Source organism: Choloepus didactylus, chromosome 8 (genome assembly GCF_015220235.1).
Source record: "Choloepus didactylus isolate mChoDid1 chromosome 8, mChoDid1.pri, whole genome shotgun sequence".
NCBI lineage: Eukaryota > Metazoa > Chordata > Mammalia > Pilosa > Megalonychidae > Choloepus > Choloepus didactylus.
Window position 1 is genome coordinate 143,006,380 of NC_051314.1, and position 144,179 is coordinate 143,150,558.

At 42.7% G+C, this 144,179-nt stretch overlaps 1 protein-coding gene and 1 long non-coding RNA gene across 5 annotated transcripts; one reads left to right on the forward strand and one right to left on the reverse strand.

Moving 5' to 3' along the window:
• Positions 1 to 13,249: 13,249 nt before the first annotated feature.
• Positions 13,250 to 41,370, reverse strand: SEPHS1 (selenophosphate synthetase 1). Of its 3 annotated transcripts, none has more exons than XM_037847031.1 (9): positions 40,058 to 40,938; positions 37,819 to 38,093; positions 32,935 to 33,038; positions 30,926 to 31,033; positions 29,882 to 30,003; positions 26,423 to 26,513; positions 24,176 to 24,275; positions 17,151 to 17,363; positions 13,250 to 15,142 (listed from the first exon to the last, which is right to left on the reverse strand). In XM_037847031.1, exons 1-9 carry the CDS (start codon positions 40,078 to 40,080, stop codon positions 14,928 to 14,930), a joined length of 1,251 nt encoding a protein of 416 aa, XP_037702959.1. In that variant the 5' UTR covers positions 40,081 to 40,938; the 3' UTR covers positions 13,250 to 14,927. The 3 variants fall into 3 exon arrangements, with proteins under 3 accessions (XP_037702959.1, XP_037702958.1, XP_037702960.1); XM_037847030.1 differs by having other exon boundaries at positions 29,882 to 30,036; positions 40,058 to 40,936; XM_037847032.1 differs by lacking the exon at positions 40,058 to 40,938 and adding an exon at positions 41,123 to 41,370 and having other exon boundaries at positions 14,928 to 15,142; positions 29,882 to 30,036.
• Positions 40,400 to 117,732, forward strand: LOC119542342. 2 transcript variants are annotated; one of them, XR_005218454.1, is made up of 4 exons: positions 40,400 to 40,540; positions 98,200 to 98,286; positions 108,939 to 109,053; positions 111,642 to 112,080. It is a non-coding gene; the product is annotated as an uncharacterized LOC119542342 (long non-coding RNA). The 2 variants fall into 2 exon arrangements; XR_005218453.1 differs by lacking the exons at positions 108,939 to 109,053; positions 111,642 to 112,080 and adding an exon at positions 116,656 to 117,732.
• The last annotated feature ends 26,447 nt before the right edge of the window (positions 117,733 to 144,179 follow it).

Below are 144,179 nucleotides of genomic sequence, written 5' to 3' on the forward strand. Positions count from 1 at the left end.
AAGAAATAAGCTAAATCAATTAAAAAACCAAGTCAATGAGTTCAGGTAAGATATGGCAAAAAGAGATGAAGGATATACAGAAAACCATGGGTGAACGTAAGGTAGAAATTGAAAGTTTGATAAAACAACTAGCAGAATCTATGGAAATGAAAGGCACAAAACAAGAGATGAAAAACGCAATGGAGACATGCAACAGCAGATATCAAGAGGCAGAAGAAAACACTCAGGAATTGGAGAACAAGACACCTGAAATCCTACACACAAAAGAACAGATATGGAAAAGAATGGAAAAATATGAGCAATGTTTCAGGGAACTGAATGACAACATGAAGCACATAAATGTGCATGTCATGGGTGTCCCAGAAGGAAAAGAGAAGGGAAAAGGGGCAGAAGCAATAATAGAGGGAGTAATCAATGAAAATTTCCCATCTCTTGTGAAAAACATAAAATTACAGCTCCAAGAAGCATAGCATACCCTAAACAGAATAGATCTGAATAGACCTATGCCAAGACACATAATAGATTATCAAGTGTCAAAGACAGAGAATCCTGAAAGCAGCAAGAGAAAAGCGATTCCTCACATACAAAGGAAGCTTGCTAAGACTGTGGATTTCTCAGTAGAAACCATGGTGGCAAGCTGGAAGTGGGGTGATACTGAAAGAGAAAAACCACCAATCAAGAATCCTATATCCAGCAAACTGTCCTTCAAATATGAGGGAGAGTTTAAAAAATTCTCTGACAATCAGACAATGAGGGAGTTTGTGAACAAGATACCTGTAGTACAGGAAATACCAAAGGGAGCACTACAGACAGATAGGAAAAGACAGGAGGGAGAGGTTTGGAACACAATTTTGGGTGATGGTAGCACAGCAATGAAAGTACACTGAACAAAGATGACTGTGAGTATGGCTGAAAGAGGAAGGTTAGGAGCATGTGGGACACCAGAAGGAAAGAGGAAAGATAAAGACTGGGACTGTAGAACTCAGTGAAACCTAGAGTGCTCAACAATTGTGATAAAATGTACAAATATGTTTTTACATGAGGGAGAACAAATGAATGTCAACCTTGCAAGGTGTTAAAAATGGGGTGGTATTGGGGAAAAATACAATCAATGCAAACTAGAGACTATAGTTAACAGAAACATTGTATTATGCTTCCTTGAATATAACAAATGCAATACACTAAAGCTAAATGCCTATAAGAGGGGGATATAAGGGAGGGGTATGGGACTCCTGGCATTGTTGATGTTGTCTGATGTACTTTAGTTTAACTCTATTTTTGTTGCTATTTAGCTGTCATTTTTTTCCTTTCTTTTTCTTTTGTCTCTCTACCTTCTTTGACTTTTCCTCCTTCTTTGTGGAAGTAATGGAGATGTCCTTATATAGATAATGGTGATGGTGATGAGTACATAAACACATGATTATACAGGGAACCATTGATTACTTAGGACAGAATGTATGGTGGGTGAATAAAACCATCTTAAAAAAAAAAACGGGTTGATGAAGAAACCTTGAGGGCACTATATTGAGTGAAATAATTGAGACACAAAAGGAAAAATATTTCAGGGTCTCACTGATATGAACTTATTAAAATATGTAAACTCATAGACATGAAATATAAGTTACCAGGATATAGAATGAGGCTCAAGAATGGGGAGTGGTTGCTTATTATTAACAGAATGTTCAACTAGGTTGAACTTAAGTGTTTGGAAATGGACAGAGGTGATGGTAACATGTTATTGTAAGAATAACTAACAGTGCTGAATGGTGTGTGAAGGGGATGGAAAGGGGAAGCTCAGAGTCATATATGTCACCAGAAGGAAAGATGGAGGTTAAAAGATGGGAATGTATAAAACAGTGAACCTTGTGGTGGGCAATGTCCGTGATTAACTGTACAAATACCAGAAATCTCTTTCATGAACTGGAACAAATGTGTGACACTAAAACTAGAAGTTAGTAATAGAGGAGCATATAGGAAAAAGAATATACCTGTTGCAAACTATATACTACAGTTATTAGTATTTTAACATTCTTTCATCAACAGTAACAAATGTACTGTACCAAAACTATGAGTCAATAACGGAGGGGCGGTGGTTAGGCGTATGGAAGGATTTGTGTTTTCTGTTTTCATTTCTTTTCTGGAGTAATGAAAATGTTCTAAAAATTGAAAAAAAATTTAAAAAGAGGAAGGAAGGAAAAAAGGAAGGGAGGAAGGAATGGAAGAGAGAGAAATGGAAAGAGGGAGGGAGGGAGAGGGAAGAAAAAAGACAACATTACAGCTGGGCACCCTTAAGCCACGTCATTGAGCACTTACCATGTGCCATGCATCTGTTGAAAAGGGAGCTGAGAAAACACCATGCCTGCCACTAAACGCGGCTGGAAGCTCACTGCCCCTCCGCATTGACGAGATGCTCTTGACTGTCTGCAGGTAGAGAGGGTCCTGTCATGCTCTCAGGCTGCAGGTGCAGAGTCCCCCAGCAGGTGGCGCTAAACAGCCTTTGAGCACCTGGTGTGCATCCACCCTCTGAAAACCGGAATGAAGTTAGAGAAGGGCAGCTGGTGAGTCAGAAAGACACCCCAAACTCCGGCAGGGAGGATGGCCTTGGAAAGCGCCCTTTGGACAGAACTTCCCTGCTGTTTTACAATCTGAGTATTTGGGATAGGTCCCCAGCAGCTCTGGGCAGGTGGACTCGTGCTTGGCGGCAGGTGGCTGGCTGTCTTCTCCGGCCTGCCTTCCCCTGGCATGGCCACGCCAGCTACTCTTGTTAGTGGGTTAGACAACGACTGCGTTTGTGCCACCAGCTCTGTTCCACGTGCTGCAGCAATCTCTCCCCTGTCACACTGGCCCCCAAGGATGTCTGCATCTGAATCCTGGAGCCTGTGAATTTGTTACTTGCCTCAGCTAAAGGGACTTTGCAGATGTGACTGAATTTGGGATTTGGGGCTGGCCAATGGTCCTGATTTTCCGGTGTGGGCCTATGTCATCACAAGCCCTTAACATCAGACCCCCTACTGGTGGTTGATGGGCTGAGCCCTCTACCACAGGACTTGCCCTTGGGAAGACTGTTGCTGCAAAGGAGAGGCTAGGCCTCCCTATAATTATGCCTAAGAGCCTCCTCCCGAATACCTCTTTGTTGCTCAGATGTGGCCCTCTCTCTCTAGGTAAGCCAACTTGACAGGTGAAATCACTGCCCTCCCCCCTACATGAGATCTGACACCCAGGGTAGTAAATCTCCCTGGCAACATGGAATATGACTCCCGGGGAGGAATCTAGACCTGGCATCATGGGAAGGAGAACATCTTCTTGACCAAAAGGAGGATGTGAAAGGAAATGAAATAAGCTTCAGTGGCAGAGAGATTCCAAAAGGAGCCGAGAGGTCACTCTGGTGGGCACTCTTATGCACAATATAGACAACCCTTTTTAGGTTCTAATGAATTGGAATAGCTAGCAGTAAATACCTGAAACTATCAAACTACAACCCAGAACCCATGAATCTTGAAGGCAATTGTATAAAATGTAGCTTAAGAGGGGTGACAATGTGATTGGGAAAGCCATAAGGACCACACTCCCCTTTGTCCAGTGTATGGATAGATGAGTAGAAAAATGGGCGTGGAGGAAAAAAAAAGGCACCCAGTGTTCTTTTTTATTTTGTTCTTTTTCACTTTTATCTTTATTCTTATTATTTTTGTGTGTGTGGTAATGAAAATGTGCAAAAATTAATTTTGGTGATGAATGCACAACTATATAATGGTACTGTGAACAACTGAATGTACGCTTTGTATGACTGAATGGTATGTGAACACATCTCAATAAAAATGAATTAAACAAACAAACAAACATCAAACCCCCTTCCCCAGCTGTGGTCAGAAAGAGACATGACCACAGAAAATGGGTCAGAAAGATGATACATGGCTGACCTTGAGGATGGAGGAAGGGGCCATGAACCAAGGAATGTGGGTGGCCTCTAGAAGCTGGGCAAGGCCAGGAACAGATTCTCTCCCAGAGCCTCCAGAAGGACCGCAGCCCAGCCCAGAACTGTAAGATACTAAATTTGTGCTGTTTTCAACCACGAAGTCTGTGTTGCTACAATGGCCATGGGAAACGAATGTGGGTCTCTGCCCTCCCCCACACACCCTGGCTGTGGATTCTGTTACTTTCTGAGCAGCAGGGGTTTTTAGGAATCTATGGGCCTAGGTGATTGCTTTGTGTTTGAATCACTTTCCTGTGCTTGGAAGAACTTGACTGAGAAAGATGGTGAGAAGAATTTAATGGCGGTTCAGTAGCTTGGTTACCCAAGTTTTCTGGCTGTTTTTGCTTAATTCACTTATCTTTGCCAACGTCCAGCAAACGCAATGTTCAGCCAACACTTGGTACCATGAGTGGAAATGAATTCTGGTCTTTCTGCCGTGGAGAGCTACATAAGTAGCAACTTTTTCGAAGTCCTCGCTTCATATTGGCTAGGGTGTGGAAGTACAACATTTAGGTTTTCAATGAAAATTAATTGAAATTCTAATGTCAATTGAGAGATCTAGAAACAAGTAGAAATGACTTCAGTGATATTTCAGTGACTGAAGATCCTAGACTCATACAGTGAAGAACACGTAATTAAAAAAGAGGACACTCCTTTTGGAAAATGTAGGAAATTATGTCCAGGACGTACTAGGTGAAAAGAAACAAGTTGTGCCACAGTTATCTATAGTCTAAGCCAGTTTTTAAAAGCCCCAGCCCTCCAATCAATAAATGGGCAAAATTCTTGAATAGACATTTCTGTAAAGAAGATATATATTCAAATGGCCAATAAACCCATGAAAAGATAGTCAACATCATTAGCCATAGGGAAATGCAAATCAAAATCATGAGGTATCATTTCAGACCCACTGGAATGGCTACTATTTAAAAAAAATAAACAGAAAATAAGTGTTGGAGAGGATGTGGTGAAATAGGAACACTTGTACATTGTTGGTGGGAATGTAAATGGTGTGGCCAATGTGGAAAACAGTTTAGCACTTTCTCAGAAAGTTAAGTGTAGAATTATACCTCATATCCTGGCAACCCCACTTCTAGGTATCTACCCTGTGATGGTTTGAAGCTGTTATGTACACCAGAAGAGCCATGTGGGGTGGGACCTTTTTGATTAGGTTGTTTCCATGGAGATGTGACCCACACAATTCCAGGTGGGTCTAATCCTTTCCTGGAGTCCTTTAAAGAGAGCTCACACAGAGAACAGAGAGATGAAAACGCCCTGGAGTAGGCTAAGCCAGGACACACTGAAACTGAAGGAGCTGACACAGACCCAGAAGCTTCTAGGTGCAGACAGAAGGACGTCTGGAGATGCTAAGCTAAGAGATGAAGCCCAGAGTTTGCCCCCAGAGAAGCTAAGAGAGGACCCCCAGATGCTTAGAGAGAAACACCCCAGGAGAACCAAGCAGAGAGCTGAGAGAAGCTAAGAAACACAGAAGTCCAGAGGCATTCTGGAGAAATCCATTTTGAAACCAGAATCTGGGAGCAAAGGACCAGCAGACACCAGCCAAGTGCCTTCCCAGCTGACAAGTGTTCCGGACACCATCAGCCTTTCTTCAGTGACGGTATCCTCTTGTTGATGCCTTAGTTTGGACACTTTTATGGCCTTAGAAGTGCAAATTTGTAAACTAACAGGCCCCATTTATAAAAGCCAATCCATTTCTGGTATTTTGCATTCCAGCAGCGTTAGCAAATCAGAACATACCCCAAAATTCAAATTGAAAGCAGGGACTTGAACAGATATTTGCACACTGATTTTCATAGCTATTCACACTTGCCAAAAGGTGGAAGCAACCCAAGTGTCCATCTACAGATGAATGGATAAAAAAAATGTAGTATATACATACAATGGAACATTATTCAGCTACGGAAAGGAACTAAGTTCTGATAAGTACAACAATGTGGATGAACCTTGAAGATATCATGTTAGTAAGCCAGACACAGAAGAAAAAATATTGTACAAGCTCACTGATACGAAATACTTAGAATAAGCAAATTTGCGGAGTCAGAAAGTAGAATACATACACTAGCGGTTGGGGTGGGGGATGGGGAGCTAATACATAACTGGTGCAGAGCTTCTGTTTGGGGTGATGGTAGAGGCTTGGCAATGGACGGTGGTGGTGGTAATTAACACCACTGAATTACTTATTTGAATGTGGTTAAAAGGGGGAAATTTTAGGTTGTACATATGCTACTACAACCATAAAATTTTTAAGATCATAGGACTATACAACACAAATGGTGAAACCTAATGTAAACTATGGTCTATAGTTAATAGTGTCCTTATACTAATATTGTCTCATCAATTGTAATAAAGTTACCACACTAATGCAAAATGTTAATAACAGGGAAAATAGTACATCTGTATGTAAGGTATGTGGGAACTCTGTACTTTCCGTGTGATTTTTCTCGAAACCTACAATGCTCTAATTAAAGACAAAAATTCAGAAAATAATAATTTAAAAAAAAGTCCAACCCCCCCTTGGACACTCCTCTTGGTTTTGTTCTCTTCGATTCTTTTAGACTCTGGAAAGTATACTCTTTTATTTTTCCCTTAAAACTTCAAAAACTGCCCTGAAAACTGTGTGGTCGGCAGGCAGTGTCTGATGACCAGGGGCACTTGTTTGGATGGCTTGGCTGACCCCTACTCGATACTTGTCAACCCAATTGATGCAAAATGCCGGAGAAAAGTTGCCCCTCACGCCAGCCCTCCCTCTTTCAGATACTGCCATGGTATCCTCCTCCTCCAAGGGCCTTATATTATTTGTAACCCCCACCATCCCCGATTATCTTTACTGTAAGAAAACTTGAAAAATAGAAACAACCAAGAAACAAAAGCTACCCACATCCCCATCGCCCCAACATAACCACTGCTAACTATATATACCTTCTTTTCCTGTTCATTTGTACGCTTATATATACGCTTTCTTTAAGAAAAAACCTTGGGATTTTACTGCAGGATTATCGTCCAATTTTTCCACTAAGAACATCACAAACAAGCTCACATATTCTTCAATAGTTGGGAACATGACTAACAGCCATGTCCTATTCCACGGGGCGTGCTCTGTTATTGGGGTTGGTTCCCACTTTTCACCATGATACGTGATTATGTCCTTAGGATAAAACCCTGACTTGAGATTACCATGTCAAAGAGTACAAACATTTTTAAGGCTTTTATTCATGTTTCTAAATGGCAGCGGGACCGTTTTCTGGAGCCAGGAGCTGATGCCTGTTTTCTCTGAGAGGAAGCAGAGTGGGAAGGTATCTGGACAAAATGTTGACTAGATTTTTATTTTCTTCAAATTCCCTAGTATTCTCCCCACTCAGTGTTGGTAAGGCTGTATTTTTCAAAATTATTTTGTCTTTTTATATTGGAATATTCTTTTTCTGTGTTCCTTGCATGCAGATCATGTTACATCTCCCCTCCTTAAAGCCTAAAATGGGGCTTGATGTAATTTCGGTGTTTATGAAAGAAATCGAGACAGGGATATCACGGCTGGGTTCCAGAGCTCTGGATCTGAAGATATTTCAAGTTTCTAGCTTCATTTTCAAGGAGTATTTTTTTTAAGGGTGTATATCACCAATCTCAGGATTCAATTGCATTCTAATTTTCTTCATTTTCTCAAAAAGAAATATATATGGCAACAACCTTTGGACAATGCACAATGATGTAATTGTAAACCGCTCCTCCCAATTTCTTATGGGTGGCAAGCCAGGGGTGTCACTGGGCTCCCAACATCTCCAATTTATTCAGATGTCTTCACCAAAGCAAAAAGGAAATGTGTATGTGTAATAAATACGTATGTATGCACACGTGCATATATACATAGAGAAAAACCAAATGTGACAAAATAACATTTTCAGGAGGCTACATTCTACTTGTTTTCTTTTTTCAACTTTTCCATTTTTGAAATTTTTCAAAATAAAAAGTTGGGGAAAATAAATGACGAAAGACATGGCAGTCGGCTGAAGATTAAGCGTCCCAACCTTCTTAATGTAAGTGGGTTTATTACATAGATTTGACTGGCATGAGGGGGTGATGGTAGACTAATTTCATAACTTTTTAAATTGTGCAGTTTAACTGTTTTACTCTAATATTTGAGAGACTATTTACAGGTACAGCTGATTCCTTGTATTCTTTCTTAAACTGCTAGAAAAGAATCTAGCTTTTTCTTTTAAAAATGAAAAAAAAAAAAAAAAAAGAGTTCAACTATTGACATTTTCTTAAATTTTCAAATGGACCAAAGCTACATTCTGGACACTGATATTATACAACTCTATTTAAGAACTAGGGGAAAATACAGGACCTGACAGTTGACCACTATCAACATAACACTGTATAGGTTTATACACGTCAATGTGTGCATGTTCACATTCTTGAAACATGCAGAAAATAGGCTGGCTTTGCAGCAATGTGATCATTAATATAAAGACTGAATTTTCTATTTCCTTCCACAAAGTGCTTGCTGATGGGTTTCATCACATGCAGCCCTCCTAAGCACAGACCCCTCCAAGGCAGCGGGACCCGGCCAGGACAACCAGACCACTCAGGGTTGGATGCCGTACGACGGCACCTTGCACTCAGTCTGCCCCACACATGGGCACCTCCAGCATCGTGGACCCCAGCAATTCTTGAGCACGTCTGGGTGGCTACAAGAAGCCTGTCTCACGGATCGTTTTACCTGCTGAGTGCCCATCCAGCCACCCCCATCCTCATTCTAGATTAAAGCACAGGCAAAATGGAATTCCCATCCTTTACAGAATAGGACTTTGAATCTCGCTTCTTTCTGGCATGTTTATTGATTGTGTGGTTCATGTGTGGATTTCTAGTAAAAGGTACTAATTACTTCTGAAAGTCAATTATTCATATACCATTGCCTGATCTAGAGAAAAAGGGGGGGCTGAGTTTAGAAACATATATACACACAACATATCTGAAGCATCACTATGCTTGTTCTAGTACTTCTAAAAATAAAGAATAGAATGGGAAAACTAAGATGGCAGCTAGCTGAGACAGGGCAAAAAAATACCTCCGTGAAAAACTCTAGATAAAAACCAGAAAGTGACCCAGAATACGGGTTACAGCGATGCACCAGCTGGACGAGGTCTGCTAGTTCCACAGGGGCCGTATACTTGGTGAAACCGGGAGTCTGCATTCTGAAACAAGTGAGTGAGCTAGCTGGAAGACCCGCAGCCGCGCAGCGTTGTGGAGAAGTCAGGGCTTGGTGTTTGGAAACCGACTGGCTCTGTTAAAAAAAAAAAAAAAAAAGAAAAAAGGAAAAACCCAGGAGCAGCTGCAGTTACGATAGTGGGAACCACGCAGTAAAACACAGCAAGAGGGGGCTGGGCTGGCCTCTTGGTGTCTGGCCTGGAGGATAGCCCGCTGCAGATACCCTCAGGGCCGGAGGAATGGAGGGGAGAGCCAGAAGCAGAAAAAAACCCTGTGGCTCGCAGCTGGCTCCCCGGAGGGCTGGATAAACTCCTGCCCGGGGCCGTGCCCACAGCCCAGAGCCCCGCCAGTTGTCCCGGAGCTGGGAAGGAGGAACTGTGCGAGGAGGGGGGGGTGTTGAGACGCTCCATTCAGCCATCTTTGCATCAGGCTGAGAGCGCCCCTGCACGGCCCGGCGGCCTGGGGCTTCCCTTGAGGGATGGCGCGCACTGGTGACGTAGCATGGCATTCCCTCAGCAGAGGTCCTGGATGATCACGGCTGGGAGGGGGGAACCGCTCGGAGAACCCAGGGACGCTACGCCAAGTCCGGTGGTTTGTGGGACAGTGAGAGAGAGGGTCTGGAGTTAAAATGAAATGAAGGCTAAGACTCTTGCGGCGGCCTTGAATTCCCGGGAACCTGGGGGATTTGAATATTAAAGCTGCCCTTCCTCCCTGGCCACCCATACACACGCCCCACATTCAGGGCAGACGGCTCCAGCAACACACCCAAACTGAGTTCTCCAACTGAACCCCACAAGAATCATTTCCCCACACACCACGGGAACAAGGTTGAGAACTGACTTGAGGGTATAGGTGACTCACAGACGTCATCTGCTGGTTAGTTAGAGAAAGTGTATGCCACCAAACTGTGTTTCTGAAAAATTAGAGTGGTATCCTTTTTTTACAACTTGAAAGAACCCTATCAAGCAAAGCAAATGCCAAGAGGCCAAAAACAACAGGAAATCCTAATGCATATGATAAAACCAGACTATATGGAGAATCTAACTCCAAACAAGCAAATCGAGATATCAGAAGAGACATAGTACCTGGCACAATTAATCAACGAACTACAATTGAGGAACAAAAACATGGCAAAGGATTTAAAGGACATCAAGAAGACCATGGCCCAGGATATAAGCGACATAAAGAAGACCCTAGAAGAGCATAAACAAAACATTGCAAGAGTAAATAAAAAAATAGAAGATCTTACGGAAATAAAAGAAACTGTTGGCCAAGTTAAAAAGACTCTGGATATTCACAATACAAGATTAGAGGAAGTTGAACAATGTCTCAGTGACCTAGAAGTCCACAGAACAGAAAATGAAAGAACAAAAGAAAGATTGGAGAAAAAAAATTGAAAAAATCGAAATGGATCTCAGGGATACGATAGATGAAATAAAACATCCAAACTTAAGACTCATTGGTGTCCCAGAAGGGGAAGAGAAGGGTAAAGGTCTAGAAAGAGTATTCAAAGAAATTGTTGGGGAAAACTTCCCCAACCTTCTGCACAATATAAATACACAAAGCATAAATGCCCAGCGAACTCCAAATAGAATAAATCCAAACAAACTCACTCCAAGACATATTCTGATCACACTGTCAAATATGGAAGAGAAGGACCAAGTTCTGAAAGCAGCAAGAGAAAAGCAATTCACCACATACAAAGGAAACAGCATAAGACTAAGTAGTGACTACTAAACAGCCACCATGGAGGCAAGAAGGCAGTGGCACGACATATTTAAAATTCTGAGAGAGAAAAATTTCCAACCAAGAATACTTTATCCAGCAAAACTCTCCTTCAAATTCGAGGGAGAGCTTAAATTTTTCACAAACAAATGCTGAGAGAGTTTGCCAATAAAAGACCTGCCCTACTTCAGATACTAAAGGGAGCCCTACAGACAGAGAAACAAAGAAAGGAGAGAGAGAGATAGAGAACTTTAACAGACATATATAGTACCTTACATCTCAAATCACCAGGACACTCATTTTTCTCTAGTGATCACAGATCTTTCTCCAGAAGGGACCATAAGCTGGGACATAAAACAAGCCTCAAGAAATTAAAAAAAAAAAAAAAATTGAATATACTCAAAGCACATTCTCCAACCACAATGGAATACAAATAGAAGTCAATAATTTTTGAACTGTAACTCCACTAGTTACTTTCTACATGATATAAAATACACAAACTCTAATGACAAATCAGTGGTTTTGATCTCAACGTAAAATATGTGATGTTAGACAACTATATAAAGATGGAGGAATGGAGGAGTATAGGAACATAGTTTATGTGTCCTACTGAAGTGAAGGTAGTATCAAAGAAAAACAAGTTTGTTATTGATTTAAGAGGTTAATTTTAAGCCCTACAGCAAACACAAAGAAATTATCAGAGAATATAACCATAGAGATGAAAAGTAGAGTATGGGTTAAGAGAAATGGGGGAAGGGGCAATGGGGAGTTAAGAAATGAGTGTAGGGTTGCTGTTTGAGGTGAAGGGAAATTTCTAGTAATGGATGGTGGGAAAGAGCATTACAACATTCTAAATGTGATTAATCCCATTAATGGAAGGCTAGGGAGGGGGTGGAATGGGAAGATTTAGGCTGTATATATGTTTCCACAACGGAAAAAAAACAGTCTAAATAGATGACAATTGAATGCCAAGGATGAACCTGGATGGGATTGGAGGATGGAGGACAGGAGGCTCAAAGGGACAGAGTTGAGACATAAGGAAAAGGAAATATAGAATGTAAGCTTTGTATTATTGTTGAATCTCTTGTACTTCTTAGCTGTGCTTAATGGGATTGCATAAAAGAACGTTCTTATTCATGGGAAGTGTATACGTGAATTATAGTGTTTGTGCAGCTAGCTCTCATATGATCAGAAGACAGAGCAATAGATGATGGATGACAGACAGGGAGGGAAGAAGGGAGGGAGGGAAAGAAATAGCGATGTGACAGCATGTTAAAGTTGGTGGATTGGACTATCGGGGGGGGGGGTCAGGGTATGATGGAATTCTGTGTATGGGGTTAGTATTGTTTTTGCAACTGTTCCTATAACTTTGAATTTATTTCAAAACCAAAAAAAATTAAAAAAAAAAAGAATAGTATGGTGTAGCTATAGTCTAGTTTCTTTACAGAAAAAAACCATAAAATTTAGGACTCAGATATAATTCTTTTAAAGGCAATGCTAAATTCAGACTGAAAAACTGCTGGCTCATACATCTATAATCAGAAACATTTAAAACACATTTATTCATCATAAGGAACGTAGAACTTGAAGACAATATCCTATTTTAAAATACTGAGTCAAAAAGAAAAAGTACGTATTATGCATTATCGAGTCAAATAATTGTCTATTTGTTGTTTGCTGAATTTTAAAATATTCTACAAAGATTTAGCTAAGAACTCAAATACTCAATTACAAGCACCTACTTCTTCAAGGAACTTTCAAGATCTTTGTTATTACTATTTTTTTGCTGGGCAGTAACCCAGATATGGGACAAGAGTCAATCAACTATCAACAGAAATGTCAGGATTGAAAAGAAAAATACCTGGAAAAATAACATGGCAAAGCAAGTCCAGGTTCCTTCCCTCCTCCTCCCCCAGCCCCCCTGTGCCCTTCCTTTAGATCAGCAGTCCCCATATTTCAGGGGGCACAGGGTGCTTGTTGGAAAGGCAGGTTCCCTGGCCCCATGCCTAGAAATTCTGACTCTTTAGGTCCAGGGTGTGCCTTTGAAGAGCACACTTCAGGACTGAGGCAGGCTGTCCTCTGGGAAACACCCTTCAAAGTAAAGTTCTTCCCCCTGGGTCTCTGTGAATTACCTGGACCTCAAATCACCCAGCATTTCCCCAGTCAATGGTTTCCTGCAGTGCGCCATCCTTTCAGCCCACCTCCCTCAGCAGGCCCACCACCCAGGAAAACATTGGCACTCAGGACATGATCAACACTGAGAGTAGTTCACATTTAGTACCACTAGAACTTTTGGGATGTATCAGAAAAAAAGGCTCAACAGTATGACCTTACTCAGAGGTTTCCAACACACTTTATTTTGCTGACCACTGGTTTGTAGCTTTTGAGGACCAACACCTGCATAAATTTCTACACAGTGTCCAAGTAATTTCAGTTCTGGGGCAGCCCCCACGTCCTGCACACAGTGCGTGGCTTCATCTCCAGGAACACCCATGTAAAGGCTGCGGCCTCTTCTTTCCAGGAGGCCACAGCTTTCAGGGAGCATCGTCTTCCTGGCAGCAGTTTCCACTGGCAAGGCTATTGGTGTAGGTGGCTCTGGTGCCTGGAAGCAGGAGGTGTTCGGAAACTTGCAGACACGGTGCTTCTTCTCTCACGAAGACAGACCCTCGAGGATCCAGTGCCCTTCCTTGTGCTTCATTAACGGGGACCCCCCGAAATTGTTGAGTAGGCCAAAATACAAGGAAGCCTCTTTTGAGTAACACAGATAAACACCTCTTTAGATCACCTATTTGTTCTAGAACTACAAAATTTAATTCGAGAAAAAATATAGGTCCCATGAAAGACAAGTTTTATAAAACTAAAATCTAGCTTTCCCCCAATAAATTGTACTTTAGGCAAAACCCTCCCAACGCTTCTAAAATAATACTAAAAGGGGCATCTGATTATACAAGATCAATTAAAAAAATTAAATATTTATTTGAAAAACCAGTTTAAACTGCAAAGTTGGCAATGCAGACTTCAACACAGATCACGGAAAGCGTGCACAAAAAAAGCATTGGCACGAAGGACAAAAAAATAATGCTGAGAATTCGGCTAAATAGCTGCTGATTTTAAGAAAAAAGGCCTGAAATCACTATACAAAATATAAAATGTATTAAACACTACAATCCACAGACAGTCTTTATTATTGATTATATTTAAAAATTATCTGCGTAGTTAATTATAATTGCAAATGTGTATCATACATGAGCCCCTTTCGAAAGGGCAATTCTTCGTTGCACTATAGACATCTAATTACATTGCAAAAAGTATCCTTTTTTGCTATGAGTAAGGAAAACAGTTACTGATATTACTGCAAATACCTGGAAGGCTACAAAAACAAAAAGAAACAAAATTTCTTTTTGTCTTCAAAGTGCTTTCCATGCAGAGTGAAGCACTTGCCCCACATAACTGACAGCTCTAGGGGGTTGTGTCCTGGGGTTGGAGAAGTTTCTGAATGGTAAGACTAGACAGGCCAATGGCTCACAGCCATCATGCAGCTCTGCTTCTACTGGGATGCCACTGTGTCAATGACCGGGTTTGTCTTTCCAGGACACTGTTCAAGACAGCGAAAAACAGATCAGACTTACAATGATAAATAGACATAAAATGAAAAGACACCGACTGTGGTAGACACTACTCTTGGTAGTGTCTGTGCCATGTGAAAGCACCTTTGAAAGAGCCTGTCGGCAAGAGATAAGTGTCTAAAGATTCAAAATGAATCAACAGTATTGGATAACAATATAATTCTCAACTCAGAAGCTGCCTCAAGAGTAGGTGCATCTTCAGTTAATGTAACAGGAAAAGAAGGCAATGGGCTCTACTTTATTAATTGTATCCACTCACAAATTGGCCTAAAGTCACCGGATGTGTAGACACAATGAGATCGTTGTGGTTTACAGTCTTTAATTGAAGTAATGGTAAAGGAATAGATCTAAGTGAAAACAAAACCAGAGAGCTAGTGTGGCCTGGATTAGGAGGTGGCGCCAGGCGTGGGGTTCACGTTCTGAGTGGCCACCTGTGGGGCCACTTCGATGATCCGGGGCTTGTCTATGATTCTGGCTGTGCGGTTGCCCTTCTCCACAATCCCAATAATCCATGCTTGGTGGCCTTCCCCATACTTGGGGGACTTGATCTCGGCACAGAACCGCGCGGCCTGCTCGCGCGGTAAGCAGATCAGAAGGCCTCCTGGCAAAGGAAAGAGACTCATCGTGAGCTGTGGCACTTTGAGAGCCGTTTCTCTGCCCCTCAGTCCTTCTCAAAACCTCCTGCCCAGATCGAGTCCAGTCGCTAACTTGCTTTTCTCTACATGCAGCTTGCTCTTTTCACTCGGCCAAGAGGCTGGCTCCAGGCTGCCGTCACCGGCTCCGTGGATTAAACTGCAGCACAATTAAGCAATTCCTTGGTAAACTCCTAATATAAAACTGAAACTTAAACTGACCTGTTTTGGGAACCGTTTAAAGCCGTACAGGATGTATTTGGGGCCTTGATAACACATGTAGTAGCTATTTCTTCTATGCTACGTTGAAAGGAAAAGAGAAACTTTTCCTTTTCAATTTGATTCTCTACATGGCTTCCTTGTCTTACCAAGAATGCATTTTTGTCTGATTTTTTTTTTAATTAAAAAAATAAGATTTGTGAAAGGGTATAATGCCTCAAAGGTTCTAAGTTCTAGCCCTAGCTCTGTCAAAAGTATAAAATGCATGAAAATAAATCTTCTTTGCTGTTTCTAGTATAAGGAAAGAAACTTTTTTTGGTAAGTGGAAAAAATCAGGAAAAAATATATACACCCACTTCCACAAAAAAGCACAAACTTCTCATTTCTGAATAAAGGGAACAGATTTGACTTCCTATTAATAGCTGTTAATTCGTTCTACATTTATTCAGTGCCCAGAAGGTGCCAGGCACTGGTCTAGCCACACACTGAACAAATGGACAAAAAACCCCTGCCCTCTTGGAGCGTGCTTTAGACAAGTTTTTTTGATAAACAGGAAGTTGGAGGCCCTCTCTGGGGGATGTGAGAGGCCCAGCTTCCCCTCCGAGGGCTGTAATCCCCACCACTACACCAGGGAAGCCCACCCCAGAATCGGGGAGCTTTTCATCCTCACTGATGTCCAGGCCACCCCCGACCAGTTAAATCGGTTTTCTAGGGATCTGGTCCAGGCATGGGGCTCTTCTACATTCCCAGGTGACTCTACTCTTTTGTCACTGTGATGGTCAGGTTCATGTGTCAACTTGGCCAGGTGATGGTACCCAGGTGTCTGGTCAAGCAACCCAGGTGTCTGGTCAAGCAAGCACTGGTCTAACCTTACTGCAAGGTAATGGTGTATTAAATCACCAGTCAATTGGCTGCAGCTGTGACTGATCACATCAATGAAGGGCACATCTTCTACCATGAGAGAATTCAATTAGCTGGATTTAATCCAATCAGTTGAAGACTTTTAAGGGAGAAAGGAGAGAACCTTCTTCTAATTCGGCTAGCCAGCGTCTCCTGGTGAGTTCACTGAACACCTTCATCAGAGTTGCCAGTTCACTGCCAGCCCTATGGAATTTGGATTCATGCATCCTGCCCTACAGAATTTTGACTTGTGCATCCCCACAGTTGCGCGAGACACTTTTATAAAATTTCATATTTACAGATAATGCCTACTGGTTCTGTTTCCCTAGAGAACTCTAACTAATACAGTCAGGGGAGAAAACTTAGCTATGAAGGGAAGAAAATGAAAATGAAAGAAACTGCAAAAAAATAAAATATTGGGAATCTTCAACGATGAAATAGAAGAGTCAAGGAAAGGGGGAAAAGAGAAAATGGGGCAAAAAGAAAAATGGCACCAGGAGACAGAATCTACTACTTCATTCTTACAGCAGCAATTTTAGACACTTACCAATGTAACCATTTTATTTAAAGAGCTCAGTTTCCAATGAAAATTGAGCAATGACTATTTTTCCTGCATTCTCCCTCCCTCCCACCCCATCACCATATTCCTACATCGAAAAGGAAAGCACAGAAATAGATGACTTAAAGTAACAAGCTCGGCCACATGGGACGGTGGGAGAGTGAGCCCACAGCCCTGGAGGGGCCAAAAAGCCCTCACCCAAAGAGGGCTCATACTCATGCACGGGGCTCCCTGCTTCCCATGGGACTTCTGTTCGCCTCACCAGCTCACTCCACAGACAGGACTCGGAATCCTTGTACCTGAAGTCTCCGGGCAGGTCCCGTGCATGAGGCCGAACATGTTGCCGCAGGCCTTGCTCACGGCCGCCATCTTGGCCAGGACAGGGAGGTTGTGGATGACGAACGACACCTCGTTCCTCTGCTGCTTGGCCAGGTTCTGCGCGTGGCCCAAGATCCCGAAGCCCGTGATGTCAGTGGCCGCGTGGGCATTGAACGTGTGCATGAGCCCTGCAGCTGGGAGGGGACAGACGGAGCTCGGGTTAGCTGGTGGTGCCATCTTTCCCTAAACTGGAATCGTTCACAAGCTACTCGTCTCGAAATTTCCCCATTCGCCAGGGAGACGGCAAATGGGGATGACAAACATGCAATTTTTAAAACTCAACCAAAATCAGAGTGGAATTCTGAAAGTTGATTTCTCACATCAATTTGAACCACGCAGAACCCATCAGCCACTTCAATCAATAGTAATGACCCAGTGAGCACAATCAAGGGGCTCTCACCCGAGCTCAACTGCCTGAAAGGCTCATTTGTAAGAATTAGACCCCCCTTTCTCCTGAAAGGAACGGTGTCCTACGTTTATGGAAATGCTCTAGAGTATTCTTTTCAGCACTTTTTTTCTTTTGCTCTCCCTTTGCCTCAGGCACATCCTGACCAGAAATCGAGATTCCTGGTCCACGCGGTGGCGAAAGGAGTAGGCGTGACCATTCCACCAAATGTTTGTTCAGTCCCATGGGAGGCTGGTGTGGACTTCCAGGACATTTAACGAAGCCACGGGCCTGCCCTTTAGAAGCTCTTGCCAGAGTTCACACAAGCTGGGGTCAGCCTCAGGTTCTCCTCTTGTTACTGGCAATCACTACCTTGACTTGCTCCCTCCAAAGGGGATTTTTTTATTATTATTACTGTTCATTTTTGTTCTGGGAATTTTTAAACAAATAAGCAGAGACTAGCACACTATAATGCCTTCTCCTGCATCCAAAGACCTCCAGTTCAACTCCCCACCTTTCTGCTGGGGTCTCACCTATTCCTGACCTCTTCTGAGGAGTTGCGAGAGGGGCTCAGGAGAATTTTTAAGGCAAATCCCAGTCCTACCACTTCATTCATAAATACACTTGCAGGTATCTCTGTAAGATAAAAACTTGTCAACCGCAATATGGCTATCACAAAAACAAAATTAACATCACACTCGCTTGATGTCTCCTAAATCTGTTTTTAACAGTTCCTCCTGTTTTCTCTCCTCCCTTGCCATTTATTTATTGGAGAACCAGGGTGGCTTTTTCCATAGAATTTCCTGATTCTGGACTGGGCTAATTGATTTCCTCTGGTGTGAACATGCTGTACTGTTTCTGCAGTTCCTACAAACTGGCAGTTAGGTCTGAGGCTTCATGCGATGCAGGTTTATTTCATGGAGGCTGGCCATTTATCATCTCAACAGGAACATCTGCTTCTCCTTGTTTTAGTGACGCTAAAACTGCTCTTTGGGTTCAGATGATAATGATTTCAAAGCTCCCCTGAACGGTTCACCCAACAGCCTTAGCAGCCACTGATCACTCTGGCTCAGGTTCATTAATTCAAGGGGGCAAAAGAGGCAATTTCGTAATTCAATCATTCTTCCTGCATTTATTTGACGTGATTTATCTACAAAAAACTTAAAAAACAAAAAACAAACAAACAAAAAAAACAAAACTGTTTGGTTTCCCTGGTATCAGTCTGTACAAGGTGGAATATATGGCTGACCTTCTCTTATCTATTGTCGGAATGAGCTTGTGCCCTAGCAACTTCAAAGGTGACCAACAAAATCTTTTTAAATTATTACCACTATGGCCTCATGGAATTTTTCTATATTGGGTATGTTTCAGCTGATCGCAATAACTCTTTTTGATATTCAAGCTGATCCCCCATTGACTGCGGGGAACCCCTTCAAGCTGTGGCAACACGACATGACCCCACTGGCTGTGGGCAGCAACTTTACTTCCAGGCACACGATGTCCCAGGCTTATCTTTTATATTTCCTAACCCAGACATGCCTCAGTCATGTCCCCAAAGAGTCCTGGTTGCTTTCAGTGGGAAATGGTATTTTGAGATCCAAATCTAGGCATAGAGAAGCTCGCTGCTACTAGGAAATTGCTTTAGGTCTTGCCAGTAGGCTTGGAAACGATAAGCAAATCCTGAGTTCATGCTGACTGGTTAAATCCATTTAATTGATTAAATTCAAGTTTAAATTAACAATTACAGTTTTGGCTTGGCCCTCTTGACTTTCTATTATTTCTTTTATTCTTAAAATCTTAGTTGGATGTGCCCTGAACACCAGGCTCAAAGTGTTTTGAAGTAATTCTTCCCACATAGGTTTACCACCAACTTGACTTACAGTAGGCTCATTGGTTTCAATTTGGTTTGCATTTGTAAGATTTGGTTATTTTTTTTTTTCTTTTGTATTTGTTAACTATATAAAACTTATTTCTGAGTCAAACTTATAAAACAAAACAAATTCAGAGGACCTGCATCCCTCTCTTATACGTAACCCTTTACTAGTTTATAGTTATGCTTCTTTTTGAAAGTGTAACACAATATGTATTACGAACTCATATCCATACCCAAATATACAAAACGCAGCACACTTTATACATGCTTCTGTTCCTGGCTTGTTTTACTTGACTGTATTCTGCAGTGAGCTCCCTAGCTCATTCTCATTCCTTTCTACAGCTGTGTAGCACTCCACTGGAGGTATGTATACGAGGTAATTCAGCCAGCACCTTCCTGACAGACAGCGGATTGCTTCTTCTCTTTTGCAATTCTATACAGTGCTCATGGAACAGCCTTTTACATATGTCATTTCTTATTTTGGTCTCTGTAGCTTTGGAATAGATTCTGGGAAGTGGGGCTGCCAGGTCAGAAGGTAAACGCATTATAATTTTGCTAGATATGGCCAACTACCCCGTCATCTTGTGTTGCTACCGACAACTTACAAAAAATAAGCATCTCAAAATGCTCAAATATAAGCCAACCAATAATCCAGACGGACAAAAATAAAGCCATTGCTAATCACTTTCTCACTGTTAAACTACCTAATTTGAAGGACCAGAAAGAACAAAAAGGTTTCTTAAACAGTATGCACGACAGTTGGCTTTCAGTGAAGAGAATATCTGAAGACATACAATTAAATAATTACAATTTAACTTGGTGGTAATATGTCCTAAGATATATTCCTAGAACTCAGAAAAAATGAATTATTCAAAAGTAGGCAAAAGGTAAATTAATTAAGGTATATCTCTCTGGTAGAACATTATCTAGCTGTCAAAAACTGTACTACAGGATTATGTAATAATATAGAAAAAAGGATTTAATGGTGTTAAATGAATAAAAGCAGAATCCAAATACATATAAAGTTTATAATGACTGCTAATTTAAAACACCAGTTAAAACACAACTCCACCCCAACTAAGCAAAGAAAAAATCCTGCAAGAATACACAAACGTATTACCTGAAGCCGTTTTGGGGGATGGGACTACAGAAAATTGTTTTCTACTTTTCTCCATTTTCTAAAAGCTTTCTAAAATGAGCATATTTCTTTTACAGCAGGAAAAATATATAAAACAGGAAGAAGATATTAAAAAATTTTTTCTTAATGTAGTGTACTATTGTAAACTGTGAGTACAACCTTTTTGGAAAAGAATGTGGCACTATTCAGGCCACCTCCTTGGCATAAGCTCCAGAAGCCCCGACTGCTCAAAGCAGTCACCCGCTAGTCCACCAAGAGCAGAGCAGTGAGTCACCGAACGGTGGAAACCCACACAGCGGTGGAAAGGAAGGAACCTCAGCCACACGAAGGGCAAGGAGTCAGCCAGCACAGTTACAGGAATGATTCCATTTTTATAAAGGGAAAAAACAAACAAACTCACTGCTTAGGGATGTGATCCTATGTGATGAGAACAGTTTTGAAAATCAAGAGAATCATAAACATAGCTCACAACAGGGATTATGCCAGGGTGGGGACGGGGCAGTCCAGATTTCGTGGCCCTGGGCTTCCAAGGCCGGGCGCCTTCTCACAAGAGATGGTGGGCACCCGGCTGCTGCACTGTTACTCCTTAAGCCCTGCACAGTGTTTCAGAAGATGCTTTCATAGCTACTCAATATATATAAATTTTTTTTTTTCAAAAGGAGAAAAGGCAGGTAAGTTTATGTTGAAAAAAATTCTCTATATTTTTAAAATATATAAACATAACTTTAAAAATCAGAGTTATCAGGTAGGATTGTTTAAGATCCTCTAGCTCAAAATTTCATTTAAAAAATGATTGAAGACTTCATGGCTTAAATATCACATATACTTGGTTCAAAATCATTTGGGGGAAGTTGAAGAATAAAAGGGAGGATGTAAAAAACAAAAGTGCATTCAAAACTGTTTCAGGGGATCCCAAGAAAGGAACTGAAGAGTGATTATTTTCGGGATAAGATTCTTGAACTTGACATGTATCTTAAACTTCACCTTCAAGTATCTTCAAAGTTCTACTATAGGATGCCACCACAATCCAACTCCTTAAATACAACACATGGTTAACGAAGAGAAAGAAACTTGGTGTTTCCAGAACAAAAACTGTGCATAAATGCTCATCACTAGCGCAGGGAGATAGGACCTGTGGTGTTGGAAAGAACAGTGCTTTTTGGGTCTGGTATTCCCCTTTCTGCAAAGGGGGATACAGGTCCCAGCTCACAGCACGACCGAGAAGGAAGTTTCTGTGAAGTACCCAGAGGAACACCTGCCACGAGGTACACAAAATCCACTGGTTCGATCTATAGTTAATAAACACCCAACATGTCCTTCACTCTTTGCAGATGCCAGTGACCAAAAGAAACAAAACTCCATGCCCTCTTGGAGCTTACATGCAAAATGCTGGTTTGCTTCCAGATCACTGAAACAGCAATCCACACAAATGCTTCTCTGTTCTTCTGGCAGGAGAGAGACTTCAAAAACAAGTGTTTCCCATCCCAAAGTAATTTGGACAGAGAATAAAAATATATATGCGGGGCCCCCCTGAGAAGCTGGGGGAAATGCGGAAGTGTTGGACTTCCTCACCTGGATTGTTACTGATGTTCTCACAAACACTGAGGACTGGTGGTTTGATGTACTGAGCCCTCTATCATAGGACTTGCCCTTATGAAGCTCATTACTGCAAGGGAGAGGCTAGACTTGAATATAATTGTGCCTAAGAGTCTCCCCGAGTGCCTCTTTGTTGCTCAGATGTCACCCTTTCTCTCTAACTATGCCACCTTGGCAGGTGATCTCACTGCCCTCCCCCTACATGGGACCTGACTCCCAGGGATGTAAATCTCCCTGGCAATGCAGAATATGACTCCCAGGGATGAACCTGGACCTGGCATCATGGGACTGAGAACATCTTCTTGACCAAAAGGGGGATGTGAAATGAAACGAAATAAAGTTTCAGTGGCTGAGAGATTTCAAATGGAGTCGAGAGGTCACTCTGGTGGGCATTCTTATATACTATACAGGTAACACTTTTTAGGATTTAATGCATTGAAATAGCTAGAAGTAAATACCTGATACTATCAAACTGCAACCCAGTAGCCTTGACTCTTGAAGACGATTGTATAACAATGTAGATTACAATGGGTGACGGTGTGATTGGGAAAACCTTGTGGCTCATGCTTCCACTATCCAGTGTAAGGATGGATGAGCAGAAAAATAGGGACAAAAACTAATGAAAAATAGGGTGGGATGGAGGGGATGATTTGGGTGTTCTTTTTTACTTTTATTTTTTATTCTTATTCTTTCTGGTGTAAGGAAAATATTCAAAAATAGATTGGGGTGATGAATGTATAACTATGTGATGTACTATGAACAGTTGATTGTACACCATGGATGATTGTATGGTATGTAAATGTATCTCAATAAAACTGAATTTAATTAAAAAAATAGATTTAGGGAGAAAAAGGAAAAAACAACAGAAAACAAGTGTTTCTTTCTTAACTATAAAAAACACCTGACATTTTCTACACATGCATGAGAGCCAACAAAAATAGTGAGCATAAAACATTTAAACTAGATCAAATGATTCCCTTAGCAAGCCTTGCTGCTTTCGAGAAGATGAGTTCTAGCTCATGAACTTTCCTATTTTATCTTAAAGTGCTTTTAAAACTCTTATCCTAGTACAACAGTACTGTTCAATGACTGTACAAAACCTGTGAAATGGCCTCAAGTTCTCACTGAATCAGAGGGGGAGCAGAGTATAATCTTTGAAGCATCATAAGCAGAGGTAGGTCTGGTTTCACATCCGGGTCCACCATGTCTTAGCTGTGTGACCCTGGGCAAGTTACTTAGCCTCTCTGTGAAATGAGGATGACAGCAGCCCCTTTATAACGTTTTAAGAGTTAAATGAGAAAGAATGTCAGGTTCCTGGCACATCCTAACTACCAATAACTAGTAGTCACTAGTTATTATTACTTTTTAACAGTATTATGAAGCTAGGACTAGAAATAAAACATAAAGGGGAAAAAATGATAATGCAAATATAATTACTCATTTAAATACACAAACCCAGGAATTAAAAATATAGCAATGTTAACACCTTAAATTAATAGAGAAGATAAAAATACTTCTGCAGAAATGCTAGCTAAATTTCTTTTCCATCTTTACTGGTTGGGGCACAGAGGAATTCAGCACTGCCCATAATGACAGAAGGAATAGAGAAAATACAATTTAAACTCTCCGCTCCATAGCACATAGGTAAAAATGTACTTGTGACCTGTTCTAGCATACTATACTGTTCAAGCTAGTCCTTAGTCACTTGTTTTCTCTAACACAAGTCACATTTAAAGCTCATTTTGGCTGGAACATGCAATGCAAGTGGATTTCTACTAATGACGAATGGAATCCAGACCAGGTACCAATGGGAGGGGGTACCCACTGCCTGATTTGGCAGGCTCCCAGCCCGGAATAGCTTTTTACATTTTAATAGAGCTGTTAACATCTGCTATCTGGACCATTTCCAGGAAGTTTGCCCACCCCTCAAGAGAAGAGCCCTCAGCCCCCTTACCTGTTCTGTTGAGCCTGGCCATATTCATCATTGCTTCTTGGTATGCCAACTCTACGTCTTCCTGGGTGACCACTAGTTTAATTTTATTCCATTTTTCAGGCTGACATTAAAAACACAGGTGAGGGAGAAGAGATGGGAAAATGTGAGCAATCTTCATTGCTAACCACTGACAAAAGAGTGTATTTTTTCTTAGTCATCTTCTGGTGAGTTTTATTTATCTAATTTTGCAAAAAACTTATGTTTTCTGTTTTTTCCTCTGTGACTATATTTTAGGTGTCCGCTAGACACATGTATCTTTGGGAAACAAAGCCTTGGATGCATAAACCCAGCTGCAGGGTGCAGGCTTCAGGGGGTGTTTGGCACTGAGCACGGCGGCTCCCCCTGGCTGGGCGCACATTGCACCCCAATAGCTTTGTATGCCCACTGGTTCTACTGTTCCTCTCCTGTTAGGTTGATGCCTTCATTTCTCTTATTCTAATTAAACTTCCACTGACTTTAATAGAATTCTGGGATCAAGCTGTCTTGATGGCCAAATGGATACAAAAACAATTTCAACTGTCCTGGGGACCACATGGGACATCACAAGAGCAATGAGATAAGGGTCTCCCCACCCGGGGCTGACCTCAGACTCAAGTGAAGGAGCGCTCTCGCACACTCTCCGGCTCCAAGACGGCAAGGGTGGGAGAGCTGGGGTGGTTGTGCCGCCTGGAGGGAGCCACGAAGGGCCGGCTTCCGTTGCCCACTGATCGTTTAATAATGTAAAGACACCCAGTAACCCACCACCCAGCGCAGTCATGATACATCACCGCTGACGTAAGTCTACTACATTCTCTTCTCTCATCCCATCATCCCGCTTCTCCTGCAGAGGAAACAACTACCCCAAATTTTGTACTTTCCATTCCCCTGCCATTAAAAAGATATATTTCCACACACAGAGATGCATGGACAGTGTACCTGCTGGTTGCTTCTGACCTTCACAAAAAGGGATTTGTGCGGTTATATACAGTTTTTGGAACTTGCTTTTTTTCAACTCAGCATTTTTTTTTAAAAAAAAAAACAGGTAAAAAAGAAGAGGTGGTGCCAAGCTGGGGGTGGAGGGAAGAGAAGGACCCTGAGCCCCTCACCTGTGAGATCCCTCTGCCCAGCCTGCCCCTGGCCTCTTTACTTGGCCCTGGGCGGTCGTGTCGGAAGGCAACTCTGTGGCTTATCACCCACAATGGCCTTCCAATCGATTTACCAACCGTAACGCTTGATGGGAAACGTCTCTTTTCCCTGGCTGAGGAGGGACGATGACTAAAGAATGTGGCAGCCTTAGAGAATTTCTCTCCTCTGCTATCTCAATCTGACATATACCTGGCTGATGAATAACATAAAATTATTTATTCTTCCTTTTAGCCGTTTCTCAGAACTGATAGTTTCTGATGACAGTTGTAAAAATTAAAAGCACCAAGACATGTGAGGATGTACCACAATCTTATTAATTTGTGCGCTGTTACAGTGATGAAAGAAATCTTAAAACATGATTATGGCTCTGTGGAAAAGTGACTTGGGAGAAATATCTTCATATTCTGGATTCATCTTCCATGAGAGTATTATATATCAAAGTGTTCTGAGTTACTCATCAGTTTAAAAAGACAAAGCTACCAAACAAAAACAACCAAAAATCCCATGACTAAAATAATTTAAATTGTCAATAACCCTGGCTTTATACCTGAAACATCACACTTTGCACAAATTATCCTCCTCATTATTTTTTTGGTGATGTTTAAGATATGAAAAATAAAGCTCTCTCAGCACCAAATAAACAGACAAACCTAAGCCCCCGCCTCCCAAATCCTCTTTATATAAAGCCTTTGAAGCCCCTAGCTGGGGCACACCTAGTTGAAGCACTCAATACACAGAACTTTGATTTAATAAAACATGGAGAATTCTTAGGATTTCTAGGACTCGATTGATACTAAACTCCCTAACAGTAAAACTAAAGGGCTTTGTTTTCAAAAGTCAAACTGACAACATTCAGAAGGTGCAAATCTTAAATGTTTTGCAGTGTGTCCAAAGGGAACAGCTTACTCCAGCAAAAGTGAACCAAACAGATATATGAATTGAAGCACAAGATGAATGACCCTTCTCTCCAAATCCTCCAACAAAATCCCCACAGCCCAAGACCTCACCCCCACCCACAGCCCTGAGAACTTGCCACCCCCCCACACACAGCTCTGAGACCTCACCCTCCACCCCAGCACTCACAATGTCCAGCCACTGGTGCACGGCCACAGCCACCTGCGTGCCCAGGGGTTTGGTCAGAACGAGCACATCTCCCGGCACCGCGTTATCTGGCCTGAGAAGAAGAGGGGCAATTTTCAGTCAAGTCAACCAAAGAAATAAGTTCATTATCCTTAAAATAGGCAAGGAAAATTGTGTTTAAAACATATTTGTTTTTACAGAAACTTTAATTTCAGCCAACTAGCACTGTGTACAAACACTTTGCAACTTGCTACTGAAGTTACTGCTGGAACAATACATTCGAAGAAAAGTGAAGTGTCCACAGACTTCAGAAAGCAAATACTAAAAACCAGCTTTAAAAATGAAAAGACTGATCTCCAACCCCCTCACCCCCCACTTGTATCTGTAGTAACAGCACAAGTCCACCACTTGGGCCTGTCCCAGAGGCTACAGCCACCCTGCCTTGGATCAGGAGCAGTCCACACTGTTGTCCAACCCCTCAAATACTCACCTAAGCCGATTAAAGGCCAAAGGCACAGACTTAAAAATCAACACCAAGAAAATGGGCAAAGGACTCAGATATTTCTCCAAAGACTATATATAAGTGACCAATAAGCACACTAGCCACTAGGGAAATGCAAATCAAAGCCATAATGAGATAATACAAAAAATGGCTACTATTAAGAAAACAGAAAATAAAGTGCTGGTGAGGATGCAGAGAAATAAGAACCTTAGTACATTGCTGATGGGAATGTAAATGCTGCAGCCACAGTTTGACAGTTCCTCAGAAAGTTAAGTACAGAATTACCATATGACCTGGCAATCGCACATCTAGGTGTATACCCAAAGGAACTGAAAGCAGGGACTCAGATATTTGCACACAGATGTTCACAGCAGCATTATTCACAGTTGCATGGATAAGCAAAATGTGGTTCATACACACAATTCAATTGTAATAATGAAGTTTGGATGCATGTGTCAACATGGATGAACCCTGAAGACATCATGTTGAGTGAAGTGAGTCTGACAACAAAGGGACAGATATTATATGATTCCACTTACATCAAAGAGCAAGAATATGCCAATTCACAGAAAACAGGAGAGGTCACTAGGGTAGGGGGTGAGGGAATGGGGGCTCACTGCAGCACAGGTGCAGAGATGCTGTGTGGGGTGATGGGAGTTCTGGAAATGGATGACGGCGAGGGCAGCACAACATTGTGAGTGTGATGAATCCCACTGAACGGTGTGCTTGGGGGTCGGTGAGATGAAAAAGTTTGTTGTATGCATGTTTCCCACAATTAAAAAATTAAAAAAAGAGCAACTAAAGAGACAATGATAATTAAATGTAATAAATGATCCTGGTTTGGACCTAACAATTAAGAAAAGGCCCCAAAGGACATTGCTGGGACACATGAAAAAACTAGAAAACTAGAATGTAGACTTAGTAAGCTTTAAACTAAATGTGAAGTGGTTACATAAGCCAATATCCATTTTCTTAGTAAGTGTACAGGGAAGTGTTAAGGGGCCAAGGAACATGATGTACACACTACTTTCAAATGTTCCGAAGACAGACAGACAGAATGACACAGCAAATGGGACAAACTGTTAAAAGTTAGTAGATCTGGGGATCTGGGTGGGGGTATACTGGAGTTCTCTGTATGCATTTTGTATTATGTTTGCAACTCTCCTGTAAATTTGAAAGTTTTTCAAAATAAAAAGTTAAAAAGAAAAATCTAACTCTCCAACTAATTCTATATTTGTATCCACTGTTAGCTTTGAAAAATGTAATTCTGTGACAATATACAAAAAAACTTTTTCTGAAACCTAGCCTTTAAGATACATGTTCTTCAATTCAACTCTGAATCACCTATGCCTTAAAGCTAATATACTTTGTTTTGTACGTCACTGGTTACGTGCAACATATGAATTTATACAACATATCAATGTTCTAAGTGTGATCAAATTATTAAGTTATTTTTACGTTTGTGAACATTATTTTACAAAACATAATCACACATATTCATCTTTTATAAAGTGAACACATTCTATTGACAAAAATTTCCCTGAAGCTTATTTTATTATTTTTGTCACCCCAATTTTTTGCTATTATTAAGTTCTTTTTCTGCTGCAAAACTGGAATCAGCGAGACAAATGGACTTTTGCCCCACCAAGTGGAGTTTGAGAGCCCCTGACATAAAGCCTAGGAAAAGAAAACCGTCATGTAAGTAAAATGCAAGATCCTTAACAGGAAAGTTGCTAGAAAATGGCTCTAAAATGAGCTTCCAGCAATTAAAAAAAATGGCTAAAGATATGAACATATGAAATTATGTTCAACCTTACTCAGAAGATAAATAATTGAAAATTAACTAAATGCCAACAGTAGAATGGTTAAAAATACTCAAAGCTGGTAAAGGTGGTTGCCTCTGGTGAGAGATGTTGGTGACTTTGGAGGGACTTTGTCTGGTAGGTCTTTTTGTATCTTTTCAATTCTGAACCATGTGAATATGCCACCTGTTCAAAAAATTAATTAATAGGAAGGAGCTTTCCTACTTCCTTCAGAAAATAGAATAAGATGGCTTTTCAAAACAAGACTTCAAGAATGGAAAGTGACTACTTGTGTTCAGAGAAACATCTCCAAAGAAGATATACAGAGCTTCAAAATGTCAGAGAACTGAACTTACGTCTACACAAAACCCTGTACGTGAATGTTCCCGGCAGCCATTACTCATGACAGCCAAAAATGGGAACAACTCAAAGTCCATCAACTGACAGATACACAAAAGGTGGTGGCATATCCACACAATGGGTTATTATTCAGCAACAAATATGAAAGAATCTTGAAGACATACAAAGAGAAAGAAGCCAGACACAAAGGGTCACGTATATGAGTCCATCTGTGTGAAATGTCCAGTCAGGCAAATCCAGAGGCAGGCAGATTCGTGGTTGCCAGCGGCTGGGGAAGGGGGAATGGAAATTGGGAACTGGCTGCCAACAGGAATGGAGTTTCTTTTTAGGGTGACAGAACGCTCTGGAATTGCATCAGGGTGATGGATGCACAATCTTGTAATTACTAAAACCACTGAACTCTATAGGCTGAAATGTTGAATTTTAAATGAACTGTATCTCAAACGAAAATCTAAAAAACTAAAAGTAAACGTTTTTTAAAAAAAGAAGATGTGCCTATGCATGCTACAATATAGATGAACCTGAAAAATACTAAGCCAATATTAAGCAAAATGAAAGAACCCAGGATGGAGGGAATGCGATGAGGAGTGACAGCTCAGATATGGAGTCTCCTGCTGGGGTGATGCACATGTTCCAAAAGCGATTACAATGACGGCCGCACAACTCCGCAAACAAATGAAAAACCAGATTCACACATTTTAAATAGGTGAACTGTGTGATATGTGAATCATATGTCAACAAAGCTATTGAGAGAGAGAGACATACAGGCCAGGTGACAGGAAACAAAAATCGACTTACATGATGAACTCGTTGGGCTGGCAGACAGTCGTGGCAACTCCCCCTAAAACAATCCAGGGGTTTAATACTGTTTGACCACCTGTTACTGAAGTCCCTGCTTCCTCCGCCGCGTCTTTAAAACCCTGTATAATTAGGGGCATCACTTTATCCCTTTCCTAGGGTTTAAAAGGATACAAATTAAAAGTCAAGTAATTCAGTTCAAAACCCTGAAAAGAAGGTTTACATCTGCAGCCATAATAAAAAGGATCATAAAATCATAAAGGAAGCCCTGAAAGTTTACAGTCAGGGCAGGGGATACAAAAGTGAGGGAGCATTTTACAAAAAAGGCTGGAAGATGTTCTGGATTACAACATGAATGAGGCCCAGATCATGGAGAAGTAAAAACTGTAGCGGGATTGGGTCCACTGAAGCTGCCATTTAATGGTCCTTAAGAATCTCCAAACAGCTTAATACGTGTCCCTTCCCCACTCCATGCAGACTCTCCCAGGAGAGCCCTCCCAATGGCACTGCATAAGGATGGCCATGTCACACAGGCCGGGAGAGGCCTACTTAGAACTCCTGATTTCAGTGAAGTAGGGCAAACCTACAAAAACCAGCACCTGTCAAGAATAATCTAAACAGCATTTCATCTCTGGTTCAAAGAACAGGTATAGAGGTAAAGGATATGAGCACATTGCTAGGTGATGAAACAGAACTGAACAAGTGTGACCCCACCCCCCGGCCCCTCACTGAGACCCTCGCTGTGACCTTCTCCCCTGCCCCTTCGCTGTGCCCAATCCCCAGGCCTGGCCAGCACCAAGGTACCATCACTATTGTGGCCTAAGCCTTCAAGAACATGAACAAAACCAAGAACAAAGTCTTGGGTTGCATCCACAAGTAGAGGGAAGCCAGAGGTTGCTGGGAGAGGCAGACTGGCCAGTCTCTCATCTTAACCTTAACCGGTAACTGCCCAGAGTGCAGAGCTGGAGGTACGTGGGACACCAGGCGGCCTAGCGCTGGCTGTGGGGATGGGAAGGCAGGTCTCCTGGCAATGGTGGGACTCACCCTGTCGGTCATCTTATTGCTGATCCCAAGGAGCATGAGCATGTTGTCGCATTCTGTGACCCCCATTGCGTAGAGGTCGCTGAGGACATTGGCACAGGCTATCCTGCCCTGGGGGGAGAGGGGACCTGTGAGAAAGGGGCTCTCCACCGGCAGACCCAGGGCGGGTCCACGGAGCAGTCCCCACGGAGAATGCGGGGTTTTCCAGGGAATGGCAGCAACCGATCCTGGAGGGCTGCTACGTGGGCCAGGAGCCCACCCACGGCTCCAGAACCACCAGGCCTCTCGCTATTTCTCAGCCATTCCTTTCCCATTCTAAACAATAGGAGGCGTCTGCAATTTTTAGACAGACCAGTGGGGTTGGGGTCAGGGAAAAAGCAACGTTGCAAATGATGGTTTGGGAGGTAGAGCTATGGAGTGAAAAAGTTTGAAAACAACTGTCCTCAAGCAATCTTGCAAACAGTCACCTACCCTGAATATATTCTAAAAAATGTTGACGTAACTTAGTCTAGAGGTTATAGAGGAGATGGTTTTGATACACCTGGATTGAGACATTTTTAGCTGCTTTTTGAGGCTATAGAAGATAATCATCTTGTTTGAGAAGAAAACAAACAAAAAATAGAATAAAAAACTTCTAGGCCCAAAGTCAAACTGTTTCCTAAAGAAAAACAGAACCATTTCCTAGTAACATATCACTTTACTGGGAACTTTAAAAAAGTATTCAACTGCAATGTGGTAAAGATTTATTGCCTGCCTTTTGAGATTCTTAATATTTAAAGTTGCCTTGCCTAGACTATTATTTTTTATAGGCAATAAAGAAAAAAAAAAAAAAGTTCTTTTTCTGACGGAAGGATAATCAAACTTCAAAGTATTATCATTTTTGATAGTTTCTAATTGCTTGGGTATATTTCACACGGATTCCTGGCAGACTGGCAAGGCAGCTCAGCCTCCTGCAGACCCTCTTTTAACAATACCGAGCCAAGAGGTGGTCTGCAACTTGGCAGTGCCACCACTGGCTCAGTTACAGCGACTCACTGCCCCTCAGCTAGGGGTTCTCTTAAGCTGCTGGAAAAAGCATGCATTCTGGTTCTAGCCATGTCTCCTGCCTCGTCAGGTGCGGCTTGGGGTGCTGCACACCTGCCCATCTTCCAGTGTGCTTTTCCAGGAGTAACCAGTCTCAAGATGGACTTGTGGGGAGAAACAGTTTCTAATAAGCTGTTTACGTGTCACCTGAGAGGTGGACCCCATCATTTAGTCACCTCACAGCCTCAGCCCTGATACATGCAGCTTGTCCCGTGTCCTTGCCACACAGGGTGGGCACCTGGCATCTTATGACAAATGGGATCTTCCCAATCTCATCACTGGCACCTCTTGGCTGATAGGTGGTAGGGTGAAAGGCTGGTTGATGAAAGAATGGCCAACTGCAACCACACATGGCAGTTGGGAAACACATCTGAGCAGTGTTGAGATCGGTATCTAGGACTTTTATTCAATGGTTCAGGGACATAGTGTACACAGTGTGTGTGTGTGTGTGTGTGTGTATTGGGAAGGGGACAGAAATCAGAACAAATGATCGAGAAGTCTTAGCTATGATGAGATGCTAAGCTCCTTTACTTCTGGGAGAAAAAACTTAGGACCATCAGTCAGTCCTACTACAGAGGGTGGCAACATCTCCAGCCAGAAATCCAGGAGTGGCAAAGTTCATAAACATCAAAGAAAGAGACAAGGAAAGATAGAGGAAAACTACAAAAATGCCTGTCCCCAGACATTCTCCTGGAACACCAGGTGTCCTTATGCAGACATAAATCCCCATTTCCACCAGCGCTCACACCAGGAGTGTGCAAGGGATACACCAAACTGCAATGGGGTGGGAGGCGAGTTAAGACAGGGGTGGGGTGAGCATGATCTCATTATGACCAAAAAACCAAATCCAAATCCACACACATACAGAACCCAGGCCACAACCAAAGCAAAGGAATGAGCAGTTCCAGACAGAAGCTGGTCAAACTTACCATCATGTAAGGGTCGTCTACAATGGGGTAAATGTAGTCCGTGGTCTGCACCAGGGAAAGGCCACCGTGCCTCAGTGGGATGACGCATGTGTCCATCCCAATGCCTGCGGAGACGGAGACTGGCATCACACAAAGGCAGGGGCCACTGCACGCTTACCGTCAGGACTGCGGCGGGGGCAATGGCAGTTTTGCGTAAGATGCTTATGGGCATCGCGTGCTGCTGGAGATGCAATGTGTTTCCTATCGAGAAGCGTAACTGAAATAAATGTGAACCGTAACCAGCTTAAGACAGAAGATAAGAGTAAAACTGTGTTAGTCACCAAGACTCAACTGCAAGATACCACCATTTTTAGATGTTGGTGACAGCCTGAATAAAAGCCTTCCTTTGTATTACTGCATCAGTGACTGGGACGACACATAATTTCTTTGAACAGAAAAAAAGTGTAAGTAAACTAGAATTATTTTATGAAGAGCTACTCTGAGTAAATGTTTAGGCATCATTTTATTTCCCCAGCAGACAAACTGTAAAGTTTGTACACATCCAAAATGTGCTACTACTTCTACATTTTAGTCAAAAATCAAAGTGGCAAAGCCAGGCAGGGATTCCTAATATCCAATCAAGCATGTACCTAAAAAGCTCTAGCACTTCTGTGACACATCTGTTCCCTGAAGACTTTTTTAAGAGCAAATCTTGAAATTTCATGTTATTCCCCTAAGTAAAAAAACACATAAATGCCACCTTTGCAAACTTATAACATGAGCAGGGAGGGAATGGCCCAAAGTTCACCTTCTGTCTACTTAAAAAAAAAATTCTTAGGAAGCCTGTGAGCAAAATACTTCAGTTTATTAAAAACTGACTCCAAAAATTTAGAAAGACATTACAGGCAACTAATAGGCTGGTGAGAAACCATTCCTTCCCCTTGAAGTCAGTTTTGAGCTAAGATCAGCCGCTGTAAAAGTGGCCTGAAATGCAGACGGTTCACGAGTGCGGGGGGCCTTCCCACCAAGCAAGCTGTGGCCACTTCTTAAAAAGCCGTCAGGCATCTCCTGGGGTTCTTCTGTCTTGCTGACGAGTAACCCCAAGGCAGATGCAGAATCAGAAGGAAGCACGTTGGTTCTACCCTCTGACTTCAGAATCCCAAATGAAACAAGAACAAATGAGTCACACTGCAAGGTGTGTGTGTGTGTGTGTGTGTGTGTGTGTGTGGGCAACACTGCGGGGCCACACCTATCCCTGAGACATGCCGAGCAAGGTGACAGGCCATGCAGGCTCCTTCGTTTTCCTGTTCTTGAAGTTTAATAAAAAGCCACATACCCTGTGAAGATAGGCTTTTTTTTTTCTTTTTTTCTTTTTTTTCACTAAATGAGATGGCAAAGCAGAAACTCTTGATGGAAGATCCACAGTTTAGGAAACCGAGAATCAAGTTTCAGAACGGCAAGTCTCACAAATATGAAGCAAGGGGACAGATTTCCTTAGTGGTCATTTTCATTTGTCTTAGACGAGAGTGTGGGGGACCATCACCTAATGGGGACCTGCCCACAGCCTCTTGGAAGTTTCACCCCAGTGTCCTCCAGCATGTAGGTGGAGCTAGACGAAACTGTGCTCAAATTCATATGGATTCTCCTTAAATCAAAAACTCCCACAACTGGAATTCTGCGTGTATTCCTATTTGCTTGGAAAAACAGCAAACAGTTTTCTTTCCTGTGGGCTTTCATTTAAATGACAGGACAGTTATTTAAAAACAGGTGCTGACCACTTACAAAGGAAACAGCATAAGACTAAGTAGTGACTACTCAGCAGCCACCATGGAGGCAAGAAGGCAGTGGCATGACATATTTAAAATTCTGAGAGAGAAAAACTGCCAACCAAGAATTCTTTATCCAGCAAAGCTCTCCTTCAAATTTGAGGGAGAGCTTAAATTTTTCACAAACAAATGCTGAGAGAATTTGCTAAAAGCAGACTGGCCCTACTGGAGATACTAAGGGGAGCCCTACTGCCAGAGAAACAAAGAAAGGAGAGAGAGATATGGATAAAGGTTCAATACTAAAGAGATTCAGTATGGGTACATTAAAGGACATTAAGAGAGAGAGGAAAACATATCTGACAAACATAAACCAAAGGATAAGATTGCTTATTCAATAAATGCCTTCAAAGTAATAACACTGAATGTAAATGGATTAAACTCCCCAATTAAAAGTAAAAAAAAAAACAAAAAACAAAACAGGTGCTGAATGCTAGCTTCTAATGTCTCTACTCTGGGTCCTCTTAAATCTGCATGAAATGCAGGTCATTTGTGAAGCATTTGATTTCTATGCGCACTTGGCCAGTCCCCTCATCAGGGCATTTTCACTGATGATGCTGACCATGTTCCTAGGGCTGAAAGGAAGCTCACAACATCCACGTTTCCTCTTTCGTGTCCGTGGCAAACTATTAGAGTGAAGCTACAGCTGTGCTGCCCAATAAGGCAACTGCAGCCACCCGTGCTGGTGGCACTGGAAATGTGGCCATTTCCAATTGAGATGCACTGTGATTGTAAAGTGCACCCCAGATTTGAACACTTAATGTGAATAAAAAAAAAAAGAACATCTCCTTAATAATGTTACGCATTAGTTACCCATAGAAAGGTTTTTTAATACATTGGGTTAAACAAAATCTATTAGAATTCTACCTGATTCTTTTCATGTATGTTTTAAAATTCACATTTACACATATCAATTTAAAATTATACATGTGGCTCAAGAAATATCTCTTTCCGACAGTGCTGGTTTATAGTGATTGGCTTATAAATCACCCACCAAGTTTCGAGGAAGAGGAGGGGAGCACCAGAGGAGCCACGGGCCTTGAAAAACTAGGGTCTCCAAAGAAAGAGAGGTAGAGGGCAAGCGGGAACAAAGGAAAGTGTGAGAGCGCGGGAAGCCTAAACACCAGATGGAGCGGCTTATAGTTCATTAGCAGGAGACAATGGGGACTCCTAGGAGTTATTTTGTCTTTTGGTATGGGGCAAGATTGAAACCATGCATCGAGAAAAATAACTCACATCATACATGACCACCAACAACCAATACTCGATAACTCTCAAAGTACCCGTGGCATAGGTACTGTGCTCTAAGACACACATTTCAACATTTCTTTGGTTAGGATACATCGAATACGCATGGACACAGTTAAAAGCTGTCAGAGTTCACTGCCATGCTCATTTTAGATTAGGACATGGGGGCTCAGAGGGTCATGTAAGGTAGATCTGATCCCAAACTCAGCTCTGGCCGCTAGGCCACTTCTGCACCAGGTTTAAAACAGAGCATCCTTCAGCACCTCTGCTGCAACCCAGGGTCTGTCTACCCTTAGAGGATGCCAAAATTTTGCAGAAGTGCATTTCCCTGGGAAAAGATGCACAGCTTTCATTTACTTCTCAAAAGCTACTACGCGCCTTTGAGTTCTCATATCTGTGTTTAAAAGGCCCTTTCCTTGCCTCTTTCCCTTCCCTGTAAAAGAGGGGTAACTTTTACCACAAAGAGTTAGGGCTGAAGCAGCCCTTCACCCACTTCTACCACAGCTGGACTTAGCAACCAGACGACAAGCAGTGTGGTGGAGGTAGGCGCAGTGGGTCCCAGTCCTGACCCCAGCTGTGTGAGGTAGAAAGAGTTACCTGATCTCCCTGAGCCCCCTGGGGCTGCTGGAGGGGGCAAATGACCCCACCCCTATCCACCCACTTAAAGATGAGCTAATCAGCTAAAGATCAGTGGGGACCTTTGGAACAGAATCATTACATTATCCGTCACGTCTTATTTCATTTGCTTTTGCTTATTCTCTTTGGCAAAGTTATGTAAGAGCTTTCTTGGCATATTCTGATTTCTTGACAAATAAGCTGACATATAACCCAACTCACTCACGAGATACCTCTCCACAGCTTAGACATCAGCCACTGGAGGATGGGGTCTAAGCGTCCCTCCCTCTCACCCAAAGAGAGGCTGCTTTGTACATCAGGGAAGAAAGGAGTGCCCTGGGGTGAAAACCAGTGCTGTAAGACAGGACTCTATGATGAAAAGATGGGCAAATAAAGGCAATAAAAACTGAATTACATAATATCCGAACTCCCAGAATACATACCAAACTCTCAAAGGTAAAGTCATCTTGACCTTGCATCATGCACTGAGCAAGCCACACAATAACAGCTAATAAACAATATCCCAATAGCCTAGAATTTCTTTGTGAGCTCTCTACTTGGGAAAAGGCACAGCACTAATGACACCAGGAATTTAGTTTTTTCTTAAACCACTGCAGACGCTGTCCTGGGGTCCAGTACAGATTCAGTCCAGTCTGGAGCAGTTTTTTTTTTTTTTTGAGGGGGTGGTGGTTGGTGGTGGTGGTGGTGGTTGTGTTTCATTCAAATGACATACTGCAGAGCACCCTCCTAAGCGACTCCCCATACCCTCTTATTCCACCCACCCAATCACTGCTCTCAGTCCTGCACACTGATGCTTACAATGTCACCTTTCCTAGGGCAAGGAAGAGAACAGAAACATTTTAAGGATGATTTTAAGATAAAGGTATAAAGAGTTTTCTGCTTAATCCTCAGGTAACCAGAAAATTCAATTTAATAAGAGTATGTTTTTCCTGTAATATATTTGTCCCAATGGCACGCTTAATAGTTTAAAAACTGTTAGAGTGCATTTCTGGATATTTTTCCGGTACTTCCTCCAAAGAAGTCACAACGACTTAACACAGTTACCATTGCTTTGCTGTTTGACTCCTTCTCACAGAAACTTAAAAAAAAATTAAAAACACCAACAAAACACAGGTCTAGTCACTGGCTCCTTAGCTGGATTGCAGGCCAACATGCTCTCCCTGCAGAAGAAGCTGTCAAGCTGCTGAAGCTTACATACCAAGCCTTGGCATCACTGCTCCCAGGAACTGCTCGTCTTCTTGGAAGTGGTTCTCTTGCAAGGACTCCAGCAACTTCTGTAGGACATCTTGGGGCACTTTGCAGCCCGTGCCCTTCAACTCAGTGAACCTGGTCAGCCGGAAGCTCTTGTCCAATTCGTGACTCTCAGGGTTAAAGGATTCCCGTACCGACATGGTTCTCGGGTGCACACACTGCACGGTTAGGTTAGCGCCTTCCCCTCCCTCTCCTAGTCTGCTGGTTTCTTTACAGATCCACCTAGGCATCACCAAAACAGAAAGACGTCAATCTAACAATTCTGATGGGTACCTGCCAAGAATCAAGCCTATACATGGGAGTGAAAAAACCAGTAAGGGCTGAAATCACAGGGAAGCAGTGATTTGGGGTCATGATACATTGTCCTTTAGGGAAGCAGAGCCAGAATAAATCATTTTAAAAAGTGGCTACACCATCACAGACATCCTCTAAGGAAAAAGATCTGAAGTCTGGAGTATTATAACTGTGGTTTCATAGAAAGAACTAGGGGCCGTCAGGCTTACTTGACACAGTGCCATCTCGCACAATTAAGTCCCAAAGGTTTTTTCAGCACGCAGCATTAGGAGAAAAGCACTTCTAGACACTTGATCTATCAACTTGGACGCAGTATAGTTGCTAAATTAGAGTTCCTAGCTAAAGTGACTGGAAAACCCTTTGACGTCTTCTGCTATCTCAGATAGAAAAATAAAACCCTTAATAGAAACCTTGCAAGAAAAAGAATGCAAATGCATTTGATAAAATCCATTAGAAGCTAAATCTAATTTTAGAAACTGTTTTTTATTCTGAGCCAGAAGTATACAACATGACCCAAAACTAACAGATCTCACAAAAGAATATAACATGAAAAATAAAACGGCTGTTTCACGCCGAACAGTTCGTTTTCTTCACAAGAGCACTGGGAAAATTCCTCTGATGCTTTAATGCAGTGCTGTTTCCTAGAAAGCAAACCTTTTGCCCAACAAACTGGTACACACACATCACTGACAAACTCTGCTACCGCTCATTACCATTTCACTGCAGAACTAAAACAGTAAGTTAAACCACACTAAATGACTAGCATTTAGTGATTTAGTTACTTGGTAACTGCGTGAAGTTTCTGGAACAAGCCTTTCTAAGTTGGAAGCCTTGGGGCTAAAGCAAAAACTCACATGTGCTCCCAGGGTTTACAAACCTCCAGATTGATTCTTTTATCGGGCATAGAATTACAGACACCCCAAGTTTTAGGGTCAGTTTCCCCTATAAAATTTATGATTAAGAACATAATTCCCATTTATAGAGTTTTCGATTCCCTGGGAAGCACTCCACTCATCTAAAATAAATCTCACAATGCCCGAGTTTGGGCAGCAATCCAAGCTGTTACAAAAACACATTTGGGATGAGCAATGATTTCAGTCTGAAACCGACAGCTGTACAGGAATAAACCTTCCAACTTAAGTGCAAGAAACCAACCTGTCCGAAAAGAGGGCAGCAGGCAAGCAAAGCCAATTACAGAGGTGGGAATTTTGAAGCCATTTTAGAGTGAAGAAAAACAGTCTGAATAGCACTTTTGACTTGGAAGGGTTTGGAACAAAAACAACCAAATCCTTTCCTCACAAAATGCCTTGCCACCAGGGAAAAATTCCAACTCAAGAGGCATCCAGTTATTTTCCTACCTCCAATTCCTATCCAAAAGAAAAAAAGAAAGAAAGAAAGAAAAGAAAAAAAAAGGTGGGCAGGGGGAATTTAGGGTAAAGGTAACCAACTTTTTTCAAAAAGTAATTTACATTTTCCAATATTTTTAAGGGGGAAAAAAGTTTAAGATTTCTTGTCAAGAAGGCACTCAAGAGTTTTAAAGCCCCAAATGGAACGAGAACACAAATCAGAGACTCAGTCCCTACCGAAATTTTTAAAAAATAAATTCTTACATTTTTGGAAGGGCTAGGGAAAGGGGTGCTTGGAAATGTGAGTAATTAACGGAGGGAGGGTGCGTACATTTGCTCCATAAGAGGCAACTGACTTCAACCTAGAAGCCACATGTTTACAACTTTAAAACAATAACATGAATATTTAAAATAACGTTTAACCCTTCCCTCCCCGGCCACGTTTAAATTGCATTAAACTCGTGGAGCAGCACAAGGCGCGCGGCCCGGAGAAGGGGTCCGCAGGTGGGGAGGGGGGCCGCCGCTCGCGCTCCAGGGCCCACCTACCCGTGCCCCTGGGCCCGGGACATAAGCGCCGGGGTGGGCGCCGCGACGCGGGCGCAGGCCGGGCACCCTCCATGAAGCGCGGCAGGGGACGGCCGCGGGACACCTTAAATCTCACTCAAGCGCCGCCGGGAGGGGCCATCGGGCCGGGCCGCACTCTTTGTGAGCAAGGCCGAGGGTTACGGCCGGGATCCCGGCCGCTACAACCCGGGAGGAGGGGGCGCTCCTGGGGACAGAGGTGCCCCTACTCGGGAAAAGGGGGCACTCCTGGGGATGGGGAGTGCCCCAACCCAAGAGGAGGGGCGCTCCTGGGGATGGGTGTGCTCCAACTCAGGAAAAGGGGGCGCTCCTGGGGATGGGGGAGTTGCCCCAATCCAGGAGATGGGGGCGCTCCTGGGGATGCGGTGTGTTCCAACCCAGGAGGAAGGGGCGCTCCTAGGAACGGGGGGATGCTCCAACCCGGGAAGAGGGGCGCTCCTGGGGATGGTAGGTGCTCAAATGCGGTAAGAGGGGCGCTCCACCGCCGGGACCGCGACCGCTCCACCGTGAGGGGCGCTCCACAACCCGAATCCGGGCCGCCCCAACTGGGGAGTGGGCCCACAGGGAAGGGGGCGCCCCAGAGTCGGGACAAGGGCCGTTTCACAGCGGGGCGCGGCGGGACCCCAGCCCGCGGCAACCGGGAGAGTGGAGGGGGAGGGGCCCAATGTCCGCCGAAGGGGGGGGCGGTGCAGGGAGGCCCCGGGCACGCGCTGAGGAGGGGGCGCTCGGGACCGGGCCGGGTCCCCTGGCGCGCGCGGACCGCCGCACAAAAATGTCGGCGGGTGAAAAAATTAACCCATACGCCGCCGCCTCCCTGCACCCCGCCAGCCCCGACGCGCGCGGGAGGGCGGGCGCGCGGGCGGCGCTTCTTTTTTAAAGCGGCCCCGCCAAGCCCCGCGCTGCGCTCCCCGCGCGGCCGGGACTCGCCCGGTGCACCGCGGCGGCGGGGCGGGCGGCCGGGGGCGGGCGGGCCCGCGGTGGGCGGCGGACGAACGTTCCCTTTAAGCCTGCCCCCCCGCCCGCGCTTACCGGCTCGCCTTCCGCCTCCTCCTCCTCCTCCTCCTCGGGAGACGGCGCTCCCACAATGCACCGGGTCGGGCGCCCGGGCACCGCCGGAACCAAAGCGCCGCCGCCGCCGGGCGAGCCGGGGGACGGACGGATGGGGGGGACGGACCGCGCGGGCGCAGCGCGGGGAGGCGGGAGGACACGGACCCAGGGAGCCCCGGCCTGGGCCTCGGCGCCCTGCGGGTCCGGGCCGCCCGCTCCGCGTGCCGGCTCTGGAGGAGCCTTAAGGCCGCACCCTCCCTTTAAGGGCCGCGGCGCGCGGAGGCTGCGCGGCCGGGAGGGCGGGGGCGCCGCGCGGGGCCGAGCGCCGCGGTGATTGGTCTCGGGGGAGGGCGGGGGTTGCAAACGCGAGCCGCGGCCGCATCCGTTGCAGGATGCGAAGGGATGGATTTCAAAAGTTGTGAGCTGCACCGGCAGCGCCGGGAGCGCCGGGAAGCGCCTTTTCGCGCGGGCCGCCTCCTTGCTTGGGCGGTCGCGGTCCCCGCGCGGTGCCTGCTCCTGGAGCGCCTCCGTCCCTTTGTAGGAGGTGACGGGGAATAAGGAGACAATTTGAGAAGGCGCCGTGGATGAATAAGGGCTTGGATCATGTCTCCCTCTTATTATACAGCCCGGCTCAGGGGTTAACTTGAGCCCTGGAGAAATAGGCACACGCCCTGCAAGGTTTCTCGAGCGTTTCTTGTGCTGTGTAGCAAGTCAAAGATTAAGGTTCCTGGACTACGTTGTTCCTCATGTGTCCACGTCAACATGATAGCCTAACACTGTACGGGTTTGAATGAACGTCAGTGAGAGAACTTCCACTTGGGCGGTAACTTAATTCACGTTTTCAGCTTTCTAATGAGGAGCTGATTACACGAAAGCGAAATGCTTTATTGCTGCATCTTCTAGGGCTTCCCGTAAAACGGAGGCGTGTGGATGAAGGCTAACTAAACGTTTCTAAAGGGGTTTAGCATTGCCGGAATATTATTTTTGATCGGAAATGTGTTTGGTAAGCGAATTGTACTTTATTGTTGCGTCAGGTTTGCAGGCTATGCAGATGCCCTTTCAGTTTTAAAATTTCTTGCTGGCAGTTCCACAGTGTTTTTATTTATTATGCAAGCTGGAAGACTGGGTGCGACGAAGCCCCTGCAGGTTGCTCTTTGCGCTTTTACCATTCCCCTAAGTTTGGAAAGAACTGTAGCCTGGTTTTTCAATGTGATCCCTTAGACTTTCGTTAAGAATGGCGTGGTTGTGCATGACCCAGTGTTTGAAAAACCTGAATTTGCCTCCAGATCACCTGGGAAGACACACACACACACACACAATCCCCACTTCCAGACCCCCAGAATTAGGATACCAAAGAAGGAACATATTGATACTCTGGCTCCTCGCCTTTAAAACTTGATCTTGCATTTGGGCCATTTTTCCATTTAAGCAAAAAAAGTGCATGACTAGGAAAAAAGATTGGTGGTGGTTTGCAGGGAAAGTAATGCAACAGAAGTAGGTCACTGTTTGAAGGTTGGATGCCTACTGAGGAATTTGGTATTTATTCCATGGTCTGCATGGTTTGTCAGATTTGTTTTTTCTAGAAGTTTAGCTCCAGTGTCAATGTTGGGAGGGTACTCCCTCCTAGAGGAGAAAATGGGGCCAGTTTTCTAGTTAGGAGGTTATTGCATTTCACTGGAGATGATGAGGGTCCTTGTACTGAAGCAGTGGGGGTGGAAAAATGTGGAGGGATTTGGTTTGGATATGATTTAGTGTGTGATTGGAGGGGTGAAGGAGAGGACCTTCAGGTGACCTTCAAATTTCTAGTTTTGGAGAACCGGGTGGCTGATGATGCTACTCAGGAAGGGAAGCTGGTTTAGGGGATGAATTCAGTTTTGGAAATGTTAATTGCAGGAGGTTACCCGTGGAAGGCAATTGGTAAAACTGGCCTGGATCCTCTCTCTCTAGCTAAGCCAACTTGAAAGGTGAAATCACTGCCTTCCCCTCTACGTGGGATCAGACACCCAGGGGAGTGAATCTCCCTGGCAATGTGGAATATGACTCCCGGGGAGGAATGTAGACCTGGCATCATGGGATGGAGAACATCTTCTTGACCAAAAAGGGGATGTGAAAGGAAATGAAATAAGCTTCAGTGGCAGAGAGATTCGAAAAGGAGCTGAGAGGTCACTCTGGTGGGCACTCTTATGCACAATATAGACAACCCTTTTTAGGTTCTAATGAATTGGGGTAGCTGGTGGCGGATACCTGAATCTATCAGACTACAATCCAGAACCCGTGAATCTTGAAGACAATTGTATAAAAATGTGGCTTATGAGGGGAGACAGTGGGATTGGGGGGGGCCATGGGGATCACACTCCCCTTTGTCTAGTTTGTGGATGGATGAGTGGAAAGGTGGGGAAAGGAAACAAACAAACAAACAGACAAGGGCGCCCAGTGTTCTTTTTTACTTTAGTTGCTCTTTTTCACTTTAATTATTCTGGTTATTTTTGTGTGTGTGGTAATGAGGGTGTCGGGGATTGATTTTGGTGATGAATGTGCAACTATGTAATGATACTGCGAACAATCGAATGTATGACTTGTTTTGTATGACTGCGTGGTATGTGAATATATCTCAGTAAAATGAATATTAAAAAAAAAAACACAGAAAAAAAACTGGCCTGGAGCTTGGGCTGAGTTTGAGATGTAAATGTAGCCATCAGCATGTAAATGGTGTTTTGTAGCCTTGGTAAAAGGTGAGATTAACCCGGAGAAAGGAAAAAAAGCAAAGGAGATTTTGGACAGAGCTCTTCAGAATTTCGAAATTGAATGACTAGGGGAGAGGAAAACCAATCTCTGCTGAGTCTCTAGGAGGCAAGCATCCTTGGAGGCAGCTAATTCCTCTCCCAACCATTGGAGCTCCAAATAACTTGAGTTAAATTCTCCTGAGCAGGGGCCATAAACTCTTGACTGAGCCGCAGAGGTCTTGATTCATCAGGAGCCAAGCTAGAACCTTCACATAATCCCACCAGCTCTTGTCCCGCCCTTCCTTTGCGCTAAAGGCAAGTGTTTCTGATGTATACTTCTCTGTCAGCCTTCTTCCCACCAAACTTCTTTGAGTCATCCTCAGTGGGCTCACCAGGACCCCATTCCATTGGAATCCATCTGCCCTGAGTTTTTAGGTTTCACCTGCTCCATCTGAAAGATGGTTCCCCTGAGTTCCATAACCTGGTGGAGGTTTGTTAAAAATATGAATTCACCAACCCCATTCCAAAGATTACATTTAGCAGATCTGAGGTCTGTGGGGTGAGGGGGAGGTGCCAAGAATCTTAGGTTTTTAACAGGCTCCTAGGTTTATGCTGTTTCTTTTGGGGGCCAATGCCCTGAAGAATCTTGCTTTATCAGAAACCCAGAAAGCCCAGAGGCTGCTCCTCCTACATCCCACATTCTGCTAGCTCTAAGGCAGCTCCAATGACATTGCTTTACTATTTCCCTCCCTTTCTCATTCAGGGCACATGCTATCCAGCTTTACCACCATCTGCCCCTGGGGTTGATTTTTTGATTCATGCATGTTCAAAGTGAGCCCTGACTTGTCATTATCCCAAGGGATTTCCATGATCATGAGTAAGATCTGTTAGACGATAGATACCTCAAATCTAATGACTTGCCTTCACTCCACTTTAGCCACCCCCACTCATCACTGCATCCCTTGTCACGGCCCAAGAAGGCTTTTGTAGCCAAAGGACTAAAGAAAGCACCGGGCATGTTCTGAGACATGAGATTTTATTATGGGGCTTACCTACAGGGTGGGGAAGTCGAGACACATTACCCTGAGATCAGGAGCTTCTCTGAATGGATTCAGAGCTGCTCTGAATGGCGGTGTGTTTGGAGCACAACATGCAAATAGTCCACACTTTGGGGGGCTGAATAAGCTGGTTATAAGGACTCAACATTCCAATGGGTATGAGAGCATAAGGGGGGAGGGTCATGCAACATAGGGAGGGGTTGATTGTAATCAACAGGAGGAGGGGAGGATTATAGAGATAACAGTATCTCAGGGAGTCTCAAAGAGGAGGTAGTTTTGGGTACAGATTACAGTTAGCACCTGATATTACAAGGAGAATAGGTCAAACCTTAACTGACCTAGGTCACGTAAGCTGCTGTGTGCAATCTTCCAGGCCCTTGGTGAATGCCGTGTGCAGGATTCCCACATCCCTGGAAATCGTAAATGCCAATATCCTATTTCCTATGCTGTAGTCCTCTTATTTCTTTATACCCTGACACCTGCACTTCACCCTCATTGGGACCACTAGTTTCTCAAAGTGGCCCCCTTTTCCCTCCAGCCTGGACCCCACAGTTTCCTCAGCAGGCTCATCTCTTACCAACCTTCTGTGACCAGATCCTCCCTCGAATGTCCAGCCTTCATTTCCTTCTACTGTTCATCTTCCCTGCCCTTTCACTGGTCTGGAGAAAACTCAGGATGTGGAAATTGATACCCTTATGGATGTATGATCTCCAGTGCCAGCTGGGCTTTTGCCACGGCTCAAAAATCCTTAAGTGTGTTATTCCTGGTTTTCATTATTATTAAGGGTTGTGCCACATTTTATTGCCCTTGATTGCAGAGTCACATTGAGGAGAAAATGGATGACCTCAGAGGAAATGCTCTAACTTTCCCTCCCTATCCCCACCTGACTCCCCCACCATCAGAGTCAATGTCTCAGAAGAAGGCTTGCCTTCTCCTCTCCAAAGTTGGTCCTCTGCCTGTTCTCCAGCCTCTGCTCCTCCAGTAGTAGCCAACACGTCCTTTCCATGTACACCAATGAACTAAGTGGTTACACGCATCATCTCTTTGAATTCTCGCAGCAAACCCATGATGTAGATACTATTATGTATTTTCATTTCATGGTGGAGGAAGCTAGGGCTCAGACTGATTAAGGAGCATGTCTTAGGTTGTGTTCCCCCAAAGCAGATCTCAAGACAAGGACTTGGGATCAAGTAGTTTATTTGGGAGAAGCCAGGAAGCACAAATCATCAGATACCGAAGGGAGAAAGCCAAAGAGGAATGTTTTAGTGAGAAAATTACCACCGTGAGCAACTGAGGCTCAGCCCCATCAGGCTCTTCCTCAGAAACAGTATGGGGCACCCCCTGTGGCAGGCAGAATAATGGCCCCCAAAGATGTCCACATCCTAATTCCTAGAACCTGTGAAGACGTTAGGTCACATGGCAAAGAGGAATTAAGGTTATGAATTGATTGAGCCTAAAGTGGGAGATTATTTTGGATTATCTCGGTGGGCCCAATGTCATTAAAAATGGAAGAGGGAGAATGTCAGCAGAGTGGTGGAGTAGGCAACTCCAAACTCTTGTCCCCCAACAGGTAAGTGAAGAACAAGCAGAAATTATCAAGACCAACTTTGTCAAAACTCTGGACAGCAATCAAAGGTTTACAGTAACCCATTGAGTGCTGAATCATGGAAAAGTGGTAGGAAAGCCTTGTGGCATTTTCACTTGCCCTTGCCACACCAGCTTCCTAGCTCGAGCAGACTTGAAGAAAATGACAGCCCATGTCCTCACTGTAGGCCCTGGTCCTTGGTTCCAGATGGAACAGAAGCAGACCTCATTCACAAATCACTGTGTATGTCTGTGCTAACCCATCTGGTGGCTACAGGAAGGCTACAGGAAGCCTGTCTTGGAACTCAGGTCGAAATAGTTGTAGGCACTGCTTGAAAACAGTATAAGGCAAACAATCAGCCCACAGCCCCTCGGGACAAAAGATTACAATGAGCCTTACGTTATACTACCTAAGGCCTGGGGAAGGGGTGGGGAGGGATGACAAGAAGAGAATTTCTGTGGGAAATTAGGGCAATCAAAAACACTTGTATATATGGGTGAATTTAGAAAGCTGCATGTATACTCACAGACAACCAAAAGTAGATTCTTTGAAAAGATCAAGAAAATTGACAAACCTTTAGTACACAGTGAAAGGAAAGGAGAAGATGCAAATAACTAAGATATGAAATTGGGGACATCACTACTGTCCTTCCAAAAATAGAAAGGATTATAAGAGAATATTATGAACAATTATATGCCAACACATTAGATAGTAATCTTAGTAGCACACAACTTACCTAAAGTGACTGAGGAAGAAATATAAAATCTCAAGAAGTAAAGAGATTGAATCAGTGATTTAAAAATCTAGCAAAGTCTAGGATAATTTTCACTGGTGAATTCTACTCAACATTCAAAAATGAATTAATCCCAATCCTTCTCAAACTCTTCCAAAATATAGAAGAGGAGAGAATATTACTAACTTATTCTATGAGGTCAGCGTTACCCTGATGCCAAAGCCAGATAAACACATCAGGAGACAAAAATTACATACTATCTTTTATGAATATATATGCAGATATCCCTGGCAAGTTGCTAACAAACTGAATCCAACAGCATATTAAAAGAATTATACACCATAACCAAGTGGGATTTATCCCAGGAAGGCAAGGATGGTTCATAAGAAAATCAGTCAGTGTAATACACTTCGATAGAATGAAGGCAAACAACCACATGAGCATCTCAATTGATGCAAAAAAAAAAGGACATTTGACAAAATTCAGCACCATTCCATGATAAAAACTCTCACAAAACTAGCAATAGGAGGGAACTTACTCAACATGACTAAGGGTTGCTATGTAAAATCCACAGCTGATGTTATACTCAGTGGTGAAAGACTAGGAGCTTTCCCCCTAAAATTGGGAAAAGACGATGTCTGTTTTCACTACTGCTGTTTAACACTGCATTAGAAGTTCTAGCCAGAATAATTAGGAAAGAAAAAGAAATAAAAGTCATCTAAATTGGAAAGGAGAAGTAGAACTATCTGTATTCCCAGATGACATGATCCCATATCTAGAAAACATAAAATCCCCAAGAAAGCTACTAGAGTCAATAAATGAATTCAGCAGATTTTTGGGGTACACACAAAAATCAGTTGTTTCTATACACCAGCAATGAACAATCCAAAAAGGAAATTAAGAAAATTCCATTTACAATATCACCTAAAAGAATAAAATACCTAGGAATAAATTTAACCATGAAAAAGTCCTGTACCCTGAAAACTACAAAACATTGCTGAAAAAAAATTAAAGAAGACCTAAGTCAGTGGAATGACATTCCATGTTTATGGATTGGAAGACTTAATATCATTAAGGTGTCAATATTACCCAAAGCAATTTTTGGATTTAATGCAATTCCAATCAGAATCTGTTTTTTTGTTTTTGTTTTTGTTTTTTTCTTTTGCAGAAATGGAAAACCTGATCAAATTCATATGGAATTTTAAGGGACCCTGAATAGCCAAAATTATCTTGAAAAGGATAAACAAAGTTGGAGTGCTCATCCTTCCCAGTTTCAAAATGTATTATGAAGCTACAGTAAACAAAACACTGTGGTACAGGCATAAGGATAGACATTTAAACCATTTGGTTAGAATTCAGAGTTCTGAAATAAACCTGCAAATCTATGGTTGATTGATTTTTGACAAGGATGTCAAATCCATTCAATGGGGAAAGAATAGTCACTTCGACAAATGGTACCGGGAAAATTGGATAGCCACATGCAAAAGAATTAAACTGGACCCCTACTTCACACCAAATACAAAAAATAGGTCAAAATGGATCAAAGAGCTAAATTTTAAGTGCTAAAACCATAAAACTGTTAGAAGCAAATATAGGGAAAAATCTTTATGACCTTGGATTTGGCAGTGGATTCTTGGGTATGACCCAAACGAGCAACAGAAGATAAAATAGATAAATCTGATTTAATCAAAATTTAAAAATTTTATAGGTACAGAATTTCTGTTTGAGATCATGAAAAAGCCTTGTTAAGGGATGGTGGTTATGGCAGCATGACATCGTGAGTGTAATTAGTATCACTGTAGTGTACCCTTAAAATGGTTAAAATGGGAAATTTTGTCTTATATATATGTTACCCCAGTACAAATTTTTAAAAACTTTTGTGCATCAAAGGACATTGTCAAGAAAGTGAAAAGTCAGCCCATAGGTTGGGAGAAAATAGTTGCAAATTATTTATCTGATGAGAATTTAATATCCAGAATATGTAAAGAGCTCCTATAACTCAATAACAAAAAGGTGAACAACACAATGTAAAAATCAGCAAAGGACTTGAATAGACATTTCTCCAAAGAAGACATACAAATGGCCAATAAGCACATGAAAAGATGCTCAACATCATTAGTCATTAGGGAAATGCAAATCAAATCCACAATGAGATACCATTTCATACCCACTGGAATGACTGTTATCTAATATTAATAAAATAAAGGAAAATAAGTGTTGGCAAATGTGGATAAATTGGAAATGCTGTGCATTGCTTGGTGCAGCTGCTGTATAAAGTTTTGTGGTACTTCCAAACATAGGATTATCATATGACTAAGCAATGCCACTCCTGAGTATACATCCAAACTGATTGAAAACAGGAACTCAAACAGATACCTGTATGTCAATGCTCATAGCATTCACAATAGCCAAAAAAGATGGGGAAAAACCAAAGGTCCATCAGCAAATGAAGGGATGATCAAATTGTGGTATATCAGAACAATGGAATATTATTCAGCCATAAAAAGGAATGGAGTTTTGCTACATGCTTCAGCATGGATGACCCTAGAAAATATTATGCTAAGTGAGAGAAGCCAGATGCAGAAGACAAATAATTGTATGATTCCATGTTTTAGTTTGCCAATGCTGCCTTTTCTCAAAACACCAGAAATTGATTGGCTTTTATAAAGGGGTTTTTTTGGTTACACAGTTAAAGTCTTAAGGCCATCAGGTGTCCAAGGTAACACATCAACAATCAGATACCTTCACTGGAGGATGGCCAATGGCATCCAAAAAACCTCTGGGAAGGCACCAGGCTGGTGTCTGCTCCAGAGTTCTGGTTTCAGAACGGCTTTCTTCCAGGACATTCCTCTCTAGGCTGCAGTTCTTCAAAAATGTCACTCTTAGTTGCTCTTAGGGTGTTTGTCCTCTCTTAGCTTCTCTGGAGCAAGAGTCTGCTTTCAATGCCGTCTTCAAACTGTCTCTCATCCACAGCTACTCTCTCAGCTTCTGTGCATTCTTCAAAGTGTCCCTCTTGGCTGTAGCTTCCCTTCAAAATGTCACTCTCAGCTGCACTGAGTTCCTTCTTTTTGTCAGCTCATATATATGGCTCCAGTGATTTAATTTAGACCCACCATGAATGGGTGGGGTAACACCGCCATGGAAATTATCCAATCTGAGTCATCACCCACAGCTGGGTGGGGCACATCTCCACAGAAACACTGAAAGAATTACAATCTAATCAACACTGATACATCTGCCCACACAAGATTACATCAGAGATAATGGCATTTTGGGGGACATAATATGTTCAAACCGGCACATTCCACTTATGTGAAATGTATAGAATAGGCAAATTCGCAGAGAGAGAAAGTAGATTAGAGTTTACTAGGTCTGGGGGGAAGGGCAATGGAGAGTTATTGCTTAATGGGTACAGAGTTGCTGTTTGGAGTGATGAAAAAGTTCTGGGAATAAATAGTGGTGATGGTTGCATAACATTGTGGACATAAATAATGTCACTGAATTGTACACTTAAAAGGATTAAAACGGAAAATTTTATGTTACATGTATTTTATAACAATGAAAATTTCTTAATTAAAATAAAATGTTAAGTTTGATTGTGGTGATGAAGGTACAACTATATGACAATACTGTGAACAACTGATTGTACACTTTGAATGATTTATGCTATGTGATTATATCTCAATAAAATTGCATAAAAAATAAAGTGTTAAAACAGAAGAGGGAATCAAAATCTAGAACCATACAGGTGTCAGCATGAGAAGGACTTGGCCTGATGTTACTGGCTTTGAAGATGTAGAAAGGAGCCACAAGTGGAGAAAAGCAGGTGGCCTCTAGAAAGTGAAAGAGGCGTGGAATTTTCTCCCTTTCAGCCTCCAGAAAGAAATGCAACCCACCAATACCTGGATGGGAGCCCAGTGAGGTCCAAGTCAGACTCTGCTATGGAACAGTCAGATAAACTGGCATTGTTTTATGCCTCTAAGGTTGGGATAATTGGTCACAGCGGCAGCACCCCCTTAAAATCTTTCTTTCTCCCCATGAGGGGCTGTTTGGAACATTAAAAATTCTATAGGTGGCTCGCACTATTGGAGGGCACTGAGCTTAAAGACTCCCAAATCCCTAAACACAGACAGACAAGCACTTACTGGCCTTCCACATGCATGTTCTGTGAACACTTCAAATTCAACATGTTCCAGACTAAAATGGTCACTTTCCCCCCAGTCCTGCCCCCCTCTCATTCCACTCTCTGTCTAGTGACACTTGTGGCTAATGGACAGTTATCTCCCCCGTGGCATCTGCTGGAAACCCAGTGGGCCATCCAGCCCCTGCCTTTCCTTCTGGTCTCTCACCAAGATTAGCCAGTTCTACCTCCTTGAGAGTTTTCACGTTCCAGCCCTCGCCTCCACGGCCATGGTTACAGTCCTTTTTCATTTCCTTATCTCTCAACTCAACACTTGTGGTTGTCTCCTAATTTATGATGCTTTGGCTGTGAGTTTCACTTATTTCAGTTGGCCCAAAGTGACTAACGCTGCCTGAATGATATTTTTAAAATGCAAATCTGATTTTGTTCTTTTCCTGCTTGCAACCTTTAGAAGCTTCCATTGCCTGTGGCTCCCTTTCTCAAAGGGTGATGCCCATTCGCAGATGCTCAAGGATGATTTTAGGTGGTATGCGAAGGGCAGGATATTTTTATAGTTTGTATTCATTTGCATGCACATTGGAAAAATATAACTCATAAATAAAACCCACAATTTCCCTGACTTTTGTTTAGGACCAGAAGCGAGTCAATCTAAAAAGAATGTTAAAGTAATAATGGCACAAGCCAAAGTAAAAGCATTGGCGAAGTACCTAAGGGCTGTAGGATAAACATCAGACTCCTTCATATGGTTTCCAAAAAAACACACCTTCACGATCTGGCTTCCTCTTGTCCGCTTTAATCTCCGGAAGTTGCCCTCTTCCCATTCTGCAGCTATACAGCCGAACTGAGCCACTGATGTATCTCCAGGCTCACGCTTCTCTTTCTCGCTAGCATCTTGGCAGGTGCCGCTTCTTTGCTTGTGCTCCCATGTCCCTCTGCCTCCTTTCTGGTGAATGGTAACTAAACCCATAAGATTCAGCCCCACGAGTCTTCTCTCTGAAGAGTCCCCTTCAGGGGGAGGAACACCGATCCCCCAAAGAAATCCACACCCCCATCCCTAGAACCTGTGAAGGTGTCACCTGACATGACAAACGGCCCTTGCCAATGCGATTGTATTATGGATCTTGAGATGGGCAGATTATCCTGGATCAGCCAGGTAGGTATGAGGGGCCTCATAAAGAGAAAAGAGGAGCAGGAGAGGGAGAGAAGGAGATGTGGCGATGGAAGCAGAGGCCAGAGTGATGCAGGGTCCCAAGCCAAGAAAGGTGGAGGTGGCTTCTAGAAGCTGGAAAAGGCAAAGAAATGGGATCTTTCTAGAGCTTCCAGAAGGAGCCCAGGCTTGCCAACCCAGGTAGGACTCCTGACCTCCAGAACTGTCAGAAAATAAGTGTGTGTTGTTTTAAACCACTGACTTTGTGGTCATTTGTTATGGCAGCAGCGGGAAACTAATACACCATCGTTTTCTTGTGCCCCTGTGTATCTTGTAGCCTATGGAGGCTATCCTGCTGTTTGCAGTTATTATTCCATATACGTGCTTTCTCTCTGCGCTGTGTCCCCACCAAGCCATGAGCTCCTTGGAGAGCCCTTGGGTTATTTTGGCTAACCCAGCACCTCCCCATTGCCAGGCAAGCAGTCGGAATGCTAGGACAGTGTCATTCTGGAATTTGGGGATGAAGAGAATTTTAAGAAGGTAGGAGTGGTTGGCATTGTCAAATGCTGTCTCCAGGGTCAAGAGGACCAGAGCAAGGGAGCCAGAAGACATGGGGAGGCGAGATGGGGGGCTTGGCAGACTGACCCCTGCACTATATCCCAAGGTAGGGTCTGGGCCTGGAGCTACTGGTTCTCTACCCCCTCACAGCATTTTCCTGGTGGACTGATTCTGTAAAGATGCAGGAATGCTAAGGCAAATTTTAGCCATGTCTTGATCTTTTGGGGGTCCTCTCTGATGTCCCCTAGGCCCCAATCTAGGTTTATCCTTATAACTACATCTTTCCAAATTAATTTAACTCTTCCAAGGGCAAAATTTTCAGATCCCTGTCTCTGTAAGACAGGCTGCTTTTTGTTTGTTTGCTTTTTTTTTAATTTAATGGATTAAACCAGATTAATCAGTCTCTGATATTACAGGGTTTCTTCTAATTAACTTTTAAAAAATAGACTATAGAACAATTTTAGGCTTACAGAAAAATTGAGCAGAAAGTCCCCTGCCCCCATTATTAACATCTTGCATTAGTCAATTGCATTTGTCACAATTGTATTGACATTTTGATACAATATTAGTAATTAAAGCCCGTAGTTTACAATAGGGTTCTCTCTTCTGGCTATAGAGCCCTGTGGGTTTTGACAGACACGTATCATGTCTCTAACACAGTATCATAGGGAAGAGTTTCAATGCCCTCAAAATGCCCTGTTTTCCATGCGTTTATCCCTCTCTCCTCCCCATGAATCCCCATCAACCACTGATCCCTTCACTGTCAATAGATTTGCCTTTTTAAGAATGTCACATAATGGGAATCATCCAGTATGGAGCCTTTTCGGACTGGCTTCTTTCACTTCCCAATATGCATTTAAGGTTCCCCCCTGCCTGTTCCTGGCTTGATGGCTCGTTTCTTGTTATCGCTGAATTATATTCCATTGTAGTGATGGACCACAGTTTGTTTATCCATTCATCTATGCAAAGGCACCTTGGTGGCTTCCAATTTATGAAAATCCTATTTGAGTAAAGCTGCCACAAACATTCATGTGCAGGTTTTTATGTGGACATAAGTTTTCAACTCATTTGGGTAAACGCCTAGCAGTGATTGCTGAATCATATGCTAAGCCTACGTTTAACTTTGTAAGAAACCACCAAATGGTTTTTGTACCATTTTGCATCCCCACCAGCAATGAGTGAGAGTTCCTGTTGCATGCTGTAGGTGTTATTAATTGGATATTAGCCATTCTAATAGGTGTTCTTTCACAGGGTGAACTTTCCAAGTGATACAAATCCCCCCCAAAATAGAAACAGCTGATATGCCAATAATTTTTTTCTTGCACAGCATTAAGATGCTTTTTCCCTATTTCTAAATATCATTTCTCTCATTCCACCATGCTTCCCTAAATCAAATCATTAAACAATAACATTTACTGAGCAGCTACATGGTTTTCAAGCCCAGTGCTCAATGCGGGGATGCCATGAACAACTCAGAATCCCAATCCAATGGATGTAGGAGGCAAGAGAAGAGAATTGCTAAGTTAAGGCCCCAAGGTTCTCCAAGGGAGTCTAGGAACCTTCTGAAATTATGTGCAAAATTATATCTACTTGTGCATTTCTTGGGAAAGAGTTCCTAACTTTCACTGGCTACTCAGAGGGATCTGTGACACCAAACTGAATAAAATGACAACTGCTGTGGGAGAATGAAATTTTTTAATGCAATTTTATTGAGGTATATTCACATAACAATCATTCAAAGTGTACAATCAGTTGTTCATAGTATTGTCATATAGTTGTGCATTCATCACCACAATCAATCTGAACATTTTCATTATTCAAAAAAATAAAATTAAAATTAAAATAAAAAAGAACATCTAAAACATCCCATTCCTCTCCTCCCCACACTGTTCTTTTGCTTTCTTAAATACAGTTTTATTGAGATATATACACACACCCTACAGTCATCCACAATGCACAGTCAATTATTCACAGCACCATCATATGGTTGTGCATTCATCACCAGAATCAATTTTTGAAGCTTTTCCTTACTCCAAAATAAAAATAAAAGCAAAAAGGAACCCCTCCATCCCACTCTATTCTTCATCTAATTTTTGTCCCCATTTTCCCACTCATCTGTCCTTACACTGGATAAAGGGAGTGCGAGCCATGAGGTTTTCATAGTCACACAGTCGCACCGTGTAAGCTACGTGGTTATACAATCCTCTTCAAGAATCAAGGTCACTGGGTTGCAGTTTCACAGCTTCAGGTATTTCCCTCTAGCCATTCCAACACACTAAAGACTAAAAGGTGATATCTATGTACCCTCCAGAGTGACCTCTTGACTATTTGAAATCTCTGAGCCACTGGAACCTTATTTTGTTTCATCTCTCTTCCCCCTTTTGGTCAAGAAGATCCTCTCAATCCCACAGTGCTGGATCCAGGCTCATCTCCAGGAGCCACTTCCTGCATTGCCAGGAGGATTCACACCCATGGGTGTCATGTCCCACATAGTGGGGAGGGCAGTGAGTTCACCTGCCACGTGGGCTTAGAGAGAGAGGGTGCCACATCTGAGCAAAAAAGAGGCTCCCTGGGGGGGACTCCTAGGCACAATTATAAGTGGGCTTAGCCTCTCCCTTACAGCAACTAGCCTTATAGGGGAAGGCCCCAGAGATCGAAGGCTCAGCCCACTCAATTGGCAGACCTCAATGTTTGCAGGAAAATCAGCAGTAGCCCAGGTGGGGAAGTCCAACGTTTTCACATTTTGTGGAAGAATAGAATTTTAATCATGAGAAGAAAGTTGAAATATAAGTAGTAAATTATCATATTAAATCATTAATGCCCTGGTGATGCCAATAATTTTCTTTCATTTTAATCAGTGGACTCATACAGTATCTGGTAAAACCATAGCTTTTTTTCTTTTTTTTCGGCAAGAGGCAAAAAGGAAAGGACATTCAACTCCCTGTATTGGCACTTGTGCATCTGATTTCAGAAAGGATGAATTAATGATTTCTAACTGAAGGACAAGCGATAGAGTTGATCACAGTTAAGAAGTCCCCTCCATCCCTCCCTGGTGTCCCCAACCCGCCCCGCAGTCCCTCCAAGACCACCGGCTACTGTCCGCTTCCCTCGAGCGGTGCCCCCCGGGCACCCCAGCGGGTGGGCTCAGGGAGGCCCATGGGAACAACGCGAAGGAACCGTGCGGGCGTCCGGGAGGCGCGCTCGGTCTCAGCACGGACGCCAGGGGCCTCGATGCCGGAGAAGGTGGTGGGCGGCAGGCCGTTCCAAGCATGGCCGGAGTCTGCAGAAGTGTAGAGGGCGTGCTCTCTATTGGAATACAATGAGTGATGAAACCCTTTCCCAAATTTTGGCTCTGCACCCCCCAAAAGTCAGTGACATCCCTCCAAGTCTCACTGTGTTGCAGTGTTTTGGCCAGTGAATGCTAGTCTGCTTAAGCACAAAAGTAATGAATTTGGTGCTGTACAATGCTAATTTCATCGCTTGTACGAAGAGAATAGCAAAGGCTACAAAATTATCAAGTTCCTCTTTGTCCTTTTGAGACCTGAAAGACAACACTGAGAAACCAGTTCTTTCATTGCATTTTTCACATCCCTCTCTCTTCCCAGCTCCACTGATTCAATGAAGTTTTGCCCATAATGTCACAAATGCACAGACCCAGGTCCCCCAATCCTGATCCCTGATACCCATGGACTCCTGATGATCACCTAGTCCTTCACTCAAATATCCTGTTCCTTTACTTTTCAGAAAAGCCTCTCTTACACTCTAGCAGATAGATATCCTATCCCTACCCAGGGAGATCATTTCCCAGATTCCCGTTTCCTTTGCCGGTTCTGCCATATGATACATGCACTGGCTCGGGTGCCTGCCTTCCCATTTTCCTGAATTAGATGTAATTGGCTCCCCTCTGTCCCTGACTGTTTAAGCCCATCTGCACGTGGTCACAGCCTAATGAATGATAATTGTCAGTAATCAAACTCTGCCTAATATTTTTTTTGGGGGGAGGGGGGAGTGTGGAAGGAAGAGGGAAAATAAGGAGAGGGGAGGTGTGCACAGGATCCACAGAGATGCGTCTGTGTGTTTCAGGCTCACTGTCTATTTCCTGCTCTAGGAAATTAGTAAATAGAAATTGGCTCCAGAACTTACGTCTAATCTCCCTACAGTTCACTGTTCTTCAAGCCCAGGAGCAGCTTTTGGTTCACTTTCTTTGTTTCCCTGTGCAAAGCCAATGTCCCACTCACGGCAGACTTTACCCCCGTGGCCCCGAGATACAACATCTTCCTGGATTGCCTCCTCTCTGGTCTTGGGCTGCTTGGAAATCAAATCAGAACCCAAGTGCATCCTACTCAGCAGGGTCTGTCCTCAGATGCTACTTCCTCAGCCAGGTGCTCCACTCTGGGCTGAAAACAGCTCCTGGTGAACCCAGCCCTGGGGGCTCGGATCTCTAAGGTACACAGAAGGGAAACAACACGAGGCAATCGCGGGGGAAGCAAAAAGAGGTTTTATCTTCAACTGTCTCAAAGCACCTACATCTGGAACTCAGGGGCCGCTTCTGTTTTTTGGATGTGCTTCAGGTTTTGGCTAACTTGGCTCGCGTTTGTCGGAGCAAAGCCAATCCTTCTGTCTTTCCTGGTAAGCTTGTTTTCTTCAGAGAGGAGGAGGGGGGATGTTTGCATTTCCACACTTGGCAGGGCAGTTTCAGAGGGGATCCAAGCAGCAGATGGTGGCTGTACTGAAATCCTTTTTGGCCTGGAGATGCTGTGAGTGTTTGGGATAGGGGATGGGGGAGGGTGGCGCCAAGAAACATTTGTTGTTGGTGACTTTCTCTGCTCAGACCCACCTTATCTTCCTGAAGATACCACATTTCTGAATGCTGTTCAAATTCATCCACTTTTTCTCTTGTACACAGGTCCTGCCTGAATGTGCATTTGGTTGGCCTGGATTATTTGCATTATCTGTGATGGCGTGTCTGTTTCCATACTTTGTCCCAGCTGCCAAACACAGATCCACTGAACCACCCATCCATTTTGCTCAGATCAGGGTGGCTCCCCAAGCCTCTGAATCAAGTCCTACATCTTTTTTTTTTTTTTAATTTAATTAGTAAAGTTTTAGATTTACAGGAAACTCATGCAGAGAATACAGAGTACCCATATATCACCCCCTCAACACACATTTTCCCTTATTATTAACACTTTGCGTTAGTGTGGTACCTTTGTTACAACTGATGAAACAATGTTATTATAATTATACTATTAACTATGGTCCATAGTTTACATTAGGTTACATAGTTTGTGTTCTACAGTGCTATGGTTTTTAAAAATTTTTTGTTGTAGCAACATGTACAACCTAAAATTTCCAGTTTTAGCCACATTAAAATATACAATTCAGCAGTGTTAATTACGTTCACAGTATTGTGCTTCCATCACCATCATCCATTGCCAAAACTTCCCCATCACCCCACGTAGAAACTCTGCACCAATTAAGCATTAACTCCCCATTCCCTACCCCTGCTCCATCTTTCGTAACCTGTATTCTAGTTTCGTACTCTATGAGTTTGCATATTCTAATTTTTTTGTATTAGTGAGATCATACAATATTTGCCTTTTTGTATCTGGCTTATTTCTCTCAACATGATGTCTTAAAGGTTCATCCATTTTGTTGCATGTGTCAGAACCTCATTCCTTTTTATAGCTGAATAACATTCCATTGTATGTATAGTCACATTTTGTTTATCCATTCATTTGGTGATGGACATGAGTTGCTTTCATCTTTTACCAATTATGAATAATGCTGCTGTGAACACTGGTGTGCAAATATCTGTTCAAGTTCCTGCTTTCAGTTCTTTTGGGTATATACCTGGTAGAGGGATTGCTGGGTCATTTGGTAATCCTATACTCAACTTTCCGAAAACCGCCAAGCTATTTTCCAGAGCAGCTGCACCATATTACATTCATACCAACAAGGAATGAGTGTTCTTATTTCTCCACATCCCCTCGAACACTTGTTATTTTCTGTCTTTTTTGTTTTTTTAATAGCAGCCATTCCACTGGGTGTGAAATGGTATTTCATTGTGGTTTTGATTTGCATTTCTCTAATAGCTAATGATGGTGGGCATCTTTCCATGTGCTTAATGGCCATTTGTATACCTTCTTTGGAGAAATGTCTATTCAGGTCTTTAACTCATTTTTTTTTTAAATAATTTATTTCACTTACTTTTTATAAAAAACAAAAAAGTAAACCCAAAGCATTTGATGATACACTAACAGGCTCATTTTCTTTTTAAACACCTGCATACTGCTTCTACAAAAAAATGGAGAAATAATCAAAGAAAGCTAAAATTACCCAAAACTGAGGAACAGCAATTTGAAAAATTAGGGCAAAAACACTATTTAATTACCATCTGAATAATTACAGTGATATACAGGACCAAATGGCCAGATTTTAGAGAAAACAGATTATCACTGTAAATATAATATCCATATTCTTGTTTCTTTTGAGAACAAAGATGCCTTTTTATAAAATGCCATTGTTTTTATGAATATGTATTGTATCTTATACCTAGATTATGTGCTACACAACAAATGAAAACAGCCTGTTTAACAACTTTCTGAACCTTAGTAATCTATATCCTGATTCCAATATTCATGACCTGTCTCTTGGAATTGAGTGAAATAAATAAGCTTTTTTTTTTTCCAAACATAAATTTCAATTCAGAATTTTGATAAAGGAAGAAGAATCTCACTTATGCCTCCTTAGTATCTTAAAAAAAATCAAGTTCCAGAAAAAATTAAAATGATTTACAGAAGGCACTGCAGTTAGCAAAAGCATTTGGTACAGTTTTAAACTTTTGAATCCACCACTGAAATTGTTCACAACATGGTTTGTGTCTGGGCAGTCACTTTTTAACACTCAGGAAAAAAACAGCCTTAGCAAGACTTTCTCTCATGGCCTTTACCCCAGGGTGTGACGCTGCTTTGGTGATGCCCCTTGCCCGTCACACGCCTGGTGCCTCCGAGAGACCGCCAAGGTTTAACTCATTTTTTAAAATTGGGTTGTCTTTTCACAGTTGAGGTATAGGGTTTCTTTATATATATTATATATATGATATATACCTATCCATATATTATATATTATGAATATTAAACCCTTATCAGATGTGTGGTTTCCAAATATTTTCTCCTATGCATAAGTTGTGTTTTTATTTTCATGATGAATTCCTTTGATGCAAAAGGTATTTAATTTTGAGGAGGTCTCATTTATCCATTTTGTCTTTTGTTGCTTGTGCTTTTGGTGTAAAGTCTATGAAACCATTGCCTAACAGAAGATCCTGAGGATACTTCCCTATGTTTTCTTCTGCCAGCTCATGACTCAACTACACATAAAACCCTGCTTGCAAAGTGGCGTCATGCCTAGGTTTTCAGGGTGCACCCACAAAAGACCTTTTGAATGAGAAACAAGTCACAATTTTTTATTTTGAGTTGGTCCCATTTATCTATTTTTTTCTTTAGTTGCTTGGGCTTTGGGTATAAAGTCTAGGAAATCATTGCCTAACACAAGGTCCTAAAGATACTTCCCTACATTTTCTTCTAGGAATTTTATAGTTCTGGCTCTTATACTTAGGCCTTGGATCCATTTTGGGTTGATTTTTGTATATGGTATGAGGTAGAGGTCCACCTTCATTATTTTGCAAGTGGATATCCAGTTTTCCCAGCACTATTTGTTGAAGAGATAATTCCTTCCCCATTAAGTGGGTTTGGCACACTTGTTAAAATTCAGTTGGCCCTAATTGTGAGAATTTATTTCTGAACCCTCAATTTGATGACATTGGTCTATATGTCTGTCCTTATGCCAGTACCATACTGTTTTGATTACTGTAGCTTTGTAATAAGTTTTAAAATTGGCAGTGTGAGTTCTCCAACTTGATTCTTCTTAAAGATGGTTTTGGCTATTTGGGGCCCATTACCCTTCCATATAAATTTGATGTTTGTTTTTCCATTTCTTCAAAGAAGGCAGTGAGATTTTGATAGGGATTGAGTTGAATCTGAATTGTTTTGGGTAGAATCACCATCTTGCCAATAGTTAGTCTTCCAATCCATCAGCATGGGATGTCCTTCCATTTATTTAGATCCTCTGTGATTTCTTTTAGCAATGTTTTGTTGTTTTCTATGCATAAGTCCTTTACATCTTTGGTTAAATTTATTTCTAGATATTTGATTATTTTAGTTGCTATTGTAAATGGAATTTTTCCCTTGATTTCCCCTTCAGATTGTTCATTGCTAGTATACAGAGTCACTACTGATTTTTGCATGTTGATCAGGTACTCCACCACTTAGCTGAATTTGTTTATTAGCTCTAGTAGCTTTGTGTGGATTTTTCAGGGTTTTCTGTATATAGGATCATGTCATCTGCAAACAAGGGAAGTTTTATTTCTTCCTTTCCAATTTTGATGCTTTTTTTTCATTTTCTTATCTAATTTCTCTGGCTAGAACTTCCAGTACCGTGTTGAATAACAGTGGTGACAGTGGTCATCCTTGTCTTGTTCCTGGTCTTAGAGGGAAGGTTTTCAGTCTTTCATCATTAAGTATGATGTCAGCTATGGGCTTTTCATATATGCTCTTTGTCATGTTGAGGAAGTTTCTTTCTATTCCCAGTTTCTAAGTGTTTTTATCAAGAAGGGATACTGGATTTTGACAAATGCCTTTTCTGCATCAATTGAGATGATCATGTGTTTTTTTCCCCTTCATTCTGTTAACGTGGTGTCTTATTTCTCATGTCGAACCTCCCTTGCATTCCTGGGATATATCCCACTTGATCGTGGTGTGGAATCCTTGTAATGTGCTGTTGGATTCAGTTTGGCTAGTTCTGCATTGGGGATTTTTCATCTATATTTATAAGGAATAGTGGTCTCTCATTTTCTTTTCTTTTGGTATCTTTTTCTGACTTTGGCATCAGAGTAATGCTGGCTTCATAGAATGAGATAAGAAGTATTCCATATTCTTCAATTTTTTGTAAGTGTTTGAGCAGGATTGGTGTCAATTCTTAGAATGTTTGGTAAAATTCACCAGTAAAGGTGTCTGGTCCTGGAGTTTCCTTTATTGGGAGGTTTCTGATTACTGATTCAATCTCTTTACTTGCTGTTTGTCTGTTGAAATCTTCCATTTCTTTTTTGAGTCGGTGTAGGTATTTTGTGTGTTTCTAGGAATTTTTTCATTTCATCCAGGTTATTTAATTTGCTGGTGTACAGTAGTTCTTAGTGTCCTCTTATAGTCCTTTTTATTTTTGTGGGGTCAGTAGTAATGTCCCACCTTCCATTTCTTATCTTAGTTATTTGAGTCCTGTATCTTTTTCTAAATTTGTCAGTCTAGCTTGTCAATTTTATTGATTTTTTTCAAGGAACCAACTTTTGGTTTTGTTGATTCTCTATATTGTTTTTTTAATTCTATATTTCATTTATCTCTGCTCTAATCTTCATTACTTCCTTCCTTCTGCTCCCTTTGGGCTTGATTTGCTCTTCTTTTTCTAGACTCTCCAGTTCTGAGGTTAGGCCTCTGTTTTGAGATCTTTCTTCTTGTTTAATGGAAGAATTTAGAGCTAAAAATTCCCCTTTCAGCCTTGCCTTTGCTGCATCCCATAAATTTGGATATGCTGTGTTTTCATTCTCATTTACCTCAAGATATTTCCTAATTTCTCATGTGACTTATTCATTGACTCATTTGTTGGTTAAGAATGTATTGTTCAATTTCCACATATTTGTGAATTTTCCAGTTCTCCCACTGTTATCGAGTTCCAGCCTCATTCCATTGAGATCAGAGAAGAAATATTGTATGATTTCAATATTTTTGAATTTTTTGAGTTTTTTTTCTTTAATCTATTGTATGGTCTATACTAGAGAATGATCCCTATGCCCTGGAGAAGAATTTGTTTTCTGCTGCTGTTGGATAAAGTGTTCTATATATGCCTGCTAGGTCTATAGTATCGTTCAAGCCTTCTATTTCCTTATTGATCTTCAGTCTAGATGTTCTATCCATTATTAAAGTGGTGTATTGAACTCTCTTACTATTAATGTAGAACCATCTATTTCTCTCTTCATATCTGTCAATATTTGCTTTATATATTTTTGGGCTCTGTCATTAGGTGCATATATATGTTTATAATTATTATGTCTTTTTGTTGAATTGGCCCCTTTATCAGTTTATAGTGAACTACTTTGTCCCTTGAAACAGTTTTTGACTTGAAGTGTATTTTATCTGATATTGATATAGCTACCCCATCTCTCTTTTGGTTATTATTTTCATGGTATATTTTTCCATCCTTTCACTTTCAATGTACTTGTGTCTTTGAATTTAAAGTGAGTCTCTTGCAAACAGCATAGAATTTCTTTATGCTTTTTTATCCATTCTGCTTTTGACTGGAGATCGTAATCCATTTACACTTAAAGTAACTACTGATAATGCTTGACTTTCATTTGCCATTTTACTATTTGGTCTTTGTAAGTTTTATGCCTTTTTTGACCCTCAGTTCTTCCATTAATACTTACATTCATATTTATTTGATTTTTATATTGTACCATCTTTAGTCCTCATTTTTTTCTATAAATATTTTTCATATATTTTCTTTGTGGGTACCATGGAGCTAAAATTTAATATCATAAATATATAACAGCCATATTTGATTTGATATCAAGTTGACTTCAAGAACATATACATACATTGTTCCTACACCCCTCCATCCCCCTACCTTTTTTGTTACTTCTTACAAATTATATCTTTGTACATTGTTTGTCTAAAACTATAGTTTTATCGTTACTTTTTATGCATTTGCATTTTTACAACCATAGGAAGGAAGAAGCAGAGTTATATACCAATAGTACTGGCATTTATAGTTACCCAAATTGTTACCTTTACCACAGGTCTTTATCTCTTTGTGCTGCTTTAATCCACTGTCTAGTGTCCTTTATTTCAGTCTGAAGAAATCCCTTTAGCATTACTTGTAGGGCAGGTCTAGTGGTGATGAACTCCCTCAGCTTTTGTTTATCTGGGAATGTCTTAAGTTCCTCTTTGTTTTGAAAGACGGTTTTGCCAGATATAAAATTCTTGGTTGAGAATTATTTTCTTTCAGCATTTTAATTATTTCTTCCCACTGCCTTCTTGTCTGCAATGTTTCTGATGAGATATCAGTACTCAATTTTATTGAGACTCCTTTGTACATAACACGTAGCTTTTCTCTTGCAGCTTTCAGAACCGTCTCCTTGTCCTGGACATTTGACAGTTTGGCTACTATGTGTCTGGGTATTGTTGTCTTTGGATTTATCCTGTTTGGGGTTCACAGTGATTCTGGAATGTGCATATTCATATCTTCTTAAAATTTGGGATGTTTTCTGCCATTATTTCTTTGACCATTCCATCTGCTCCTTTCTCTCCTTCTTCTCCTTCTGGGACTCTCCCAGTGTGTATATTGGTATGCTTGATCATATGCCACAGGTCTCTTAGACTCTGCTCACATTTTAAAATTCTCTTTCTGCTTCTCTTTCAGTTTTCTTGTCTTCAAGTTCAATGATTCTTCTGCAAGCTCCAATTTGCTTTTGAAGCCCTCTAGTGTGTTTTTATTTCAATTATTATGGTCTTCAGCTCCAGTATTTCTTTTTTATTCCTTTTTAAAACTCTGTCTCTTTATTGAGATTTTTATATTGTACAGTCATTATTTTCTTTATGTCTTTTATTCTTTCTCTGTGTTTTCCTTAAGCATATTTACAATCATTTTTAAAAAATCTTTGTCCATTATGTCCAATGTCTGGTCATCCTTGTGGATGTTTTCTGGATGTTTATCTTGTTCCTTTGGATGAGTCATCATGTCCTGTTTCCTTGTTTGTTTTCTAATCTTTTGTTGCATGCTGTAAATTTTCATATTTTAAAGTGTTAACTCTGGGATTTAGTCCCTGAGCTGTCTATTCCTTAAGTTTGTGTGCAGGTAGTGTTATGAGAGAGATTTCCTTGAGTGCCAGCAGCTAACAAAACTAACAAACCAACACAGAAAACACCTTTTACTGTGTTTGTAAATTGGCTCTGTGTTGCTGGTGCTCTCCTTCAGAGCTTAGCCCTCCTATAAAAAAGTTCAACCCAAAGCAAATGTGAAGGGCAGCATCCTCTCCATCTTTTCTGAGCCTGTGTCTTGTCCTGGGCTTGTGCTTGTTGTGGCCTTAGGAATTCCCCTGTTCATAGGAATCTGAAGGACCCCTCTACTCCCTATGAAATAGATTTTCTCCGCTCCTGGCTGCTCCATTGTTTGACTTAAGACAAGTAATCCTTTGCTCCCAGCCATTGTGACTTAATTGTTCATTACACTGTTATAGCTGTCTGCAAGCAGCCTCTGCCTGCAGGACAAGTTTTGGGAGATGCATGTCCTGGTCCTGTCTTTCAGGCTGCCACTGGGTAGAATAGCACCTACATGCAGGTCCTGCTATGTGCACATAGGGTTCTCTGCTCCCACCAGCACAGGGCTGGGGGCCCGCATGGGAGCACAGGTTGGCTCCACCCTGCACCAGGAGGGTGCAGGACAGGGACAGCAGTGGTCCACCAGTTTCTCCTACTGTTTTATAAAGCTGCATTTTTTTTTTTTATTTTGTTGAAGCTTTTTAATGATTGGGAAACTGCTTGCAAAATACTAAGCTAAAATAAGAGTAGTCTATAAATTACTATGTAGAGTATGCCATTAGGAATATGTATCTATGCACTGAACTAAATACACCAAAATTCAACAAAAATTACTTATGGATGGATTATAGGGGATTTCTGTTTTCTTCTATAATCTTTTTGTCCTTGCCAGAAAGTTTTTTTGTGTTTATTTATATATATATGTGTGTATATATATATATATATATATTAAACAGGAGAAATTCTCTTCTGGGGACATAGTTTATACAAGCAGGATGATACTGACTGATAACCCACATCTGAAGGCAGGGAGCTAAGTACTGCAGATCTGTTGAGGTCCCTTTTAAAGCCTAACCTGTCTTGGATTACCACAGAATCTGGAAAAGGTGAGGATCATGACAGGCTGGGCAATTGGGAAAGCTTCTCAGCCTCTCTGAATCTGATTTCACCTTTGTAAACTGGCACAGTTAACTCTAATGGCCTTGTTCCCAGCTTCATTTTTGTTGTTGTTGTTGTTGTTTTTAATGCAATTTTATTGAGATATATTCAGACAGCATATAATCCATCCAAAGTATACAATCAGTTGCCCAGCATAGTTGTGCATTCATCACCACGATCAATTTTAGAACATTTTCATTACTCCCAAATAAGAAAAAAAATAAAAATAAAATAAAAAAGAACCCCCAAAACAACCCATATGCCTCCTTCCCTGTTTTAGTTTGCTAATGCTGCTGGAATGCAAAACACTAGAAAACGACTGGCTTTTATAAAGAGGCTTTATTTGGTTTCACAGTTACAGTCTTAAGGCCATAAAGTGTCCAAGGTAACACAAAGCAATCGGGTACCTTCACTGGAGGATGGCCAGTGGTGTCCAGAAAACCTCTGTTAGCTGGGAAGGCACGTGACTCCAAAGTTCTGGTTTCAAAATGGCTTTTTCCCAGGACATTCCTCTCTAGGCTAAAGTTCCTCAAAAATGTCACCCTTAGTTGCCCTTGGGATATTTGTCCTCTCTCAGCTTCTCCGGAGCAAGAGTCTGCTTTCCATGGCCATCTTCAAACTCTCTCTCATTTGCAGCTCCTGTGCTTTCTTCAAAGTGTCCCTCTTGGCTGTAACTCCTCTTTAAAATGTCACTCACAGCTGCACTGAGTTCCCTCTGCCCGTCAGCTCATTTATATGGCTCCACTGATCAAGGCCCACCCTGAATGGGTGGGCCAGACCTCCATGGAAATATCTCTTCAGAGTTATCACCTACAGTTGGGTGGGGCACATTTCCATGCAAACAACCTAATCCAAATGTTCCAACTTAATCCCTACTAATATGTCTGCCCCGCAAGATTGCATCAAAGAATATGGCTTTTTCTGGGGGACATAATACATTCAAACAAGCACATCCCCCCTATTATTCATTTATTTTTTGTCCCCATTTTTCCACTCATCTGCCCATATGGAGTGTCAGTCACAAGGTTTTCACAATCACATGGTCACACGACTAAAGTTATATAATTATACAATTATCAAGAATCAAGTCTACTGGATTACAGTTTATCAGATTCAGGTATTTCCTTCTAGCTATTCTAATACACTAGAAGCTAAAAAGGAATATCTATGTAATACACAAGAATAACTCTAGAATGGCCTCTCGACTCCATATGAAATCTCTCAGCCACAGATACTTTATTTTGTTTCATTTTGTTTCCCCACTTTGGTCAAGAAGGCTTTCTCAATCCCATGATGCTGGATCCAGACTCATCCCTGGCAGTCATGTCCCACATAGTGGGGAGGGCAGTGAGTTTACCTGCAGAGTTGGCTTAGAGAGTAGGTTGGTTTTTATATATTGTCCCCCAGAAAAAGCCATATTCTTTAATGAAATTTTGTAGAGGCAGACGTATTGGTGTGAATTAAGTTGGAACCTTTGGATTCGGTTGTTTCCATGGAGATGTGACCCACCCAACTGTAGGTGATAACTCTGATTAGATAATTTCCATGGAGGCATGGCCCTGCTTATTCAGTTTGGGCTTTGATTAGTTCGCTGGAGCCCTATAAAAGCTCCGATAGAAGGAGTTCACTGCTAGCTGCAGCTGAGAGACACATTTTGAAGACAGCCGTTGGAAGCTGACACTGACATTTTGGAGAAAGCTATTTTGAAACCAAAACTCTGGAGCAGATGCTAGCCACGTGCCTTCCAAGGTAACAGAGATTTTCTAGATGCCAATGGCCATCCTCCAGTGAAGATACCCAATTGCTGATGTCTTACCTTGGACACTTTATGGCCTTAAGACTGTAACTTTGTAATCAAATAAACTCCCTTTGTAAAAGCCGATCCATTTCTGGTATTTTGCATTCCGGCAGCATTAGGAAACCAGAACAGAGAGAGAGGCCACATCTGAGCAACAAAAGAGATCTCTGGGGGTGACTCTTAGGCACCATTTTAAGTAGGCTTAGTGTCTCCTTTGCAGCAACAAACTTCATAAGGACCAGCCCCAAGATCGAGGCCTTGGCTTATTAAATTGAGAGTCCCTAATGTAAAGCTGCATTTTCTTGATTCAGCATTAGCCTAGTTACTACAATCTTTTTACTGTTTTCTGGAGTTCTGAGCATGATGGCTCTGTTGTTTTTGCTAGTTGTTCAAAGATTCTGTGGGGGAACAGCATTGTAGAGCATTTTACGCTGCCATCTTGGTTGACTAGAAACCAAGTCCCACATCTTTTAACCCAAGCAACCATGCTTGACTTGGGAAAAGTATATAATTAGCCCATATTATTGGCATCCAAACATCTCAGGTCCCACCTGGCTATCAAAGCAAGCCTTGTCTTTTGCATGCCCCCTTTCTGAAATTCATGGGGATGCCCCAGCTTCTTGCATACCCCACAAATCTGCCCGGGCATTGCTCACTACAGCTCACTGTGTGGCCTTCCCGAGCTAGGCACTCTTGTCCTCACTCTTGAAAGGTGAAAGGTGAGTGCCAGATGGTGCTGGGAACAGCCAGGGGTCTCCTTGTATATTAAAAAATTAAAAAGTGCCAAAAATTACAAAAGGATGGTATTTTAAAAATGTTTATATTTCCAAATTAATGCTTTTCACACACACACACACACACACACAAACAGTGCAATAAAATTGGGCTAGTAACAGGATAATTAGAGGTTTTATACAAGAAAAGTAAATCTTTGCACCTCTAAAAGGAAATGTAAGAGATGATCTTTAGGACTTCAGGGCAAGAAGGATTTCTTAAATCAGAAACAGAAAAGCAGAAAAGCACAAATCATTAAAAAAAATATTGACAAATTTAGCTATATTGGTAGTTAGAACTTCTGTATTATAAAAAGATACTTAACCCAAGTTGAAAGACAAGCCACAGATTGGGAATAGATATCTGTAATTCATCTAATCAACAAAGGAACAATTTCCAGAGTATGTAAAGAACTCCTATAAATCAATAATTGAAAAAAAAAATCTAGTAGAAAATGCTAGCAAAGATATGAACGGGGATTTACCAAAAAAGGACACTGGAGTTGCTAGAAAGATGGTCAACCTCAGCAGTCATCAGGATTAAAATGAGATACCATTTTATATCCACCAGACTGGCAAAGATTAAAAGTCCAAGTAGAGCAAATGTTGTCAGGAATGTGGGAAAATTGGAGGTTTTTCCCGCTGAGGACAGCCACTTTGGAGAGCAATTGGATACCATCTCGTCTCTGATTCATTAATTTCACTTCTCGGTAATGTGTGCAGAGACAAGTCCAAGGATGTTCATTGCAGCATTCTTCACGATAGCCAGAAATTGTAAAAACTTAAATTTCTTTCAAAAAGGGAATGGAAAAAATATATTTAGCATAGTCACAGCATGAATACTATATAGCAGTTAAAATGATAAAACTTCTCTAAAGGTATCAATGTGAAGGGGTCTTCAAACATGTTAAATGATCTGAACAAGCGCCATGGAATGCATCATATGATGTCATTCACAACTTTTAACAGTGTTAAATGCTGCCACATAGTTGTACATATTTGTACATATATGATAAATTTATACAGGCAAGGATGGGAAGGAGTCACACAAAACATGGGCTACACTGATCCCTGGGGAGGGGGAGGAGGAAGGTCTGGGGTGGGGGCTTCAACTCTATATGTAACATTGATTTTATTTTAAAAAAATCTAATATGGGAACTCTGTACTTTCTGCATGATTTTTCTGCAAACTTCCAACTGCTCTAAGAAAAAAATAAACTAAAGAAATATATCAAAATGTTAAAATGCAATGGGTGCTGCTTATATTATTCTCTGTATTTTTCATTTTATTTATGAGTGAGGTTGTGGGTTTACAGAACAATCATGCATAGCACAGGCTTCCCATATGTTCTAGTTTGCTAATGCTTCAGAATGCAAAACACCAGAGATGGATTGGCTTTTATAAAAAGGGGGTTTATTTGGCTACACAGTTACAGTCTTAAGGCCATAAAGTGTCCAAGGTAACACATCAGTAATCGAGTACCTTCACTGGAGGATGGCCAATGGCGTCCAGAAAACCTCTGTTAGCTGGGAAGGCATGTGTCTGGCATCTGCTCCAAAGTTCTGGTTGCAAAATGGCTTTCTCCCAGGACGTTCCTCTCTAGCAAGCTTGCTCCTCTTCAAAACGTCACTCACAGCTGCACTGAGTTCCTTCTCTTTGAGTCAGCACATTTATATGGCTACACTGATCAAGGCCCACCCTGAATGGGTGGGGCCACGCCTCCATGGAAATATCCCATCAGTTATCATCTACAGTTGGGTGGGGCACATCTCCATGCAAACAACCTAATCCAAATGTTCCAACTTAATCCCCACTATTATGTCTGCCCCACAAGATTGCACCAAAGAATATGGCTTTTTCTGGGGGACATAATACATTCAAACTGGCACACCATACATCACCCCACCACCAACACCTTGCACTGGTATGAAAGGTTTGTTACAGTTGCTGAGAGCACATTTTTATAATTGTAGCATTTACTATAGTCCCTGGTTTAACTTACGGCTCTCTGTGTAGTGTAGTTCCGTGCATTTGGACCCTACTCTTAAACAGCACTTTCCCACCCAGAGATGTTCCTGTGCAATGGTTTTCAAAATGTCGTCTTCAGACAAAAGGAGCGGGAGTTGGTGCCTGGAGAGCACAAAAGGGGGGTACTTGAAGGGTGGGGGCAGTGGCACCAGGTGGGATAAAAAAAAAAGAAATGTGGTCTTCAGACCAGCAGCGTCAGGCTCACCCGGAAACTTGTTCGAAATGCAGATTTGGGGGACCCCACACCAGACCTACTGGCCAACCCTCCAGGCAATTCTAGGGCATGCAAAGTTTTCTGTGTATAATGAAGAGAATGCTGCCTCCTTTCTTGGCAAGGGGGTGGAGTGCCCAAAGGCTTGCTTGCGTGAGCCCTGAAGTTTCCCAGAAGTAAAGGAAATGCTTTTTTCCAGCCCCATGTGCAGCCCTTCATCACAAATGAGTCAACGTTCCGGGGCAGTGAACCCTTACTTGTCTCTGAGGTTCAGCCTTGGGGCTGCCCCAGGTTTGCCAAGTCAGCCTCTTCCTTCAGCCACTCTCTCCCAGTGGCCCCATGGCCCCTTCCTCAAAGCTGCCCACACCCAGCCATCATGTGTTTGTATACACACCCAACTGCAGAGGTAGGCGGAGTTCAAGTCTTTTTCCCAGTGGTACTGCAGCTCCCAGGGAAAAGTGAGATACAGCTGGATACCAGGTGGAGGGGTGTCTCTGGGCTCTGCTGGCCTGCAGAGACTACACCCCAGCTTCTGCCTGCTCAACATATCCGGCTACCCTCCTCAGTGTAGCTTTTAAGGCCTCCTGTGATCTGCCCCATCTGCCTTTCTAGCCTCTATCTCTCCCTCTCCTGAAAGCACCTTAGGGTCTAGAAAAACAAGACTTCTCCTTGCTTATAGAAGAAGCTCCATACACTTCCCCGTCTTGAAGGCTTGTATTTCTTTTTTTTTCTGTTTCTTCTGTATTGAATAGTTTCCCTACACAATGGTACTGCGCTGCCACTACCTCAACCCCACATATTTAGCTCATCATTTCAGACTGGTCCCAAATACCATTTCCTCCTCTAGTCAGAAGCAATTGCTTCTTCCTTTGCATTTGCCTAGAACAGAGCCTTAATCTGCTTCTGCCACCTGCCATTTATCTATGACCTATCTTGTATTATGGTTGTTTATGCACATACTTTATTAGTCCATAAACTGCTTATTCAAACACCTTCCCCAAGATGATTGCTTTAATAATGCCAAGCCTATTTTGAAATGGAAGTGTATTATTTAAAAAATGTGTAAGGCATGGCCCTCTGTTCCCAAGTCACTGAGGGTCTAGGGGGAGAAAGGGTGTCTATAAACAATGTGACAGTGTTTATAATACAGCTAAGGGCATGCTGACGTTGTCACCCAGAAGAGGGGCTGATTCTGAGGGTGGAGGTGGAGGGATGTGTCTGGGAAGAGTTTACAGAGCAGGTGACACTGGAGACATTTTGGGGTGCAGAAGTCTCAGAAAAAGAAAGTGTGAAAAAACAGAACACAGAAAACAGGGCAAAGAGATCTTCCTCCATCTTAGGGGGTCAAGGCAGAGAAACATCAACAGGGCAAAGAGAAGACAACTGAGCACCATTTCACAGAAGCCAAGGGACGAGTGTGTTCTAGAAGAAGGGGCTTGGCAGCAGCACCAGAAGTTAAGGAGAGAGGAGCCCTGACAAATATCGTCAGAGCACATGATTGATTCTAGGGACCATTTTGCAAAGCAAATCACGCTGGAGACAAAGGTCAGGCTTTCCCACAGAAAGCACCTCTTAGGATTTTCTTGGCTGCTGTTTGGAATTCCTCAGTTGCATGATTTGAAATGATATTCTTTAATTTGGGGATTACAGATGTATTTAAAAGAATTTTTTAAAGTTTTTTTTTTTTTTTAAGGAGCATGTTTATTAATCAAGTTGAGGAGCACGGAACTAAAATTTTCTGAGCCAGGGGTTATCATGCAGTCTTCCTCTGGCCAGTAGGAGGCAGCACAACCTAAGGCTCCTGGTTAGGAGCCCCCTGGCTGACCGGGACTGGCCCAGGGGCGGCGGGAGCCACCCCTCGATTTCCTGCTGAGGTTTGCTTCTCTATATCCTGCAAAAGGTAGGAAGGGACATCTTCCAACAACTTCAAAATGTCAAATGCCATGGGGATGTTAGCCAGCATTGCAGAAATCACAGCAGAAAATAGCATAATTTTCTCCCTGGTGCACTGCTCTGGTCCTGAAATCTGAAAAGCTCAAAGTGTTATACAAATGAGTCTTGTTCCCAATTTTTTTTTTCCAAATGGGAAGTCTAGTATCTAAATTCACAAAAGAAACAAAATGTAAAGTAAGGGAAAGACACCTTGTCACTCTCCAGTCTATAGATGCAACTAAACTAAACCTGCTACCTGTAGGTATGAAAACACGGAAAAGCAAGAGTTTCTGGTGGCTTTTATTTCCATAGTATGTCCATAAAGCCCTAGAATAGTTTAAGATGATTATCCTACTCTTTGAGATCGATTACACCAGTAGTTTGATGCAAACACCGCATGTTACTACTTGCAATGGCTGTCTGGGTTTTCAAACGACTCCTCACACCCCCAAGTCAGCAGAGCAGAGGGGAGGAGCCCTCAGCTCTGGAGTCAGACAAAGCTGCAGCTGGAACAACAGCCTTCCCTCCAGCTGTGCAACCTCAGAAAGGTGGTCTGACCTCTCTGTTCTTCCCAGTACCAGGGATTGCACTGGTAATGGTAGTGCCAGCTTCGCACATGGGTTGGTGAGCATGAAACGAGATGATGCATTTGTAGCACTTAACTTAGGGCTGGCACAGAGTGGACACAATAAACATTTGGCATGTTAGCTGCTGGGGCCTTGGTCCCTAATCTGTAACATGACCCAGTGTATTGAATTAGAAATCTTCCAAATCTCCAATTCTATGATTCTTTGGGACCTGTTGAGATGATAAAACATCCTTTCATTTTGGTTTTGCTAAAAGCAACCTGCACAATTAAATACCTGAACAGAGGCAGCTCCTGCTAGTTGTGAGCATGTTAAAGCTGTCAGACTGAAGCAAGCCATATCCTTGCAGGAACTTGACTGCTTTGTTTCAATAAGTCAGCTCCTTTAGGAGGGGCTTTTCTGGGCAGGTGTCCTGAAGCCACCACACTTCACTAAACGGGACTCCAAGCAGCTCCAGGGAATTAATGAACTAAATTAAGCTTTGGGGCCCTCAATAAAGGAGAATAAATAGATAACCAGAACATGACTTTATGGGAAAAACAGTGCAGTGGTCACATGTGTCCAGAAACGCTGCACACTGGAATCTTCTCTTGGAGATTCATAAGGTGCTTTGATGTATTAAAAGCTTGGAGCAGTGCTAACAGAAATACAATATGTACATTTAAAATTTTCTAGTGGCCACATTTAAAAAAAAAGCAAAAAAGAGCAGATGAAATTGATTTTCATAATATATTTTACTTAACCCAGTAGACCCCCAAATAGTATCCTTTCAACATGCAATCAATGTAAAACATTTTTTTTTTTAACATATCTTTGTTGTGAAGCCCTTGAGAGCTGGTGTGTATTTTACACTGCCGTTTGGACTTGCCACACCGCAAGGGCTGAGTAGTGACGCTTGGCTGGTGGTCATCATATTGGACAGCACAGGTTCAGAGAATTCCTGCCATAGAGAGAATCCTTGAAAAGTCATCAAGAAGTTACCGTGAAGATAATGGAAAACAATGGAAAGTGTGGTTATGTTAAAGTAAACGCTAAGGTTGTCTTAGTTTGCCAGGGCTGCTATAACAACCACCATAGTCTGGCTGGTTTAAATGATAAGATTTTTCTTTTTTCTTTTTTTTTTTTTTTTTAATCTTCATTTTATTGAGATATATTCACATACCATGCAGTCATACAAAACAAATCGTACTTTCGATTGTTTACAGTACCATTACATACTGGTACATTCATCACCCAAATCAATCCCTGACACCTCATTAGCACATACACAAAAATAACAAGAATAATAATTAGAGTGAAAAAGAGCAATTGAAGTAAAAAAGAACACTGGGTACCTTTGTCTGTTTGTTTCCTTCCCCTATTTTTCTACTCATCCATCCATAAACTAGACAAAGTAGAGTGTGGTCCTTATGGCTTTCCCAATCCCATTGTCACCCCTCATAAGCTACATTTTTATACAACTGTCTTCGAGATTCATGGGTTCTGGGTTGTAGTTTGATAGTTTCAGGTATCCACCACCAGCTACCCCAATTCTTTACAACCTAAAAAGGGTTGTCTAAAGTGTGCGTAAGAGTGCCCACCAGAGTGACCTCTCGGCTCCTTTTGGAATCTCTCTGCCACTGAAGCTTATTTCATTTCCCTTCACATCCCCCTTTTGGTCAAGAAGATGTTCTCCGTCCCACGATGCCAGGTCTACATTCCTCCCCGGGAGTCATATTCCACGTTGCCAGGGAGATTCACTCCCCTGGGTGTCTGATCCCACATAGGGGGGAGGGCAGTGATTTCACCTTTCAAGTTGGCTTAGCTAGAGAGACAGGGCCACATCTGAGCAACAAAGAGGCATTCGGGAGGAGGCTCTTAGGCACAACCATAGGGAGGCCTAGCCTCTCCTTTGCAGCAACTGTCTTCCCAAGGGTAAAACCTGTGGTAGAGGGCTCAACCCATCAAACCACCAGTCCCCTATGTCTGTGGTCATGTTAGCAACCATGGAGGTGGGGTAGGCGAATACCCCTGCATTCTCCACAGGCTCCTCAAGGGGGCACTACATCTTTTTTTTTTCCTTGTTTTTCTTTTTTTTTTTTTAAACTTTCCCTTCTTTTTTAAATCAACTGTATGAAAAAAAAGTTAAAAAGAAAACAAACATACAATAAAAGAACATTTCAAAGAGACCATAACAAGGGAGTAAGAAAAAGACAACTAACCTAAGATAACTGCTTTACTTCCAACCTGTTCCTACTTTACCCCAACAAAGTTACCTAATATAGCAACATTTCTGTGAACTTGCTCCTACTATATCCATCAGAAATTAACAGACCATAGTCATTCCTGGGCATCCCCAGAACGTTAAATAGCTTATCTGTTCTTCTTGGATTATTGTTCCCCCTTCCTTAATTGCTCTCTACTGCTAGTTCCCCTACATTCTACATTATAAACCATTTGTTTTACATTTTTCAAAGTTCACATTAGTGGTAGCATATAATATTTCTCTTTTTGTGCCTGGCTTATTTCGCTCAGCATTATGTCTTCAAGGTTCATCCATGTTGTCATATGTTTCACGAGATCGTTCCTTCTTACTGCCGCGTAGTATTCCATCGTGTGTATATACCACATTTTATTTATCCACTCATCTGTTGAAGGACATTTGGGTTGTTTCCATCTCTTGGCAATTGTGAATAATGCTGCTATGAACATTGGCTTGCAGATATCTGTTCATGTCACTGCTTTCCGACCTTCCGGGTATATACCGAGAAGTGCAATCGCTGGATCGAATGGTAACTCTATATCTAGTTTTCTAAGGAACTGCCAGACTGACTTCCAGAGTGGCTGAACCATTATACAGTCCCACCAACAATGAATAAGAGTTCCAATTTCTCCACATCCCCTCCAGCATTTGTAGTTTCCTGTTTGTTTAATGGCAGCCATTCTAACCGGTGTTAGATGGTATCTCATTGTGGTCTTAATTTGCATCTCTCTAATAGCTAGTGAAGCTGAACATTTTTTCATGTGTTTCTTGGCCATTTGTATTTCCTCTTCAGAGAACTGTCTTTTCATATCTTTTGCCCATTTTATAATTGGGCTGTCTGTACTATTGTCATTCAGTTGTAGGATTTCTTTATATATGCAAGATATCAGTCTTTTGTCAGATACATGGTTTCCAAAAATTTTTTCCCATTGAGTTGGCTGCCTCTTTACCTTTTTTAGAAATTCCTTTGACGTGCAGAAACTTCTAAGCTTGAGGAGTTCCCATTTATCTATTTTCTCTTTTGTTGCTTGTGCTTTGGGTGTAAAGTCTAGGAAGTGGCCGCCTAATACAAGGTCTTGAAGATGTTTTCCTACATTATCTTCTAGGAGTTTTATGGTACTTTCTTTTATATTGAGATCTTTGGTCCATTTTGAGTTAATTTTTGTGTAGGGGGTGAGGTAGGGGTCCTCTTTCATTCTTTTGGATATGGATATCCAACTCTCCCAGCCCCATTTGTTGAAAAGACCATTATGACTCAGTTCAGTGACTTTGGGGGCCTTATCAAAGATCAGTCGGCCATAGATCTGAGGGTCTATCTCCGAATTCTCAATTCGATTCCATTGATCTATGTGTCTATCTTTGTGCCAGTACCATGCTGTTTTGGCAACTGTGGCTTTATAATAAGCTTCAAAGTCAGGGAGTGTAAGTCCTCCCACTTCGTTTTTCTTTTTTAGAGTGTCTTTAGCAATTCGAGGCATCTTCCCTTTCCAAATAAATTTGATAACTAGCTTTTCCAAGTCTGCAGAGTAGGTTGTTGGAATTTTGATTGGGATTGCATTGAATCTGTAGATGAGTTTGGGTAGAATTGACATCTTAATGACATTTAGTCTTCCTATCCATGAACATGGAATATTTTTCCATCTTTTAAGGTCCCCTTCTATTTCTTTTAGTAGAGTTATGTAGTTTTCTTTGTATAGGTCTTTACATCTTTGGTTAAGTTTATTCCTAGGTACTTGATTTTTTTAGTTGCTATTGAAAATGGTATCTTTTTCTTGAGTGTCTCTTCAGTTTGTTCATTTCTAGCATATAGAAACATTACTGACTTATCTGCATTAACCTTGTATCCCGCTACTTTGCTAAATTTGTTTATTAGCTCTAGTAGCTGTATCGTCGATTTCTCAGGGTTTTCTAGATATAAGATCATATCATCTGCAAACAATGACAGTTTTACTTCTTCTTTTCCAATTTGGATGCCTTTTATTTCTTTGTCTTGCCGGATTGCCCTGGCTAGCACTTCCAGCACAATGTTGAATAACAGTGGTGACAGCGGGCATCCTTGTCTTGTTCCTGATCTTAGAGGAAAGGCTTTCAGTCTCTCACCATTGAGTACTATGCTGGCTGTGGGTTTTTCATATATGCTCTTTGTCATGTTGAGGAAGTTTCCTTCAATTCCTACCTTTTGAAGTGTTTTTATCAAAAAGGGATGTTGGATTTTGTCAAATGCTTTTTCAGCATCTATTGATATGATCAATTGATTTTTCCCTTTTGACTTGTTAATGTGTTGTAATACATTGATTGATTTTCTTATGTTGAACCATCCTTGCATGCCTGGAATAAACCCCACTTGGTCATGGTGTATGATTTTTTTAATGTGTCTTTGGATTCGATTTGCAAGTATTTTGTTGAGGATTTTTGCATCTATATTCATTAGGGAGATTGGCCGGTAGTTTTCCTTTTTTGTAGCATCTTTGCCTGGTTTTGGTATTAGATTGATGTTAGCTTCATAAAATGAGTTAGGTAGTGTTCCATTTTCTTCAATGTTTTGAAAGAGTTTGAGTAAGATTGGTGTCAGTTCTTTCTGGAAAGTTTGGTAGAATTCCCCTGTGAAGCCATCTGGCCCTGGGCATTTATTTGTGGGAAGATTTTGATGACTGATTGGATCTCTTTGCTTGTGATGGGTTGGTTGAGGTCTTCTATTTCTTCTCTGGTCAGTCTAGGTTGTTCATATGTTTCCAGGAAATTGTCCATTTCCTCTACATTCTCCAGTTTGTTGCCATACAGTTGTTCATAGTATCCTCTTATAATTTTTTTAATTTCTTCAGGATCTGCAGTTATGTCACCTTTTTCATTCATTATTTTGTTTATATGGGTCTTCTCTCTTTTTGATTTTGTCAGTCTAGCTAGGGGCTTGTCAATCTTGTTGATCTTCTCAAAGAACCAACTTTTGGTGATATTTATCCTCTCTATTGTTTTTTTGTTCTCGATGTCATTTATTTCTGCTTTAATCCTTGTTATTTCTTTTCTTGTACTTGGTTTAGGATTGGTTTGCTGTTCATTTTCTAGCTTCTTCAGTTGATCCACTAGTTCTTTGATTTTGGCTCTTTCTTCCTTTTTAATATATGCATTTAGTGCTATAAATTTCCCCCTCAGCACTGCTTTTGCTGCATCCCATAGGTTTTGGTATGTTTTGTTCTCATTTTCATTCGTCTCTATATATTTAGCAATTTCTCTTGCTATTTCTTCTTTAACCCACTGATTGTTTAGGAGTGTGTTGTTTAATCTCCAGGTATTTGTGAATTTTCTAAGTCTCTGATGGTTATTGACTTCTAATTGTATTCCATTGTGGTCAGAGAATGTGCTTTGAATAATTTCAATCTTTTTAAATTTATTGAGGCTTGTTTTATGTCCCAGCATATGATCTATTCTGGAGAAAGTTCCATGAGCACTAGAAAAGTATGTGTATCCTGGTGATTTGGGATGTAATGTCCTGTAGATGTCTGTTAAATCTAATTCATTTATCAGATTGTTTAGGTTTTCAATTTCCTTATTGGTCTTCTGTCTGGTTGATCTATCTATAGTAGAGAGTGATGTGTTGAAGTCTCCCACAATTATTGTGGAAGCATCAATTGCTTCCTTTAGTTTTGCCAGTGTTTCTCTCATGTATTTTGTGGCACCTTGATTGGGTGCATAGACATTTACGATTGTTATTTCTTCTTGCTGAATTGCCCCTTTTATTAGTATGTAGTGGCCTTCTTTGTCTCTCAAAACATCCCTGCATTTGAAGTCTATTTTATCTGAGATTAATATTGCTACACCTGCTTTCTTTTGACTGTAGCTTGCATGAAATATTTTTTTCCATCCTTTCACTTTCAGTTTCTTTGTGTCCCTGTGTCTAAGATGAGTCTCTTGTATGCAACATATTGATGGTTCATTTTTTTTTGATCCATTCTGCGAATCTATATCTTTTAATTGGGGAGTTTAATCCATTTACATTCAACGTTATAATCGTGAAGGCATTTCTTGAATCAGCCATCTTATCCTTTGGTTTATGTTTGTCATATTTTTCCCCTCTGTCTATTAATATCCTTTATTGTACCCATACCGAATCTCTTTAGTACTGAACCTTTCTCCAAGTCTCTCTGTCCTGTCTTTGTTTCTCTGTCTGTAGGGCTCCCTTTAGTATCTCCAGTAGGGCAGGTCTCTTGTTAGCAAATTCTCTCAGCATTTGTTTGTCTGTGAAAAATTTAAGCTCTCCCTCAAATTTGAAGGAGAGCTTTGCTGGATAAAGTATTCTTGGCTGGAAATTTTTCTCACTCAGAATTTTAAATATATCGTGCCACTGCCTTCTTGCCTCCATGGTGGCTGCTGAGTAGTCACTACTTAGTCTTATGCTGTTTCCTTTGTATGTGGTGAATTGCTTTTCTCTTGCTGCTTTCAGAACTTGCTCCTTCTCTTCTGTGTTTGACAGTGTGATCAGTATATGTCTCGGAGTGGGTTTATTTGGATTTATTCTATTTGGGGTTCGCTGAGCATTTATGATTTGTGTATTTATGTTGTTTAGAAGATTTGGGAAGTTTTCCCCAACAATTTCTTTGAATACTCTTCCTAGACCTTTACCCTTTTCTTCCCCTTCTGGGACACCAATGAGTCTTATATTTGGACGTTTCATATTATCTATCATATCCCTGAGGTCCATTTCGATTTTTTTCAATTTTTTTTCCCCATTCTTTCTTTTATGCTTTCATTTTCCATTCTGTCATCTTCGAGGTCACTGATTCGTTGTTCAACTTCCTCTAGTCTTGTACTATGAGTGTCCAGAATCTTTTTAATTTGGTCAACAGTTTCTTTAATTTCCATAAGATCATCCATTTTTTTTTTATTTAGTCTTGCAATGTCTTCTTTATGCTCTTCTAGGGTCTTCTTGATTTCCTTTGTCTCCTGTACTATGGTCTCATTTTTCATCTTTAGTTCTTTGAGTAGCTGCTCTAGGTGCTGTGTCTCTTCTGATCTTTTGATTTGGGTGCTTGGGCTTGGGTTATCCATATCGTCTGTTTTTTTCATATGCTTTATAATTTTCTGTTGTTTTTGGCCTCGTGGCATTTGCTGAACTTGATAGGGTTCTTTTAGGATTTGTAGACCAATTGAAGTCCTTATCTCTAATTTATCAGATCTACAGCTTTGTGGAGTACACTTTCTCTAACTAACCAGCAGGTGGCGTCCACGAGCCACCTGTTCTCCACAAGCCAGTTCTCCCCTGCTTAGCCTTTTTGGTGAGTGGGGGAGTGAGTCTTGTGGGGCCCAATTGGTGTACCAAGCTTGCGTGTGTAGTTGGTGTTGCCTGCCCTGTATATGGGGCGTGTTTCTGGGCAGTCAGGGAGGGGTGGGTGGCTCTAACAATCAAATCTCCCTGGTGATCCTAGAGTTTTAAGGCTGCTGCAATCATCTAATCCTTCAGTTCAGTCCTGCCACAGTTTGTCTCTGCCACTGACCCACAAGTCCTTGGTATTGGCGTATGGCTCCTGAGACTTGCAAGTGGGCCCCTCTTCCAGGCCGTGCACCCCCTGGTCCTCTGTTGAGGGATGACTGTGCTATGTCACAGGTGAGTGCCATCCCCCCAGGGCAGTTCTGGGCTGCTGGGCTGTGTAGGGAGGCTCCCAGTCTGCTGAAATGATGGCTGAATGGGGCTTTGTTAATTCACACTGCTCTACCTTCCCAACTCTGGGACAATCAGCTGAGGTTGCAGGGAAGGCTAATGTCCACGCCCAGTTTTGTGGTGTGTGCCTGTTATTTGAAGCACTTCCGTCACACTGGGTTGTCTGGGGCAGCTCTGGGCTATGGGGCTGGCGATGGGCAGGAGTGTTTCCTGTCCACCAGGATGGTGGCTGTGAGCGGACACCCCCCTTTTCTTGGGAAGTTGTGGTGTTTAGTGAATTTTCTCAGCCACTGGATTATTGCGTTTTGTCTCAGAGCTCTCCTAGTTCTGCTCTTGACTTGACCTGCCCAAATTGCAAGTCTTTGAAGCTTTCTGTATTGGGCTTCTTAGAGTAATTGTTTTAGAAAAAGAAAAAAGGATTAAAAAAAAAAAAAAAAAAGGGCCCTCCTCAGAGATCTAATGGGTTATTGAAATGCTAAGAGACAAAGCAACCAGGGCTATTAAGGAAAGGTCCACAGGGCAGAGAGATCAGCTTTTCTTTGGGATTTGCATATGCACCTCAGGGCCTGAGCTCGGGCCTGAGCTCTGCCCTTCCCCTTTCTATGTTCACCAGAACTCCAAAAATCCTCCGCTTTTATTTTGGAATTTTTCGTGTTGTTATTTTTCTATTCCTGTCTCCTCTCTGCTGGGCTGGCTGCTCTCAGATTCTCTGGTGTCTGGTCTCCGTCTATCTATGGTTGGAGTTTGGATCAGCAGAATGAGTTTCCGATAAGGGCTGCCACTGCAGTTCTCCCTTCTCCTTCCCAGAGCTGACAGCCCCTCCTCCCACGGGACTGAGCCTGGCAGGGAGGGGCGTGGGTCCCCTGGCCGCAAAAACTTACAGATTTCGCTGATCTCAGCAGTTCCACATTTTCATGAGTGTTGTATGAAGTATGCCCAAAGTCAGATTGCTCTGTGGTGTCCAGTCCATGCAGTTCCTGGCTTTCTACCTACTTTCCTGGAGGAGTAACTAAAACATACAGCTCACCAGTCTGCCATCTTGCCCCTAAATGATAAGATTATATTGTCTCACCGAGTTGGAGGCTAGGGTCCAGCATCGGGTTGTTGGCTGGCCATGCTTTCTCCGAGGTCTGTAGGGTTCTGCCTCCATCACATGGCTGTCCATCTCCCTGTCTGTCTCCCCTTGTGTGTCCAAATTTCCTCTCCTTATAAGGACTTATAAGGACTCCGGCATACTGGATTAAAGCTACCTCGATCCGGTTTGGCCTTACCTTAAACCAGAAGATCCTATTTACAAATGGGTTCAGCTTCATAGGACCAGGGATAAGGGCTTGACATGTCTTTGTGGGGTACATGATTCGGTCCATAGCAAAGATGCTAGAGGAGGGTCTGCCCAGGAAAATGCCCAATTGACAATAAAGTTAAGTTGGGATTAAAATGGACTCTGCTAAGCAAAAATAAAAACTCACTAAGAGTTAATGGACACGTCAGCATTTTCCTTTATATCCCATGCAGTGATCAGCAGAAGTGCTTTGGTTTAGACCCGGAGGGTACAGTCTTGTGATTACCTGTTGCTCTGAATTCTGGCTGAGCTGTTGCTTCTGGGTATCTGTAGCGGTTGATGGTAGGGGAGGCTGTGGAGTGTTGAGTAGGATTTTTTTATTTTTTAATCTGCAAATGAGGTAAATTAAAGCAACTCCTTTTTGAACTCTTTGGTAAAGGATAATTTTAGCTCTCTGTCTTGTCCTATTTTTTCTGGTTTCCAAACTTTTCATTGGTTTGCATGCTGACATTCTCCTCATTCTCTATCTCAACTTCCCCACCTTTGTTTCTGCTTTGGGTCAGCTTTCTTCTCCCAAACAGAAGAAAGGAAGATTTTATGTTTACAGCTCGTATTAAACAAACTTGAAATATTTGTTCCCTGTGATGGTTTGGAGCTACATACCCCAGAAAAAAAAAATGTTCCTAAATTTAATCCATTCCTGTGGGTGTGAACCCATTGTAAATAGGACCTTCTGTTGAGGTTACTTCAGATAAGGTGTGGCTTGGGATGGGTCTTAATCCTATTACTAAAGGACATATAGGGAAGTCACACAGAGAGAAAGATCAAAAGGAATCCTGAAGCAGTGGGGAGAGGCCAGGAGAGGCCCCCATGTGCATTGTCATGTAACAGAGGAGCCCAGGACCAAGGATTGTTGGCAGCCAGACCCAGTTGCCGGTCTTTGGGAATAAAGCATTGCCTTATTCATAAGATTTGGTCATCAAATCTCCTAGCTTCAAAACTGAAGTCAAGAGATTCCCATGGTATAAGCCAACCCACTACTTGGTATTTGCTTTAGCAATGAGGAAACTACAACATTACCCTCCTAACCTGTTCTGAAACACTCTCCCCTGCCTCTGTAAAACGTCTTAGGATCCTGCATATTAGTCAACATGGCTCTTCACCAGCATTGTTCAATCGCACCATGAACCACGATTATGAGTCACAAGACTGTTCTCTAAACAGTACTGATTGTTGTTCTGTGTTCTGTGTAGTTGGAGAGAGGATAGCATGACTGTAATCAGAGATATGACTTCTTTCAGGAGAATGTCCAACTGACCACAACACTCATCAGAAGGATGCTTGTTTTTCCCTGTCAAGTATTACTCTTGATCAAAGACTGTTAACAATATAAAAGTTAAATCCCCTCTAGGGTTCCTGAATGGGCATCTCTTATCGTTAAGAAATGAGGGCATGTAATTATTCCATCCAGGTTCAAAGACACTTGATGCAAGCGGATGCATCTCCTATGGGCGTTGGGAAGTTCTGCCTTCCTGAGTTACCTTCTCAGTGGGCAGTGTGATGTGCCCACACCAGCCATGCCTTTGCTTCTCCTGGAAAGCGACGAACACTGTCTGGACTCGGAGATCCTGCTTTATGTCAACACTTAGAGCGTCTGGTCTGCTTCCTGAGACTTCTGTGTTCATCCAGGCAACAGAGTTGGAACCACATGCTTTAGATAAGTTTTTGGCAAGTAAGACTGCCTGAAGCCAGGATTTCTCTTCTCCTTTCCTTTTTTAGCTGTGGGAAAAACATATGCATATTTTGTGGATTGCACTTTTCAAAAGTCACTTTGGGTTTTGCTGCCTGAGACAACTTCTAAGGTAAACGATGCTGATTTTGGTTACTTTAACTCCTGGAGTTGAGGCCATTTCATTTCTACAATGAGAAAAGAAAGGAGGGCAGGAAAAGTGGCCTGTAAAGAGTGAGAGGCAGTGTAGGGCTGGTGCCTGTGTTTTCCTGCCACCATCTCCTGCTGTTCCCCAGCCTTGGCCGCTCCTGCCTGCTGAACTTTGCTCTAAGAAGAGAACTTGATAAAAGTAATTTATACAACAGAATTTTTGAGATATTGTATCTCATTTTACATCCCCACAGCATATGTATGAGGGTTCCAATTTCTCCACATCCTTGCCAACACTTGTTTTAATTATTTTTGTATAATAAAGCCATCTCAGTGAGTGTGAAGTGCTACCTCATCATGGTTTTGATGTGCATTTCCCTAATGGCTAACGATGTTGAGCATCTTTTTGTGGGCTTATTGGTGATTTGCATATCTTCTTTGGAGAAACGTCTATTAAAGGCTTTTGCCTACTTTTAAAATTGGATTATTTGTCATTTTATTGTTGAGTTGTATTTATTCTTTATACATTCTGGATACTAGACCTTTCTCAGATACATGATTTGCAAATCTTTTCACTTTCTTGATACTGTCCTTTGAAGCACAAAAATTTTTAATTTGATGAAATCCAATAATCTATCTTTTCTTTGGTGGCTGGTGTTTAGGATATTTTAAAGCCTATGTCACCTGTGCCGGTTTGAATGTATTATGTCCCCCAAACGCCATTATCTTTGATGTAATCTTGTGTGGGCGGACCTATCAGTGTTAATTAGACTGTAATTCTTTGAAGGTTTCCATGGAATGTGCCCCACCCAACTGTGGGTGATAACTCTCATAATTTCCATGGAGGTGTGGCTCCACCCATTCAGGGTGGGCATTGATCAGTAGAGCCATGTAAATGGGCTGACAAACAGAAGGAACTCGGTGCAGCTGCAGCTGTGAGTGATGTTTTGAAGAGGAGCTACAGCCAAGAGGGACACTTTGAAGAAAGCACAGAAGCTGCAGATGAGAGACAGTTTGAAAACGGGCGTTGAAAGCAGACCCTTCCTCTGGAGAAGCTAAGAGAGGACAAATATCCCAAGTGCAACTGAGAGTGACATTTTTGAGGAACTGCAGCCTAGAAAGGAACGTCCTGGGAGAAAGCCATTTTGAAACCAGAACTTTGGAGCAGATGCCAGCCACATGCCTTCCCAGCTAACAGAGGTTTTCTGGACATCATTGGCCATCCTCCAGTGAAGGTACCTGATTGCTGATGTGTTACCTTGGACACTTTATGGCCTTAAAACTGTAACTGTGTAACCAAATAAACCCCCTTTTTATAAAAGCCAATCCGTCTCTGGTGTTTTGCATTCTGGCAGCATTAGCAAACTAGAACATCACCTCTTTGAGTGTAATTACAATTTATGCCTTAGCTTTATTTTATTTTATTTTATTTTATTTTTTTAGACTTCTTATCCATGAACATGGAATATCTTTCCACCTATTGAGGTCTTCTTTGATTTCTTTTGACAAAGGTTCTTTACATCCTTGGTTAACTTTATTCATTAATATTTGATTCTTTTAGTTGCTATTGTGAATGGAATTTTATACTTAATTGCCTCCTTAGTTAGTTCATGACTAGTGTATAGAAACACTACTGATTTTTGCTCTTTAATCTTGTATCCCACCATTTTTAATGCAATTTTATTGAGATATATTCACATACCATACAGTCATCCGAAGTGTACAATCACTTGTTCACAGTATCATCACACAGTTGTGCATTCATCACCACAATCGATGTTTTGAACATTTTCATTACTCCAAAAATAATAAGAATAAAAATAAAAATAAAAATAAAAAAGAACACCCAAAGCATCTCATACTCCTTTCCCCTCTATTATTCATCTACTTTTTTGTCCTCCTTTTTTCTACTCATTTGTCCATACACTGGATAAAGGTAGTTTGAGCCACCAGGTTTTCACAATCACACAGTCACACCATATGAGCTATGTAGTTATACAATTGTCTGTCAATAAACGTTTTAAAACTGGTTATTTAGAAAAATATCAATTTATGTTCTCATCTCATACTGTATATCAAAATTAATTCAAGCTTCATTAAAAAGTTTAGTATAAGAGAAAAACAAAACATAAAAATTAGGAGATAATATAGACAAAACTATATTTTCTGATTTTTTGGAGCAACAGAATTTCTTATAAACTGCTGTTGGCATTTTAAATTGATACAATCATTTAGGAAAGCAACCTATCCATATTTTGTGAAGTTGAAGAAGCACATATCTTGCCACCCAATTCTGCTGCTAGATATACACACTAGTGAAACTCTTTCAGCATGCAAATAGATAAACGTAGGAATGTCCTCAGCACCGTTGCTTGAAACAGTTAAACACTGGAAACAATACAAATATCAAAAATCAAGAGGATGAATAAATAAATTGCAGAACATTTATATGTGGAATGCTATACAGCAGTGAAAGTGAATGACCTAGCGTATCTGTATCTACATGGTTTATTATTTTTTAATTCAATTTTATTGAGATACATTCAAATACCATGCAGCCATACAAAGGGTACATTCAGTTGTTCACAATACCATTATATAGTTGTGTGTTTATCACCAAAATTAATTTTTAAACATTTTCATTACCACACACAAAAATAATAAGAATAAAAATTGAAGGGAAAAAGAACAATTAAAGTAAAAAAGAACACTGGGTGACTTTTTTTTTCCCCCCATTTTTCTACTTATCCATCCATATACTGGACAAAGGGGAGTGTGGTCCATACGGCTTTCCCAATCACATTGTCACCCCTCATAAGCTACATTTTTATACAATTGTCTTCAAGATTCAAGGGTTCTGGGCTGTAGTTTGATAGTTTCAGGTATTTACTGCTAGCTATTCCAATTCATTAGAACCTAAAAAGGGTTATCTATATTGTGCGTAAGAGTGCCCACCAGAGTGACCTCTCGGCTCCTTTTGGAATCTCTCTGCCACTGAAGCTTATTTCATTTCCTTTCACATCCCCCTTTTGGTCAAGAAGATGTTCTCCATCCCATGATGCCGGGTCTAGATTCCTCCCCAGGAGTCATATTCCATGTTGCCAGGGAGATTCACTCCCCTGGGTGTCTGATCCCACGTAGGGGGGAGGGCAGTGATTTCACCTGCCAAGTTATATGCATTAGCTTTAATTATAGAATGGAAGTCCTGGCCTTCTGTTAAAATAGTGTCAAGTAGCTAAGGCTTTTGAGGGGCAGGGAGACCACTTAATCTGCTTATGTGTTAGAAGATACCAGGTCACAGGTCTGTATTGTGGTGGGTACTTATATCTACCTACCTACACACACACACACGCACACCCCAGCACCACTTGGGGTCTGACACATATGACACCAGACTGAAGACAAAGCAGGCTGCAGGCTAGAATCAAAATAAAGTGTGAAAACACCAGCCCCCACGCCTGGTAGCCCACCTCCATTACCGTCCTTCCCAGTCCAGACTGGACGTGATGTTCCTGAGTAAGTGCCTCCTGCCCGCCCACCGTTGCCAGGTAAATTCCTTGATGGGGACCATCCACATCACCGTTTCCTCCTCCCAGGGGCCCCCCAGGACTCCCAGCCCCAGCTCCCAGGCGGTCCCTGCAGAGAAGACCTGAGTCCGACCTGCAACCAACTGTCCTTCTGAGACACGTGTTGTCTTCTGCTTTGGACACTCCTGAACCCACATCCTCTTTGAAAATGTCAAACTTGGGGGGCTGGGACCGTCTTCACCTCCTGCTATTTCAGATACCAGCGCTTGAACACGGGCAGGTCCCAGTGAACATGTTGTCTTAGCTGAACATCTGCCAACCCACTCTGAACTTAGAGCCACTTGACTTAGCACTTCGAAGGGGACGAGGGAGCTGAATGATCCTTACACATTTGCCAAATAGACCTTAAACTTAATGAGTCTATGGGCATTTTAAAATCGCAACAAGATAGGACTAAAACTCTTAAGTAATAGGATAATAGTTTCACATTGTAAGCCGCTTAGATCCATTAAAGAAACAATGCAAAAATTAAGCTCTAAATTAGAACAGTATGTTATCAGAGGACACAATATGATATCTAAATTCTTGGAAGAAAAGGGCTGAGTACATCCATGACCTGAAATGCATTGGACGCAACGTCTGGTTGGTAGCAGGCACCCAACAAATAGTTCTTGAAGACATGACCTCAAGGACCCCAGCAATTAATCTTTTGGTTAAAGTAGTGGGAAGAGGTCCAGCAAGCCTGGGATTGAGCTCAATTTTGTGACCCTGGTGCTGGCTTGGCTCATGGGTGAGGGGCATGTGCAAGCCACTGGGTCTGGTATGCTCTCTCTCCAAATTGAGGAGATATTCACATAACATAAGTGTAGCCATTTTAAAGTGTGAAATTGAGCAACGGTTATGCATTCTCAGTGTTGTACAACCACCTCCATCTAGTTCCAAAACATTTTCATCATCCCGAAAGGAAACCCTGTGCCCCTAGTCACTTCCTGGTTCTCTCTCCCCTGCCCCCAGCCCCTGGCAACCATTAAACTACTTTCTGTCTCTATGAATTTGCCTATTTTGCCTTATATAAGTGGAATCATACAGTCTTTGTCCTTTTGTGTCTGTCTTGTTTCACTCAACATAATGTGTTCAAGGTTCATCCACGTTGTTGCATGTGTCGGCACTTTGTTCCTTTTCATGGCTGAGTAAGATTCCACTGCATGGCCCTCCCAATATTTTTTAGGTCAGGTTAAGTTAGTTATTTACTATAATAGCTAATAGACCATGAGTGCCTAGCAAGCCCTCACTGCTTTCCGTAACCAGGGCCTGACACTAACAGGATGGTCGAATCCGTCACCTTAGTCAAAGTCAACTCTAATGACATAACATCAAGCTGTTCCAATTTAATTCTGCTCAAATTTCATCACAAAACTCAGGTACTATGAGGGATTAATGGCACAAGGGACCAGATCCAAGCAAAGTGTCTGTTTTCGTGTTGCGGCATGTCCACTGCCGCCTTTGTGGAAGCTGTCAGCCTACTGCCACCATCAGCAAAAACAGCCACACAGACTGCCCACTGCCCCGGGGAGAAAACACTCCCTGCCCTGCAGCTGTTCCAACTCTAAATATTTGCAATTCTGCAAGTCCTTCATTGACCATTTGTCCAGATGTGCTCAAATTCGAGTCACACTGGAACATTTGGGGAAAATCTAAATTGTTTGAGAAAAGTCAGCTGGGGGTGGGTTCAGGAGCACCCTTTAGGGCAGAGAGAAGGGGCTGTGGCTTCTATTCCTTGGCACTCTGGAGACCTGCTGCAGGGGAGTTCTCGAAAGAAAGCTTGTGGGGTCTGGATAGCCTAGGGGGTGGGCTCCAGTCACTAGTTACAAGACCCCAGTGCTCTTGTGCCTTTCACTGCTTCATTTCCTTCTGTCTTCCTCATGGGATAGTGGGAAAATTTAAGGAAAAGAAACCAAGAGGGTAGCAGCAGAAAAGGTTATGGGACTTCAGTGGCAACCATAAGAATGAGCTGGGGAGGGAAAAAATGCGAGCTTACAGAGGCGCACGAGGTGGTGGAGTCATTGGAGATCAGGCTAGAGAAGGGAAAGGCTGGCCTTGCACACACACAGTCTCCTCATCTGCAGAATGGAGTGGTAGAAAACGTCAGCATTGCTGGCCTTGGTGGTGATGCATGCACCTATGACAGCACTGGAAGACTCAGAGGGGCACCTCGTTTTTCCCTTGGAGACAAGGGTGCTTCCTGGAAACTCAGTTCAGTGCTCTGGCATCCTGGGAATACGCTGAGGCGACTTTTGTGACAAGAGTCCAGTGGAATTGACTCAACGACCTGTTGACCGATTGGCTGACCCACATGCCAGCAGGACTCGTTGAGCTGGCAGTGGACAACTTTGTCCTAGAGAACTTTAGTCACAGACTCAGGACAGAAAGGGCATAGAAAACAGTCAGATGTTGAAGTGGGACTTGGGAAAAGAGAGGGAAAATTGTGCTTCTTGAGAAGGGTAAGAGATACAAGGTGGTATGATGATTAGTTCCCCTCATTTTCCATAAGGAAAAAGAAACTTGCCAAAGGGAAAGGAGACTTATATGAGTTGTTGGTTCATTTGAAGAGAACTGATGGCTAAGTCATTGAGAAAAGATATCTTGTCATCTGAAAATCATTCCAATGAAGGAATTTTCTTTTGAGAATTTAGATGACCAGGTCTTGATTGTAGTACCAAAGGACACATTTGTGAAATTTGGTTCCCTTAGAATGAGTGCTCTAGTAAGTCTTAAGCAAGGAGAATATATGACATGCTTTAAAATATCTGCAAATAAAATAGGAGACTTTGATTTAATTTTCCAATTGCATGACCAAACAGGACGTGAACAAGTGCTTTTACACCTGAAATAAGATAAAATGGTCACAAAAGATGCTATTTTAGCATGTCTAATAAGAGACTCCAATGCCAGCCAAGCAAAATACGGAGCCAAATTGGGGTAAGCTGGAGTGTGATCCTCCCACTTTTGGGGGAGCAGAGTGAGTTACCAGGTGACTGAGTAGAGCTGGGCTGGCAGCACACCTTGTAAAACACAGGACTAGCAAGCATTTGAATGTGGGCCTGCTGACCCTGCCAGCTCGGGGTGCAGGCTGGGGTAATTCTGTAAGGGGGTAAAATAGCATCCCTGCAACTTGTGGGGTGAAAGACAGTTTCTGTTTGCCCAGGATTGGAGGAGGAGAAGAGCACTGAGGTGGCTGGCACCATTAAGACTAGCACAGGAAGAAAAGGAAAGAACTGCGGAGTGTGACACAGATGCAAAAGGGAAAGCTTGGTCAGCTAAGAAGAAGGGGAGAAAAGGGAAAAGAAAAATGCGTTGTCACGGGCAATTGGGGGAAGAAATGAAAAAGAACTAAGAATCAGTGAAAAACAGTCATTTCCATTCTTTATCAGCGAGCATTTGAGCCAGGGTTGGGGCACATAAAGGAATCCAGGGCTGGTTGCCAAAGACGGGAGTTGAGAGTTGTAAGAAGAGTTCAGAAGTTCAGGAAAATAAAAAAGAGGATTATCGTTCAAGGGTTCTCTGAACCAGAGAAAAGGTGAAATGACAGGAAGCCTGGGGGTGGCTATGTGGGGGTGGGGGTGGGCAGCAAGAAGCCAGGGGATGGGTGAGAGAGGATGAACTTGCAACAAGGTGAAGGTAAAGAGACAGCAGAGAACATTGTATAGGGCACAACCTGCTGGCCTTCCTCCTCTCGCACATCTGGTCAACCACACAAGCTCTTCAAAGACCAGACTAAAGTTGAAGGGGAAAGAAGGTGTTCCTGGAAATGTTCCATTTTCCCACCCTGGCAGAGAAAATGCCTCCCGCCGTGGCATTGTATCAAGTTTTTGTTAAAGAGGTTGAAGTGCACAATAGGTGTATTATGTATGTGCAGATGTTTTTATGTCTTAAATCGAGCCACTCCAGGTTTGGGGAGGAGCTCAGGAGCCTGGGTGTACCCGGAAGGCAGAGAGAGGCGGAGACGGTGACGTCTTCTCCCTTTGCAGGATGAGGAGGGCGGTGGGAGGTCATGACAAAGATGCAGAGGTTGTAAGAAGGTGAAGGCAAGGCAAATTAGAGAACTAAATTATTACACAGACAGGAGACAAATCTACAGGAAAATATTAACAGAAAGGAGGAGAGAGAGCTGTTTGAATGATGGTGGGGAAGAGACAGATGAAGACAGACACACACCCGGAGTACAGTCCTGGCAGGAATGGCCAGCCAGGTCCTGTCCAAAGCATGAAGGACCATTGAGGGAAGGGAAAGGAACGTATTGGTTCAAATCAGGATAAGTCAAACTAATGACAGGAAGTAGAAAAAATATAATTTTTGTTGTACTTTGTGGTTTTGAAAATGATGCATTAAGTTGATGCAGATAGGAGGAAATATTTAGAGTTTAGAGGCCATAAAGACAGCCTGCAAGCCAAGAAAGAAGACAAAGACTGTGTTTCCAGTTCAGATGGATTTCCTGTTGTTTTTTTAAAAAAAAGAATTTTCAATATTTGGTCATACATTTCCGAGGTACTTTTGGAAATTTGAAATGACTAAGCATAAAGAGACTCCGAAATCATTAAAAATTTTTTTCATATATTTGCTTTATTTCTATCAATCTCTCTCCCTGTACACATGAACACACACACTCATTCACACACTCACACACCACGCACACTTGTACACACACTCATGATACACATTCCTGCACATACATACCCACTCCACTCACTCAGACTCACAGAGACACGCATCTATTTTTCCCGAAACATTTGTAGACATCATGTCACTCCAGGACACATTTCCTGAGAGGAAGACATTTTCCTACCAGCCCACAAAGCCATTATCACACCTGAGAAAATTAAGAATAATTCCATAATATCTACCAGGCAGTCCATATTTACCTGTCAGCAATGCCAAGGATATCTTTTACAGTTGTTTGTTTAAAGCAAGAATCCAATTAACATTCGCCCAGTGCATTTGGCTGTTTTGCTTCTTGTGGGGCCATAGTTTTTTTAGCCCCACCTCAGCATTTTTTGACAGGAAGAAAATGCAGGTAGAAATGAGGTGATTTGCCCAAAGCTGACCCTCAGCTTTATGTAAGTAGGATTTCTGTAATTAAGTTACCTTTACATTTAAACGTAATTTTAAAGTGATAAGTATCAAAGATGGCATCCTCGCACAGGAATTACTCCTCCTTTTTAGTAAATCCTGAGCCCTTGCCGTGTACTGAATAGCCCCTGGATATCTGCACATCAAGCAAACAAGAAGTACTGACTGCGTGACCAAGTGAACATAGCTAAGACCAGATTTAATGGGAAAAACAATTCTTTCTTTGTCTCCTTTTTTATTGGTAAATGCTCTGAAGATGTTTTGGGCTTTATTTACCAGTCTTTATGAAAAACGGGCTTTATTTACCTTTGACTTCCCAGGACTTAGCATTTACGATGGGAATACATGGAGGTCTTTGGAAAATCCATTCATTGAGCAAATAATTCCTGAATACATTCTGTGTACCAGGTGCTGCCCCCGAGATAGGGGAGAGAGGCAGATACACAGGGGATTTTTGCTCTGCTTGATGAGTGTGACCCACTGCGGGTGAATGTGAGAGGAGAGTCACCTCACACAGGCTTGGAAGGGGCAGGTCAGGCTCCCAGGAGGAGCGCCATTTAGGATAAGACCAAAAGTGGAGAAGAATTCATTTTGCTGAATGGAACAGGTGAATATTCTTTTAAGTAGGTTGAAGTCACAGGGCAAAGGCAACTATTTCTGTAGACCTTGCTTTTGGAATTGGCAAACCATAGCAAGACTTCGGGAGCTGCAAGAAGCTGGTGACAGAGGTAGTCTGCTGGGAAAAGGGAGGGACTGGGGCAGGGAAGGGAACCCTTTTTACCTCTGTAATTATCTACTAATTAAAAAAAATATATGGTCTAGACCTCAGGTCACTGCAGTGAACAGAGATACAAGCCCAGCATCCTTCGGTTTAGCAAAGTTTGAGGAGGCAGTGAAGCCAATAGTGGTTTCAATTTTTAAAAGAAAACCTCCGTAAACTGAAATGGGGGAGAAAACCTGAGAAAAAGAAGAGGGGAAAAGAGGATGCTGGGAAGTATAGCAAATGCTCCTCCGAAGCAGTGTTTGTTGGATCCGTGCATTCGGTCCTTGGTTTTATAGAGTTGCACTTCACAATATCAACTGGAAAAAGGGGCGGTTTTGATGAGGAAGTTTTTCTTAAGCTTTTTATTTTGAAATAATTTCCATCTTACAGGACAGTTGCAAAAATAATGCAAACCCCGTGCAAAGAACTCCAACATACCCTGCCCCACCCCCACCAGATACCCAGATCCACCAGTGTTAACATTTTGCCAACTTGGCTATATCATTCTTTCTATATATCCATCTATCTATCTATGATGAGGAATTTTTTTAAAGGGCAACTTGCCTAATAGGTTTACAAAAGCATCAAGTTCTTGCTTCTAAGAGTGTTCAGATGAGGTTTTCTTTTAATCGAGTCCTTTATCTGTACTTTTTTATTTGTATCAGGGTGGCACATTAAAGAAACTTTAAGTCTTATTCCAACCCCAGCCCTGCTCTGAAAAGGAGTTGTAGTCCCAAGCAAGGGGTGTGCATTTTTAAAAATTCAGTTTTATTGAGATATATTCACATACCATACAATCATCCATGGTGTACAGTCATCTGTTCACAGTACCATCATATAGTTGTGCATTCACCACCACAAATCAATTTTTGAACACTTTCATTACTAAAAAAAAATAAATAAAAATAATAAGATAGAACACCCCAAACATCCCATTCCCCCATCTCCCCCTATTATTCTTTTAATTTTTGTCCCCATTTTTCTACTCATCTGTCCATACACTGAAGGGGCTTGCATTTAGTTCGTTAGCTCTGTGAACTTGGGAAAGTTGTTCCATTTCTCTAAATTGCAATTTCTTTATCAGGGAGACAGGGGTGATAACAGCCACCTGGCAGGTGTGTTTTCAGGACTGCGATGATATAGGTGAAGCATAACGGACGAGCAGGGAAGTGGGAGCTAATGGCCTCATCTCGTATCATCTCTGCCAGGTGGGATGGCCTGGTTTTTAGGATGTGTTGGTGTCAGCGGGTAGACAGGGCTCTGCTGCCAGTCTCCGGGCTTTTGGAAAAGAGACAGGAAAAGTGCAACCGCTCCCTGGATCAACCAGAAATTCCTGATTGTCTTCCAGTTTCTTAGCAGTCTTCATCAGGAGAAAACTAAGGCCTGTGTTATGGGATCTGGGTAACCAAAAAGTGAAACTCACTATAGGGCAGTGGTAAGATGGCAATGAATCAGCAAAGGTGGAGGGTGGGGGGTACTCCTCAAGGGGAAAGTAGACACATAAAGAGAGGTACAAGGGGCTGTGTCAGTTAGGTTCATGTGTCAGCTTGGCCAGGTGATGGTGCCCAGGAATCTGGTCAAGCAAGCACCAGCCTGTTACTGCAAGGACAACTGTGGCTGGTTAATGAACCAGAAGGCTGGTTTATTAAATCGTCAGTCAATTGCATCTGTGGCTGATCACATGAACGAAGGGAGTGTCTTCCTCACTGAGATAATTCATTCAGCTGGATTTAATCCAATCCACTGAAAACTTTTAAGGGGGAAGAGAGAATTTTCATTTCTTCTCCAGCCAGCCAGCCTCTCCTCGGGAGTTCATTGAGAAACTTCATCAGAGTTGCCAGCTTGTGGTCTGCCCTACGGAATTTGGATCGTGCATCCTCATAGTTGTGTGAGACACTTTTATAATATCTCACATTTACAGATATCTCCTGCAGGTTCTGTTTCCCTAGAGAACCCTGATGAATAGAGGGGCCATTATGAATTGGGAGTGGGAGAAAGGAAAGGTCTGCAGAAGGAAATTTGCATTGTCTAAGGTATGAATGGAAAAAGCCCATTCCAGTGCAGCAGAGAAAACACAGGACTGTTGAATGCCCATGATTAATGCTGTTTTAGGAAGAATTAGGAAAAGTCTGGGGTGAATGAGAAGTCAAAAAAAAAAAAAAATAGAAAATTATGTGAACGTGTAGTTTCTAAGGTGAATCAAGTGGAGAAACCACTTCCCTGGTAAAGAATCCCCTTGGCCTGGTGTTCAAACCTTCTGGAGTCTGATCCAAATGCACCTGTCCATCCTTGACTGTCACTACCCTAAATCAATGAAGTCATTGAACGAGCCTGTTCTGGTTTGCTAGAGCTTCACTGAAGAACAGCCAATGGTGTCCGGAACACCTCTGTCAGCTGAGAAGGCATGTGGCTGGTGTCTTCCTGTCCTTTGCTCCCAAGTTGTGTTTCAAAATGGCTTTCTCCAAAATGTCACTAGGCTTCTGCCTTAGCTCCTCGGTCTCAGCTCCTGTGTGTTCTTGCTTCTTTCTCTTAGGCATTTCTCTCTAATGTTTGGGGGTCCTCTCTTAGCTTCTCCGGGGCAAACTCCGGGCTTCATCTCTTAGCTTAGCATCTCCAAATGTCCTTCTGTCTGCATCTCCAAGCATCTCTCAGCATCATAAGCATCTGTGTCAGCTCTTGAGTTCTCTTAAATGCTCCAGTGAAGTAATCAAGCCCCACCCTGAATGTGTGGAGTCTACACCTCCATGGAAATAATTACATCAAAGGTCTCACACACAGCTGAGTGAGTCACATCTCCTTGGACACGCTCAATCACAAGGTCACACCCTAATCAAGACTAATAAGTCTGGCCCCCACAAGATTACATTAAAGCATCTGTTTACTTGAGCCTTTTGGAGAGCAGACACAGACCCAGGCATTTGGAGATGCTAAGCTAAGAGATGAAGCCCAGAGTTTTCCTTGGAGAAGCAAGTGAGAACCCACAGACACTTAAGGAGAAAGCCACTGGAATCAGAAGCTGAACGCAATGCAACCCAGGAGCAAAGGACCAGCAGACACCAGCCACATGCCTTCACAGCTGACAGAGGTGTTTCAGACACCGTTGGCCTTTTCCTGTGAGAAGGCATTAACACCTTGTTGTATTGCACTTGCTTTATTGCGCTTTGCAGATATTGCATTTTTTACAAATTGAAGGTTTGCGGCAATCCTGTGCCGAGCAAGTCTACTGGTGCCATTTTCCAACAGCATGTGCTCACCCCATGTCTGTGTCACATTTTAATTAAGTGGTCTGGAACCAAACCCACAATGTCTCCAAGGTATGCCTGGTAATTTCCAGTTTTCTTTTTTCCTGAGCTCCAATTTTATATTTTCTATTCTTATCATGAACTTGACTTGTCATCTCCAATAATTTAAAGAATTAAAAAATAAATGTAATTGTTTAAAAAAAAAGAGATTGCATTAAAGAACATGGCTTTTCTGGGGGACATAATATATCCAAACTGGCACAGTTCCGGGCCTGTCCTGGGTGAGATACCAAAAGAAGGAAGGCAGGCTCTGCTTTGCAGTGGTGCAGTGGGCAGGCCTCCTCCTCCAGGTGCCCCAGGCTGTCTTAGAAGACACTGCTCAGGCTCTCCTGGACATCTTTGTTCGTACCATCAAGAAGCGAGAAAAGCATGAAATAACTCTCAAATAGCACGTGTAATGAAGGCATTTCAGAAATTGCCCTGCATGAAGGGCGATATTGATTGTCATCACTGCCACACATTTGTTATTATTTGGGGAGTCAGGAAAGGATGTGCAGCGTCGGAGCTGGAAAAGCATGAGAACTTGAGAGTGGGAGTATTGAGTAAGCATCTTGTATAGCAGGCTTTGCTATGTTGGGAATGGGGGGTAATAATTGGGTGACAAACCCAGAGAGGCTGATTTGGAGAGGAGCCTCTGTAGGCAGGCTGAGTCATTTGTACTGAATGCAGAAGTCCATAGGGATCCACTGTAGGTCTTTGAGCAGAAAAGTGACCCAGAGCCTTCCAATCTCAGAGCTGAATGGGGGCGTAAAGGCCTCTGGGCTCACGCACCCAGTCTGACGTCTCTATCTGCCACATCCAGCCTTGTCGTGAGGATTAGATGAGATGACAGTTGTCAAGGCATAAGCCCAGGGTTTGACACAGAGAATAAAGCTCAATCAATATTGATTGTCATCACCACCATACGTTTGTTATTATTTCCAGGTATATGAAGACGCCTATCCCATTCCCATTTGAATCTCTTCCCTTCTAGACTGAACATTGCTGGTTTCTTCTCCCAAGGCTCGTGGGGTATGTATTGTATTTCCTCCCCGTCCCGACCCTGTCTCCAGCCTCGTAAAATGTTATATGCAGAATCCAGTGGTTGGATCATGGCTGACCAGAGCTCGGCCTGCGATCTATCAATCTGTCTTTCCCTGAAGTGAGGAAAAATCTTCAGAGTTTTTAGCTGCATCTTCACCCTGGTTAAAACCCTAAGCCACCCCACATGCCTACTGCTCAGCTACCACCTTCCCCAGTCCGTACTTGTCTTCAAGGTTTGCGAGCCTGGTGCCAAAACTCACATTGCTTTATGATTATTAAAGTCCCCTTATTGTCAGGAAAAATTGTGAAAGGCCAGGAAATGGGCAAAAGAGATCAGTGAGTTTTCTTTCAATGCATTGCTGAGCATTGTCTAGAAGTTTCTTCTGGGTCGTCTGATTCCATAGGGGCCTGTGTCTGTCACTGTTTTTGACTGAACTATCTTACAATTGTAAAATGTACAACACACAGAGTAATGCAAGTGATTCTTGTCCATAGATATATAAATGAATTTTGTCTGGTGAAGATGCCATTGATTTCTACCTTGTGAAAGAGGCCAGTCTGGAGCCAATTAGCAAATCTATTTCTGCATTCCTGATTGCTCGTGGATGTGTCTATTCTTTGGGGTTTCCTTGGAACCAGTTGTAATGTTTTACTGCTGCCATCATTAATTAATGTGTTAAATAAAATATCTTTTTATATTTGTATGAGAAACACAGTTTTACCTTAAAAAAAGAATCCTTTGACATGTTTGAAAGCCTCTGCTGTAAGACAAATTAGTTTTTAAGTCACTAAGCAAATTGACTTGCTATATTGGAGTGTCAACTCTTATGAACAGGTACAATGGCGGAAGATGTTTATAAAAAATGATGATTTTAAATTTAGTCACCCAGGGCAATTAAAATAATTGAAATACATTTCACAGAGTCCAGATTCCTCAGTCTTTAATGCAACTATGTGACAGCGTCAAGAGTTAGCTTTAGTCCAAAGCAGGCTATGTCACGCTCAGTCCCAGCCCCAGGCTTCTTTTCAGCCAGAGGAGAAGATCTGCTCTGTTTGTCCCTCCTAACATGGTCTGTTCTCTGAAGAACAGGCACTTCGTGACCCAAGAATGCTTCAGGAATTTCAGTTCTCACATCTGCATTTCAGGCAGCAGGGAGGAACATGGGAGGAAGACAAATGAACTTATTCCTTTTAAGAGAGCTCCCAGAAATCCCACCCAACAGCTCCTTAGAACGCAGCCAAAATTTAGTCACATGGCCACACGTAGCTGTAAGGGATATGTGCATGTTGCATTTTAGCAAGACACATTGACACACTGACGTGTTACCACTAAGGGATGGATTTTGAGTAGGCAACCAGCAGTTTCTGCCACACTATGAGAAATACACTGTGCATGCTATTTCATGCCTTTAAACCTTTGCATGTGCTATTCTTTATCCCTAGAATGCTCTATTCCATAATGTCAAATTATCTATACTCAGGAACCACTTTTTGGAAGACCTCCCTTCCTTCCCTCCATTCCAGCCAGGCGGAAATAACCAACACTCCTGTACTACTTCTGTTTCATGCACATGTGTGAATTTAATTTTATTTTTTTTAAATCATCATACAGTAAAATTAACTTTTTTTGAGTTTTATGAATTTTGACACATATATTTTAATCCATATATCCTCCATAATCGGGATTCAGAACAATTCCATCACTCCAAAAACATGCTACCTGCCTATCCCTTATAGTCACACCCTCTCCCACCAGTAATCTTTGACATCTACTGATGTTTTCCATCACTACTCTTTTGTCTTCTCAAGAATGTCAAATAAATGGAATCATACAATAAAAACAAAACAAAAAAAAATCCTTTGATGGTTCAGATTCAGTACGTTGAATTTGGACCTTATCCCATCACAAATTGGAGAGGCATAAACGGAGCAGTTTGCCCAGAACCCTGGGCAAGCAGTAGAGATCTTTTTTCAGACTGGTATGGGCCTTCCAACCCCTATGTTTCTAGAAAGTTGTTCAACCAGCTACTGGTCTACTTAATCACACCAATGTGCCTCTTCTTACAAACAGGCTGATCATAAATCTATGCCCTCATACGTCCATGTGCTCACATGTCCACGTGCTCATACGTCTATGTGTTCATACTCCCATGTGCTCATATGTCAGTGTACTTGTCCATCCATGTGCTCACATGTCCACGTGCTCATACGTCTATGTGTTCATACTCCCATGTGCTCATATGTCAGTGTACTTGTCCATCCATGTGCTCACATGTCCACGTGCTCATTTGTCCACATGCTCATTCGTCCGTGTGCTCATACATCCACGCACTCATTTGTCCACAGGCTCACACATCCACGTGCTCATTTGTCCACATGCTCACATGTCCATGCACTCATGTCTATGTGCTCATAAACCCATGTGCTCCTATGTCCATTTGTTCATAAGTTCAGTGATTAAGTGGTGTTAATTGCTGTCCCCAGATGCTTACCCACCAATGATGAATATAGCTCATGCTTTCAAAACTTCAAAATCAGGCAGAGATTTCTTTCTTTGCTCATGTGTCATTTAGGGTTCTTTAGGGAAACAGAATCAACAAGAGATATCTATAAATATTAGATTTTATAAAAGTGTCTCACACAACTGTGGGATGCATGAATCCAAATTCTTTAGGGCAGGCAGCAAACTGGCAACTCCGATGAAGGTATTTGATGAACTCCTCAGGAAACGCTTCACTGGTTACCTGAAGAAGAAGTAAAGGTCCTCTGTCTTTCTCCCTTAAAAGTCTTTAACTGATTGGATTAAATCCAGCTGATTAAATTCTCTCATTGAGGAAAACAAACCCTTCGTTGTTGTAATCAGTCACAGGTGCAGTCAACTGACTGATGATTTGACAAATCAGCCTTCTGGTTTATTAATCAGCCACAAATGTCCTTGCAGTAGTGGTTAGGCCAGTGCTTGCTTGACCAGACACCTGGACACCATCACCTGGCCAAGTTGACACATGAACCTGACCATCACAGCTCATGTACATTTTAATGGACACTCTTCCCCAGATAGAGCAGACTGACATACCTTGAACATCCCCAGTGATCTTGCTGGATGGTGCTGAGCAGGAGGACTATATTGCCTGGAGGTGGCGGTTGGTAGAAGCAGGATGTGTTTGGTGAGTGAAGTCAGAAGTGCAGTCCAAGCCATCCAGGGAAGGAGCAGATGAGACGGCTGGGCGGGGTTGGAGTGTGTGCATTTCAGCTCCCAGAGCATGAGCTGGCTAAGGACACAGTGGGGCCAAGTGGACAGAGGTGAAAACAGACCCTGAATAAAGAGCCAACCTTCCCCAGGCCACTGGAAATGGGTGTAATTATATCATCATGACAAAGGGAGCACAATAATCAGATCCCAGCAGCCTCTGTCTGTGGCTGTGCCTTGGGGGACAGAGGAGAGCCCTTGGGAGGGTCCATCTGCAGCCAGAGGATGAGACACTGCATGGGAGAGGCTTGGGTTTTGAATAAGAGCAGGCCAAGGAGGCCTGGGCTCAGGAGACCTCGGGCTTGGGGATCTGTTCTTATGCCCTCTTGGCTGGGGTCTAGGTACTTGATAAAGCAAGTATATGCACCTGCTTACCTGCTGTCATCACACCCTGAAGACAGGGCTGGAGGGAACAGGATATGCGAGGCAACGCCTGGCAGTGAGTGCTGCAGGGAATTCCTTAGCACCTACTGTATACAATGCACCTCCAGCTAGGGAACCAGCATGTGGCCACACCTGCCCTCCCTTGAAGGTGGGAAGGGCTGCTGAGCTCTCACCACCCCCAGAGGCTTGGTTTGCATCTAGAAAGCTCCTCCCTGGAAAAGCTTCTGTCTGGGTTACAGCCCACATTTCACAGACTTCTCTCCAAGGACCAAGACTGGTTAAACATCTTGTTGAAGTCCAGACCCACTTTTTTCTAATTTATTTGTTTAGCCACAGAAAGAAAGTAGGTTTACTGTTACACAATCCCAACTGTACTTTGGAACAATCCTGTGTCATCAGTGTAGGATGGATTGCGGAGGAGTTTCAAGGAGGGTGTGGTTGATGGCAGAAGATACTATAGAGGGGTTGAGATGGAGGGAAGGTAGGCCCGGGGGTCCACGTGGAAATCAGATTACAGGAGGCAAAGGAAAGAGTGTGCGGAGGGGGCAGAGATGATGGGGCAAACCTCTCTCTCGATCAGCTTGTTTGAGGGAAGGGAAGAGATGGGATGGTGGTATGGGGGGAAGGTGGGTTGAAAGAGGGTGTTTTTAGGATTGGATAGCGGGATGGTTTGGAAGTGTTTGTATCTCCAGCAAAACATGTTCCTAAACTCAATCCATTCCTGTGGGTGTGAACACATGGTAAGTAGGATCTTTTGATGAGGCAACTTCAGTTAAGGTGTGACCCATCTCAGTCAGGATGGGTCTTAATCCTATTACTAGAATCTTTCATAAGAGAATACAATTCAGGTACAGACTGAAAGCCTAGGAAGCAAGACTCTGAAAGAAAAGAAACCCAGAAGAGGAGGGAGAGATGAGCAGATGCCTCCTTGTGCCTGGCCCTGTGACAGAGGAGCTGAGGATCGCCAGCAGCTGTCTTCAGGAAGAAAGCATCGGCTTGGTGATGCCTTGATTTGGACATTTTCACAATCTCAAAACTGAGTGAATGAATTCTCATCGTTTAAACTGAACTATTTCATGGTATTTGCTTAAGCAGCCTGGGAAACTAAAACAGGTAGTCTGGGGACATTTAAAAAAATAGGGGAAGGAATCAAGCAAGAGAGATGAACACCGGTGAGCAGCATTCTGGGGAACTTGGAAGGGATGCCAGGAAGAGCTCCAAGGGGAAGGGAGGGAAGAGGAACTTTTGCTCCTCAGAAGAGAAGAAAAATGGCGGCACAGGAGAGTCAGAAGAACGTTGATGTAAAGTGAAAGCAAATTGAAATAGTTCACTTCCACTGCTCTCAAAACTTTTAAGGCAAAGTCAAGTCTGGTGGTGAAGACTGGATTGAGGTGGAGGTCCATTAACCAAGGACTCACATGCCCCCAATTCTCACTTCTTCCCTTGCCCGTCCCTGTGTGCAGCCTGCTCATCCTATATCCGGGTAAACCTGCTTATCTGTGCAGCTCCGTGATGCTAAGAGGAAAAGTCACACTGGCAACCCAGAGCACCCTTTAAAGGCTGTCAGCCCAGCTGGGACATCACTGTTGCCTGCCAGTTTTCCAGGGCTAGTTTTTTTTTTTTTTTTTTTCCATTCTGTGTATTCTGCTGTATCTGCAGGTAACACTTTTTAGGATGCACACAGTCTTGGGGTATCGGGGTGTTTTCCATCTTTTAGGATGCCCTCCAGAATTTCTCTCCACCGAGGAAACTGACAAATGGAAAACCTTTTATTCCATAATCAGACATCAGAATTTAAATGTAAATTCTGGGCTATGGATGCCAAGCTGAATGAGTCCTGGTTCCAGCCCTAAGGAGCAGCTCAGTGTGGCAGGAGATGGGGCAGAGGCTGGATCTGGTGCCGTGGGGTGCAGGGAAGGGGGGAGACGTGGGAGGCAGTGGACACACAGACATGGACCCTAACAACAGGCCCGCTGTGACCTGCAGGGATAATTGTCATAAATTATACAATGCACATGGCCATGGATCTTTAGGGTGGCTTTTGTCAGAAGGAATATTATTCTTTTGGATATTGCTAACTGAATGGACTCCACAACTGGCCTTTTCATGAACGGTCTTACAGCACAAGAGTCATTTGGCCAATTGTGACCCCATGCTGGTCAGTTACAGCCACCTGTCAGCACCTGTACCCAAACTGCTGGGCGTGCCACCTTGAGGGCGTGTGGGTCAGCTCAACAGCCAGTGGGTGCATCATGGTTAGTGACTGTGATGGTTAGGTTCATGTGTCAACTTGGCCAGACGATGGTGCCCAGGTGTCTGTTCAAGTAAGCACTGGCCTAACCATTATGCAAGGACATTTATGGCTGTTTTATTAAATCGTCAGTCATTGGCTGCAGCTGTGACTGATTGCATCAATGAGGGGCGGGTCTTCCACAATGAGAGAATGCAATCAGCTGGATTTATTCCAGTCAGTTGAAGACTTTTAAAGAAGAGAGAGAGAGGATCTTCACTTCTCCTTTGGCTAACCAGAGAAGCATTTCCTGAGGAGTTCATCGAACACCTTCATCAGAATTGCCAGTTTGCTGCCTGAGGAGTTTGTCAAACACCTTCATTGGAGTTGCCAGTTTGCTGCCTGCCCTATGGAATTTGGACTCATGCATTCCCACAGTTGTGTGAGGCACTTCTATAAAATCTTATATCTACAGATATCTCTTGTGATTCTGTTTGCTTAGAGAACCCTAACTAATACAGTGATGTAATAAAATAATAGGGTTTTATATCCCTGAATACAACATATAATATCTTATAACCATCTCCTGTTGCTGCTCAATCCCAGTGGCTTAAAATAATACAAATTTATTAGTAAACATTTCTGAAGATCAGCAATCTGCAACGGGCTATACAGGGCTAAAAGCAAGGAGTCAGCAGAGCTGGTTCCTTCTGGAGGCTCCAGGGGAATTCCTGGCCTTTTACTAGCTTCTAGAGGCCACCCACACTCCTGGACACGTGGTGCCTTCCTCCAACCTCAAAGCTCATCCTCCTACCACTGCTTCTGCCCTCAGGTGTTTCTGTGACTCTGGCTCGCCTGCCTCCCTCTTAGAAGGGCCTCTGTGATTCATGGGGTTCACCTAGATAATCTGGGATGATCACCCTATCTCAAGATCTGTAACATAATCACACCTGGGAAGTCCCTTTTGCCAAGTCAGGTAACGGTCACCGGTTCTGGGATTAGGACTTTAGGGTCCCATTGTTCTGTCCACCAGAAGCCACTTCAAAAACATCTACAGGATCAGAAATTGTGAATCTGATCATGAAAACACATGAAAGCAGGTTACTTTGAAAGAGACCAACTTGAGTCATCTGCAGCTTTCACTCTGGCTTTATGTTAAAGCCCCCTTTTGACTTCTGGGGGGATTCTCCAGGGACCCCTGTGCTAGGTTACTCAACCCCTCTGCTCCTTCTCCAGGTGGGATGGTTTCTCTTTCCTCTTCACCTCCAGTGGGTCTTATGGGTGTGAGAGGAATAGTCCCAATTTTTGTTGTCTGCGTGAATCAAAAATTCCAGGTATAAAAGCCATTTTAGGGAATTGCAAGAAACCAGGAACACAGCGAAGGCACAGATGCAAATGCACAGTTGAGGTTTATGTTTGGGTCTGTATCAGAAGGAAAAATAAACCCGTGAAGATGAACGAGACCACGTTTCTGGAAGCCTTGAGCGCTTCAGAGGAGAAGTGCTTTGTAGATACAGACATTTCTGTCTCTGTTCACCTCCCCCCACCCCCATTTTATTCCCAGTATCCATCATGGCGCCCTGTAATTATGGGTACTAAGAGTTGTGCCTTGGATGGAGGGAGTAGGGATGGCCCATGTAGGAACCAAGGACCAAGCACTGGATTAGCTCCAGGGAGGGCTGTCGATCTACTCCCTCACCCAAGGAGTCACTGAGACTGAAGACGAGGATATTTTCCTGTGATTCGAAAGCCTTCTATGTAAACATGTGGATGCTTGATAGAGTTATTTTGCTTATAGGAAGCTAGCCTAAAGGAACAATCAGGAACAGAGGCCAGGATATTGCTAAAGAGGTTGGTCAATGTTATTTGTCATCATGAAAAACTAGAAATAACCTGAGCGCCCAACGATTGGAAAATGGTTAAGTACATTATGGCCTGGAACACCACATGGTCTTATGCAGCCCTTAAAACAAATGAATGAGTAATTTCTAAATTGTGGTGGGAAATGAAGATGGGGTGATGTAGCAAAAAAGAACATGATTCTGATTTGAATATAAAGGATGTTCTCAATAATGTAAATACTGAGGGATAGAAAAAGGAACAAAGGGGGTGCACTGAGTGTTCAGAGTAATTATTTCTGCTTCAGGGAATGATAGATAAGGTTGTTTTAATTTTTCTGTATTTTCCAAAATTTTGACAATGACCGTGGAGGATATTTACCTTCTATTCTATTGTACTCCATCCTATTCTATTCTATTCTATTCTATTCTATTTTATTCTACTCTACTCTACTCTATTCTATTCTATTCTATCCTACTCCATCCTACACTTTCCTATTATATTATGGCACATTATATTATGCATCAAAATTTTAAAGGTTACTAAAGAACAACAACAAAGAGATTGTATTTCTATGTTCAATCTAGATTCTATCGCTTGTTGTCTGGCTATTTTCCACAGATGACAGTAACATATCTGGGGTTGGCTTTTGATATCTGCCTTGCTTTGGGGATGGATTACAGAGCTGCAAACTTAAAAAAAATTAGGAGAAAACCACATCTAAAGAATGCTGAAATTTAAACTGCTATAGATGTTGTTTTTGGAATTTAGTTTAAAAGCAGGGAGAGTAGGAATGAAGGCAACAAAAATAATCAGAACTCGCTGACTTCCATGCTAAAAACTTAACTGCATCCCAATAAGTTAAATATTTCCTGATTTTGATCATTATTTTTTGGTTGTTGTATGGTACCAACATTTGGAGAAGCTGAGTGAAGGGTATATGGGAATTCTTTGCATTACTTTTGCAACTGTTTGGTAAGTCTGAAATTATGTCAAAGCAAAAATTGACATTTTTATTGAGACTGTGTTATTCAGATTGTTTTATTAAAATCTCAATAAAAATTGTCATGAGGGTTTTACAAGCTTTCAACATAGAAAGCACTAGAACATAGTGCTTGTCATATAGGAAGTACTCAATAAATAATAATAAGTAATGGTGATTTCTTTTATTAAAAAAGCATAAGTCACAGTTTCTCTTCTCAGAAGCAACTGCTTGTCAAAGGCTTGGTGTGTCTCCTTCCATATATTTTCAATGTTGGTACAGACTGCTTTTGAAGTTTGGGTTTTTATGAACTATATTATACAAGAAAGAGCCTGTTTTTTAAAAAACTTACAATTCTTAAATTACCTCTTGCACATGTATTTAATGTCTTGTTTAAATTTTCAAACTCTGTTTTTAAAATGGTGTACTTTGGTCTGATACAGTATTATTTTTCTAGACTCTAGAAAACATTCAGAAAGTAATGCTATGGGAAATCGCCATCACATCAGTTTGTTTGTGAAGTGCTATTTGGGAGGGAGGATAGCCTTGCCTGAGAAAAGATGTTATATGGGGTTGTGATGGTTAGGTTCACATGTCAACTTGGCCAGGTGATGGTACTCAGGTGTCTGGTCAAGCAAGCACTGACCTAACCGTTTACTTCAAGGACGTTTGTGGCTGCTTAATAAACCAGAAGGCTGGGTTATTAAATCATCAGTCAATTGGCTGCAGCTGTGACTGATGACGCCAGCGAAGGGCATGTCTTCCACAATGAGAGAATGCAGTCAGCTAGATTTAATCCAATCAGCTGAAGACTTTTAAGCGAGACAGATAGAGGACCTTCATTTCTTCTTCAGCTGACCAGCGAAATATTTCCTGAGGAGTTCATCAAAGTTGCCAGGTCATTTCCTGAGGAGATCATGGAACACGTTCATCAGAGTTGCTAGTTCACTGCCTGAGGAGTTCATCGAACATCTTCATTGGAATTGCCAGTTTGCTGCCTGCCCTTCCGGAATTTGGACTCCTGCATCCCCACAGTTGCATGAGACACTTTTATAAACCTTGTATTTATCGATATCTCTTGTTGATTCAGTTTCCCTAGAGAACCCTAACTAATACAGGGGTTTAGAGGCCAATGTAATTGGTCATCTATCTGAGTGAATGCACCTGCCAGGGGAAAAGAAGGAAAAGATATTGCTGCAAACACATACTATCTCAGCTCCGTTATGGCTTGAATGGGATTTTAGGGGGCAGCAGGAAACCCAGCCCTCATTTTGCTGGGAGAAAGCCTTTCATCTGTCATTTTGGGATGGAGGTTCAGAAATGGCCTGAGGGACTCAGAGCAGGGTGGGCACCTGTGTGAATGTTGGTGAGCAGGAGAGGGACCGTTTCCCCCACAACCCAGAACCCACAAAGACCCCCAGACACCGTCCCTGAACCCCAAGACCCTTCCCCAGTGGCCTGAGGGAATGCAGGGGCCTGGACCAACCATCTCTTCCCTGCCCCCTCCCCCATCAGGGTTCCCCCTCTCCCCATACAGCTGTACTTGGAGGGGCCGCACCATGGGTCCCTTCCCATGGATATTCAAAAGGAGTTGGGGAGGGGGAAAGTGGGCACTGTATTTTCAGAAGAGGAAGAAGATGGAAATGGCGAAAGTCCTCCTTAACCAGAGGTTGGGTCTCTCCTCCACTGTCTTCCTGCAGTCCTCTCTCTAGCTACTTTCTGCAGTGACCCTGTTGGTCTGTTGTCGACTCCCATGGGCATGTCGGCTCCCAGAGTATGGGCACCTGTTTCCACCCCTGTATTCCCAAAGCCTGGAATTGTACCTGGTAGGTGCTCAGGTATACTTGTTGAGTGAATGACTACATAAGTGAACAGAGACTGACCATTATCCAGATGTTTCCTGAGCAATGGGTTGAATATGTAGAAACAATCTGTTCTTGGTTTTCACATTACAGATTTTTCTGGGGGAAAATATATTTTTAAAGTTTCGCAAACAATACATCAATGTTGATTGCAGAGAGAGTAGAAACAAAAAGTAAAATTCACCCAGGATCCCACCACCCAAAGATGGTGAGTACTCACGAACTGGAGTATGCCCTCTTGGTGTTTTCCTGTGTAATGTGAGTGTGTTTTTATGCAGCATGCACAGATTGCTGAAATGGGATTGGAGGTAAGGAGGGCAATCAGGTGGCAGGAGCAGCAGGTGCTGAGGTCCTGAGGGAAACTGGCGAGTTCAGTTTGATTGGAGCAAGGCATGTGCAAGAGGGGAATGGCCGGGGTGAGGCTGGAGTGGGACGGGCTTAGATGCCAGGATAACTCCTGTTCTACAGTGTGACGAGAGCCACCAAAGGGTTTTAAAAAGGGGAAAGCATGATTGACTTTGTGTCGTGGAAAGATCCTTGGGTTGTCTGATTGGAGGCAGGCAGAACTTTAAAAGGCTATGGCAGAAATCTAGGTGAGAAGCTGCAGTGGGGTTGGGTTCAGGAGACAGACAGGAGAGAGAGCCAACTGGTCTAGGTGTTACTTTGTGTACCCCACAAAGACATGTTCTTAATCTTAAACTGCCTTCCTATGGGGGTGAACTCACTATAAATGGGACCTCTTGATGATGTTATTTTTTAGTTAAGTTGTGGCCCAAATGAATGAGTGTGGGTCTTAATCCACTTACTGGAGGCGGTTGATCAGAGAGGAGCCAGAAGCTGGAAGTCAGCAGAAACTGGAAGAGCAGACACAAGGAGAGAGACTTTGCCATGAGATGGGAGGCAAAGGTGCAACCAGGGAGCCCCGACGACTACTGCAGCCAGCACTTTTGAATGCTACAGTCTTTGGGGAGAAAACATGGCTTTGGTGAAGTCTTCATTTTGGACTTCCAGCCTCTGAAAATGTGAGCCAATACATTCTTGATGTTTAAGCCAACACATTGTTTCGTATCAGTCATAGCAGCTCTGGCAAACTATGACACTGGGTGGGGTCATGAGAGATTGTAAAGTGTGGACCAATCAATGTTAGTGGCATTTATCAAGATGGGGTGAATGGGAGGAAAACCAGGTCTTGGGGTCAGAGGATGAGTTCAGTTTTGATGTGTTGACTTTTGGATGCTTGTGTTACCTTCCAGAAGTGATGTCAGGTAGGCAGTTGGATACACGGGTCTTGAGCTCAGGAGAGCATCCTCGAACATTTCGCTCTATCCCAGCTGTCTTTCTCTCTCACTGGTAGCTCGTCTTCAATCTTCTCTGCTTTTCCCCCTTCTCTCACACCTCCAAATGTCTTCAGGGTTGGGCCTGGATCCTTTTCTCTTTTTTATCTACTCTCTGTATAGATCTTATACCTTTTTGTGGTTTTAAACATTATGTACAGGCTCATGAATCCCAAATTATGGCAACAACTTTGACCTCCTCTGAGTTGTAGGTAGATGTACATGATTGCCTTTGTCTGCTCATCAGTTAGATGTCTCACGGACCTCTGAAGACTGCCCACTCTCCCTCATACAAGCCCCCAACCCCAGTCTTCTCCATCTGAGTAAATGGTACTAACCAAGCGGCCAGTTGCTCAAGCTGGAGATTTTCAAGCAGGGTCCCAGCACAAATTGAAGATGTGGGGCACCTGCTGGGAACAGAGACACCATCTCCCCTTCCCACAGGTCTGTTGCCCCAACCCACCAGGGACGGGCCACCCCAAAGGGATTGCAGTCTCCGGGCTGGGGCACACTGGGTACCTAGATGCAGGGCAGGCGGGGGGCTCCACTGAGGTCACAGCCCACCTGGGGTGGGGACGGCTGGCACTGCCTTCAATAAATCCTTGATGCCTCTCATTCCCTCACCCTCCACATTCACTTCTTCAGCACAACCCGTGAGTTCCAAATACATCTCAAGTCTTTCTTTTATCTCTACTGCCGTTATGACGTCCAAGCCATGATCATCTCCTCCTACTGTAAAAGCCACCTGTCTGGTCTCTCGCATTCACACTTACTCCTGCCACCCATACCCCACACAAGAGCCAGAGTCACTGCTTCCAAAAATAAACTAGAACATGGTTGCACACCAGTTTTAAAACATCTGCTGTCCCCTCACCAGGCTGAGAGTCAGTGTCACCCGTCTACAGCAGTGTTTTGGGTTCTGTATGATTGGCCTCCACCCGCTTCCCCATCTTGACTCCATCCCTGGCCAGCGATCCTTGGTCCTTGGCTTTTCCATCACATGGCAATGCACATGGTGGCATCTTCTCCTTTCTCTTCTGGGTTCTGTTGACTTCCAGCTTCTGGTTGCGCCTTGTGGCTTCTCTCTGTGTCTGACTTTCTCTCTGCTTATAAAGAACCCCGGTAATCCAGATTAAAGTCCAGCCTGATTCAGTAGGGCCACACCTTAAAGGAAGTATTGTCTTGAAGAGCTCTTATTTACCATGGGTCCACACCCAGCAGAATGCAGACCAAGACTAAGAACAAGTCCAAACTGGGTGCACAATTCAATCCACGTCAGCAAGAGACATCGCCTTGATGATGCCTCAATTTTAGACTTTGGCTCACTCAAAACCATGAGCCAATAAATTCCTGTTGTTAAGCCAACCGATTTTGTAGAATTTATTTTAGCAGTTGGGAAACTAAAGCCCTTGCCTTGCCTTGCCTTCACTCTGAGTGTTGGCTTTGTTCTTTCTCGTTACAGACCCACTCTCACTTCTTCCCAGCTCACCTGGTGACAAGTATTGCTGCTATCAACACTTCCAGATCCTTTATTGAAGAAATCAATGAATTTGTCTTTGTCCCAAACTCAAACCACTTGGGAGAGGATTGCTTGGCTGGGGTGGGGGGCAGAATTTGTATTCATTGAGTGTCTTACATGGCCCAGGCACTCTCGAGGTGGTGGGAATACAGCAGAGAACAAAACAGACAAAATCGGTTCATGGAACTTATGTTCTATAATATTGCACTTACCTTATGTTTATTACTAAACACCCGAGCCAGGCCCAGACCTTGCCCCGAGAATACAACAGTGAGTAAAATGCAAAAGATGCAACTGCAAATGGTGATTAATTAATTAATTTGTTTGATGGTCAAGATTGCTATAAGAACATACAGGAAGGGGGCCTTATTTAGTAGGAGAGGTTGCGGATTATCTGGCTTGTTTTTTTTTTTTTAATTCAATTTTATTGCGATATGTTCACATACCATGCAGTCATACAAACGTACATTCAGTTGTTCACAGTATCATTACATAGCTGTGCATTCATCACCCAAATCAATTTTTGAACATTTTCATTACCACACACACAAAAATAATAAGAATAAAAATTAAAGTGAAAAAAAAAAAAAACAATTAAAGTAAAAAAGAACACTGGGTACCTCTTTCTTTTGCCCCCATTTTTCTACTCATCCACCATACACTAGACAAAGGGGAGTGTGGTCCACATGGCTTTCCCAATCACATTGTCACCCCTCCAAAGCTACATTGTTATACACTTGTCTTCAAGGTTCAAGGGTTCTGAGTTGTAGTTTGATAGTTTCAGGTATTTACTGCTAGCTATTCCAATTCATTAGAACCTAAAAAGGGTTATCTATATTGTGCGTAAGAGTGCCCACCAGAGTGATCTCTCGGCTCCTTTTGGAATGTCTCTGCCACTGAAGCTTATTTCATTTCCTTTCACATCCCCCTTTTGGTCAAGAAGATGTTCTCCATCCCACGATGTCTGTCTTGTTTTTAATGTGATTAAACCTTATTTTTAGAGCAGTCTTAGATTTATTGAAAAATGAGAAGAGAGTACAGAGTCCCTATATACCCCACAATTAACTTTCCCCTATTGTTGGCATCTTATAAAAGTGTGGTACATCTGTTAAAATTAATGAACCTAGATTGATGCATGGCTATCAGCTAAAGCCTGTACTTTATTCTGCTTTCTTAGTTTTTAACCCAATGCCCTCTTTCTCTTCCAGGTTCCCAACCAGGAGCTGACGTTACATTTATACGTAACGTCATAATGTAATATATAGAGTTGTCATGGCTCTTTCGGCTCTTCTTGGCTGTGCCAGTTTCTCAGACTTCTCTTGTTTTTTTTTTTTTTTTTTTTTTTTTTTGCTGGTCTTGATAGTTTTGAGCGCTGGTATGGTATTTTGTAGAACGTCTTTCATTTGGGATATTTTTCTCATGATTAGACTGGGGTTATGGGTTTTGGGGAGGGAGACCGCAGTGCTGTGAGTGCTGTCCTCACTGCATCATGTCAAGCGTATGTGACGCCTGGCTGCTGGTGGTGACTGTGGTTGCCTGGCTGAGGTGGTGTTTGGGAAGGGGCTCCTGGTCCCCTGCCCCTTTTCTATCCTGTGGTCTTTGGAAGTCACTCTGTGCAGCCCACACTTAAGAGCAGATGTCATGGATCTAGAGGGCATATTTTGTTTTTAACAGCTTTATTGTAATATACCAATTTACATAGAATTCATGTGTATATATGAATATATATATGGTGTCATATACCATATATATACATATATATATATATATATGGTATATGATACCATAGAATTCACTCATTTTAAGTAAACAGTTCATGAGTTTTAATAAGTTTATAGCATTGTGTCTGAGGGAATGGTTTTTAGCTGAAATCTAAAGGGTGAGAGGATTCAAGTAGGAAAAGAAGGAGAAAGATGATTTGAGGCAGAGCTGGCTGGGTACAAGTTCTTGAGGGAGCAGGGCATAGTTAAGGAATTTAGGATGATCCTAAATCACCTGGAAAAGTTAAATTATACTTACAAGGCTTCACTTAATGTGCTTCATCAAGATTCTTTTCTGAGCATTTTAAAGCTTTAAATTTTAAATTTTAATGCTTTAAAATTCCTAAATGTGTAAAGGTAATTGCATGAAACACTCGTGTGTCTGGAGCAACTTGGTTCCTGACTGATTATCCAAGGTTTTGCTTTGGTGATAAGTAAATTTAGGATAGTAAAATGCAGAGTGGTCTCTGAGGGGGGATACAATTGTAATACTTTTTTTTGGGGGGTGTCTTTTTCAGGTCTTGTTCAAATGAGAATGTAAACTGTGTGTACAATTTGCTTTCTGATGAGTCTTTGATTTTTTCCCTTTGGAACAAATGTACCACAATAAAGTGAGAATGAGAAGATATCCAGAAGGAAAGAAAAGAAAGGAACCATACTCAGAAATATGTCCTCATACAAACTTAGAATCTGAAAAAATTTAGCCCAAACACTGAAAAGCTATTTCCATGTGTGACATATCCAAGAAGCTTTTGCTATGACTTCTGTTGTACGTTCTTTGAAAATCCCTGCCATATATGAGCTCTGTATTAGTCAGGATAGGTAAGGCTCTGCTGCAGTAACAAAGAAAACCCTGAACTCTCAGTGGCTTCATACAACAGGGTATGGCGTGATGTGGGTCAGGCAGGTTTCCTCTGTGGCTCTCTTCCATGAGGTGATTCAGAGATCTAGGCCCCAACCATTTTGTGGTGCTGTCATCCTAATCACATGGCCTCCAACGTTTGCCACAGAGGAGGAAAAGAGAGTGTAGGATGACATGGGATGGGACGGCAAGGCTGAGAAGTGGTGGACATCACTTCTGTCCATACCCCAGTTACCAAGGCCCAACTTAGTTGCAAGGGAAGATGGGAAATGTAGTTTTTCTGTTCATGCAGGAAGGAGAAAACAAAGCAGGATTTTTGGGCCTGGGCTCCAGGTGACAGTGGGTCTCACGTACTCACCAGTCACAGCTGAGAGAGCATTGGTGAAGATGTTCAGGGACTTCCTGGGTGTTGTGAGTTTCTTAAAGGGAGCCAGTTTGGAAAGGGAGGAGCTCATGGTGACTTTGCCGAAAGGTGCAGTGGGGTGGGCAGCTTGGGTTTCTGGGACGCTGGTGTCCCTGGATGCCTGGCATGGAGGATGGTGCTGCAGCTCACGCCTGGCTATTCTCGGGTTGTTGTTTCCTACTCCTTGTCCTCGGGCTGCCCTCAGGGCCCCGGCGCTCTGGGCCTTCCACACCTCTGCCCCTTTCTCCCCCAGCTTCTTGTCACCCACACTGGGTGTGAGCAGGGCCCCCTCGTGCCACCGGTCACAGCTCATTCCACAGCACCTGTAGCGCTTGGATCAGGTGCTAAAGGACACACTCTTCTGTTCTGAGCACCTGCTTCGCCTCAGGAGCAGGCTGGCTGGGCATTTTCATGGTGCGACGTGAGTCTCATGGTTGGCCCTTCTTCTGTAAAGGTCCTGCATTTCCATCCTGCACTGGGTCCTACAAATTCTGCAGCTGGTCCTAAACCTCAAGGAAATTGTGGGAGGGTTCCAAACCTCCAGGCATCCTTGAATTCCGTCTCCCTTGAATGGTTCAGCATCAGAAATTAGGCTCCATGCCCATCCCGGGTCCCCCTTCGATGTGCTTGTCTTGCTTTGAGCGTGGAAGGATGGTTTACTTAGGTCAGTGGCTTGAGAACTGAAGCCGTCTACACCCACGTGGCTTACTTCCTTCTGCATGGACAGGACTACCAGCCTTCCAATACCAACAACTCTATTTCAGTCTTTACCAACCTGCTTTATTACTGCCCAGGAAGATAAAAGCTGCAAATAACCTCATTGTTTGCTTCAGGAGCTTCTGCCAAACCCATTTAAAACTGCTTCATGTTTTGATAAATTGCATCAAAAGTGACTGTCAGTTCGCCTGCCTGGGTCCACCGGGCCTCAGCGATTTCATTGGGATCATTACCCCATCCTCACTAAGCCTGCTTTACCCTGAAAGCTCCACCTTAAGCTGACTTGGAAACCTCATGAATATCCTGGTTTTCCCTGCCCAGTTCCCCAACACTGTCACGTCTCCCTATTGCCAGGAGCTTTGCTTTATAAACAGGGTGTTTCGAGGTCTTTCCCGTGCGCCAGCATGCAATGAGCTACAATTTTACCCACCACGCTATGGAATTGCTCCAATCCTATTTCATCTAACACCTTCCCATCCACCCATTGATTTCTTCATTCATTGAACAAATATTTATTAGGCATCTACTCTTTGCTAGGTCCTGCTAGACTGTGTTTTGATGGTGAAGACAGATGAAGTGTCCTTACCAAGCTCACCCTCTCCTTCACCCTTATGTCACGGAGCTTGAGAATTGAACTGAAAATGGAGCTTTCCACAGTAAACAAGCTGAATCGCTCTGCTTTTTAAAATCTGGCTTTCCAGACCCGATCTTTAGAAGGTCAGGCAGCAGGTGTTGTTTGGCCATGTTGTTCATTCACAGTCATGATCGTTTGACTTTTCAGTACTGTGCTTCCTTACCCAAGGGACTGCCCCCTTGCTTCTTGTGCCCTGGTGCCCACTTCCTCCCCAGGGCAGCTGGTGCAGGGACAGAGCCCAGGGCTTGGAAGCCACGTGGGGGTGGAGAGGCTGCCCAGCACCGTCCCTTTCATGGTGGAGCCCGACTGGCAAAATGACCCACCAGCCCAGCACAGGAGAGCTCCAGAGGGGAATCCCAGCATCTGTGAGCAGTTTGGTAAGTGTGGGGCCTTCCTGGAGGCTTTGCCAAGAGGTAGGGCCTGCCAAACCGGTTTGTAAGCCATCTCCGGCAACTTGGAGGTTGTGGGGCTTTTGTGGGTCTGGATGAACCCAAATCTGGATACTTGAACAAGTCTTTCAATGTGTGGTTTTCTTTTAAATATAAGTCCTTTCTCTTTTCTTCTTTTCATCTCTTTTGCAGCTGGATCTTGGATATGCTCCAGCTCAGCCAGTGCACCTCGGGAACCTCAGAGCTGCAACCCCGCCCCGCCCCCACCATGTCCCCTGGGTCTCCTTACCCCCTGGATCGCCTCTCTCCTTGGCAGTGGCGTCTGGACTGGTCTTTTGGATAATGCCAAGCCACAATGGGACAAGAATATTATCCCCTTGTTTAGGTCAGGTGATTTAACTTCCTGAGCAGCGTTTGTGAATGTGCCTGTTTCCGAGTTTGCACCTGGTGGGGGAAGGGGCCAGGTGTTTGGCGAGAGGATGGGGTACCCTGGTCTTAAAAAGGAATCAGCATCTTTGGCTAATTGTATGGTATCCGAACAATCCCAATGAAAATTAAAAAAAAAAAAAAAAATGGAATCAGCACCGGCTGCGGCACAAGTGCATCTTCCTCGCCCTTGTCTCTGTCTCCTCTGCGTTGGCCGCAGGAGCTGCAGGGAGGATGCCGTGGAGACCCCAGGAGGTGGGAGATGGCCCAACTCTGCAAATAAACTCATCACCCTCCCCCTGACGTGGGACAGGACCCCGAAGATGAATGAGCCTTCCTGGCACCGTGGGTCATGGATCCTGGGAATGAGCCTGATCCTGGCATCAAGGGATTGAGAATGACTTTTTGACCAAAAGGGGGAAAAGAAAGGCAACAAAATAAGATTTTAGTGGCTAAGAGAATTCAAATTGAGGCAGGAGTCTGTCCTGGAATTTACTCTTATGCAAGCCTCACCTAGATATGCCAGATGACCACAGTGTGATAATCCCAAGTCAACAGTAGTCCCAAAAATCTTAAAGAATACCCGGATCCCTATCTGAGACTCTATAAAAGTTTCACTCACTGAGTTTACTCTTCAGAAACTTAAATCCTCCAGAGTGCTCCTATGCCAGCTAAGTCCCAAAACCCAGAGGCAACAGCCTGTTCATAAACATCACCTAGATGTATCCCCTTTGCTCATAAAGTTGACACCCCTTTTCAACATGAACAGGTTAGTGTGGTCACTGCTTAGACATCCCTGAAAACTGGGAAAGTGATTAAATAGGAGGAAGAGGTAGCAACAGACAAGATGTAATTTTTTTTTTCATATACCCTACAATCATCCACAGTGTACAATCAGTTGTTCACAGTGCCATCATACAGTTGTGCATTCATCACCAAAATCAATTTTTGAACATTTTCATTAGGTTCTTCGCTGCAATCTCAGCTGTTTGAACTATTCCAGACTGCTGTACAATGTGTGGCCGGTCACAGTAGTCCCCCAAACTGTTGTTCCAGACAGTTCCTGGCTATTTATCAGCTGCCCTAGAGAAGTAACTAAATTCCACACCTCACCACTCCACCATCTTGTCTCCTGGATTATCTTTTTTTTTTAAATTCATTTTATTGAGATATACTCACATACCACACAGTCATACAAAACAAATCGTACATTCAATTGTTCACAGTACCATTACATTGTTGTACATTCATCACCAAAATCAATCCCTGACACCTTCATTACCACATACACAAAAATAACAAGAGTAATCATTAAAGTGAAAAAGAGCAATTAAAGTAAAAAAGAACACCGGGTGCCTGACAAGATGTAATTTGAGAAAGGCTTATGAATACTCAATCTTTATATAATTTTGTTTTTCTTAGTTGCTAGTGTATTAGAATAGCTAGAAGGAAAAAATTGAAATGGTGTAACTAACCCATAGCATCCTTTGAAATTTGCTCTCTAACTACTTGTTAAATTGCACTTGGAAAGTTATCACTTTTATGTATGTATGCTATATTCCACAATAAAAAATATAATTTAAAATGAGATTAAAAAACTCAATAAGTAAAAAAAAAAAAAGGAATCAGCGAAGCTGGCCCCATGCGGTGGTGCAGGGCCAGGCCCTGGTGGCCTCCTAGGAGGCCATCAGTTTCAGTTAAGGAAATGAAAAGTCCCCGAGCACCGTGAGCCTGGGAGGGTGGGTCACATGTTCCTGGGGGCCTGGCTCCTCCGGCTGGAAGTCCCGTGCTGTGTCCTTTGGGTGATGCCATGGCAGCAACAGGGAGGACAACAGAAGGGGGTGTGAGCCGGAGGGGGCCCCTGTTTCTTCCAGACTCTGTAGGTGATTTGGGCAGACCACTCTGCTCGAGGTGTCTTGTTCTTGCCCTGTGACCATCACCGACACCCCACGTTTCCCACCAGGGCCTGAGGAAGTGCCCCTGGGCCTTGGGAGGTGTTGGGGGGCTACTCCCAGGTGGATCTACCTCACCTCAGGCACAGGAGCTGCTGGGTCTCCACTTTCCCCACCCCCCCCCCCACACTCGGTAATGCCAGACATGGAGGGGCGGATGAGGATGCCAGCTTGGGGAGGCCTGGGGGGGACAGGGGCTTGGGACCAAACTCCCCAAGAACCACCGCCTCTGTGGCTGTTGGTCGAGAGATGGGCGGCTGAGCCCAAGGGCGCTGATTCCCCTATGATGTCCCCCCGGCCACGCCTGACTGCAGGGATCCACTATGGTCACAGCCACGCTGGGCAGGCTGCCCATCTGAAGCCAACGAATCAACAATGGTGCCAGGACTCAGCGAGCTAGCCTACTGATCACGCTCTGTCCCCTGCAAATGCTGGGCAGTTCACAGCATGAGTTAGAGGATGGGGTGGGGACAGGGAGGAGTGGGTCGGGGTGTGGCCCCAGGAGCGAGGAGGGCACTGTGGTGGGGGGTGGGGAGGGAGAGCAGCCCCCCCCCCACACCACCCCGGAACCATGCGCATTTGACGGGGAGTAAAATTCAGCCACAGCCGGCAGTGGGGATGATGGGTGCTTCACACCCAAGCCCAGGCCCTCCTGGCTGGTGGCAGGACTGGAGCCCAGTTCCTGTGGCCCCCAGGAGGCGTCCCTTTAGGGACCGTCTTAGTTTGCCAGGGCTGCTGTGACAAATATCACCAACAGTTAAGATGGCTTCGGCCTGTGAGGGGTTTATCATCTCAACAGGCCGTGCTTTCTCCAGGTCTGTGGTGGCTTGTCAGCCGTCCATCAGTCAGTCTGCCCCTGTCACACGGCCGTCCCTGTCCTCCTGTCTCCTCCTCACTCCTTAGGCCTATAGGGACTCAGGTCACACTGGACTGAAGCCCATCCTGATTCGGTTTGGCCCCATCTGAACTACCAACATCTTTGAAGAGTCTGTTTACTGATGGGCTCACACCCCGGGACTGGGCTTAGGACTCGGACATGCCTCCGTGGGGGTGTGACTCAGTCCATCATGGGGACTGATTGTACGCAATGGGCTCTCCCTTCTCCCTTCAGCCAGTCTCCTGCTCGCAGGATGGAGGGGAGAGTGAGGGGACAGGAGGGGCTGCAGAGGGCGGGAAAATGCAGGATGAGGCTGCCCAGCTGCCCCCTCGTGGGTGACGGGCAGGAACGCAAGGTTGCCACGTGTTACCGGCAGGGACAATCTTGGCTGTCCAGTGGGGAGGTCCCCCCCTTACCCCCCAGCCCCCGGGGACCTGCCCTCCTGGACCTCTCTCTTCACAGATCAGTCAGGAGAGGTAGGAACAGCCATTTATAAACTTTTAAAGTATCTGCACCCTTTCTAAAACAGCCACAAAGGTAAGTTTTTTGCATGCTTTCATGATATGAAAACGGCATTTTTCTTGGTATAAATTTATTTTGCGAATGTGGACAAGTGGACTTATTTATTTTGGAGAGGAGAGAGAGGATGGCTATGTGGAGCCTAAAGGCTGCTGAGGAGGGGGTGGGAGTTTCCCAAAGGGATCTTCGCATCAAGGTGGACCCGCTTTGTAAGAGGGGAGCAGAAGTGGTGGTGAACCCCCAATCCCTGCTCTAGCTCTGTCCTCCTGAGAAGGAAGCCCACGGGGGAGCCTGGTGCAAGGAAGCACGAGGGCATAGGATGGGGGTCTTGGGCTCACCCCTGCCCCAACTCAGGCTGGAAAAAGGGACAGGGTGGAATGGGGCCCCGGAACCTCTGCAAATGCAGCATGCGTGTGTGTCACGCCACGTCACTGTAATCGGCCAGTTTTCATAAAGAGCAGAGGGAAGAAATGGTGGGAGGTGGAGACAGCAGCAGCAGCAGGCACTTTGCCCCGCCCCCAGACCCCCTTCCCACCCTGCCCCCCACCTTTTAGGATTGTCAGTGGCAGAGCCCAGCCCATGGGGACCTGGGGACCTGCAAGCTGCACCCAGCAGGGATGGAGCAGGAGTGACCTTAGGACCCCAGCAAGCATCGTGGGGAGGGACCCTGGGGGCTCTCCTGGGGTGAGCTCCCCAGGATCTGGTCCCTGCAGGGAGACCTCTTTGACCTGATCCACGGGGAGCTGAGGGTGTGGGTGGCACGGCCATCGGCCCCTGAGGGGGTCCCTGTTTGATGGGGCCAGCTTCTGCAGATGTCCCTGCCAATGGGAAAGTGGCTGAAGGCAGGAGGCTGGTTGCCAACACTCAGGAGGTAAAGGGACCCGGGTGGGGCTACAACTGTGTCCCTTCCCAGGAAAAGATAGGACTTCCAACCTGAGCCAGTGAAGGCTGAGCTGTATTCTGAAGTCCCCCCCCTCCCCGACCCCGTAAACACAGTTACATCGATTTCATTTACTCGTTCATAAAGCCAGTCAAAGAGAAAGTAAGCGAGCACGTTGAGCTCTCCAGTGTGTTCAAATAGGTGTGTGCTAATTGTTGGGGGTGATTTTACTTTTTTAAGAAAACAGCTCAAATGTATTTAAAAGTAAATTTTAAGTCAACTGCTTGTGGAACCCCCAAAACACCTCCATAAATGCGAATGTTCCAAAGAACATAATTAAAAACCCCTTGGTAGAGAAGGAGAAATGCACAACTAACATAATAATGGTTAATTCTTTCCCTGCACGCACTGAGGCCAGGCTCTGTTCTGAGCACTGGCAGGTGTTAGCACACTCCATCCTGAGAATAACTGTAGAAAGTGGGTGCTTCCTTGCACCTGGCTCCCCAGTGGGCTTCCTTCTCAGGAAGACAGCTGAGATCATCGGGGGAAAGAGAGGTGACGTGGTTTCCCCGAGGTTTCAGCACTAAGCCAGAGCTCCAAGCTAGAGCTCTCGACTTCCAGCCCATATCCTCTGGTTCTTCCTTTGAGCCCCTTGCTGAGGGACAGCTGGCTGGCCAATGCCCCATCCACAACACGGGCTAGCAGGAGAGGGTCCCCGAGTTTCCAAGGCTCTGTGCCTTCTCATCCATCACCCCGCCTTCTCCATCAGTTGCATTGGTCTCTGGGTAGCGCTTTTCAAACTCTACATGGTGAGGGACCACTTATTTTTATTTGTGATGGGGGGTGGGGTATGTTGAGAAAAATGACATTTTTGTATAGAAAAGACCTCTGAAATATAGGTCTAGTTTCTTTTTTATTATTGGATTCTGCCAACATGGAATTGCTCTATGTCTATAAAAGCCTCTGAGTGCTTGCTCTCCGTGGCTCTATTTTTCTCATTGGGGAGTGCTATCTGGCCCTGACACCCCACCCTGTCCATGGGCACCACTTGTGCCTTGTGTGAACCTGGAGCAAGTTCTTAACCCACCTGTGCCTCAGTTTCTCCATCTCATAAATGGAGATGATTATATATCTTCTGCTCAGGAGGGTTGCAAAGATTAAAGGAAGCTGTTCATGTTACTGTCTACAGGTGTTAGTCCCCAGTGGACAGGAAGGACAGGGAGAGAGAAGAGGGAGTGCCTGTTCTATGAGAACAATCACCTGGATGTCAAACCTCTGGAAGTCCAGACATGAGTGAAGAGTTCCTGGGAGAAACCTCCCCAGGTGAAAGAGAGAGGAAGGTAAAAAGGCCACACAACTGGGACCAGTCTTTCCAAGAAGACTCAAATTTCATATCTCCCATTAAGGTTTGCTGGGAGAGGAAGCCTGGGCCAGGGATGGAGGCTGAAGCTTCGGGCTCACCTGTTCCCCCACAGTATCTCAGACAGACAGACAGACAACCATTTTGGGGTCCTGCATGGTGAGCCCAAAAGGCAGAGTGTTGAGCACTGGGTGAGCACTGGGAGAGATGGGGTCTGTCAGCATCATCAGCGAGGCCTGGCAAAGGGCACTGGTTCATCAGCAGTAAAAGAAGGGGTGAGCCCATGGTCGCCCAAGTTCCTCCTGATTCAGCAGCTAAGCCTAGACCCATGGATCGACCTTCCAAAGGCGACTGTATGTGTTAGGGCAAGTCAGGCAATATTTTCCAGGTTAAAATTTACTTATAAAGCAGAGCAATAAAAATAACATTTACATATCTCCCAGGGGTTGTGAGCCTTAGTTATGGTTGCACTGATGATGCATTGCAAACCCAAATTAGTCCTTGGGACAGACGACAGAGAGGGCAAATCCACAAGGAAAATCAAGCTTTGCAAACCTACGAGAGAAGACAAGGTTGCAGGGCCTTTATAACAGCATTGTGTTATTGATGCAATGCAGGAAAACGACATTAGAAGCTATTGATTCTCTTTGAGACCTAATATGCTTTATTCAGATCGGACTCACACACCACTTCCTCCATGGGCCTTTCTCAGGAGCCAGAAATGGCCAGTTACAGACAAAATCGGTTCTGCTGTCCTCGGAAATCACAGAAGCAGATGTGCTTTAGAATGCAAGCCTTTTTTGGGGGAGGGGAACAAGGCACATTTGGGAAAGCGTCTCACTTCTGAACATAAAGGAAAGCAGGTCTAGCTTAGGATTTATTTGATTACAAAGACTTTCTTGGGGCGAATCGTTTTAGAACAAGTTCCCGTTGGCACCGGTGAGCCAATAAGAAACCCAGAAGGAAAGAGGAAGTCTCGCAGGACACCGGTGAACAAAGCTGTTCAGTTTTTACGAAAGAGAGTCCACGTTTGCCCTGCTGCGCCTCATCCTTTCTACGCAAGCTACAGGATTTGTTCGCATTCTGATTGTGTGAAATTGCAACTGACTTTCCTGGGAAAAGTCATCTTGAGGGAGGTCTTTTTTTTTTCTTTCCCCCCCCATTTGGGAAAATACGTCGACGCCACCAGGTGGGCAGGGCTTCTTGGCAGTGTCCCAGGTGTAAGGCCGGGAAAACTTCCCCAGGGAGGGCCCGGGTGCAGGTGGCAGGCTGGAGGGCTGAGAGCACGTTCCTGGCTCCGGGGCCCAGTCACAGTGCGCATCAGGCTACGGAATAACCTGTGCACGTCATTTTCTCCATGGCTAGAGGAGGTGTCTAACTCAGGGTTTTCCATAAATGGGCACGTACAGACCACTGCTGGAGCCTCAGTGTTAGGAATCCAGTAAATGCCCGCTTTTATATCATCACTATCATGGAGAGTCTTTTCATGTTTATATTTTACTCACAAAGAGAATTACATGTGTTAGAGAAAAAGAGAGAGAGAGAAAAGAAAGCAAACCCTGGGCCTCCTGAGCATCTCTGTCAATTTTCTACGAAGGGATGTCTTTTTTTTCTTCCCAGCATGGATTTGGCGGGAGGGAGGAGATAATTGGTGGGGCGGGGTGGGGAAACCAGGCAGATGCTAGTTCTCCATGCCTTCCCAGTGCACCTTCCGTGTTTGGCTCCTGAGATCATCAGACCTACCTGAATTGAATGACCGGTGCCGAATTATTATTTTATCCACCTCATGATGCCACATTGCAGCCCAGAAAACTGAAGTTTGACCAAGAACCACTGAAAAAAAGGAATTTACCAGAGTTATGATCACTCCCCTAAAATGAAAACTCATTTTTTCCCCCTTTTTTTCCCCTTCTGATGCAAAGTCTTAGGTACCACCGTAGCAGGTTGCTACTTGAGTTCTCGGAACAAACGACCAATGCACCATAAAGAGGGAGAGAGATTTCTCACTTCTCCGTCCCCTCCATAGATGAAGGCTCTACATTTTACTTGATGTCCACAGGAGAGACAGCTCACCAAAGGGAATGTCCAAGAGAACCACCTCACTCTTGCTGTCCTCACCTTGCCTTCTGCAAAGATGCTCATTGGGCTGCCGTTTGTTAAGAAACCAACATTACGTACTGGGTGAGGGCTGCAAATATTTCATTTCCAAATCTCTCATCAACCTTTTAACATAGTTATTTTTGTTCCCATTAAAGGTAATAAGTAGAAAAACCAGGATTCTAGCCCTGTGCTGCATCCTTAACCATTAGGCTATTTTTTACTATGTGATTTTTGGGAAGGTCTTTAACCTTTTTCACTATCGGTATCAGCAAGATTAAGAATCCACAGGAAAAGCTACTGTTCCAGTTTGCTAATGCTGCTGTATGTGAAATACCAGCAATGGATTACTGTTTATAAAGGGGGTTTATTTGTACAAATTTACAGTCCTAAGGCCATAAAAGTGTCCAAACTAAGGCATCAACAAGAGGATACCTTCAGTGAAGTATAGCTGATGGCGTCTGGAACACCTCTGTCAACTGGGAAGGCACATGGCTGGCGTCTGCTGGTCCTGGGTTGTGTTTCAGCTCCAATCTAAGTTCCAGTGTGTCCTTGCTTCTTTCTCCCAGGGCATTTCTCTCTAAGCATGTGGGGTCCTCTCTTAGCTTCTCCAGTGGCAAACTCTGGGCTTCATCTCTTAGCTTAGCATCTCCGAATGTCGTTCATTTGCATCTCCAAGCATCTCTAAGCATCTCTGTCAGCTCTGGCTCCCAAGTGTCTGTGTTGGCTCTTAGCTCTTTTAAGGACTCCAGTGATCTAATTTAGATTCACCCTGAATGAGTGGGGTAACACATCCACGGAAACAATCTAATCACAAAGTCTCACCTACAGTTTGATGAGTCACATCTCCATGGAAACAACCTAATCCAAACATCTCACAAGATTAGATTAAAAGAACATGAAATGCTCAAGGTTTCAGCCATCAGGGAAATGCAAATCAAACCACAATGAGATACCCCTTCACACCCAGCAGGATGGCTAGAATAAAAAAGATGGACAATAATCCACCCAAGAAGATGGCAAGGGGTGTGGAGAAATTGGAAACCTCATCTATTGCTGATAAGAATGTCAAAATGATGCAGCCACTGGGGATAACAGTTTGGCCAGACTCTCAAAATGTTAAACGGAGTACCAACCATGACCCCAAAATCCCACTCCAAAGTACACTCCAAGGTACACTGAAAACATATGTCCACACAAAAACTCTCACATGAATAATCATATCAGCATCATTCATGATCAGCCAAATGTGGAAACAACCCAAGTGCCTGTCCACTGATGAATGAATGAACAAAATGTGGTATATCCATGCAATGGAATAGTATTTAGCAGTAAAAAGGAAGGAAGTTCTGATACATGTGACAACATGGATGAATCCTGAAGTCATTATGGTAAGTGACCACACACTGTTTGATTTCATTTATACGAGATGGCAGAACTGGCAAACCCATGGAGACAGAAAGTAGATTAATGGCTGTCAGGGCCTGGGGGTGATGGGACTGGGGAGTGAGTGCGAATGGGTATGGGTGATGAAAATGTTCTGGAATGATATAGTGGTGATGGTTGCACCTTGTGAATGTACTAAAAACCACTGAATGGTACACTTTAAAGGGGTGAATTTTATGGCATGTGTGTTATATCTTTACAAAAGCAATGTATGCTTGTGGGAAATATACAAATCAATACAAGAGGAAATAAGGAAACAGCATGCACCTCTGATGCAGCATCGGAGATAATCACTGCCAATGTTTTGATGTAGATCCTTCCAGATTCTTATATGCACATATATCCTCCCCTTTTTTTCAATAAAATGAATTCATACAGTACATACTGTATTTGTTTTGATGATGTGTTTGCTTTTATTTTACTATTCCTTTTCCTTTCTATATTAAGAAGTGGCCTCTCTGAAGGTTGGTGACTCTCATCTCTAAGTCTTCTCAGATTTTTGCTTCCTGCTCCTTCTGGCTCCAAAGCCCTTTTCAGGAGAACTTTTCAAACTGAGATGCTCACCTCGGGCCACACAGTGCTTGCAATGCCTCCTCTGCCACAGCTCATCCTGTGTTATGTTTCACTAACACCCATGATTTTACTAGGATTGATTCTCAAATCCATATTTATACCTTGACCTCTCTCCCATATACCTGTTTTGCATCTTCGAATGCTGGCTGGAATTCCCATTAGGCTTAGTGTTTAAAAGCAAACTCGGCATGCACTCTTCAAATCCGCGGCCAGGTGCAGTGGAGAAGGTGCTGCCTTTTGAATCTGGAGATGGCCATTCATTCCCCAACTTTGCCTCTCTGACTCAGTTAGGGTCCTTGGAACTCACAGGGACCGACTCGGGCTGATTTGGGCAGAACAGGATCGAATGCGAGGGACGCGGGGAACCTCCAGAGCAGGCGGGATGGAGCACTGGGGACAGACTGGGAAGGGGCCAGGGAACCTGGCGGCTCAGGGTCAGGACATGCCCCTGGCCCTGTGGCCTTGCTGCCGCCACCCGGGAGAGGGGTCCCCGCACGTCCCCTCTGTGGGGGGAGACAGGATCCCATCCCACCAGTCAGAGCTGGAAGAAGCTGCCTCACTTTCTTCATCTGTCAAATGGGGATAATGAAAGTATCTACTCCATAGGATGGCTGGGAGGATTATATGAGTTAGAGTTTAAAAAATATTAATTATTAAATATATAGTACTGTTATTAAATCTATATGACAGTTAAAGATATGGGCAAAGTGCTTGAAAGCACCTGGCACCTGCCACCTGTCCGATACGTGCCCGCCATTCACCGAGAGTCGGTGCGTCCTCTGGGTTTGATACTGACCAGTTTGCTTTTCCAAGGCACGTGGCCAGCAAAGTCAGTGCAGAACTGCATGGGCCAGTTAGAAACTTGCGAGAACAGGTTATCACCCTTGGGTGCCAGGTGCTTTCGCGACAGCACCCACCCCATGTATCTTTTTCTTTCTTTCTTTGGGGGTCTTTCTCTTCAAATCCCAAAGGCCCCGATATGCCAAATACACTTTCCCCTCACTTGGGTTTCTTCTCATCTGGCACCTGATACATTTTTTATAAAGCATCACCTCCAGTTTCAAGTTGCAGAGAGGATATCCTTTTCCCGTGAAGCTGCAGAGAGATTTATTTTTTCCCCCTTGAAAGTGAAGCATTAACCTCCAGAGTCCTGCAAACAGTGAATACACTATTGGAGTCACAAAGCCTTGGAAGCTGACATTTTCACTGGAGTCTCTGTGAAACTTCAGAGCCTGTACCCCAAGGATATTTCAGGCTTTGACTGTCTCCAAGAAGTAAGTGTTATCTGTTTATGCCATGCATGCCATTCTTTACGTTCATCTTTTAGAAAACGAGGCATGTTCATTTTAGAAAACTTAGAAAGTACAGATAATTAAAAAAAAAATTCTCCCACCCAGAGATCACCACTGTTAGCAGCTTTCTTCTGTTCTTTTTTCTCTGCATGCATTTAATTACGTCTTTTACAAAATGTGATCAAGCTGAACATGCCACTTAGCAAATATATCATAAACATTTCTCCATGCCATTATTACAAAATTTGTTGTAAATAACCTCCCTTCTCATTGCGAAACGAGCACAAGTTAATTACAGAAAAAGTAACATTAAAAAAAAAAACAGGAAAAAAATGAGTGTTCACTATCTCACCTCCCAGAGAGAACTATCATCAACAGTTGATATATGTCCTCTCAGATCTTTTTCTCTGAGTTCATGTATTAACAAAACAAAACAAAAAAAAAACGTCCCGCCGTACATATTATTTTGTGACCTGCTTTTTTCAGTTAATGGACTGTGTATTTCATCGTACACCACTTAAAACAGCTCCATGGGGAGGCGGGGCAAGATGGCAGACTGGTGAGCTGTAAGTTTTAGCTACTCCTCCAGGAAAGTAGGTAAAAAACCAGGAACTGCGTGGACTGGACACCACAGAGCAATCTGACGTTGGGCATACTTCATACAACACTCATGAAAACGTGGAACTGCTGAGATCAGCGAAATCTGTAAGTTTTTGCGGCCAGGGGACCCGCGCCCCTCCCTGCCAGGCTCAGTCCCGGGGGAGGAGGGGCTGTCAGCTCCGGGAAGGAGAAGGGAGAACTGCAGTGGCTGCTCTTATCGGAAACTCATTCTACTGATTCAAACTCCAACCATAGATAGACTGAGACCAGACACCAGAGACTCTGAGAGCAGCCAGCCCAGCAGAGAGGAGACAGGCATAGAAAAAAAACAACACGAAAAACTCCAAAATAAAAGCGGAGGATTTTTGGAGTTCTGGTGAACGCAGAGGGGGGAAGGGCGGAGCTCAGGCCTTGAGGCGCATATGCAAATCCCGAAGCAAAGCTGATCTCTCTGCCCTGTGCACCTTTCCTTAATGGCCCTGGTGGCTTTGTCTATTAGCATTTCAATAACCCATTAGATCTCTGAGGAGGGCTGTTTTTGTTTTTTTTTTTTTTTTTTTTTAAATCCTTTTTGCTTTTTCTAAAACAATTACTCTAAGAGGCTCAATACAGAAAGCTTCAAAGAATTGCAATTTGGGCATGGCAAGTCAAGAGCAGAACTAAGAGAGCTCTGAGACAAAAGGCAATAATCCAGTGGCTGAGAAAATTCACTAAACAACACAACTTCCCAAGAAAAGGGGGGTGTCCGCTCACAGCCACCATCCTGGTGGACAGGAAACACTCCTGCCCATCGCCAGCCCCATAGCCCAGAGCTGCCCCAGATAACCCAGTGTGACGGAAGTGCTTCAAATAACAGGCACACACCACAAAACTGGGCGTGGACATTAGCCTTCCCTGCAACCTCAGCTGAATGTCCCAGAGCTGGGAAGGTGGAGCAGTGTGAATTAACAAAGCCCCATTCAGCCATCATTTGAGCAGACTGGGAGCCTCCCTACACAGCCCAGCAGCCCAGAACTGCCCTGGGGGGACGGCACTCACCTGTGACATAGCACAGTCATCCCTCAACAGAGGACCCGGGGTGCACGGCCTGGAAGAGGGGCCCACTTGCAAGTCTCAGGAGCCATACGCCAATACCAAAGACTTGTGGGTCAGTGGCAGAGACAAACTGTGGCAGGACTGAACTGAAGGATTAGACTATTGCAGCAGCTTTAAAACTCTAGGATCATCAGGGAGATTTGATTGTTAGGGCCACCCCCCCTCCCCGACTGCCCAGAAACACGCCCCACATACAGGGCAGGCAACACCAACTACACACGCAAGCTTGGTACACCAATTGGGCCCCACAAGACTCACTCCCCCACTCACCAAAAAGGCTAAGCAGGGGAGATCTGGCTTGTGGAGAACAGGTGGCTCGTGGACGCCACCTGCTGGTTAGTTAGAGAAAGTGTACTCCACGAAGCTGTAGATCTGATAAATTAGAGATAAGGACTTCAACTGGTCTACAAACCCTAAAAGAACCCTATCAAGTTCAGCAAATGCCACGAGGCCAAAAACAACAGAAAATTATAAAGCATATGAAAAAACCAGACGATATGGATAACCCAAGCCCAAGCACCCAAATCAAAAGACCAGAAGAGACACAGCACCTAGAGCAGCTACTAAAAGAACTAAAGATGAACAATGAGACCATAGTACGGGATATGAAGGAAATCAAGAAGACCCTAGAAGAGCATAAAGAAGACATTGCAAGACTAAATAAAAAAATGGATGATCTTATGGAAATTAAAGAAACTGTTGACCAAATTAAAAAGATTCTGGACACTCATAGTACAAGACTAGAGGAAGTTGAACAACGAATCAGTGACCTGGAAGATGACAGAATGGAAAATGAAAGCATAAAAGAAAGAATGGGGAAAAAATTTGAAAAACTCGAAATGGACCTCAGGGATATGATAGATAATATGAAATGTCCGAATATAAGACTCATTGGTGTCCCAGAAGGGGAAGAAAAGGGTAAAGGTCTAGGAAGAGTATTCAAAGAAATTGTTGGGGAAAACTTCCCAAATCTTCTAAACAACATAAATACACAAATCATAAATGCTCAGCGAACTCCAAATAGAATAAATCCAAAAAAACCCACTCCGAGACATATACTGATCACACTGTCAAACATAGAAGAGAAGGAGCAAGTTCTGAAAGCAGCAAGAGAAAAGCAATTCACCACATACAAAGGAAACAGCATAAGACTAAGTAGTGACTACTCAGCAGCCACCATGGAGGCAAGAAGGCAGTGGCACAATATATTTAAAATTCTGAGTGAGAGGAATTTCCAGCCAAGAATACTTTACCCAGCAAAGCTCTCCTTCAAATTTGAGGGAGAGCTTAAATTTTTCACAGACAAAGAAATGCTGAGAGAATTTGCTAACAAGAGACCTGCCCTACTGGAGATACTAAAGGGAGCCCTACAGACAGAGAAACAAAGACAGGACAGAGAGACTTGGAGAAAGGTTCAGTACTAAAGAGATTCGGTATGGGTACAATAAAGGATATTAATAGAGAGAGGGAAAAATATGGCAAACATAATCCAAAGGATAAGATGGCCGATTCAAGAAATGCCTTCACGGTTTTAACGTTGAATGTAAATGGATTAAACTCCCCAATTAAAAGATATAGATTCGCAGAATGGATCAAAAAAATGAACCATCAATATGTTGCATACAAGAGACTCATCTTAGACACAGGGACACAAAGAAACTGAAAGTGAAAGGATGGAAAAAAATATTTCATGCAAGCTACAGCCAAAAGAAAGCAGGTGTAGCAATATTAATCTCAGATAAAATAGACTTCAAATGCAGGGATGTTTTGAGAGACAAAGAAGGCCACTACATACTAATAAAAGGGGCAATTCAGCAAGAAGAAATAACAATCGTAAATGTCTATGCACCCAATCAAGGTGCCACAAAATACATGAAAGAAACACTGGCAAAACTAAAGGAAGCAACTGATGTTTCCACAATAATTGTGCGAGACTTCAACACATCACTCTCTCCTATAGATAGATCAACCAGACAGAAGACCAATAAGGAAACTGAAAACCTAAACAATCTGATAAATGAATTAGATTTAACAGACATCTACAGGACATTACATCCCAAATCACCAGGATACACATACTTTTCTAGTGCTCACGGAACTTTCTCCAGAATAGATCATATGCTGGGACATAAAACAAGCCTCAATAAATTTAAAAAGATTGAAATTATTCAAAGCACATTCTCTGACCACAATGGAATACAATTAGAAGTCAATAACCATCAGAGACTTAGAAAATTCACAAATACCTGGAGGTTAAACAACACACTCCTAAACAATCAGTGGGTTAAAGAAGAAATAGCAAGAGAAATTGCTAAATATATAGAGACGAATGAAAATGAGAACACAACATACCAAAACCTATGGGATGCAGCAAAAGCAGTGCTAAGGGGGAAATTTATAGCACTAAACGCATATATTAAAAAGGAAGAAAGAGCCAAAATCAAAGAACTAATGGATCAACTGAAGAAGCTAGAAAATGAACAGCAAACCAATCCTAAACCAAGTACAAGAAAAGAAATAACAAGGATTAAAGCAGAAATAAATGACATAGAGAACAAAAAAACAATAGAGAGGATAAATATCACCAAAAGTTGGTTCTTTGAGAAGATCAACAAGATTGACAAGCCCCTAGCTAGACTGACAAAATCAAAAAGAGAGAAGACCCATATAAACAAAATAATGAATGAAAAAGGTGACATAACTGCAGATCCTGAAGAAATTAAAAAAATTATAAGAGGATATTATGAACAACTGTATGGCAACAAATTGGATAATGTAGAAGAAATGGACAATTTCCTGGAAACATATGAACAACCTAGACTGACCAGAGAAGAAATAGAAGACCTCAACCAGCCCATCACAAGCAAAGAGATCCAATCAGTCATCAAAAATCTTCCCACAAATAAATGCCCAGGGCCAGATGGCTTCACAGGGGAATTCTACCAAACTTTCCAGAAAGAACTGACACCAGTCTTACTCAAACTCTTTCAAAACATTGAAAAAAATGGAACACTACCTAACTCATTTTATGAAGCTAACATCAATCTAATACCAAAACCAGGCAAAGATGCTACAAAAAAGGAAAACTACCGGCCAATCTCCCTAATGAATATAGATGTAAAAATCCTCAACAAAATACTTGCAAATCGAATCCAAAGACACATTAAAAAAATCATACACCATGACCAAGTGGGGTTCATTCCAGGCATGCAAGGATGGTTCAACATAAGAAAAACAATCAATGTATTACAACACATTAAAAACTCGAAAGGGAAAAATCAATTGATCATCTCAATAGATGCTGAAAAAGCATTTGACAAAATCCAACATACCTTTTTGATAAAAACACTTCAAAAGGTAGGAATTGAAGGAAACTTCCTCAACATGATAAAGAGCATATATGAAAAACCCACAGCCAGCATAGTACTCAATGGTGAGAGACTGAAAGCCTTCCCTCTAAGATCAGGAACAAGACAAGGATGCCCGCTGTCACCACTGTTATTCAACATTGTGCTGGAAGTGCTAGCCAGGGCAATCCGGCAAGACAAAGAAATAAAAGGCATCCAAATTGGAAAAGAAGAAGTAAAACTGTCATTGTTTGCAGACGATATGATCTTATATCTAGAAAACCCTGAGAAATCAACGATACACCTACTAGAGCTAATAAACAAATTTAGCAAAGTAGCGGGATACAAGATTAATGCACATAAGTCAGTAATGTTTCTATATGCTAGAAATGAACAAACTGAAGAGACACTCAAGAAAAAGATACCATTTTCAATAGCAACTAAAAAAATCAAGTACCTAGGAATCAACTTAACCAAAGATGTAAAAGACCTATACAAAGAAAACTACATAACTCTACTAAAAGAAATAGAAGGGGACCTTAAAAGATGGAAAAATATTCCATGTTCATGGATAGGAAGGCTAAATGTCATTAAGATGTCAATTCTACCCAAACTCATCTACAGATTCAATGCAATCCCAATCAAAATTCCAACAACCTACTTTGCAGACTTGGAAAAGCTAGTTATCAAATTTATTTGGAAAGGGAAGATGCCTCGAATTGCTAAAGACACTCTAAAAAAGAAAAACGAAGTGGGAGGACTTACACTCCCTGACTTTGAAGCTTATTATAAAGCCACAGTTGCCAAAACAGCATGGTACTGGCACAAAGATAGACATATAGATCAATGGAATCGAATTGAGAATTCAGAGATAGACCCTCAGATCTATGGCCGACTGATCTTTGATAAGGCCCCCAAAGTCACCGAACTGAGCCATAATGGTCTTTTCAACAAATGGGGCTGGGAGAGTTGGATATCCATATCCAAAAGAATGAAAGAGGACCCCTACCTCACCCCCTACACAAAAATTAACTCAAAATGGACCAAAGATCTCAATATAAAAGAAAGTACCATAAACTCCTAGAAGATAATGTAGGAATACATCTTCAAGACCTTGTAATAGGAGGCCACTTCCTAGACTTTACACCCAAAGCACAAGCAACAAAAGAGAAAATAGATAAATGGGAACTCCTCAAGCTTAGAAGTTTCTGCACCTCAAAGGAATTTCTCAAAAAGGTAAAGAGGCAGTCAACTCAATGGGAAAAAATTTTTGGAAACCATGTATCTGACAAAAGACTGATATCTTGCATATACAAAGAAATCCTACAACTCAATGACAATAGTACAGACAGCCCAATTATAAAATGGGCAAAAGATATGAAAAGACAGTTCTCTGAAGAGGAAATACAAATGGCCAAGAAACACATGAAAAAATGTTCAGCTTCACTAGCTATTAGAGAGATGCAAATTAAGACCACAATGAGATACCATCTAACACTGGTTAGAATGGCTGCCATTAAACAAACAGGAAACTACAAATGCTGGAGGGGATGTGGAGAAATTGGAACTCTTATTCATTGTTGGTGGGACTGTATAATGGTTCAGCCACTCTGGAAGTCAGTCTGGCAGTTCCTTAGAAAACTAGATATAGAGTTACCATTCGATCCAGCGATTGCACTTCTCGGTATATACCCGGAAGATCGGAAAGCAGTGACACGAACAGATATCTGCACGCCAATGTTCATAGCAGCATTATTCACAATTGCCAAGAGATGGAAACAACCCAAATGTCCTTCAACAGATGAGTGGATAAATAAAATGTGGTATATACACACGATGGAATACTACGCGGCAGTAAGAAGGAACGATCTGGTGAAACATATGACAACATGGATGAACCTTGAAGACATAATGCTGAGCGAAATAAGCCAGGCACAAAAAGAGAAATATTATATGCTACCACTAATGTGAACTTTGAAAAATGTAAAACAAATGGTTTATAATGTAGAATGTAGGGGAACTAGCAGTAGAGAGCAATTAAGGAAGGGGGAACAATAATCCAAGAAGAACAGATAAGCTATTTAACGTTCTGGGGATGCCCAGAAATGACTATGGTCTGTTAATTTCTGATGGATGTAGTAGGAACAAGTTCACTGAAATGTTGCTATATTATGTAACTTTGTTGGGGTAAAGTAGGAACATGTTGGAAGTTAAGCAGTTATCTTAGGTTAGTTGTCTTTTTCTTACTCCCTTGTTATGGTCTCTTTGAAATGTTCTTTTATTGTATGTTTGTTTTCTTTTTAACTTTTTTTTTCATACAGTTGATTTAAAAAAGAAGGGAAAGTTAAAAAAAAAAAAAAGAAAAAAGACAAACAAGGAAAAAAAAAAAAAAAAGATGTGGTGCCCCCTTGAGGAGCCTGTGGAGAATGCAGGGGTATTCGCCTACCCCACCTCAATGGTTGCTAACATGACCACAGACATAGGGGACTGGTGGTTTGATGGGTTGAGCCCTCTACCATAAGTTTTACCCTTGGGAAGACGGTTGCTGCAAAGGAGAGGCTAGGCCTCCCTGTATTTGTGCCTAAGAGTCTCCTCCCGAATGCCTCTTTGTTGCTCAGATGTGGCCCTGTCTCTCTGGCTAAGCCAACTTGAAAGGTGAAATCACTGCCCTCCCCCCTACGTGGGATCAGACACCCAGGGAAGTGAATCTCCCTGGCAACGTGGAATATGACTCCCGGGGAGGAATGTAGACCCGGCATCGTGGGATGGAGAACATCTTCTTGACCAAAAGGGGGATGTGAAAGGAAATGAAATAAGCTTCAGTGGCAGAGAGATTCCAAAACGAGCCGAGAGATCACTTTGGTGGGCACTCTTACGCACACTTTAGACAACCTTTTTTAGGTTGTAAAGAATTGGGGTAGCTGGTGGTGGATACCTGAAACTTTTAAACTACAACCCAGAACCCATGAATCTCGAAGACAGTTGTATAAAAATGTAGCTTATGAGGGGTGACAGTGGGATTGGGAATGCCATAAGAACCAAACTCCACTTTGTCTAGTTTATGGATGGATGTGTAGAAAAGTAGGGGAAGCAAACAAACAGATAAAGGTACCCAGTGTTCTTTTTTACTTCAATTGCTCTTTTTCACTCTAATTATTATTCTTGTTATTTTTGTGTGTGTGCTAATGAAGGTGTCAGGGATTGATTTAGGTGATGAATGTACAACTATGTAATGGTACTGTAAACAATCGAAAGTACAATTTGTTTTGTATGACTGCGTGGTATGTGAATATATCTCAATAAAATGATGATTTAAAAAAATATTATCAAATCCATTCAGTACTGAAAAAAAAAAACAAAAAAAAAACAAAAAAAAAACAGCTCCATGATATTCCATTTTAAGGATGTATTATAATTTAAGCTATTGTTGGACATGTAAGTTGTTTTCATTTTTTCCCCCCAGTATTTAAACTATGTTGTGATGCCCATCCTGAGGCTTGATCATTGGGAAAATCATTATTTCTTTAAGATAAATTCCTTCAAGTAGAATTGCTGGGTCACACCCTATGCAAGGTTTTAAACAATTTTGATTTGTATGGCTAAACTGCCCTGAGAAATATTGTATCAATCATCAATGAATACTGCATAAAAGTTCCCTTCATTACAAGAAACACAGTGCTACCTTTTAAAAAAATCTTTGCCAGTTTGATAACCAAAAGATTCCATACTGCTATTTTAATTTGCATTTCTTGGTTTAATTTTAACATTTTAGTATTTTTTGTCATTTTATTTTTAAGGGTTGTATATGTAATAAGTATAATAACCTTTTAAAAAAAACATTTATTCTGCAAATATTTTTTCACATTTTGTCACTTGCTATTTAATTTTGTGATTTTTTGAACTACAGCTTAAAAGTTTTCCTCTTTTACTTTATAATTTCTTCCTAGAGCATTGTATTTAGGAAATCCTTTCCCTCACCAAGCTTATAGAAATAATAATTTTTTTCTAATAATTTTTATGATTTCTTTTACTTAAATCCTCAAAACATATGGGATTGTCACATATACAGTAATATGGGAGGGGGCTCTAAACTTATTTTTTAAAATAGCTTTATTCACATACCATAAAACTTACCCTTTTAAAGTGTACAATTCAGTGGTTTTTAGTATATTCAGAGTTGTGTATCTAATTACTGAACATTTTCATCACTCCAAAAAAAAAAAACCCTATACGCATTAGCAGTCATTCCCCATTCCTTCCCCACCGCTCACAGCCTCGCAACCATGTATCTGCTTTCTGTCTCTACGGATTTGCCTATTCTGGGAAATTTCATATAAATGGAATAATACAATATGTGATCTTTAGTGTCTGGCTTCTTTCCCTTTCCATACTGTTTTTAAGGTTCATCCATTATGTAGCATGTATCAGTACTTCATTCCATTTTATGACTGAATAATATTCCATTGTATAGATAGACCACATTTTATTTATCCATTCATCGATTGATGGACCGTTGTTTTTTTTTTCCACTTTTTGGTTATTATGAGTGATGCTGCTAGAAGATTTGTGCAGTTTTTTTGCATGCGTCTGTGTTTCCATTTCTCTTGGGTATGTATCTACAAGTGGAATTGCTGGATCATATGGCAACTCTATGTTTAATGTTTTGAAAAACTGCCAAACTGTCTTCCACAGAGCCTGAACCATTTTACATTCCCACCAGCAATGTTTAAGGGTTCTATTTTCTCTGCATCCAACACTTTTTATTGTCTGTCTTCTTGATTATAGCCATTTTAGTGGGTTTGAAACGGTCTCTCATTGTGGTTTTGATTTGCATTTCCCTAATAGCTAACGATGTTTAGCATCTTTTCATGTGCTTATTCGCCACTAGTATATCTTCTCTGGAGAAGTGTCAATTTGAGTCTTTTACCCATTTTTAAACTGGGTCGTGTGTTTTTATTGTTGAATTTTAAGAGTTCTTTATATATTTTGCATATGAATCCTTTATCAGATATTTTTATCTGATAAATCCTTTATCAAATATTTTTCCAAATATTTTTTTTCCCATTCTATGGGTTGTCTTCTCACTTTCTTGATGGTGTCCATTGAAGCTTGAAGGTTTTTCATTTCTCTGAGGTTCAGATTCTCTATTTTTTCTTTTGTCACCCATGCTTTGGGTGTCATATTTAAGAAACCATGGCCTGAGACAAGAGCAGGAAATTTACTCCTGTATTTTCTTCTGAGAGTTTTATAGTTTGAGCTTTTACATTCAGGTCTGTGACCCATTTTGAGTTAATTTTTGTGGTATGTCTATTTATTTACTTATTTATTTATTTTACTCTGGAGAATTTGTATTTTATTTTTTAATGTAATTTTATTGAAATATATTCATATACCATACAATCATGTAAAGTGTAAAACAGTTCACAGTTTCATCATATAGTTGTGCATTCAACACTACAATCAATTTTTGAACATTTTCATTACTCCAAAAAATAAAAATGAAAATAATAAAAATAAAAGAGAACACTCAAAATATCCCATACCCCTCCTCCCCACCTCATTTACTTTTTAAAAAATTAAATTCAGTTTTATTGAGATATATTCACATACCATACAGTCATCCATGGTGTACAATCAGCTGCTCTCAGTACCATCACATAGTTATGCATTCATCACCCCAATCTATTTTTGAACATTTTCCTTACACCAGAAAGAATAAGAATAAAAAATAGAAGTAAAAACACCCAAATCATCCCTCCAACCCACCCTATTTTTCATTCAGTTTTTGTCTCCATTTCTCTACTCATCCATCCATACACTGGATAAAGGGAGTGTGATCCACAAGGTTTTCACAATCACACCATCACCCATTGTAAGCTATATTGTTATACAATCATCTTCAAGAGTCAAGGCTACTGGGTTGGAGTTTGATAGTTTCAGGTATCCAAATACATTAAATCCTAAAAATGGTTCTCTATTTAGTGCATAAGAATGCCCACCAGAGTGACCTCTAGACTCCATTTGAAATCTCTCAGCCACTGAAACTTTATTTCATTTCCTTTCACATCCCCCTTTTGGTCAAGAAGCTATTCTGAATCCCATGATGCTGGGTCCAGATTCATTCCCGGGAGTCATATCCTGCATTGTCAGGGAGATTTACTCCCCTGGGTGTCTGATCTCACATAGGGGGGAGGGCAGTGAGTTCACCTGCCAAGTTGGCTTAGCTAGAGAGCTCATTTACTTAAAAAAATTTTTTTTTAAATTGAGATATATTCACATACCATACAATCTTCCAAAGTGTAAAACAATTGTTCACAATATAATCAAACTAACTTTATTTTTTTTTAATTAAATTCAGTTTTATTGAAATACATTCACACACCATACAATCATCCATGATATACAATCCACTGTCCACAGTATGATAACATAGTTATGCGTTCATCACCACAATCTATCTCTGAACATTTTCCTTACATCAGAAAGAACCAGAACAAGAATAAAAAATAAAAGTGAAAAAAAACACCCAAATCATCCCCCCATCCCACCCCATTTGTCCTTTAGTTTTTGTCCCCATTCCTCCACTCATCCATTCACTAGATAAAGGGGGTGTGATCCACAAGGTCTTCACAATCACACTGTCACCCCTTGTAATCTACATTATTATATAATTGTCTTCGGGAGTCCAGACTGCTGGGTTGGAGTCTGGTAGTTTCAGGTATTTACTTCTAGCTATTCCAATACATTAAAGCCTAAGAGGTGTTATCTATATAGTGCAAAAGAATGTCCACCAGAGTGACCTCTCGACTCCATTTGGAATCTCTCAGCCACTGAAACTATTTCGTCTCATTTTGCATCCCCCTTTTGGTCAAACTAACTTTATTTTTACAAATGGCTTGCGGTTTTCCCAACACTATTTATTGGATAATTCATCCTTTCCACCAAAATTTAAATTGGCATCTGTACAAACAGCTAAGTGTCTGCCAGATCTGCTCTCCCTTCCTCCTTGGAGTGATGGGATCAAGGTTTTGGTTGGCACATAGCTGTCCACCAGAGGCTCTATGTCCCAGCCTCTCTTGCTTCTGGGTGCAGCCGTCTGGGTTTTCACCAATGGGATATAAGCAGAGGTGATGTATGCACCCCTAGATCATGTCTTCATAAGGTAACTGCTTCCCTCCACTAAGCTTTTCCCTCCTCCCATCAGCTTCATTATGGACCCAATTGTGTACCCCACAGGGACATGTTCAAGTCCCATGCTCGGTCCTGTGGGTGTGAACCATTTGTTAATAAGACCTCTGAAGACGTTGTGAGTTAAGGTGAGCACAACTGAATCAGGGTGGCCTTCAACCAGCATGCCTGGAGGCCTCATCAGCAGAGGAAATTTGAACCCGGGAGGAGACGAGGAGATAGCCGGTCATGTGATGGAGGCAGAGATGGAGCTATGGGTTGCCGGTAGCCACCCAGAACACTGCAGACCTCCGAGCAAGCAGGGTCCTGCAGCACCGTGATTTTAGATCTCTACCCTACAAATCAGTGAGGCAATAAAATCCTGTTGTTTATGCCAACTGGTCTGTGGTATTTGTTTCGGCAGCCTTTTTTAGTAGGCTTTAATACAAACGTCAGCTGGGTAGCCAGCTTTGACCCTGTGGACATGGAAATCTCCTAGGGAACAGCAGAATAATTAGATGGACGGAACTGGGTTCCTGGTTGACCTTCTGGAGCAAAGCCGCCCACTTCTTCCCTGGACCATCCCACCCATTTCTGGACCATTATGAGTTAGAGAGAGAAACATGTATTTCATCTGAGTCACTTCCTTTTTGGTTCTCTTTGTTATAAGTAGCTTAACATATGTCGCTCTAATTATTACAACACCTTTAATATAGGTTGTGTGTTCATGTAGACTTGGCTTGGTCTTGACTTTTCCATTCTGTTTTATTGATCCGTCTATTCTCAATTCTGTAATTTTGTAGTATGTTTAATGGGGGATGGGGATAGCTCTCCCACAATTTTCTAAACATTTCTTAGTTTTTTTCCCTGTATTCACTCTTTCAAATGAATTCAGACTGAAGTTCCACCTTCCCGCCCCTAAAGTCACTGGGTCCTTTCCGATCAGAAGCTGTTCCCGAGTCTAAAGCTGCATGCTCTTGTCCTGCTGGCTCAAGCACAGTCACAGGGCGACGAGGCACCTGTTCTTCTAAAGCGGTCGGCAGCTGGTGTCGAGGAGTCAGTCCAACATTTAGAAGGCAAAGGGAAGACTGGCTGTGGCTTTTATTCCCAGGGGACACAGACACTGATGGGGGGAGGCAGCGCAAACAGTGCACAACATGAACCAGGAAACGAACACAGAATCTTAATAAGATGGAAGCTGCCTGCAGCTATGGGTCTATGTTACAGGAACACTGGTGAGGAGTAGAGTAGAGGAAGGTGTCAGGGGCTCACACAAGTGCACTATTTCACATAAGGGTGATACGATGGCGTAATGTTCACTTTCTCCATCATCATGGGGGGCGGTGGGGTTAGGGTGGGGGTTGTTAATTGAGTCCCTCCTGATTATCTCTGTCCAGTGGTTAGAAATATATCTGTTTTGGAGGCTACTTAATACGTGCAATCTGTTGCAATATATTTTCCTTCTTCTTCCATTGCTTCAGTACAGCAGAGTTTTTCTAACAGAATACGCAATTGGCCCACCACTTCATTGAAACAGTTTAGGGTGCTCAAGTTCCCTTGTGAAATTGATTGATTTTCACTCCATATTCACAGAGGGCACTCCATTTTCTGAATCTTTGATGGCTCTGTGCTGGAGAGATGCACAATCGGCTGTCAAGAGAAACGGTTTCAGAGCAGCTCCTCCACTGAACATACTGTGTCAGCTGTGGTTTTGGAAAGCATTTTAAAGTAATTATCAAAAGCAGCATTGTTTCAAAGTTGAGGTTTAAAATGTCCCTCAATTTCTCAGCATTAACAGATAAAAATGGCAAAATGCTCCAAGTATCAAGTCTATTTGGAATATCGGTATGCATGAAGCACAGCCTACTGGGTATTATCCCACCCGAGTTCTGCTTCTAGAACATTCCTCAGCTCTTCGACTATGGCTCCTTCAACACATTAACAGAGCTTTTAGTTTCTTTTAAAAATTATGGTAACAAATACATATAACATAAAATTTGCCATTTTAACCATTTTTGAGTATACAATTCATTGACATTAATTACCAGTAGGTTACTTATTATTTTATATCTAACCTATATGGATTTTTTCTCCACATACTAAGCAAACCCACTGTAAGAATGGTCATTCTTTCATTTAGATAAGTTTTTTTCTACTTCTGGGCACTCAAGCGACACATGAAACAATGTTAAGAACATTTTTGATAACGTCTTCAACTAAGGATCATTTTGTTCAACTTGTATGACTTGTATAGAAGCTTGAGTAAAATAAATATTACTTGTTTTTTTGAATGTAAAAAAAAAGCAAAGCAAATACCATAAAATGATGGGTTATACAATGGATATTTATTAGCTTACAGTTTTGAGGCTAAAAGAAAGTCTAAATCAAAGGCATGACCAAGGTGATGCTTTCTCCCTGAAGACTGTGGCATCCTGGGGCTGGCTGCCGGCAATCCCTGCTCCTGGGCTCCTCTGTCACATGGCAAAGCACACGGCAGCCTCTCCTGGCCTCTCTGGGTTCCAGAGACCATCAGCTTCTGACTCCTCCTTCTGTGGCTTTCTCTCTCTCTCTCTGTCTGAATTTCATTCCTCTTACAAAAGACTCCAGTAATAGGATTAGACCCATCCTGAATGATGTGGGCCACACCTTAACTGAAGTAACCTCATAAAAGATCCTACTATCAATGGGTTCACACCCACAAGAATGGATTACGTTTAAGAACATGTCTTTCTGGGGTATACACAGCTTCAAACCACCACAATTACAATTCACAACATTGTGCTACCATCACTCTCCTATTTCCAAAATTTTTCCATCACCCCAAACAGAAACTCTGTACCCCTTAAGCAATAACTCCCCCCCCCCATCCCATGGTAACCTCTGATCTCCTTTGTCTCATAATTTGCTTACTGCAGATATTTCATGTAAGTGGAATGGTACATTATTTGTCTGTGTCTGGCTTCTTTCACCCAGCATGTTTTCAAGGTTCAGCCACCTTTGTTGCACGTGGCAGAATGTCATCTCTTTGTATGGTGGAAAAATATTCCATTGTGTGGCTATACCATATTTTGTTGACATATTTTAAATTTTCCCTGGAAACAAAATAGAAATGTGTGTGTGTCCTTTTTTTTTTTTTTCAAATGATCAACTTAGTGTTTAGAAGGTGTTGATCTGTGTAAATTCAAAGCATGGCTCGGAATCACTAGAGTTATCAGATCCCCAGGGGGCACACCCAGCCTCCAATTGGCCAGTCTATGGACATACAGTCTCCCCATTTATGAAGAACAGCGATAAAGGGACAAAGAAGCCCCAGTGACCTAAGGAAGGGAGAGCAGCGTGCCCAACACCCCTGGCCTGTCCTCGATGTGGTCCCAGGCCCACGGCCCTGGCTTCCTCTGCTTCCAGTTGCCACTGCCTTGAGGGCTGGGCTTGGGCTTGTGGGGGCATGGATGGGCTGGGGCGGTGGGTGCGGGAGGGGTCCCGGACAATGCATCTGAAGAAGGGGAGGGGGGAACCACCTTGAAATCTTCCACTACCAGACTCTGAACAAACCAAACAGAAACTTCCCCAAAACCTTAAGCTATAGTAATATTTCCCTATCGAGAAACCTTAAATAAGGCTAACTAGCCAAGAAAAATACAAAGAAGTAAAAACACTTCTAGGAAACCATGAGCTAAAGTCCATAGCTTTACTTTAAAAAAAAAGTTCCTTAGAGCCTGTTTCAGAGCCACTTATATTTAATTTATTCCAAATTAAAAGTCTTGATTATTACTTTTCAGAGCTAACAGCTGATAAGCATTGGGAGAAGGGTGACCCCTGCTGGTGGTGGGAGTTAACAGCAGCTCAAGCGACGCAAAACGCAGCGAGAGGTGGTGTCCAGGGCTCTGGGTGAAAAGCCTGGGTGCAGTCACTGCGCCTGCCCCTACCCCACACAGCTGGGACCCTGCCCAGATCCCTGTCCCCATGGGAGACCGTGTTGTGTAAAATGAAGGTGACATTTAACTCCCGGGGTACTGTGAGTTTTAGGCAGTGATATCTGAAGCACCAAGGCTGCTTGTTGGGGCTTCTGGAACTGGCATGCAACT

Bases quoted from the DNA above. Each gene is read 5' to 3' on its own strand.
- SEPHS1 (XM_037847030.1), bottom strand. From the start codon at position 40,080: ATGTCCCGGGCCCAGGGGCACGG. The intron at 33,039-37,818 runs GTATGTAAGCTT...CCGTCTCCGCAG, and splicing joins AGCAGTGATGCCAAGGCTTG to GCATTGGGATGGACACATGC. The intron at 15,143-17,150 runs GTACAAGGATTC...TTCCTTTGCCAG, and splicing joins GACCTGCCCGGAGACTTCAG to GAGGCCTTCTGATCTGCTTA.